Below are 144,179 nucleotides of genomic sequence, written 5' to 3'. Positions count from 1 at the left end.
TCAATTCTCTATTCAGGGGCTCCTTTAGCATGATATATCCTTTCAACAAAAATAAGTCACTTAATTCAAAAATTAGATTAAATTCATTCAAATTCAGTTCTATACGCTTCAACTCATTTGGCGTGCAAACCACCAGTTTCAGAAATAATTGGACATGCAGTTCACATTAACAGTTCTTGACTGAGTTCACAATTCAGCATAGTAGCTTATACCTCAGAATCCTTAAGTCCATTCAAACCAGCATTATGCAAACCAGTTCACTGTGCAGTTCAGAAAGAGTTCTTTCAGCACTTCAAACAGCATTTACACAGTCTCATGGACACTTAACTTGCAAATCCATCATAAGAATATAAGAAAACAATACTTGTTTGGTCCTGTTCAGTCAGTCCGTCACTAAGATCTGCTCTCCATTGTTGTTTGGACCATCAGTAGCTTTCTCTGTGAACATCCAGCAAACTAACAAAAAGGTCCATAAATCCCAAGGCAATCAATTAACTTTACATTCTACCTCACATTTTTTTTTGGAGATATGCAGGGATTAACTCCCCACATCTTTCCACTGCACAAGGCATTGTCCTGAACCTGTCATCTTCAAACTCTCTTCAGCCATGTGCTCCAGGACATCATGTGACTCGCACTCATCACAGTTACAATTGATACATATGCAAGCATTAGACACATATATATATATATATATATATATATATATATATATATATATATATATATATATATATATATATATCTATATATAAAACAATCACAGAATATAAAAAGCGGTCAGTATATTTTACTTATGTTAGGCATACCTTACCTTACATTTACATTTATTCATTTGGCAGAAGCTTTTATTCAAAACAACTTACAAAAGAGGAAAACAAAAGCAAATCATCTTAAGGAGACAGTGTACGAAAAGTGCCATACTACAAAGTTTCACTAGCATCAGAATAGTATTCAAAACAGATTAAAGTACAAGATTTTTTTTTTTTTTATTAGTGACTGGTAAAGTGTGTTTTAAGTCGTTTTTTGAAGACTTAAGAGAGTGAGTCAGCTTCACAGATGGAGTTGGGATGGACATTCCACCAACGTGGTATGATGAAACTGAAAGTCCAGGAAAGTTTTTTGGTACATCGTTGTGTTGGTCACGACAAGGCGATGTTCCTTAGCCTACCGCAGGCTTCTGGTGGGCATGTAGTTCTGCAGAAATTATTTTAGGTATGCTGGAGCAGACCAGGTCACTGTTTTGTATGCCAGCATCAATTTGAATTTTATAAGTGCATCAACCGGCAGCCAGTGGAGAGAGACAAAGACATTATTTAGCACAATTCAAAATAAGAGTTACACCAGTACCTGGCATGGAGAAAGCTGTAACAAATGCACTTCTAGTCTTCAAACACTAACTGTGGAAAAGTAGACTGTGGTGGTGGGGGCGTGGTTGAGCACCAGCTTGTGAAAGGAGAGTAAGATCAGGAGATGAGAACTGTAAGGATCGTGGGGATGTTCGCAGATGGTGTGCGGCATGCCGTGAATGTCAGCAGTTGAATCTGTCAGCCACACCAAGAGTGAATTTGTGCCCCTTTCATTGATCAAGGTCCTCTTCGACAGAATTGGTATGTACCAATGGTATTTGCTGTTTGGATCTTCAAACAGCAAAAGCAAAATTCAACAAGTTTTTGACCTGAGAGCAAAACTCCACACATTGGGGCAACTATCACAAGAGAATTTGCTACAGGGTCAAGAACGTCAGACCCGGCTATATAACAGGGGAGCTTGGCTACAGCAATTTACACAGGGAGATAAAGTCCTTATATTACTGCCCACATCAAGCTCTAAATTGTTTGCAAAGTGGCAGGGCCCTTTGAGGTCACATGGCAAGTCAGGGAAGTCGATTATGAGGTTAAACGCACAGATAGGGTGGAGCACGTCACCGCGATTCACCATGCTTTGGCGATAGTGGTACCAGAGAGGGAGGGTGAACTTAAAAATCGCAAGAGAGACAAGATACAGCACCATTGAGAAGAAATGTCTGGCCATCAAGTGGTTCATCCTCACCCTTCAGTACTACCTCCTGGGATGGGCTTTCACCCTCTATTCAGACCACGCCCAGTGGCTCCATCGTATGAAGGATACCAACGTGCAGATCACCAGTTGGTATCTGGCTCTTCAGCCTTTTAAAAAAATTTTTTTTAAAAAGGATGTAGAATTGCGTGTTTAAAACTACTTGGAACAACTTCACTTGCTAATGAGCTGTTAATTACAGGCGTATGCAAAGGTTTAGGCACCCCTGGCAATTTCCATGATTTTCATTTATAAATAATTGGGTGTTTGGATCAGCAATTTCATTTTGATCTATCAAATAACAGAAGGACACAGTAATATTTCGGTAGTGAAATGAGGTTTATTGGATGAACAGAAAATGTGCAATATGCATCAAAACTAAATAAGACAGGTGCATAAATTTGGGCACCCCAACAGAAATATTACATCAATATTTAGTTGAGCCTCCTTTAGCAGAAATAACAGCCTCTAGACGCTTACTATAGCCTGTAATGCGTGTCTGGATTCTGGATGAAGGTATTTTGGACCATTCCTCCTTGCGAAACATCTCCAGTTCAGTTAGGTTTGATGGTTGCGGAGCATGGACAGCCCGCTTCAAATCACCCCACAGATTTTCAATGATATTCAGGTCTGGGGAATGGGATGGCCATTCCAGAACATTGTACTTGTTCCTCTGCAGAAATGCCAGAGTAGATTTTGAGCAGTGTTTTGGGTCGTTGTCTTGAAATATCCAGCCCCAGCGTAACTTAAACTTTGTGACTGATTCCTCCACATTATTCTCAAGTATCTGCTGATACTGAGTGGAATCCATGCGACCCTCAACTTTAACAAGATTCCTATTACCGGCACTGGCCACACAGCCCCACAGCATGATGGAACCTCCACAAAATGTTACTGTGGATAGCAAGTGTTTGTCTTGGAACGCGGTGTTCTTTTGCTGCCATGCATAACGCCCCTTGTTATGACCAAATAACTCCATCTTTGTTTCATGAGTCCACAGCACCTACTTCCAAAATGAAGCTGGCTTGTCCAAATGTGCGTTAGCATACCTCAAGCGACTCTGTTTGTGGCGTGTGTGCAGAAAAGGCTTCTTCCGCATCACTCTCCCGTACAGCTTCTCCTTGTGCAAAGTGTGCTGAATTGTTGAACGATGCACAGTGACATCATCTGCAGCAAGATGATGTTGTAGGTCTTTGGTCAAAAACAGACCACCTCCATTCTCACCATCCTTCGCCTTTGCCTCTGATATTTTACTTGGCCTGCCACATCTGGCCTTAAAAAGAACTGTGCCTGTGGTCTTCCATTTCCACACTATGTTCCTCACAGTGGACACTGACAGCTTAAATCTCTGCGATAGCTTTTTGTAGCCATCCCCTAAACCATAATGTTGAACAATCTTTGTTTTCAGGTCATTTGAGGGTTGTTTTGAGGCCCCCCATGTTGCCACTCTTCAGAGGAGAGTGAAAGAGAACACCAACTTGCAATTGGCCACCTTAAATACCTTTTCTCATGATTGGATGCACCTGTCTATGAAGTTCAAGGCTTAATGAGCTCACCAAACCAATTGTGTGTTCCAATTAATCAGTGCTAGGTTATTACAGGTATTCAAATCAACAAAATGACAAGGGTGCCCAAATTTATGCGCCTGTCTAATTTCGTTTTGATGCATATTGCACATTTTCTGTTCATCCAATGAACCTCATTTCACTACCGAAATATTACTGTGTCCATCAGTTATTTGATAGATCAAAATGAAATTGCTGATCCAAACACCCAATTATTTATAAATGAAAATCATGGAAATTGTCAGGGATGCCTAAACTTTTGCATACGCCTGTATAGCTGTCACACTGAAACTTCTTTAAGAAGGCATGGAGAAAGAATATCCAGCTTGTAACTGGAACAGTTAATTTTGGAGACTACATCTGCTATCTGTTCTGATGTAACTGGTTGAAAGTGAGTCAGGGAGCTGGATGGGGAAGGTATTAGTGGTTGATCAAATTGTGAAGGTAAAAATCACACCTTTAATCTGCTCAATTTTGTGAGTAAAGAAGTGTAAAATTGTTTCACATTTCTCTTGGGTAGCATCCAGATTTTTTTTTAGTTGGTTCAAAACAGAATACATTTTTTTGAATAAAACATTTGTTCAATTTGCATTATCAGAGATTAATGTAGAGAAATATTTAGCATTCGCTTCCTTTACAGCTCTTTGATAGTTTGTTAAACACTCCTTTAAAATAGCATAAGAGACCTGAAGCTTGTCTCTTTTCCACTTGTGCTCAGCTTTTCTGCATTCTTGTCTGAGAGTGCGGGTGACATCATTTAGCCAAGGCTGTGAAACACCCTTATCTTTCCTTGGCTTGAGTGGAGCGACGTTATCAAGTGTAAAAGGTTTATTAAAAGTATCAACCAATAATTCAGTGTCAAGTTCAGCTAAGCCATCATCTGTTAAATGCATTAGATATAATTCTGAAAAAAAAGATTAGCAGTTGATGAGTGAATGTACAAGTAGATACAGACATAAACATTATTGAAGGTCAGAAATGCCAATATCTAAGACCTCTAAGTTGGACACAGAAAGACCATAAGATAACACCAGATCTAATGTATGACCCATATTGTGAGTAGGACCAAAATTGGTATTGGACAAAACATGTCATACAAAAAAAGACTCAGTAAGGGAGATACATTTATTTACCAGCAGTTTCGATGGACAGCATACGTGAATATTAAAATCCCCAAGAATCAGGAGTCTATCACTGCGTGACACCAGTCCAGAAAGAAAGTCTGAAAATTGTTGGATGAAGTCCTTATTAAGGTCTGTACAGAAGTGCACAGAAGGCAGGACCCAAGATGTAAATCTTTAACTACTGAACCTCAAAACTGGAATACATGCCATCGGCAGCATTCTCCATTTAAAAGAGTTTTTAAAAACAGTGGTAATGCCACCTCCTCATCCTGAAGTCTGTGGGGAATTTAAAAAGTCACAGCCTGGTGGTGTTAGATCCCCCAGGGCCATTTGTTCACCAGGATTCAGCCAAGTCTCAGTGATGAATAAAAATTGAAAAATGATAGTGATATAAAAAAGTAATTCAGAATAAAAGACTTGTTCGATATTGAACGTGCCTTAATGTGGGCCTCCTTAGTAGTGGTGAAATCTGCGTTTTGTGGTGAAATACAAACAGCGCAAACTTAAATCTTCATAGTTCTGAAAAGAGAAACTTCTACTGTGAAGATTGTAGCGAATCAGCTCTATATTCTTCCACCATTAGGTAGCGAATCAGCTCTATGAAATATTAATAATCAATCATAACTTGTTATAATCAGTTATGAATATTTGGATCAGTTAATCGGGTTAACTTGATGTAGCTACATTAACATTACAACCAAATACTCGGTTCATCCCGTGAACACTCAATTTTGGTTATTAATTAATTAATTAATAGAAATGTACATTTCGGGGCAAGGGAAATGTCTTTCTTACTAAGTATTAAGAGCAAGTAGTCAAAATCTATGATTAGTGACTTTAGATATGAGCTTGAGACACAGACAACTTTACATGTGACATGAACAAGACTTTATTAACTAGACTAAACATTTAAACTACTCTAACATACATATACATACATTCATACAGTTTACCAAGGGAAAGAGGGCTGAAGCAGAATACAGGAAGGCAAGAAGTTATAGCATTGTTTGAAGTTCAGCAGATCAACAGCCTGAGCAAACCATCATATTAGTTCTGACACGCCCTTTTTAGAAAGGGGTGAGGATACTTAATGTATCAAATAATGAGACTAAGTTTGATACTTGCATGTCCCATTTGAATTAAACTGTCCTGATGCAATTTGTTGAGGCTCCAGTTGATCTTTGATGATGTTGTCTTGATGAGAGAGAACCAGTGAGAGTCAGAGGATCTTGGTGAATGGAAAGACAAGGCCGTAGCCTGGCACACGCTTGGGAGTCCTTGGGGGCCTTCTAGTTCAGCATCATCTTCATTAGGACTTCTCCGGAAGGCCCAAGAGAGTAAGAGAGCACAAGGCTCAGAGACCCAGAAAGCAAGAGATAAGAGACAAGAGAGAGCTAAAAGATAAGAGCTAAGAGCATTTATAACCTTAGAAAACATGTCCCACCTCTCATTGGCTCGACCAATGAGAAGGGTTTGGGTTCCAGGTGGGAATTTGGTTTATTGCTCTTTGTTCTCACATTTCTCATTGCATGAGCAAGAAAGAAACTAGGAAATATACTTGTAATACTAATATGTTGTTGTTATCGACATATCATGTACACAGTCATTTCGATCTTCAAAATACCAAGTTATAGAGACCAAATATGCCACACATATGATTTCGGTTAACCATAGTATGCAAAGTCTGAAACATTAACCCATTAGTTTGCAAGAAAACATAGATCAAGCACATTTAAGGGAAAATGTGAGATGGCACATTAGATACATGTCAATATTTATCACATGGATATATAGAATATATATATAGGATTAACAGGGTTCATTTCTCTTTCTCAGTAAGAGAATGAAGTGAGGGTCAGCACTTCTCTGAACATTCCTTTGGAGGTCGTAAAATTCTCCTTCCATTGGGACAGGAGAATGATTCCTTTGTCAAGGCTCATTTGCATGTTTATGACAGTAAGAGATTTTGGGCTGAATGACTCAAAAGATAGTAAAGCATCGCGTAATATCATTCTACAGAGATCTTATATTCGAATTCAGCTCGGACAAATCGTAAGGTTTAATTTGATACCAAGAAAGGTATATTTGGTACCTTTAAAAGTGGGTTTAACATTCTTACACTCAGGCTATTAAATATAAAGCCTCTTATTAGATATAATGAGTTCTCCTACACTACTAAACAATTCTACTAATTTTGATCTACACCAAAATACATAGCACACAGGGATTACAACATATTTCATTAAAACTAAGCCCTTTTAGGCTTTATAAGAAAGACACACATTTTTACGCTCAAAAGTTTCCCCTTCCGGTCCACACGATAAGCATGTGGTGAGCATGCGGATGTCACATGCGGTTCTCTGTCAATGGTTCATTGTCTCTTTGTCAATACATTTATTGTGCTTGTGGAGACTAGTTGGCTTATTTCAGTAATTAGGGAGTTTCAACAGTAAGTTCTTGTTTGTTCGGAACCTGCCGAGTTAATGATTCCTTCATTGATTCCCCCAGTCGCTACAGTCCCCCTTTTCGCCAGGTGATGTCCCTGTTGGAGACACCATTGGGCGACAATAATCACAATGGCGGATGGCAGGTGAATCATGAGGGTTTTGTAGAAGGTGGTTGTTCCACGGTGGGTGATGTACCCAACATCAACCATGCCAGAGCAGTGGCGTGATTATTTACTTAATACATACACATATCACTGACCAACATGGGCCAGTTGCTTAAAAACCCCAACACGGCTGGGCGGCCCAGAGGTCAGAGGTTCGTGCCTCTGGGTGACTTACGTAAAATTCTGTTACCCGTTTGACTGTATCTCCATGCATGGCTAACAGGCGCGCACTAGCTCTGGTTTTAAAAAGGGGCCCCTACCTCCCACTGTGGCGTGCTTTAATTGTGCATCTTGAAAGTCAGCCACATTTTAGAGACCATACAATTTGTGTAAAGTTATGAGTGGGGAAATTACGCCTCCACTTAGAGACATCTTTAAATATAGGCAGTAAAACAGATTAACTCTGAAACCGTTGCAGTGCTGCTAAACTCAGTTGTTTTTAAAAGCATGGCTATCAGAGAGGGATAAAATTTGTTGGCTGCTGCACAACAGTTGGCATAAGACACAGCTGTGCACTTGGTCACCTCTCTACCTCCTGCACTTCATTAATCAAACAAACATTTCAAATGGTTTTTGCATGTCATTTTAAAGAGCAGGCAACATACAATAAACAAACAAATATTACAAAAGCTTAAATTATATCTTTGCACAGGCAGGTTTAAGGTGTGTACAGGGGCAGACTGGACGATTTATCGGTGTCCGCTGGGTAATTTGGGCCAGCCTGTTGCTGCGCAAGTACCAGCCCATGCAATGGGTGATATAGGAAGCTACCCTAGGCTCCAAATGCCCCCACGGATCCCATTACAAAGCAAATATTCAATAAACTCTGTAAGGTGGAGTCAATACATTAGCTTTTATTTTGAAATAATGTCATGACTTTTATTTTGCAATTACTTAAACATTTGAGAGCTATTTCTATGTGCGCACAGTGTTGCCAACTATTTTCAATGGAAAGTAGCTAAAGCCTTCTCGAAAAGTAGCTAAATGTCGCCAGATGACGTCATGCGTCATTAGCATATTCATGACGTCATCGCGTCGTATTTGCATTCTGCCTAATTTGTCGGTACTGTAGCCTACTTCAGTTTATAATAACGGTTATCTCCCCTAAACCGTGCTCATACTGTTTTTATATAAGTATATAGCCGAATGTCCAGTAAAACGGTTCTCAATTACATATTTTCTGTTAGACAACGGAACGGAACGGAACGTTACATGTTTATGAGTTTGAAGAAGGTTTATGGTTGTGTTTGGATAAGTAAAATGTATAGAGTCTGTAAATATACGATCTGAAGTCGGAGAGTTCACTAAACGGAGAGTGAACTAAAACTCTGATTAGTAGTGAATATAAGCGCATGCCAAGAAAAAACGGTCAAATTAAATGTTTTGAATTAAAACAAAGGAGAAGGCAGCTGCTATGTGATCACTGATAGGTTCCTGCTAACACAGCGTGCACATGCGCAGCTCATTCATGTCTATGTCCGCTGGCGTGCAGTCAACGGAATGTGCTGCTCCTCTCAGCCGCTCACTGAACAGAGCAGACGCAGCGGGGAAGTAAGACCTCACGCTTGCAGTATTGGCGATATTTGGAATTTGGAAAGTTGCTAAGGTTTGTCCAAAAAGTCGCTAGATTTGTCGCTAGTCGCTTTTTTGAAAAAATGTCGCTAAAGGGGTCTGAAAAGTCGCTAAAAATAGCGACAAAGTCGCTAAGTTGGCAACAATGTGTGCGCATGAACTCCATACCTTGTGTGTTTCACATACAAATCACAATAATGGTGACAACCAAAAACAACATATTAAGTATAAAGTGAGCTCTAAATAATCACAAAATTACAAATAACTGCAAGTTACAACAAATACAATAACAGCAGCAAAAATAAAATTGACAAAGAGTAAAACTATGAGCACTACATAGTCATTTTCATAATTTATTCATACCGCAAAGCACTAATGGGAGCTGAAGTGTGGCTTACTGAATAATGTACACACCTGATAAAAATAAAACTTTGTGGCTATTTGAGCGTTTCACTTTTTCTCAAGAATAATCTGGGGAAGGAATTAATATACTGCAGATATAAAGATGCAACAAACTCACATATATTGAAAATATGAGCAATTAATCTGCAGAATATCAGCAAAGATCTACACTTTAAGAGGTATTTTTATTTGTTGTACATATGTTTATATATGTACATATTCTGGCCAACTTTGCTTTCATTGATTTTATTTTATTTTTACATTTACACACTTATGTGGGTAGTTGACATGAAATTTTAAGCATTGACATTAGTGTCCTGCTGCGCAACACTTTCTTCATTTAACTAATTGAAACAACATTTTATGATCTTGTACAGCTATATGGACATTTATATAATTTTTATTATACTTGTTGTTTTCACAGCCTCATTTTATCATATAAGACAATAGTTTTTATGCACTTCTAGAAAAAAGAATAAGATCTTTAAAAACTTTTCACAGCACATAAAATTCACACTTTCCCTTGTACTTTCATTTAACCTACCATCTGAATGTTGGGGAAAACAAAGTTTTTGGACATGTTATTTGTCTGAGCTATAAAATGCTTATTTTTGTGGTTTCTCTAACAAATCCACTCATAACATTTACAGTGGTTTTATGTTTTAAAGTTATGACAATGTTTGCATGGGAGGGGCCTGTCATGACTAGCAGTCAATAGAATTGCCTTTTGTTTGACACAAAAATTTGAAATTGAGCTGGAAAATTAAATCAATGTGTGTTTTGGGCCAGAAAGTCCAGGGCCACATTTTAGTCCCAGTCCACCACTGGGTGTGCATTTACAAAAAATTAAACTGTTAGGACTTTAGGAACATATTACAAAAGCGCATCCAGTGCATGCTATGGAAGCTGCAGAGTGCCAATTAAAAAGAATGAAGAAATAAATTATCAATCTATTCATTTGAAAATAAAAATGGATAAATAAACCAATTTATAAATGGACAAATGTTTATTTAATTTACATAATTTTTTTTTATTATATTTAACAATTATATTGAGCATTAATTAATTGTGTATTTCATTTATGTTTAAAATGTGATTCAATGTAACAATAAAATAGCACATTAAAAATAACACAAGTAATATTTAAATACACCTTTTTAATTAAGTTTTATAAAAGCATTTGGCAATTTGGCAGTCGAGTTTAAAAATGCCATTGAACAGTTGACACGTGGGAGCAACCTATGAACTTTCAACTCAGTTTTAAGACATGCCCCCTCTCCCGCATGCCACTCGAAAGAGATGTAAGACGGTCTGTAAATGGACGTTTATTGATAGAGTTTTTCGTACTATATGAAGCCTGCACAAAAGAAATGGATGCGAGGCATATCTGAAGTTAATGTTCAATTGTCGGTGTTGCAGTTAATTTCAGTGATATCACATTTCACTTAAGACACTTTATGTCCACCTTTTTAACATTTAAGTTCATTTTCTATCAAGAGAAATGCCTCTTGCATGATTATGATCAGGAAAATGCGTACTAGCTGATACACAGAAGGCGAGTACTACTGTTGTGTTTTACTTGATGTCATGCATTTAATGGTGTGTTTGGACCCAGTACGTGTGCTAATAGGCCCTGTACTGGGGTAAGTGCTCCACAGGTGTCGATTACCCCAGTAACCTCCTGTGATGTATCTTCCATGGCATGGTCTCCCTTCGGTAGACCCGCGTCTCCCTTGGGCAGAGCCCTCTCTACCCCGGTCACTGTGTTTGTAGTCCTCCCCTTCAAAGGGCAGGACCTACCACCCTGAGGCCATGTGATGTATTTGCCACATGCCCCCCCTTCGGGGCAGAGTGTGGTCTCAATTGGGCCTTTTCCCCCTGAAAGAAAAGGAAAGGAAAAGAATGCCTTCCCCGGTGCATTTTATGAGCATTAAAAGGCCCCAGCCGAATCTAATACTCTGTGGAGAGAAAAGGGATGTGGGGAACTACACAACGTTTTTGGGGGCATCTGGGGAGTCTACGTGCAGTGCATATGTGCCTACGCTCACAGTAGCCTGATTGCACTTGCATCGGCAGTTCACGTATTGTGGCGTTTCATATAGGGACCCCTAGTGTCACAACATCGACACAACATCGAGTGAGTGACATAAGGGGAACATCTTGGTTACAGTCGTAACCTACGTTCCCTGATGGAGGGAACGAGACATTGTGTCCCTCTTGCTGAATGAACTCTACATTCCAGCTCCCTTTTATACCTGTATGTCCGGGGGAGTGGCATGCAAATTCCAATCGCCAATTCTCATTGGCCTTTTCTCAAAGATATGAGGCGTTTTGGGGCTCTCAAGAGTGACCCCTAGTGTCACTACATCGACACATCGTCTTGTTCCCTCCATCAGGGAACGGAGATTACAACAGTAACTGAGATGTTTTGCATCCAATGCATGTACTGTAACATGCCATAAACAAACAAATGCTGCAAATGCTGCTGTGTATTATATTCTGGCACATGCAAGGAAAAGGTGTTTGTCTATTGCATTTTAGACAAATCATGAATCTATAAAAAGCCTATTGCAAATGCATGTTGCATTCTGTGCATGCAACATGCTATAAATAAACAAATATTGCAAGGCTGGCTATCAGATGCATTAAAAATCTCGTTTTTCATAGAAAAACCATGGAGTGAAGAAACTAGAAGAGCACATTTCTGTCGAATGGTCAGCATTAGGGGAAAAAAATCCCTTTTGTGTTAACGGTAGTTAACAAAAAGCAGCCAATTGTGAAGCTGTCAGAACAGTCAGCTCAAAGCGATCTTTTCCATAGTGTTTCAAATCTCTGTAAACCCCCACCCCCTTTCCTGCGAGTCTGTTCTTCATTTGAGCTTCCTGATACAAATGAAAATGTGCAATGTCCAACACCAGTGTGGCATGACTCGGGAGCCTGAAGTCCCCAGTTGAGAAACAGCTCCGCTATGCAATGTAAAGTGCGCCCTACACTTCGGAGCATGTGGTTTTGGTTTCAGAATGTTTTATTGCTGAACAATGTTTCTGCCTTGGAGCACAGCAGCACGTATAAAGAGCATATTGTCCCTCCATGCCCACCCTCAGCACACACACAGTGTATGACATCAGTGCAACTCTGGCTGGCATATTTAGTTTTAATAGCAAGTTCTGTCATTGACCAATCACTGCATTTATATTTGCATTCTCTGGCTATCGGTCAACATGCTTATCTTCAGTGGCACGATTTTAATAGACATTATTCTGTCTGCGCTGGGTTGTGGCTGTAAAATCAAACCACAATGACCAGTCAGTGCTTAAACGATAGCCAAGATGTGAGATCAAAGGGGGACATTTCAGCATATGAAGCCAAGTGCTGTTAGCTGAAGCTCTTAAAGAACCCAGCTATCATATAAAACTGAAAGAAACAAGAAAACTAGGACTATTACACACATATTCGGTTAATGGAAATATAAAACCTCAGACAGCAATGATTCAACCTCCCTTGTTGTAAAAATGAAATGCAAACAGCTTGTGTAACGGGAAACATTTTTGCAATAACTGATATCATTGGATAAAACCCACCATAGTGTCTTGACACCATGGGCAGATATAATCACAACCACAATTTTGGCTGTCGATGAAATTGTGGATTTGTAATAAAAATATCATCATCAGGCAGTCTAACTACATTCATTTTTTATTTATTTTTAATAATAGATTTCTAATCTTTCACAGGAGGTGAAATGCAGCATGTTTGGTCAAATTGGCCATTTAAGATGTATCATGAATTAGCAGAACTCCCTACATTTGATTTGAAATAGATGAAACAGTACAGTCAGAGTTTCTAAAAAATAAAATAAAATATATATATATATATATATATATATATATATATATATATATATATATATATGTCATGCCGGAGCCTCCCCGGCCTGAGAGAATAAGGGAGGAATCTGACAGTGCGGAGGGCGGGGCCGGTTCATGATTTTACACACCCGGTCCCTTATCAGGCTAATTAAGCCTCTGAGAGGGATAAAGGCCGACTACGGATGGTGGTGTGATAGAGAGAGAGACCGTTAACGGGCAGCTGTCCGTCATGTGTGTGTTTGTGTCTTTTGTTTTTCATTAACATATTATTTATATTGTCTAGCCGGTTCTCGCCGCCTCTTACCATTGAACTCTCTTTACACTATGGTGTAATGGGTAGTTGTTAGGTATTTTTTGCTAGGGTCTTCTCAGTAGTTGTTGGGTGGTTGTTAAGGTGTTCTGGGGGGTTGCTAGGGTGTTCTGGGTTGCTATGGTGTTCTGGGTGGTTGTTGGGGGGTTGCTATGGTGTTCTGAGTGGTTGCTTGGGTGTTCTGGTAGTTGTTTTGTGGTGTGGTTGCTAGGGTGTTCTGAGTAGTTGTTAGGTGCTAGGGTGTTCTGAGTGGTTGCTAGGGTGTTTTGGGTAATTGTTGTGTGGTGCGTTTGCTAGGTTGTTCTGGGTAGTTTTTGAGTGGTGTGGTTGCTGAGGTTTTTGGGTAGTTGTTGGGTGGTTGCTATAGTGTTCTGGGTAGTTGTTGGGGATTGCTATGGTTTTCTGAGTGAATGCTGGAGTGTTCTGAGTGGTTGCTAGGGTGTTCTAGGTAGTTGTTAAGAGGTGTGGTTGCTTGGGCATTCTGGGTAATTGTTAGGTGGTTTATAGGGTGTAATGGTTTGTTGTTAGGTGTTTTTGCTAGGGTCTTCTGAGTAATTGTTGGTTGGTTGCTAAGGTGTTCTGAATGGTTGCTAGGATGTTTGGGGTAATTGTTGTGTGGTGTGGTTTCTAGGTTGTTCTGGGTAGTTGTTAGATGGTGTGGTTGCTGAGATGTTTTGGGTAGTTTGTGGGTGGTTGCTTTGGTGTTCGGGTTAGTTTTTGGGGTTTGCTATGGTGTTCTAAGTGGTTTCTAGGGTGTTTTGGGTTTTGTGTGGTTTCAAGGGTTTCTGTGTGGTTGCTAGGCTGTTCTGGGTAGTTGTTAGGTGCTAGGGTGTTCTGAGTGGTTGCCAGAGTGCTCTGGGTAGTTGTTGGTGGTTTTGAGGGTTCTCTGGGAGGTTGCTAGGGTGTTCTGTGTAGTTGTTAGGTGTTACAGTGTTCTAAGTGGTTGCTAGGGTGTTCTAGGTAGTTATTAGGTGCTAGGGCAGCGTATCTCAACGGGGGCGGTACCGCCCCCTAGGGGTCGTTTGGACAGTGTTAGGGGGCGGTGTGAACGAGGCAGCAGAGAGGGGGGCGCTCAGGCACAAATGGGGGCGTTACTCAGAGGTACTCAACAGGCGGCCTGCGCAAAAATCTTTTCAGCTCTTCTCCTTAGCCTGTGTCTTCGTCTTGCTCGGATTACTGCTGCCACTTCACCAGGAAGATATGCCAGGAGAGCCGCTTCCTAAGTTACACAATGCTTTTAAGAGGCGGAGAATTTTCAGCGCAAAATAGAGGCGCGCTTTCACCGGCTTTTTCTGTACATAACGTGGAATACATAATTAGGCGCATAATTAGGCGCAGTTTATGCTTCCCCTCCCATCTATTTATGTGACACTCCCACTTTCCCCTTGTCCAGCCCATGAATGCATATGCATGACACGAAAAGCGCATTTTGCCATTTTCAATTGCGACAGGCAATCTGCGCTTTCATCTCGGTGCGTCCCGTTCATACATACCTCGCCATGGTTTTATGCGCACTTTGCGAAACAAATACGCCTGAAGTGGGTGCAAAAGCGTTAGTACATCTGGCCCTGAGAATTTTAATTGTAATGTGATGATCGGGTGCGGATATCTAATCGGAGAAAATCATTGGTGATGGTGAGTTTGTTTTTAACTGATGATCTTGGGTGACGTTAGAGCTGATCCGCGCATCTCTACTCTGCAATGTGTAATTGGCCGATGGGAATAATAAAGTCATAATAATATAAATATTGATTTTATATTAGATGTCTTTTTGCAGTTAATCACCTAGTATATTAATAGTAACTTAAGTTCTCTCCCTCGTGTCCCGCAAAATCAGGTCTGCTGACCTGCAACAGAGCAATAGCCAGGTGGTCACCCTACGTTACTCACAGCTATTCATCACAACGTTTAAGCCTCTGACAACACATACAATGTTCATTTGAATGTAAAATAAAATTATGTCTGTGCAAATTCATGAATTCATATTTAAATGTTGCTAATAACCCACTCGGCTAGTTACCGGCAAATGATCTCCATAGCAACGCCTAAAAACAAATGCTGCAGCTGTCAGAGTGGTAGAAAGAATGTGTCCAATCAAAATGTACACAAGTTTCGTGGTTTTTAATGTGTCCAATCAAAATGCACACAAGCACAATTACATAGGCTAAAACAATTTTGATATCAAAACACATTTAAACATCATGGCGGAAAACAAGAAGAAGTGCAGACAGTATAGTGTTGAGTACATTAGGTATGGCTTTATTCCCTCACCAACGAACATCCAGCTCCCGATGTGCCTGCTTTGCCAGCAGGTTTTCTCTAACGAGGCAATGAAACCGTCCCGTCTAAAGGAGCACCTAACTAAAATTCACCCCGATAAGGCATCCAAGGATGCTGCGTATTTCCAGAACCTCAAGGAGCAACTTTCAAAACAGTCCATCTCCAAGATGTTCGCTAGGAAGTTAAACCAGACAGAGAGTGGGTTACTGGCCTCCTATAACATCTCTCTCTTGATAGCGAAGTCGGGGTTGCCATTTACAGTGGGGGAGAAGCTGAGGCCATCTCCACCATCATGGAGAGAGACCCATCGCCAGTGATGCAGGCCATCCCGCTCAGCAATGACAGTGTGGCTCGGAGAATAAAGGAGATGGCGCTGGATACAGAGCAGCAGTTGTGTGCCACACTGCGTGAAAATCCATTCAGTATCCAGCTGGATGAAACCACGACAATAGATAATAATGTTCTGCTGATGGCGTATGTGCGTTATATGTCTGAGAGAGATGTGGCCGAGGACGTTTTGTTTGCCAAATATCTCTTCACTGACACACGAGGGGAGACGTTCTTCAGGGCTCTGAGTGACTACCTGCTGGTGAACTCTATTCCGATCGCCAACATCCTCGCCTGTGCCACAGATGGAGCTCCCGCTATGGTTGGCAGGTACCGTGGCTTCGCAACTTTGTTAAAGGAGCGTGTGCCGCAGGTGTTAACAGTGCACTGCATGTTGCACCGTCACAATTTAGTGGCCAAAAATATAAGTCCTTCTCTCCACCAGTCTCTGAACATCGCTGTCAGGGCCATAAACAAAATTAAGGCCCATGCTCTGAATGACCGTATCTTCAGGCAGCTGTGCGAGGAGAACGATGAAGCGTTTCAGGGCTTGCTGCTCCACACCGAGGTACGCTGGCTATCCAAGGGCAACTGTCTGGCTAGGCTGTGTGAGTTGTTCACAAGTGTCCTGGAGTTTCTTGCCGGTGCCAACGCAGCTCTAAGGGACACGCTGTGGTCCTGTCGCGGTGACATCTTTTACCTGGCAGATTTCTTCGGGAAGATGAATGAAGTGTCACTCAAGCTCCAGGGAGATGCCGTGACACTGGTCCATTCAAAGGCCACCATCTGCAGTTTCCTCGCCAAGCTGGAGCTGTACAAACAAAATTTGAGCAGACGCCAATTTAATAATTTCCCTCAGCTGGCCAAGGTAGCCTATTATTATTAGTAGTAGTATTATTATTATTAGGTATATTTTAATTTACAAAGGCAGCCTAAAAATAATCTCAGTAACGTTAACTGCCTTTCTGTACTTACATTCAGGTGGTTGATGGGCTGACCGACAACCACCTGCTGCGTTACACCGATCACTTGAGAGCAGTGAAGGCGGACATGGAGATCCGTTTCAGGGACCTCGACCAATTAGATGTCCCTGAGTGGGTGATGGAGCCATTTCAAGTGGATGTGTCCAGGACTGAGGACGAAATTCAAGAAACTCTCATCGACCTCCAAAATGATGAGGAGGCCAAGTCAACCTTTCGGACCTGTGGCTGGCGTGTCATGTGGGCCACGCATGGTCAGCGTTTCCCTCTTTTGTGGAAGAGGATTCGTCTTCTGCTCCTTGCTTTTCCGACGTCATACCTTGTTGAGCAGGGGTTCAGTCAAGCTTTGCACATGCAGACGAAGTACCGCAGCCGTCTCAATTTGGTTACCTCAGGCGCACTCCGGCTCAAGCTGACATCATTGTGTCCTGATGTTAAAAAGTTGGCTGCCAGTCACCAAGCTCAGGGCTCACACTAATGACCGTAATTAATTAAAAAAAAGTGGCTGTTTTTGACGTCGGTTTTTCTTCGGTTCAGTTCAGGTGGCCGAGCTGTTGTCGTCTTTGTTCGTCATTTGAAATCAAATGACCGTTTGTAGGCTATTCAAATTTGAAGCCTAGTATATATTGCCTAATTGAGTGCGCGAACGACCGCTGCTTTTTCATTGGCCATTTAGGTTAGTTACGTTATTGTTCACGTGATTGGTTCATCTTAAAAAAAATTTGTGTGTGAGCCTGAATTTGTTTGAATTTCTAAATACATTTGCAATACCTTTCAAACAATCCATGTGTTTTTGCATTTTTTTCCAAACACAATATTACTCAACTTGAGACTTTTACATGTAGTTTAAATACAATAAGAAACTTCTGTTAAGAGGATCATGAAGAGGTCAGGGGGGCGTTTGTTCAAAAAAGGTTGAGAACCACTGTGCTAGGGTGTTCTAGGTAGTTGTTATCTGGGGGTACTACACTGTTACAGGAAGTCCCCCATCTACCCCAAATTTTAATTATTTTTGTTTCCCTCCCCCTGTCCCCTCCCAGATTCAGAAAGGTGGGGGATGACCTGCCGGCGGACAGGAAAGGGGGGAGGGTGTACGTTATGCCGGGGTTGCTATGGTTTTCTGAGTGGTTTCTATGGTGTTTTGGGTGTTGTGTGGTTTCAAGGGTTTCTGGGTGGTTGCTATGGTGTTCTGGGTAGTTGTTAGGTGCTAGGGTGTTCTGAGTGGTTGCTAGGGTGTTTTAGGTAATTGTTGAGTGGTGTGTTTGCTGGGGTTTTTGGGTAGTTGTTGGGTGGTTGCTATGGTGTTTTGAGTGGTTTCTAGGGAGTTCTGAGTGGTTGCTAGTGTCTTCTGGTAGTTGTTGTGTGGTTTGGTTGCTAGGGTGTTCTGGGTATTTGTTGTGTGGTGTGGTTGCTAGGGTTTTCTGGGTAGTTGTTGGGTGGTGTGGTAGCTGGGGAATGTGTTGGGTGGTTGCTGCATAGTTGTTAGGTGTTTGCTAGGGTGTTCTGGGAGGTTACTAGAGTGTTTTGGGTAGTTGTTTAGTGGTTGCTATGGTGTTCTATGTAGTTGTTTGGTGATTATTAGGGTATTCCAGGTGATTGCTTAGTTGTTCTGGGTAGTTGTTAGATGGATGCCACAAGGGTGTTTAAAGTGGTTGCTTAATCTCCAAGTCTATCATATTCAAGTCACTGGAAATGGTTCTGGTCCTTCAATAGCTGTGTTTCCACTATCGGGCCAAATGAGGGCAGGCTGGTGTGTGCCGGGGCCAGTTGTGTTCCCATTGTCATTTCATCGCAGCTCCTCTGGGCTTTCTTTGTGCCAACGGCCTAAGGCCTTTGGCCCAATGATTACCCATAAGCCAAAAAAGGCCAGCTGGGGATTGAGGTGGGGTCAATGTCAAAGGTAAAGTTTTGCCAAACTTGCCAGGATGTGTATCCAGTGCATAATGGTACAGGTTCAGGGAAAATAAGAAAACAGAATGATTTTGGTCTCACATCTCAAGGCCAAGGCTATTGTCCCCGGTTGAAAAAACAGTGGAAAAACGGCTGATGTAGTATGTCTATGGAACTTTTTTCTCTTGATTGATTGATTGTCCACCAGGCAAAAAGTACAACCCTAAATATGACTAATAGTGATCATGAGGCTTACCTTAGAACCTACTACTAAGTAAAATAATAAAAGATAAAATATATAAAAATTAGAAATTAGATTTTGAAAAAGTCTTATTGATGCTGGATTATTTATTATTATTGGAATTTCCATTGAGTTTCAGTGAGATCTTTTGTGTATTATTTAATCAGAGCATTCCCTTAGGTTGGCATCAGAACTCTCTGAGCAGAACGCTGAAGAGCTGCTTTCATTGCTTGCAGGTGATTCAGGATAAACTCCATTCACTGTTATTTACACAGCTGTGTATGCACATCTCGATCCAGGAAGACATGCTCTTAGTCCAAATCAAATTTCCCTGTCTTCCATCTATTCATCCTTCACTGGAACCCAGAATGGAGCAGCAGTGTTAAGCGTGGGTTGAGGAGTGATGATTCAACATCAACACTGATGTCCCAAAAAGGAGTTTCCTGGAGATGGATTGCGCTCAGTTCTGGGCTAAATTACACTAATTTTAAATTACTAATCACAGTGTTTGATGTGGACGTATGTTCATAATTATGAGTTCATCCTTGTGATTTGTCATGGCAGCATAAACACCTCTATGCTATCATACATTGCTCAGCAATTGCTTAGCATCAGACACATTCAACCAACAGCGAATGGAGACACTATTCAGGAAAGCTGCTTGAAAACTATATTTTTCAATTCCGTTTAGAGATGCAAGGGCTGCGGGAATTACACACTTTTAGTGATAAGTGGTGTTCCAATGACTAATTGGTATAAACTCAGATTCACAGCTAACGGTTTGTACACTCAAAAAATGTTTTTTGCTGATTGTTCAGTTTATGTAATTAAAAACTAATGCAGCACAATTCTAGAAGATTTTGTCACAATTTGATTTCATTGCATTCTATCCATTATATTGTGTAAAATGGATGTTTATATAATCAGTTTCAGTTAGGACTACATTAATAATTTTTGTGGTGTTAATGAAGCATTGATGAAGCTAGGCAGGGGATATCTATTTACCAGCATGCTTTGCATGGGACTCGATAGTGTGAGAACATTTTCAAATTAAGTGTTATTTTATGTGTTTTTGTGCAAGGTGAATATAAAGGGGGATACTTGATAGTGTTTAATGTTTTGTTATGTTGAGATTTAGAAGAGTTTCTGTTATGTTTGAGTTTTAGGGGTTACCATTATGGTGAAGAGAGGAGCTTAAGCTAACGAGATGTTGAACATGAAATTGATTGCTCTCTTCGTTGAGCAATTGCTGTGCTAACCATAGCATAGTTAAACGACACTCTCAAGTACAACCAGCATTTATGTATTTAGCGTGCTAACATTAACTAGTTAGTACTTACAGACATAAAAGTTTTATTGGAGTTACACTGACATGTCTAATTTTGTTAGGTTTACCCAATACAACTTTTCTTTCTACACAAAGCAAAGTGTTTGAGTTGAGATCACACAGTAATTTTAATTTAAGAAAACTAATTTCAAATGTATTTAGCATGCTGACACTCACTAGTTAGTACATACAGGTATAAAAGACATTTATTTGAGTTACATTGACATGTCTACTTTTGTTAGGTTTACCCAATTCAACTTTTCTTTCTACATAAAGCAAAGTGTTGAGATTATATAGTCATTTTAAGATTTTAACATTCACTAGTTAGAACATAAAGATATGAAAGAGATATATTTGCATTTTGACATGTCTAATTTAGCTGGGTTTACCCAGTTCAACCATTCTTTCTACACAAAGCAAAGTGTTTGTTTTGATATTAGATTGTAATTTTAAGGTAAGAAAACTAATTTCAAACACGTAGAACCACTGGTTAAATCAAGTTCAACCAAAAAGCTTTTTTTGTATGTGTGTCTACCTCTATTCAAGTCAAAATCAAGACTATTTTGTGATATATCAATCGAAAGCTCTAGTCTGTACTCACTCTCATACTGCTGTTCTTTCCAGATCTGTCAGACATCATGAGTTTGTGCCACATGGAAAACATGGAAATGCTCCTGCAAATGGAAAACTTGAATAAATTGAATAAAAGAAGCACCATTATACAGTATATCACAGATATCAATCCTTTCTCTAAAATATCAGTTAGCTATTGATAATCTATAATGCACAATATGCAGTTGCTGAGAAAGCAATACAATATATAAACCATAAACATGTGTCTGTTTTGGAACATATAAATGGAGAAGTATTATTGTTTTAAATTAAATGAAGCTCCAAATGATTCTCTTTGCATACGTTAAAACATTACCAAAAAAAATCTGAAAAAGCAGAACTGTATTAGATTAATAGGCCTAACACCACAATATCCAAATAGATTTATCATAAAGTTAATCATATTTTAGCAGAAATGTTTTATCAGTATGACAGATTCACATGCAGCAAAGAAAAGAAGAAAAAAACGCAATATATTGGGATTCTCTCTTTCAAAGTCTGTGTCTGTGCTCTCTTTCTATCAAAATGTAGCTGCAACTTTAATTTGAAATCTTAACACAAATTTCCATATCAGAGTTATTATGACTTAAGTGATCAGATCTCCAACTATTATTGTAAAATTATAGGACGTTTTTGTTTGTGTGTGTGTGTGTGTGTGTGTGTTAAAGTGTGTTACAATGTAGAGCAAAAAAACAACAACCCACAAATAACCCAGTTTATCTTGAATTATTCAACAACCAGCATATTTAATATACAAATATTACATTCTTATTTTGTTTAAGTCTGAACATTATTGTTTCATGTTGCTGTTTTTGCATTTGGAGCCCTTCCATTGTGAATTGTGATGCTTCGTCGCCCTCTTTTGGTTAGACACTGCATAATTCATACTCCCAAAATGAGGAAAATCGACTCATTAACTAAATTGTTTAGTTATATATACACATATCAATAAAGTATATTTTACTATTGTAAATGAACAGTTTCACCTACATGGATGCTGTTTATTTTTAAGATTTAGTATAGGCCTATAACCAATTTTATGGTGTGTCGTACTTTGCCCATTCTATCTTAAAACTAACTTTGACTACATTTTGAGAAGAAGAAACTACCAATACGCTTTTATTAATTTGTATCTCACTAAAACAAAGATTACGCCACACGTTTGACCTGCCAGATGAGAATCTTGTTGGCCAAACCTTTCTTAGCAGCAGCACTGATAATGTATGTGATGTTCTGAAAGATGTTAAAAACAGAGCGGAAAGTAGTCATAAGACCGCGAAATACTGCCGTTTCAGCCAAAAATATGATTGAGCTGCTAATTTAGCTGTTATGGACCCTTTTCCCCTACGACGCTAATGAACATGCAAATGAGCTCGGGGATCTAAGGTGGGGGCAGCAGAGCTCTGTTCATTAAGGCCTTAATTACTGTTTAAAAACTCGAACATAGAGTTATAAATGTACGTATTCCATAACGAGTCAGATAATGATTAGGGCTGTAAAATGTTCTCACAACAGTTCTATACTGAAGCTCTGGGTCTTTAGTATGCACAAAAATGACAAACTCCTTAACCTAGCAAACACACTATCTAATGCTACCTATGCTAAGCTATTAGTTAAATGCATGATCAAAAATTAAAACAGTATTCAGCATGTAGCCTACCGAAGGTATTCACATAAAACTTAAATATTAGGCCTACAGTAAATAATGTTGAAAAATGTTTTATTATTATTATTATTATTCAAGATTTTCACTATAGCACACTTACATTTCCAGCATTGACATATCCAACTTAAATTACCTTTAATTAGCCTCCTTTATTCACCTTTTTCCTACGTCCTGTGATGCTTAGCGAGAAATATGGACGTTACTACTTTTTGATGGAAGCGTTTATGAATTCTATTTATATTATCCAACATATCCACTTCTGCCATTACTTACATTGCTCTGTACATTATATACTGTTTTTTGTTCTTATATAACAGATTGTAATAGATTTGCACTACGTGTGTGTATGTGGGTATGTATGAAGGTGAGTGTATGTACGTATACATGTATGTATAATTATTTATTTTGTATTCTTTTTTGTTTTAATTACCTATGTCTTGCTGCTGTTTTTGGTATTGTTTGTATTGTTGTACACTGGAAGCTCCTGTCACCAAGACAAATTCCTTGTATGTGTAAGCATACTTGGCAATAAAGCTGATTCTGATTCTACTGTAATCGTTTTTTCAAGTTTTCCGATCAGAAGGTTATTTCCTTTTAAATCCACATAAAAGTTTAAACTTTTGTTAGGCGGGTGATTGACTGGTGAGAAGTACCACGTGGTCCTTTGCTGCTGTCCGGGAAGCATCAGGATGCCATTTTAAACCTCAAATGCAATGTGGTTTTTGACTACCTCTATGTGTTTTTTGTGATCCAATCGCAAAACATTTTGCACCCCGTTTACAACTATATTTAGTGCTGACCTTTGCGATCAGATCATCCGAAACATGTCTTATTACCAGCTGTAAACAGGGTCTAAAATGACTGCAGCCAGAGCTAGGGAATGCTGTTGAACAACGTCCGGCGGAAGTCCCACCCACATTCGTTTCCTCAGTAAGAACCCCAGGAAAAAGATGGATTCACCTTTTGTGCCAGAGAAACTAGCATGCAGCCATCTTAATAAAATTGTCTCGGAACTTCCAGTCTAGCGTTGTCTATGTAGGTATCTATGGTGTTGATGTCAAAGTATTGTGACCAGATTCCTGCTTCTGGAAAACGGGACAGCCACCTCCCAGCAAAAATGTAATTGATGTATCCTTACCTAGGTTCATATAAATGTGAAGTTGAGGGTGCATCTGCATCTGTAACTGTTGTAACCTTATACTTTTCATTGTCAGAAATATTTCTCTGTGTGTGCTTTGCTTTCAAGAGTATGATCTTAAATGCGGAGCAGTCCAGTCCAAAATTAAGACATCCGAAAAGCATTACATTCATGACAGTTACACTGAGTCTAGATTTATCCGGTGTCCATGCTGCGTTCATTTATGAGAACACACACTCACACACAGCTGCAGATGGCCCAGGCAGGCATGAAACAAACTCCACGACCTTGGCTAAGACTCCAAAGTTGATGGTCTTGCATTCCAGCTAACGAAAAACGTCTGTCCATCTCAATGATCCGATGAGTGACAATGATATTCACACAAGCCCACTCATTAAAGTGGTGGTTTTGGTAATCAAACTGAGAGCGGGGATTCTGGGGTAGCAGTGTTTGAGGCTGCTCTGAATGTCTTTCCTCTCTGGGATGTCTCTCAGTAGGGCCCTCTCAAGATTTTCTGTGTCCTCCAATGAGCGGCTCCAATTTTGGAGGTAATCCACTGTAACGAAGTTCAATGGAAAGGAGGCGTCGAGAACCAGCTTGACGACATAAATATTATTTTAATGATTAACTGAAACAAAAGACAAACACACACACACGACGGACATGTCCGTAAAGGATCTCTCTCTCCCGCACCATCCTCCGCAGTCTCCATTTCTCCCCATCTGCCAGCAGGTCATCCCCGTCTAACTGGATGAGGGAGGGGACAAGGGGAGAGAAACAGAAATTATCAAAATGAGGGGGTACTTCCTGTAACAGTGTAGTACCCCCCCAAAAAACACTGTAAAATTTAAAAGAGAGGGAAAAGGCCAACGCGGAGCGGCAGTGAGAGAGAGAGAGAGAGGAGAGAAAGATGGAAAAAAAACACTTACTCGCCAGTTCTCCGATACGCCGTAGCTTATTCCTCGGACACTCCTCCACCCTCTAATGGATGACAGCCACACCTCTCCTGGCAGATAGGAGGCAGTCCTCCAGCCCCTGGCGGACGGAATGCCCCGCCACGTTCTCTGGGAACAGAAGGGGTCTCCCCTGGCAGCGGTTCTCCCGCTCAGGTGGTCGCAGCGAGCCCTTCCCCACTCGGTGGTCTCAGACCCCGCCGCGTTTCAGCGGCTGGTAGGGTACTCCTCCACCCCTGCCAGCGGCCCTGACCGCTCCAGGCGGTCGGTTAGGAGCCGAAGCCACCGAGAGGGATAAAGGCCAACTGCGGAGGATGGTGCGGGAGAGAGAGATCGTTTACGGACATGTCCGTCGTGTGTGTGTGTTTGTCTTTTGTTTAAGTTAATCATTAAAATATTATTTATGTTGTCAAGCCGGTTCTCGCCTACTCCTTTCCATTTAACTGGGTTACACTGGTACCGAAACCCGGGAAGGAGGAGGGATAAGCCGTAGTAGACGCCTGGCAGTCCACTACCATCCACTGATAAGGGACCGGGTGTGTAGAATCACGACCCAGCACTGCACTCCGCCCTGCCACATCCACCTATGTTGAACAAAAGTTTCTGACTGAACAAAAGAAATCATCCACACACGTCACCAGCTTCAACCAACTGTTTTTTTTTTGTCATTTTTTATTTTATCCCCCTTTTCTCCCAATTTGGAATGCCCAATTCCCACTACTTAGTAGGTCTTTGTGGTGGCGCGTTTACTCACCTCAATACAGGTGGCGGAGGACAAGTTTCAGTTGCCTCTGCTTGTGAGACAGTCAATCTTCACATCTTATCATGTGGCTCGCTTTGCATGACACCACAGAGCCTCATGCTACTTACCACATGCCATTGAGAGCGAGAACCCCTAGTTGTGACCACAAGGAGGTTACCCCATTTGACTCTACCCTCCCAAGCAACCGGGCCAATTTGGTTGCTTAGGAGACCTGACTGGAGTCACTCAGCACGCCCTGGATTCAAACTCATGACTCCAGGGGTGGTAATCAGAGTCAATACTCGTTGAGCTGCCCAGGCCCCATCCAACAGTTTTTTTAATGTCAGAGGGTATGAATGATTCCCCCAGCCTGGCCAGAAAGACTTTTCTCAGGTCATGAATGCGCAAAGCTATGGCCGTGCACAACAGAATGATAAGCAAAAAGTCCTTCACTTGCATGCACCTTGTCAGATTCTGAACTTTGCTTCTCAAAAAAAAAAAATCGCTAACATTTGATGTGACACACTTTTAGCAGCATCAGCAAGCTTTTTAGTATGAACATGCTGTGCAATGTCGCTGCGGCCTCCATTGGTGATGGAAAAGCGAGCTCCACAAATCTCACACCTCGCTACTAGGCTCTGTCTGTGACTACTTTTTAGAAATGTAAACTCTTTTTGAAGATCCTCGTTAAATGTACATGCACGCTTCCTTAGCATTTTTCCAGCTGTAATTTCATCTGTGTGCTCTTTCAAACTGACTCTTCAATCAGTTCACTAACTGGACGTCTATTGGTAGGGGATTGTGATTGAATAGTTTAATCAAATCATGTACTTCAAATAACAGGGTGTGATTTTATTGGTTTTACAAGCCGTACGTATCCTTGGCTACCTTTGATTAGAATACTCACATGACTGAGAAAGACGAATATGTGATAAGAGAAGTTTTAGGAGAGGGGAAATACGGGACAAAACACACTAGACTCTAGAAAAGGTGCTTAAATACGGGACTGCCCTGGGAAAACTGGACATCTGGCCACTCTGTCAAAGTGTAATTAGCTACCAAAATGGATTTACAGGTTATAGAGTTGTCAAAAGCTATTTAAAGTGTTCAGGGAATGTCATAACAACTAAAAGCAGAGTGGGGAGATTTTAAAGCAAGAGTACTTCATTCATAAATACACAAGATCCTATCTCCATGCTGTGGACGTACTGATGTGCCTCTGTGCTCATGATACTCCAAGAGACAACACAAAATCATTAAAAACATCTCTGTATGACACCTCTGGCCATCTTTTCTTGTCATTCACTCATCTGTTATTGTTATGGTGAGTAGATTGTTTTGAGTGTTAAACCGGCTCCCACCCGTAATCCATTTTGATCAACTCTTCGCAGTAGCTTCAATAGAAATAGGAAGTTAGATGACAAAATTTGGAAGAGCAGAGTGCTGGAAAGGGGTGGGGCTGAATAAGGTGAATAGTACATAAAAATGTATGGTGCTTTATGGTCATTGTACCAATATCATGGCCAGGCCCGGACTGGCCATCGGGAGCACCGGGACAATTCCCGCTGGCCTGGCGACTAAGGTGGCCTGCTGCCAGCCAGCGTTTTTTTTTTATTTTTTTATTATTATTATTATATATTACTACCTTTACCAGTGATCATTTTTGAATTCGTCATTCAATGAAATTATTATTAATATTAATAACAATAAAAAAAATTAAATCATGAATCTGTTAGTCTTGACTGGCAAGGCTACGATTCGACTTTACGCCTCAGACAAACAGTTAAACAGTAAATGCGAGCAGCACCCGATGTTGGAGAGAAAACGGCCAGGTGGAGCAGAGAGGGAAAGGACAAAAAAAAAGAAAGCACTCCAAGAAGAAGCAGCAAAATGTTGCAAAATTACTGACCTGTTCAGGGCTTCAAGTGCAGGTCAGTTTCATCTGTAAATACTGTACTTTTTTCTTTGTTAACTTAGTATTGAACTGCTAGCAAATGTAAGCGGTAGCGCCCGTCTAACGTTACATTCGTGGAGAAATCAAAACAAATGAGTGCACACAGAAAACTCACAGAAGAAATGTACTGAGGTAAAAATTCTAATTGTTTTTTTTTTTATTTATAACATATGATTTAGTTTAACATAACACAACTAAGGGAGCTGTTTTGCTGAATATTATCACGTTTGAAAATGTTACATTGAATTTCATCCATCCATCCATCCATCTTCAACCGCTTATCCGAAGTCGGGTCGCGGGGGCAGCTGCTCCAGCAGGGGGCCCCAAACTTCCCTATCCCGAGCCACATTAACCAGCTCTGACTGGGGGACCCCGAGGCGTTCCCAGGCCAGTTTGGAGATGTAATCGTTCCCCGAGGCCTCCTCCCAGCTGGACGTGCCTGAAACACCTCCCTAGGGAGGCGGTCAGGGGGCATCCTTACCAGATGCCCAAACCACCTCAACTGACTCCTTTCGACGCAAAGGAGCAGCGGCTCTACTCCGAGCTCCTCACGGATGACTGAGCTCCTCAACCTATCTCTAAGGGAGAAGCCCGCCACCCTTCTGAGGAAGCCCATTTCGGCCGCTTGTACTCGCGACCTAGTTCTTTCGGTCATGACCCAGCCTTCATGACCATAGGTGAGGGTAGGAACAAAAATTGACCGTTAGATCGAGAGCTATGCCTTCCTGCTCAGCTCTCTTTTCGTGACAACGGTGCGATAGAGGGAGTGCAATACCGCCCCCCGCTGCCCCGATTCTCCGGCCAACCTCCCGCTCCATTGTCCCCTCACTCGTGAACAAGACCCCGAGGTACTTGAACTCCTTCACTTGGGGCAATACCTCCTTCCCTACCTGGAGTACGCACTCCATCGGTTTCCTGCTGAGAACCATGGCCTCAGATTTAGAGGTGCTAATCCTCATCCCAGCTGCTTCACACTCGACTGCCAACCGATCCAGTGAGAGCTGAAGGTCACGGACCGATGATGACATGAAGACAACATCATCTGCAAAAAGCAGCGATGAGATCCCCAGCCCACCGAACCGCACACCTTCCCCACCCGACTACGCCTCGATATCCTGTCCATGAATATCACAAACAGGATTGGTGACAAAGTGCAGCCTTGGCAGAGACCAACCCCACATGGAATGAACTCGACTTTGTGCCGAGGACCGGACACAGCTCTGCTTTGGACGTACAGGGATTGAATAAGCCCTAAGAAGGGACCCCCCCACCCCGTACTCCCGCAGCACCTCCCACAGTCTCTCCCGGGGGACCCGGTCATACGCCTTCTCCAGATCATTGAATTTATTGTTCAATATACAAGTAGCGTAGTTAATATTTATTATTAACCCTTTCCCCGCCAAACACGGAATTTTCCGTGTTTTATGAAAAAACGCTTCCCCGCAAACATTTTCCGGTTTCCGTGTTTTAGGTGTTATACGGTAAGAAAGATCCCTGCGCATGTTTTGAAAGAGTACGCAACTCTTTGATCAAAGAAACAGACTGCGATCATCTCAAACATGAAGAAGTGGAGTATGAGAAGCTCAAAATATCAGACATAAACATGCCTTTTTCTCAGCTTTTTGTCTGAAAAGTTGTTTTTTGACAAAACCTACCTCTGTTCAAGTCACAATAAAAAAAAGAACAAATGAAGATAAAATAAAATAAGATCTTTATTTTGATATATAGCATCTTCATATATTCATGGAAGAAAATATTCTGCGGGCCATTAAAGTTTAGTGAAAATCGTCAAAAACCCAGGCGGTGGCTGGCAACTTTTTTTTTAAAAACGCTGGCGGGGAAAGAGTTAAGTTACTTACATTTTAGACACAAACCATATTAACTGTTTTTGTTCTATTTCACCGACTAAAATAGTTCCAAAGGAAAGCTACAGCAGCGCGCTGTTTTGTTACTGAATGATTCAGCGTTTTGAACGAATCTTTTGTATGAATGACTCGCTAATTAAGATGGTCACTTGCCGGCACCTATTGGCGGTTTAATTGAATGTTTAAGTATTGCATTTTTTTTATATTCAAACATTATTTATTGCAGTTGTAATTGCAGTGCACATTTTTTAATTTGATGGGTAATAGCCCTATAGTGTCTTATTATTATTACTGAATTTATTGATCAAATGTAAGAATTTGACATGAAAGATGATGCATACAGGTAATACAAATTTCCTTTTTGTTTTTCATCAAATGAAGGTGGAGACAGCCAACCTAGCACTAGCTGTGGTGCAATGATCACACATCAGATTCAGCCAGGGAGTGAGATCACAGGTAGAAGCAAAATAATAAAAGAAAAAATTAACATATTGTATGAAATATAGTGTTGCTAAATGTTGGATATTTAAGTAGTTTTAAGATAAAAACAACAACATTTTGTCATAAATATAATACTTAGATTTTTACTCAAATAAATGTAGATTCTGGGCAAACAAATTACAATAAGGTGGTTGTTTTGCACCAAGGTGGAGAGTGGGACAGTTCTGTTTGTAACATGAGGCCAGAAGAAGTGACAGGTGGAGAAGAGACAGGTACAAGAAAAATACACACACTTTATAACTACATACATACATACATACATATATATATATATATATATATATATATATGGTAATGTTTTAGTTTAAATTTCCAATAACACTAGTACTCCTCTTTACTTAGTGTATGAGGCTGATGATCCTGGTGGAAGGGAGAGACAGAGCGATATTAGGTTAGATACAAGGTTGTCCGTGTTTCTAAATTTTATTTGGGTGCATAGGATGGCCTGGATGGGTGTAGGATTTCCTGGCCTGAAATTGTGTCCCAGTCCGGCCCTGATCATGGCCACAGACTTCGCTTTGCACTGTGACTTACAACACCCTTTAGCCGCGACTATATTCACGGCCTCGAGTGTCTTATTGCTTTTATAAAATAGTCACAACACAATAAAAATATTAAGGACACAAATGTTCATTAAAATGTCATATTTTGGAAGAAAAATCATTAAATGCCATCCTTCTGCCAGAAAATAAAGTCCCAGGCAGTAAACAGAACAAGGCAACAAGAATAAATGTCAGCTATGGGTGCTGCGGAGTGATACAAATACAAGTTCCTTGTATGAGCGGTGCTTTATCACGAATAAAGCATGGCTATTAACCAATCAGCATCCAGGACCGAAACTATCAGCTTTATACCAAAATTTATTCACAATCTTATACAAAATGCTAAAAAATTATGAGTATCACGAGTATAATAAATAATGATTTGTCTGATTACATATGATCTGTTTTCTACTGTAAATCATTATTATAAAACCACAATTAGAGATATCAAAAGAATTAGTAAACAGAACAACAGAGTAGTACTTATGTATTTACTGTACATTTAGTTCATACAAATGACATATCTTTGGCAATTCTGGACCTACATTATGACTAATCCAGTTAAGTAATGTAAGGTTATTTTGTTTGGCTGTAATTCTAACTTGCTTTAGCAGAGTGGTTTGTCATGTAAAAAAAATAAATAATAATAATTTTTATGTTTTCTTAAAACATAAATAATTTTGTCTTTCACTGTAATTTTAGAATCAGGTATTCACCTCACAACCATAACAGAAAAAAAACCCAGACTATTACATTTGAACAGTGTCATCTTTATTACTTATTATTTCATCTAAGAGTAATAGTGAACACAATAAATTACAACTGTCTTCATGCTCATCATCTATACATTACTGTTGACATGGAACCAGTACAAGGATCATTGTACCTTTCTCTTTTCAGCAGACCTGCAGGAAATAATGCAAGAAAGCAGCAAAATATAAAGTGCATGTCACAAGAGCTTTTCAGATCACTTTCTCGAACACGTAGCACACCATAATCCAAACTTAACAGGTTACCATACACCATACTATACATTTGTGTGGGACAACTGGTGAACAATGATTCGTACACATTTACAGTCTGATCACAAAGATCATATGCTTATGCTTTCAGAATGTCAGTGGTGAAACATGAAAATCTTGCCAGGTTGAATCTTACAGAGCCTGTCAAGAACATGTCTGTGTCATACGTATTACCCCAAAAATCAAGAGAGAAACGAAACTATTTTGCAAAAATAATTTTAAACCTGTTTTAGGACCATTAAGATTTTTTGGACTGTGACATTATTTTCATGGCAATTTCAGGCATATTTCATCCGGCACTTCCTATTACTGTAATACAAAAAAGTACATTATTTATGCAAACATTTATTGTGACTGGATATTTTCAGTACTGCATTATAAGATTTCACATTACAGTTAGAAAGTGGGGGGGGGTAACAATGCAGAACATAGGCTTAATTTACTTTATGCAGCATAATCTGCATAATGTATAAGCTCTTTTTATATAATCATGTCTAGGGGTGAAATATAAATCAGTCCCACTTCACATAAACACTGGTTTGCCTATGCATTTCATATTCACCATGTTAAATGAATGTGTCAATATGCACCATATTAATACTAAGCATATGATTAGTATTAATGTGGGACAGGTACGGAAAAACAATTAGAGGCACAATATTATTATCACTGATTACCTCAGGTCAAATGTCACTCAATAGAAAAAACTATATTAAACTTTGTGTTAAAAAAACAAAACAAAATGAAAAATCATTGAGAGACATTGCAACCATTTTTAAATTCTTGGTACATCTTCAAACCAATCCCTTCTTTTTTTAATGCTCCCTCAAATCAAGACTTTGGGAACACAGTGACAAAAACATAATTATTTATATAGTAACTCAGCTTGCAATGATTTACACTGAATTCCAATAGGTCAGTTCCCCAATCCGACTAAGAATCTGACCTCTACAAGCCAGTCCACTGGCAAAACGACTTTGTTGACCCAAACCTGTATGACTTTCTGCAATGTAAGATGCAATCAAACTAAATGGTGACTAAGACTAACGTCCTGCCTGACACCTCCTTTTGTGTTCCAAAGAAGAAAGTCCTATGGGTTTGGAACAACATGTGTGAGTAAAATGATAACAGAATGATCATATTTGGGTGAACTATCCCGTTATGTTTATTGTCCGGCACACTACCCATAATAATAACAAGACATTCGATACATCTCGCTTTTTGCATCATCCTGTGGCGTACTGCAAAACCTCAGTACGCCACAGGAGTCTGGGAATCTATACACTCTAACCACAATCTACAGGTCAAACACTTTACATGACCTCTTATACAAAGAATAAATAATTACACCTGTATTAAACAGACAAAAACTGTATTTTGCTTACAAAGACACAAAAGGAAACTCTCTTTAAAGTGGCACTGTACTCACAAAGGCAGGTCTCATATTTCAGAACAAAACATACTAATAGAAAAAAAACATCGCAGAACCCATGAAAGAAAACAAATGCAATGAGTAATGATATTTGGTATGTAACAAAGTATGGCTAAGTGTTGCATTATTTGCAGAAGTTGATATTAAAAATGCAGTGGTAGACATTAAGATCAATGGGCTCCATGCTGCTCATTGCATTGACAGTGTTGGTCAGACTCGATCTCTCTATCGACCCTGTTGAAGGTACTGTTGGGTGAACATATTTAGTTCACTGTCCAGCCAGCCAGCTTTATTCCTGTAGAAGAAACCCCACACATTATGAAATGTAATATGATGTTCAGGCCTATTACAAACAAAGGTAAATATCCTTTAACCACGTGCAACACCGCGTTCACATGTGTGGACATTGTATTTTGGCTTCACAATACGCAACGCATAATTTCATTTCATTTAAACCGACTGATCTCAGTTCAGGAGACGCTGTGCTGTCAGTAAAAGGTTAACCCTTCAATGCAAGGAGTCATGTGGCCAAAAAAAAATTAAAAATGGCACCGATCACAGTGGAGATTGTCTTTGGGAGAAACACCAACAAATCTACATCTGGTAAGAAACCTCATTAAGTTTTTACATTGAAACCTGTTTGAGTCTCTAGTTTCATCCAATGTGCCATTTTTTAAATTTGAGCGATTAATCGTGAAACGGCACGCTGTTAACACAATGAACACATACGTGGACTATAGGCTCATTTTAATTTAAAATATCCGATATTCACTGTCCATTATCACATTGAGTATCAATGGATACATCCAAACACTGGAAAATGTTGCCTTCAGAGGCTTTATGTGGCATTAGGATGAAAATAAAGTGCATTTCAAACTGTTCTGAGATCAATGCAGAAAGACAGCACACTGCAGGAAAAGTCATTCACTATATAGGGAGCATCCTATAGCTCTCTAAAAAATTAGGCTTCTGTGAGCTTTTTTCTATGTAAATCGCTGGAAGCTCCGCCTTTCAAATTCAACACCATCTCCGACGGCACTGGTTGGCTATTATGAATGAAACTATGCCGCATTTTTAAAAATAGACGTTGGAGATGGACTCGTTTTGTTTATAAGACTCTAATATACAGTGAGGAAAATAAGTATTTGAACACCCTGCTATTTTGCAAGTTCTCCCACTTAGAAATCATGGAGGGGTCTGAAATTGTCATCGTAGGTGCATGTCCACTGTGAGAGACATAATCTAAAAAAAAAAATCCAGAAATCACAATGTATGATTTTTTAACTATTTATTTGTATGATACAGCTGCAAATAAGTATTTGAACACCTGAGAAAATCAATGTTAATATTTGGTACAGTAGCCTTTGTTTGCAATTAAATGTTTCCTGTAGTTTTTCACCAGGTTTGCACACACTGCAGGAGGGATTTTGGCCCACTCCTCCACACAGATCTTCTCTAGATCAGTCAGGTTTCTGGGCTGTCGCTGAGAAACACGGAGTTTGAGCTCCCTCCAAAGATTCTCTATTGGGTTTAGGTCTGGAGACTGGCTAGGCCACGCCAGAACCTTGATATGCTTCTTACAGAGCCACTCCTTGGTTATCCTGGCTGTGTGCTTCGGGTCATTGTCATGTTGGAAGACCCAGCCTTGACCCATCTTCAATGCTCTAACTGAGGGAAGGAGGTTGTTCCCCAAAATCTCGCAATACATGGCCCCGGTCATCCTCTCCTTAATACAGTGCAGTCGCCCTGTCCCATGTGCAGAAAAACAACCCCAAAGCATGATGTTACCACCCCCATGCTTCACAGTAGGGATGGTGTTCTTGGGATGGTACTCATCATTCTTCTTCCTCCAAACACGGTTAGTGGAATTATGACCAAAGTTCTATTTTGGTCTCATCTGACCACATGACTTTCTCCCATGACTCCTCTGGATCATCCAAATGGTCACTGGCAAACTTAAGACGGGCCTTGACATGTGCTGGTTTAAGCAGGGGAACCTTCCGTGCCATGCATGATTTAAAACCATGACGTCTTAGTGTATTACCAACAGTAACCTTGGAAACGGTGGTCCCAGCTCTTTTCAGGTCATTGACCAGCTCCTCCCCTGTAGTTCTGGGCTGATTTCTCACCTTCCTTAGGATCATTGAGACCCCACGAGGTGAGATCTTGCATGGAGCCCCAGTCCGAGGGAGATTGACAGTCATGTTTAGCTTCTTCCATTTTCTAATGATTGCTCCAACAGTGGAACTTTTTTCACCAAGCTGCTTGGCAATTTCCCCATAGCCCTTTCCAGCCTTGTGGAGGTGTACAATTTTGTCTCTAGTGTCTTTGGACAGCTCTTTGGTCTTGGCCATGTTAGTAGTTGGATTCTTACTGATTGTATGGGGTGGACAGGTGTCTTTATGCAGCTAACGGCCTCAAACAGGTGCATCTAATTTAGGATAATAAATGGAGTGGAGGTGGACATTTTAAAGGCAGACTAACAGGTCTTTGAGGGTCAGAATTCTAGCTGATAGACAGGTGTTCAAATACTTATTTGCAGCTGTATCATACAAATAAATAGTTAAAAAATCATACATTGTGATTTCTGGATTTTTTTTTTTAGATTATGTCTCTCACAGTGGACATGCACCTACGATGACAATTTCAGACCCCTCCATGATTTCCAAGTGGGAGAACTTGCAAAATAGCAGGGTGTTCAAATACTTATTTTCCTCACTGTATAAGATCATATACAGTTTTACAACATGAATGCTGCTCAGATTGCAGAGTTTGTTGAAAAACGACGATGAAGGGTAATTCTTCCAGGCGAGATTGCATGTAAACAATGGAGAATATATCAATATTTCTCAGATTTATCAAGTTTATGGACAAAAAGTGCTACTGGATGTTTTTCACTGAACGCTTGTCATGGACAATAGACCCAAGTGTGGCGAACTGAATTCATTTGGCGATCGCGATTTCATAATAAAGGTATGAAGTCCCGTTTTGATATTGCATGTTTTCATTTGTGCTCCTGGCACAAATAAACAAATTGCTGTTTCTAGAGCATTGCTATCGTGAAACAGATCGGATATCAATGTTGAACCCTTAGACCTTTGAAAAGATGTATCATTGGTTAACATTAATTACATATATAGACGGTAAATTATATATTAAATATGAGCGGAGAGACGTCACTCCCGAGTGCGAACAAATGTGTTTTTAATGTGTTAAGAATTGTTTTTATGTTTCTTAGGGGCTACTAGTTACAAATCAAAAAGGGGAATGGAAAATGCACACAGTCACGCTCGGTCTCAGGAGGTTAAGATACTGCAATGTCGTTTACTTTATTTGTGGTCACACTGGTTTACTTTGTTTAGTTGCAGTTATCATAAGGTATTGATCGCAATACAATTTGAAATCAACTCTATAAATATAAACTTTATGAACAGACAATGGGTAATCCACAATTTTCAATCATGTGATTAAGGATGTCAGACTCTCACCTGAGCAGCTTGGCTTTACTCTGCAGGGAGTCCAACTGTTCAATCTTGCTGTTAAAGTCTTGAATCTCATCCTCAAGCTGCTGTCTGGTGATGTCCACCTGCTGACAGAGCTGAGCGAAGGTGCTGGCCAGCTCCCTGTTCAACACAAAGACAACTTTACAAGTTAGCAGGCTGCTGTGATAAGAGTTCACATCATCAATTTTTGAAAGATACGCAGACAGCTTGGACCTGCACCTTTGAGGTCTTAAAATGTCTTTTAATTTACATAATGCATAACAATGCTCATGCGTCATTTTGGGCTGAAAAATTCCTTTAATCCCATTTAGAGTTTGTTATTTCTCCACTAGAGGGAGTTAGTGAAGAGCTGCTCCAGGTAAATCTCTTTTTAAATGTTAGTGCTTATGTAATATCAGAGTGACATGACAACATTTCCATTGACATTAAGACCCTGACACTAGCTCTATCACACGACCTAACATCTCTGGTTTATATTGGACTGAGCAGCTTTTTTGTGTGATATTCACTAGCTGTATTTGTTTGTAGGCATTATTTTATTATACTTTTTCCTTATATTCCAGTTTTACTCGAATTATTGAAAACATCTATACATTTATACATCTCAACCCTACTATGACAGCACCAAACACAATATTTATATAATGCTATAAATTAATACATTGTATGAAGAAAATGTAAATGTTGCTTGCAGTGTAAAAAACACAACATTTTAGGATTTCTTTTCAGACACCAAACAGAGTAAATCCCATAAAAGTTCCTCAGCCAATGGGATTATTTTGGCAGGCAAGATTGACATGACGCAAACACTGCTATAATCTGGGTGAAGGTAGAATCAGACTTGTACTTACTGCTGCACCTGATGGCTACAATTGGATCCAGTGTAGCTGACGATAAGCTGCAGTTTCTCACTGGCGTAGTCCACAAACTGTCTTTTAAATGCTCGCTCTTTGGCCCTGGTGGTCCAGGTAAGTCTCTCATACACATACAGCAACCCATAGAGACCCACAGACAGGGCAATGAGCCTCCAGCCCACTGCCTTCCAGATCTGACACACATATAGAAAGATCATCACACATTTGATAGACAATTAATTCACAAATTATTATACATGATACCATTCTTAATGCGGGCATGGGTGGCTCAGTGGTAAAGACGCTGGCTGCCACCCCAGGAGTTAGCTAGTTTGAATCCCAGGGTGTGCTGGCTGGGTAACTCCAGCAGGTCTCTTGCGCAACCGGGTTTGCCCACGGGGAGGTTGTTATCTCAGTAAATAAAATTATCTCTGACAGTGCTTCCCTGTCAGTGATAAAATTATGGAGAAAGGAGCTTTCTATTTGATGTACCAAACAAGCCCAGGTGGGTCTTGTGATTGAAATCAAGTGTTTTTCAGCCTACGTAAGGCACATGGTGAGTTCAAAGCGGCACACAACACTGGCTTTGATGCTCTGACGCAAATCATGAACGCAGCTTCACAATTACTATAGGAAAGCAGATAGCTACAGTTTACTGGAGGATTGATATTGTGGAGGATTAAAGTTTTAGAGATTTAATGCTCATTACAATAAATATGTAACCTATGTAGGGACTAGTTCTTTCAATTAGTCCAACTTAGACTTTGAGAAAGTTTAATGTTACTTGAATTGCCGATATTTTTAGTGCATTTCCATGTTAAATTTTGGAAGGCTTTGTTTGAAAAATGTTAAAGCATTATATTGCTAAATAATCTTTTCTTAAAATGAAAATACGTATATAGTGTTACATTTCTGCACTTTCAAAATCTGCATTTAATCTCATAACTACTTTGTTTTTTTATTAATAGCAATTGAAAAAAACATTTCATGGACTGACAACACTAGTTAGAATCCATATTTGGAAACAAGCTCTCCCACATAATCAGACCCAGAGTACATATACTATGCACAAGAGGGCACTCAAAGCAAATTTTTTGGAGTGATGGAATAAGTTGCCCATTTGAACTATTTTTCATTATTAGGTTATTTATTTGATACAAGTAAATTTGATATATTTTTTTTAGATGTTTGTATTCATAGTTTTCAGTTATTCTGTTTGTGTTCAATAAAACACCTGAATGCTTGTTTGGAGAGGTTTTTGGACACTTGGAAGGCCAACCACATTCCAAATGCTGTAATTTTCATTTCCTTTGTAGGATCAACACATTTCTTCCAGGTACACTTGATGTGTGTGAACAACAGAAAAAAAAAAATTCTGACTTATCTTATTTGCATCATAATTTAAAACTAAAAATTCTACTTTTGATAACTACAATTTGGAGAGTTTTCGCAGCAGTGTCTACAACTGAAAATCTTTTTTTCCTCATACTTTAAAGGGTTTTCTATAAAATTAATCCATGTTTTGTGCATTTTGCTGGTTTGCTCTGCTTGTGCTCTCTTTCTGTCTGTGTGTGTGTGTGTGTGGGTGTTTGCGCTGTGTGTCTGTTTCAGGTGCAGCAGGTTTGCTAATTGTTTGCTCCACCTGTGCAATGGTGATTAGCTGTCCCTGATTGTGCTCTGGATAAAATCTCTACATAGACATTCAGATGGGAGCTGTAATGACTTCAAGCCGGTTGTGCTGCTCCCAACTCTCTTCCACCCGCCAGACCAGACTTTGTGTGTTTAGTGCATGTGTTGTTAAATGCATTCTTGTTCGGTTTGTGCAACACTTGAAACCACGATTAGTTTCTGTCTTTAAAGCAGGAAGGTGCTTTTTTCCCCATACATTTAGGTTACTTATTTATTTTAATTTCTAGATTATTTTGTTCATTATTTTGGGCCAGGGATCACTCTGAAGTCTCTTTCCTGCTGCTTTTTTTAATATTAGTTCTTTACAAAAAAAACAAACTTCGTTTCAGTTATACTCTGTTGTTCTCCTTCACCTGGTTGCATCCTAACACTTGGGGATGCAACAATACAATTAATTTATTTTCTGTTTGCCTTAAAAAGTCCATTCAGGAGGTAAGGGGTTAAGCAAAAAAATAAAGACACTGGCCGATATTACCCGTCAACCCGATTTCACTTTATATGTTAACACCTTTACTGCCGTTCTTTCCATCTTATCCAATGTGCTCAAGTAATGTGTGCATATCTGTTTACGTTTCGAAGTCAAAAGGGTAGAATAATCAGATGATTTCAAATCGCAGGCAAATGCATTTTTTTTGCATTGTAAGTTTTTTTTTAAGAAGCTGATTTTTGGTAGTTATCAGCCATTTGTTGTGCATGTAAACAAGGTCATTGTTGACTAGAAAAAAAAAATCATACAAATCTGGAACGACATGAGGGTGAGTAAATAAATAATGACAGATTTTTATCATTTCAGAGCAAACTAATTAAGCTTATCAAAATATCACAGGTACAGATTAATTCTGGTGTGTTAGATAAAGCTTTTGATGAATAGTTCTTACCACTCCTCCAACAACTATGATGCCCATCGATGTCCGGGAGGTGAGTGATGCCAGTCCAGTTACCATGGATACCATGAGCTCTTCCTGGGTCATGGATCCCTGAGGGAAGAGTCATACTGGTGCTGACCGGAGTGATGGCCATCGGCCTGGGAACCTGACACAACACAAACACTTAATTTACATCTTCATATAGTGCCAATCCTTTACAAAGACAGGATGTTTCAGACAGACAAATCTTAATCATATAATTATTACTGCAACAAAACTGCTCAAGAGATTCATCTATATCAGTGATCTCTTTAGCTCATGAATGTTGTCAAGAACATGTCCAGGTCATATTGGACATATTTCACCAAGCTTATTTTGGGAGTCGGGACCATTAAGAGTTTTAGAATTTTGTAATTTAGGTCACTACTTTCTTAAAATAAAGAGAAATGTCAAAATAATAGTAGAGAGCTTTTATTTCTTTCATTACATTCCCAGTGGGTCAGAAGTTTACATACTTAGTTAGTATTTGGCAGCATTGCCTTTAAAATGTTTAACGCGTTTCAAAAATCATGGAAAGCACAGGGCCCAGACGGTGTTTCCCTCACTTGTCTAAAATCCTGTTCAGACCAGCTGGCCCCCATCTTCACACAGATCTTCAACAGATCACTGGAGCAGTGTGAAGTTCCCAGCTGCTTCAAGATCAAAGGACTTAATGACTACAGACCCCATCGCTCTGACATCTGTGGTCATGAAGTCATTTGAGAGACTGGTGTTGAACAGTCATGAAGGACATTACTGGACACTTTATTGATCTCCTTCAATTTGCTTATAGAGCAAACCGGTTTATGGATGATGCAGTCAACATGGGATTGCATCATATCCTGCAACATCTGGACAGCAAGGGACATATGCAAGGTTCCTTTTTGTGGACTTCAGTTTGGCTTTCAACACAATCATCCCAGCTTTCCTATGGAATAAATTAATCCAGCTCTCTGTTCCCATGTCTATCTGCCAGTGGATCACCAGCTTTCTGACGGACAGGCAGCAGCTAGTGAGACTGGAGAAATTCACTTCCAGCACATGTACGATCAGCACTGGTGCCCCCCAATGATGTGTGCTCTCCCCACTACTCTTCTTCCTGTATACCAATGACTGCACCGCCAAGGACACCTCTGTCAAGCTCCTGAAGTTTGCAGATGACACTACCATCTTACAGGACCTGAAGTGGGAGACCCATATTGACTCCATTGTGAAAAAGGCCCAGCAGAGGTTGTTTTTTTCACCAGTTAAGGAAGTTCAACCTTCCACAGGCGCAGCTAATCCAGTTCTACACAGCAGTCATTGAGTCTGTCCTCAGCACTTCAATAACTGTATAGTTTGGTTCAGCTACGAAATCAGACATCAGAAGACTACAAAGGACAGTTTGGACAGCTGAGCAGATTATTGGTTGCCCCTTGCCCTCCCTTCAAGAACTGTACACTTCCAGAGTGAGGAAACGGGTTGGTAAAATCACTCTGGACCCCACTCACCCTGCCCACAACAGAGCACTGAGCACCAGAACAGTCAGGCACAAGAACAGTTTTTTATTCCCCTCAGGCTATCCATCTCATGAACAGTTAAAAATTATACTATAATTACGTGCAATACACAGCATAGTCAACTATATTATTTAACATATCCTACCTCTTCTGCATTACATTCAATTGCACTGTATATAACAGATTTGCATTTGTACAAACTATATATATATATATATATATATATATATATATATATATATATATATATATATATATATATATATATATATATATATATATATATATATATATATTTGTCTTATTGTGCATATTATTTCTATTAGCTTTTTATTTTTATTCTATATTTTTTGTATTATTTGTGCACTGGAAGCTTCTGTCACATACATTTAATTGTATGTGGAAGTATACTTGGCAATAAAGCTCATTTTGATTCTAATTCTGAAATGTTATGGGTAGCCTTACACAAGCTTCTCACAATAAGTTGCTGGAAATTTGGCCCATTCCTCCAGACAGAACTGGTGTAACAGAGTCAGGTTTGTAGGCCTCCTTGCTCACACACACTTTTTCAGTTCGGTCTACAAATCTTCTATCAGATTGAGGTCAGTGGCTTCTTCCAAGCTGAGCAGCCTTTCAGGTTATTTTGATATAGGTCTCGTTTTACTGTGTTTTACTGTGTCGTTTACTCGAGATACTTGTCTACTTGTTTTCTCCAAAAAAAGAAAATAAGTTTTAATGACTTCAACCTAAGTGTATGTAAACCTCTGACTTCAACTGTGTGTGTGTGTGTATATATATATATATATAATTTTCTTTTTTTTAACTGGACATACTTTGCATTAGGCTCAACTAACTAACAATGAACATAATTTTTTTATGCCATTTATTAACCCTCTGGGGTCGACGGGGTCGACGGACGCGTCGTCATTACAGCGGAAACAACATAAAATTCTCTGTCATTTTGGGGCATACAGATAAGTGTAAGACATCATTAGAGACTATAAAGGGTCTACTTTTATTTGTGTACACTCACAATAACAAAACCTTGTGCTTTTCTAAAATAAAGAAAATAAAAATGGTGAGCTGTAAGCAGTCTCTGTGTTCACGAGCATATATCTGAAACATGTCACAAAAATTAACTGAAACTACTTATCACACCGAATGCTTATCACACAAACATGAAACATATGTCTAAAGAAAGCTTAAACGGTAGTGTAGGTATAAAATTAAGTAAAGTCTTTATGTAAAGAAAATGTATAGTCAGATTACTTCTTTCAACTTAAAACTTGATTTTGATCATTAAGTCTCCTCAAATTCTTTCTCTTTCTGTCACATTCCTCATTGATAGGGCCAGGGGAGGGGTCTTTTGTCTCCTCGGGTGTGAATTACAATCCATATTCATTATAGTTCACGCCTCCTCGCATATGACCTAACACTAAAAGTGTCTTAAAGTTCAATTACTATATTGTTTTGTATGAATTAGTGATCAGGATGGTTTTCACATCGTTTTGTAGCAAAAACTCTAGGCTACAAGATCCAGTTTTTAAAAGTCTTGTGGACAAATGTTTAGTATGTGTTATATGGCCTTATTTCAATGACTTAAAAACTTTGTTTTTTTTTCAAAAACCATGCATAAATGTTATTTTCTCAAAAATACAAAACATGTTCACACATGTTGCTCACATATTATTGCAGCCCAGTTTGTGCTGAATACAGTGTTATCAGACTTTAGTCATTAATGTGTTTTTAAGCAACTGAAAAAGCACAAATGTCAAGGCATGTCAAATCACCCTCAGACCCCAGAGGGTTAATCTTAGTTAATGTTAATTTATAAAAATGTGATTGCTCATTGTTAGTTCACAATGCATTAACTAACTAACATATACTAATACATTTTTTAAATGTTACAAATACTATTAACTAAGATTAATAAGTGCTGAAAAGTATTGCTCATTGTTAGTTCATGTTAACCAATTTAGTTTACAAATACAAAATTATTGTAAATTGTTGCTAAAAACTCAAAGGCATCTTATATATTAGCCATAACTTCAGCATTTCAAAACATGTAACTTTCTTGTTAGGTGGTTAATTTTCCAAACTCAGCCAATATTTGATCATAAAACCAAAACTAAATCAAAATGAGATGCGTTACCTGGTCATTGTAGCCCATTAGAGCACGCCGTGTGTTCTTGGGGCCCAGAAAACGGTTGACCAGCATGGTCCAGCCCAGAGAGAAGTGGAAGCTGATGTCTTCCTGGAAATCACTGCACAGTTTGTCACAATTGAGGTCATAGCTGAGACTGAAGCACTGTCTGGGAACCATCTTATCCACCTGCTCTCGAACCCCGATTGGCAGAAGGGGCTTCAGACCCTCTGGAGTGAACAAGAGCATCTCATGAACATGCTGCTGTTCCTGCTGTATGACATCACACAGACTGAGAGATACTCACCTATCATCTCCATATGTGTGGTCTGCAGTGCAGCAGTGATCACACTGGAGCATCTCTCAGACATATTTCTGCCCAGACCATCCTCTATGTGTCTATGGAGCTCCTGCAATCAAACACACAAACAAAACATGACAAATGAATCTCCATGATAAAATTGTGTTGCAAAGTCAATGCAACACTATTTTCTTATATTGTTATGAGACAATATAAGGCAAAAAGTTGTTTAATGTATGTAAATGTACCCTATATAGGAATTTATAAATGTATAAATAATTTAAGTTTAACAAAAGTAAAGCGATTTGCATTTTTTGTCTGGCATCATTTCATTATTGGAGCTGAAGGTCACTAAAAAAAAAAAGAACACACAGTCAAGGGCACTTAAGTTAATACGAAAATTACCGGAGGACTGCTGCAGCATATTTATGCTAACCCCTAACCCTAACCATCTACAGTGGCAAGAAAATGTATGTGAACCCCTTGGTATTAACTGGTTTTCTGCATTAATTGGTCATAAAATGTGATCTCATCTTCATCAAAATCAAAGTATAGAAAAACAAAATGTGCTTAATCTAACAACAAACAAACCATTTTAATCTTTTGTGTTTTTATTGAACACATCTCAATAAACATTCACAGTGCTGTGGAAAAAGTAATTGAACCCTTGGATTTAATATCTGGACAATCCTTTGGCAGCAATACCCTCAACCAAGCGTTTCCCGGTAGCTGTGGTTTAGACCTGCACAACATTCAGAAGGAATTTTGGACCATTCTTCCTTACAGAACTGCTTCAGCTCAGTCATGTGAACGGCTCTCTTGAGGTCATTCCACAGCATCTCTATTGGGTTAAGGTCTGGCTCTGACTGGGCCACTCTAAAAGGGTGGATTTTCTTGTTTTATTTAAGCCATTCTGTAATGGATTTACGATTTTTGATGTTAAGTGTCATCTTCCTGCTGCATCACCCAATTTCTGTTGAGCTTCAGCTGGTGCACAGCCACCCTGACATTATCCTGTAGGATATCATGATAAACTCGATGATGGCAAGCAGCCCAGACAGCAAAACAGCTCAGAATCATGATGCTCCCTCCACTGTACTTCACCATTGATATGATGTTTTCATGTTTGTTTGTAGTTTTCTTTTTACGCCATACGTAGTGCTGTGTGTTCTTCCCAAACAATTCAACCTTAATTTCATCATTCCCCAAAACATTTTCCCAGTAGCGATGTGGAGAGTCAAGGTGATCTTTGGCAATTTTTTAGGTGCACAGCAATGTTTTTGTCAGAAAGCAGCGGCTTCCTTCATGTGTCCTGCCATGGACTCATGCCTGTTTAGTGTTTTCTGACTCATGAACAGAGATATTATCCAGTTCCAATGATTCCTTAAAGTCTTTAGCTGTCACTCTTGTGCAAACTCAAAATGTTTGAGTGTAAGTCAAAGTAGCTCTAACCCACACCTCCAATCTAGTTTCATTAATTGGATGGCAGGTTTGCAAACTCCTGACTCTAATTAGCTTTTGTTGATGCCATTATTCTAGGGATTCACAAGCATTTTCCAGCCTATAATGAGAACGTTTGAATGATCAAATATGTACAAATACAATAATGTGTGTGTTATTAGTCAAAACAGATCATGTTTGTTCATTATTGTAACTTAGATGAATATCAGACCAGATACAAAATATTAAAAAAGATTTAAGACAATTGTATACATAAATGAAGGTAATTCCAAAGGGTTCACATTAGGGATGCACTGATCCAATACCTGGATCGTTATCGGCTCCAATACTGAAGCTTTTAGATGGATCGGGTATTGGTCCGACGAGCCTGATCCGAATCCGATACTGTGTGTTAGTCATGTTTGTTACTGTCAAGCTCAAAAAATGGCATAAAAGAACCATAAAAACACCATTTAAGTAGTTCATCTGACTCGTGCATTTTATTCAAAAGTCACCTGAAGACGTGCGATAGCTCTGTGAATCACAAAAGGCGGTGTTTAATAAGCAAATATATCAAATGCACATGCAGCTGCGTTAGTGAATTGTGCTGCTCTTTTTACACCTATTTTTAGCCTTCACATGCTACTCATGAACAACATCTCCGATGTAGATGCTCAATTGTTTGGTTCAATTATAATATGCATTTAGAATGGCACTGGAGGTGCTTTTTTTTTTTTAAACTAAATTGAATAAAGTAGTGAATTGAACTACTGTGAACATGCCTACAAACAGACACACTTACAGGACTTCCTGGAGAGTTCAGAAAGTCAAAATAAAAGCGTGAGGGTTTAAAAGTTAAAGATGCACAATTGAGATATATTACAATATATTACTATTATAATGTATTATTATTATTATTTGTTTACAAATGATAATAATATTTAATTTGAATGGGTTCCAAAACAAATAACTGTGTGAATGAAAAGTGAGCTGATATAACTAAATTGAACAAAAAAAGTGATTTGAATCCATTATAGTCCAGATACAAGTTAAATTTAATTTTTTAAGAGCACACCCAATTAGTTCCACACAATAATGTAAAGATATTCTAAACTGATTATGCAAAACAACAACATTGTATCGGATTGGGATCAGTATCAGCCAAGATATCAGAATTTGATCGGAAGAGAAAAAGTGGTATCGGTGCATCCCTAGTTCACACAGTTTTTCTTCCCACTGTATCCATAAATACATATTGTTCTTTTCCTTCTGTTATTTATTTTCTTAAAAGGAACCAAAAACATTACAATTTACATGTTTTCTTTTAAAATGTACTGCACTGAATTTAACTACAAAAAAATCATGAGGTCATACTTAATTATTTGTATCCATTGACAGCCACATATAACTGAAAGTTAGTATCTGCCTATTAGCCGACGTCAAGAGCATGCTCACTTCTTATTAGATAAGATTAAATGCTGGTATTGGGAGGCTGGGTAATTTCCAGGCAGAGAGTTCAATATTAGCAGTCAACACCAAACATGAAATAAATGAGTGGACTTATAAAGAGGAGAGAACACTAACATTCTTGTACACTTTCAGCACCACTTGTGAAGGATGGAAGTCCAAGTGGAAGTCATCCACAAGCACGGCCAGTCTCCTGATCTCCTCTGCCATAGCATTAGAAACCTGCACATACACAAGAACAAGTTCAGTGGGGATCATGGGGATAGAGCGCACATCTTTTTCTCGCAATATTGCATGTAGATACTTGTACCAATATTTATTTTTATGTGAGCTTTAACATCATGTCCTACAGTTCAAAGAATGAAGACGCAGACTGTATAAATAAACTAATAAACAATAATATAGAATTATATAAAATATTCTAAAAATCTTACTGGCACCGTACTGGAAGCAGAGCAAATTGCACCAGAAAGATTTAAACTGTTTCTGCAGATAAACCCCAATATCGACAGACACGCTCGGCCTTTCAAGTGTTTGGAACAATTTCAATACTCTGCAGTAAGCAACCTTTACCTGTTTCTCCACCTCTTCTGTGATCTTCTTGATTTTGCTCTTACAGTCCAACGTGAGCAGATCCAGCTGTTTGTCTATAAACTCCAGCCTGTCCTCTCGCTCCTCCTTCACCTCTAAACAATGAATCCTAGAGAACAAACGCACATAAATCAAATCAGCCCTAACACTTAGATGTTCACTTTAGTCACACTTTGTTTGCCTGGATGTGCAGGTTAGAGTGATTATCCAACACAGGCATGTCAAAAAGTGTGTGTGTGTGTGTGTGTGTGTGTGTATGCATACTTAAATATACTCCGAGAAAAATATTATAAAAAAAGTTTACCATAGGGTTAGTATATAGTAGTTAAAATCAGCTTAATATATAAAGAAAAAAAAAAAAACAATAGACGTGTATGGGTATATCCCCATTTAAATAGCTAAGTAAATGCGAGTGGGTTTATAAAATATTAATAATTATCTAACAGTGTTTTGAAATCAAGGGCACAGTAAACAATGGCTTGACAGATTGTACAGTAATACAGTGGAAATGTCTTGCTATTTCAAAACATATTATTTTAAATAAACCATAAAAGAATGGTTGACCCACAAATTTGAATTCTGTCATCATTTACTTATCCTCGTGTCATTTAAAACACATATGACTTTTTTGTTACATGGAAAACAAAGAAAATGTTATGCCGAAGGTCTGAGCTGCACTTTTCTATATAATGAAAGTGAATGAAGGACGGGATGCTGAATGACAAAAAAGCACCATAAGAGGTCCACAGGACTCGTGCGCTTGATTTCTAGTCTTCTGAAATCATTTAATACCATTGTAAGAAAAACAGACCCAAATTGAAATAATTATTCTCCAAAACTCAGATGTAGCACAAATTTCATTCGCATACAATTCGAACATGGCACATCAAAACATGTTAGAAGATTTTCAGTGAATAACAACTGAAAATGTCTGTTCCCCACAGAAAGCTACTGAATCGATTCAGAAGACTTTGAATGTAGTGCATAACTCTTTACATTTTAGATATGTACTCATATAAAAAGAGCAGCCTGGACATTCTGCAAAACCTCTCCTGTTGTGTTGCATGGAAGAATGCAGTTTGGGTTTTAAATGACATAAGGGTGAGTAAATGATGATAATTTTCCTTTTATGTGAACTGTTCCTTAAAAGCTGAATGAGGTATGCTCAAAGAAGTTCAATTGCAGTATTTATATCACCTCCTCTAGCAGAGTCAGAAACCAAGCTAATTTCAAAGTGAGCAGTGGATCAGTGTTTAGTCTGCTGGTAATCCAGCTAAGAAAAGGAGGCGTGTTTGCGCTCACCTCTGCTCTTGAGCTGCAATATGCACAGAGTCCATTATCAGACGCAGAGTTTCAGAAATCTGCTTGGCTCTCATCGTGTGCTGCTCGAACTTTGTCTTCACCGCTGACTGGGAGATGCATTCCTGTAATCATCCGCATTTATGATAGTCAGACAAACACACTCACACACCTGTACCATTGAAATACTCAAACCCAACAGCACACTCACTTCAAAGCGTCTTTCAAAGTTCTGAAACTCAAACATTCTCGCTTGAAAACCTTCAGCCAAAGCACCACCTGAAAATCGAGAAAGGGATCGTATCATGAAAGTTTGATGTAATATGCAGACTCCAGTGTTCACAATGCAAAGCTCCCTGCCTAGTCAAACCAGTAAATTTATGACAAAATAATGCAATAATATCTTGTTCAGAAATCATCATGATATTGACAACTTCGACTAACATAATAAGTGGACTTATGTTAAAATAAAATAAAATAATAAAAGAAAAGAAAAAAAGAAAAGTGCACATGACCATGAGACAGAATATAAAGTGAATACCTGCTTCAGGCATGCCCTGGGCTTTTTGGACACGTGCTTGCAGAACTTCTTTAGCAGAGACGAAGAAGATCCGGTCACTGGCCTGAGCACGGTCTACCACCCGCAGCTCATCCACTAAAAAACTAGAGCAGCGATCCATGTGCTGCCGCCTCACCTGACAAACACACAACACACAATCTAAGATGTGCAAAAACCCAGAATAACTTGCTTAATGTGTTGCCAACCTAATTCCTCTGGTATAAATGGAAGTCTATGGGGCAAGGCATTCCCACTTTTTTGTTAAAGAGCTTCAGTAACATGCTAGTTAATGTGTCAAAAGTGTTAGCAAAGGTGTCTAAAACACCTTTTTAGAGGTGAATTGAATTCAATTCAATTTATCTGTACAGTGCTGCACAATGCATGTTGTTCCAAAGCAGTTCTAGGCAATTCTATGCATTACCGATGTAATTATCCTGAATTTCTTTCAGTATTAACAGGCTTTTTGTGGTATTCTTGCATGTATTATGCGAAAGTGGCTTTGCATGGTCATGACAGGAGTTGAAAGACTGGATATGACTTTGCACAGACAAGGTTAGCAAGTGATTTGATCACTTTAGTCCCATATAACAAGTACAATATTTAAATCTTGTGTCTATCCTTTTGAAGTAGTGTTCATTTGAAACCTCCACTTCAAGCACATTACTGTAAACATGGTTTTTCCTCTTTGCCAACTGAGTCAAATCTATTTTCTGTGGTAATTGATGACATTACACAGATGCTACCTACAGAGCTTAACTTGTATCGACCCCAGAATATTCCTTTAACCCTTGTGTTGTGTTCAACTTCACTGTCAAAAATGGCCGACCCACTAAGATTGTTAATAAATCTCTCATACTGCATATACATTATTATCCCAATATACTGCATTAGATCTTTTAGTCAACTTCTTATTTCAGCAATTATGACAAATACATTTTTTATTAATATAAGGATTCATTGAACTGAGCTTATACTGGGCTAGTGGGTGCACTCCCAACAGAAAAATATATATTATTATAATTATGTAATAAATTAATAAACACTTGCTTGATCTAAACAAAATGTGTGTCATTATAAAGCTCAGAATCTGGACTTTACAATGCATTTTGCGTATCCTACCAATTCTTTAAATATATATATATATATACACATACATACACACACACATCACAACAATTGTGTTCGGAGTTAGTAAAAAGATGAGATAGTTGTGTTGTATATCATTGGAGAGGTCTCAATTTGTAGAATGCAATGAGCAAATCTGTGTCCCTCAGAGGCCAAACTGCATTGAGTATTAGTGTATGAAATTCCCAATGACACATATAAATATAAAAAAACAGGACTGTCTTTGTCACGTTTTTTCCCCTTATTACTTCCTTAAAACATAAATATAACGCGTCACGGTTATTATATCCCAAGTGGCAGAACACATGTACTACTGTGCGGGTCTGTTTTGTTCTTAAATGCCCTACTGTTTTTTTTGCAACTACAATTGTATTACTATGCCATATCTCATAATAAAAACAACTGGTCCTGATATTTTTGTATTTTGTATTCCATTCCATTCATTTCCAATGGCCAGTCACTTTAGACCGGAATGGAACACCACAGGTGTAACAAAGTGAAATAAAACCAAAACAATTATATGAAAATGATCAACAATTATATGAAAATGATCTAAAAAAATTATCAGATGTGTTCAGATGCCTTGTGTAAACACAGTCATGGAAATTTAATCCAACTGTAAGAAATAAACTACGATTTTCAGAAAAAAAAAAAAAAATATCCGTCAGTTGACCGGAACACAATATAAGGGTTAAACTAATAAGCATCTGCTTTTAAAGTTGAACTTGCAAAAACATACTAATGGTGGTCTAATAGTTTAAACACAGATCAGGGTCATGTGTCACACAGGATGCATGTAGTTTGTTGCGTTAAGCGAGTCTGACCTCTTCCATGTACTCCGGCTCATTGGCCGAGGCGTCCCAGCGATTGTTCAGAATGAAGATATTGGGGCAGGAGAGGCGCTCGTTCACTTTGTGGAAGAATGATTTTTCCTTAAGGAGGGCAGAGGAGAGGTGGGGTGGAGAATCATAGTTCAGTCATGAGGTTACATAATGATGCTTGAGTAATATTTAGGGTTGCAGTGACAATTTTAACAAAAAATCAATCAAAACATTTGCCTCGAAAGCATTGATTATTTAAGAAATAATGTACAGTTTGTCTACATGTCCATTATTCTGTAATATTCCTATGTAAGTAATATATTCAAGAAATAAGAAACATGTGTCGAGTAAAAGTTAAAATAAAACTCACTGTTTGCATTAAAGTGGACTCCGAGTTGGCCACCAGCACAAAGACGTCAGCATCAAGGCAAAATTTGTCGATCCAGCTATCCAACTCTGTCGTTACATCGATGCCAGGGCTTAAAATTAAGATTTTATAGCATTTTAGATATAAACTCATATGATTTATGATGCTATCCAACCATCCGTTACATATCTCAAGTAATGCTCAAAGCATGCAGTATAAATATAAACAGCTCAAATAAAAATGTATATGTGCAAATAAACAAACACATTTTTTTTTTAATATGTAGAAGTGTGATTATTAAAAATATTTAAACAAAGATAGCAAAAGTGCTGGAAATGATGTTAAAGGACATCAATTATTCCTGACAGTGTGGTCAATATGGCTCAGGCCTCAGAACCAGACATGGTGGGAGTATATGTATGTGAGTGTGTGTGTGTGTGTGTGTGTGTACCTGTCCACAAGCACAAGGTCATCTCGCAACAATGCACACTTTGCTTTTGGCCACATGACACACACCAGACTGCCTGCGTCCAGATCCTCATCCTGATGTAAGGCATGAGCCAACTGATTTACCGTCTGCCGCACACACACACACACACAGCATTAATCTTTCTTATTGCAGCTTAGCAATTCTACTTCATTTAATCTATTATAATCATGTTACACAAACAAACACACAAACAATACACAATCTATCATCATCACTACGAGACAAATCTGAGATTAAAAGAGTCATATTTCATGAAAAAAATAAAAACAAATAATAATAATAATATATACTGTAGATATTCTTTTGAATTTGCTGATATGAATAGCCCATTGTGAATAGGTCCATGGGACTTATGGAAATTGAAAGTGCAGATTTATAATTTTTTTTTGTTTGTTTGTTTTGATATGTTTCTCACCCAGACCTATCATGTAGCTTCTGAAGACATGGATTAAACCACTGGAGTTTTATGGATTACTTTTATGATGCCTTTACATGCTTTTTGGACCTTCAAAGATTTGGTCCATTCACTAGCATTGTATGGACCTACAGAGCTGAGATATTCTTCTAAAAAAAAAAAAAACATCATTTGTGTTTAGCGGAAGAAAGAAAGTCATACACATCTGGGATGGCATGAGGGTGAGTAAATGATGGGTGAACTAACCTTTAATGTATAATGATTACCATTGTTTTCATGTTACTGGGTATGTGTGACTGGTCAACAAATTAATTACTGGAAGTGACATCATCTTCCTGTCAATATTTTTCCTCTACGTCATACAAGCCCATGCTTGTTCGAGTTCAGAATAAGAAAAAAAAACTCCACAGAAATAAAGCAAACAAAAGCCACTTTACTCGTTTGGCTTAGGAACCCAACAATAAGTATGGCTCATCATAAAACATCTGTGGATGCCGACATGTAAAACACACAATAGATAGTAAAGGATCCAAAACAATAAACCCAAGATGAGGTACAGGGAAACGGAAGACCTTTGGCTCACTCTTGGGATGGAGTGCATTTGTTAATGTCATTAGAGCGTGTACATGCAAGCAGGCAGGATGGAAATGGCCTCTTTCAGACAGAGAGAGAGAGACGCTGGGAAAAGCATCAAGAGCTGCTGTGTCCCACATCCCGAACCTATCAGCCAACTGCTCGGCTCACATTATCTGCGGGCTATATTTAGATGTTGACCAGTGTCTTGTGTGAATGCAAGTCATCGTAATGCAGTAAGGGCTAAAGAGAAATCCCAGATATCCAGAACATGACCACTGGGCATTTACACGATGCTTACCAACTATTCTATCGAATACAGAGAGACAACAGTGATAAAACGTTCAAAGAGAGTGATAAACAGGATTTATATCGGAGTACAACACTTGGGATGTTTGATTCATTTCTTCAAATCAGTTCTTTTGAATTGTTGGTTTAAATGAATTGTTTCAAAAACGTATAACTCAAAAATGTTCACAGAAGTCCCATATGAGACTTTTTTATTTCAGTAAAAATATATTAAATTAAATACTGCAGTTTATTATCATTTCATTAAACACAGTATGTGTGAATTAAATAGATCCAGACAAAGCAATCGGCATCACTGTTTATTAGGGATGCTCAGATCAGGATTTTTACAGCCGATACAATCTCCAATCATCTTCTCACGTGATTGGCTGTTACCGATCCCGATCATTTAAACTTTTATCAACATCTCTATCATAACTGGCTACATATAAGCTTTCTGCACATTGTCACTATTAATTGAATTTTCCTCTTCCAAGTAATAGCAAAAACTAGGCAAAGTGATAACAAAAAAAAGTGTTTAAAAAGACTTATTTAGTAAGCATTACTAAGGTATAAACTAAAGTGCATTCTCTATATTAAGACAGATTGCCAAACTGAAGACAAACTGATGATCCATAGGTGCAAATGAACTTAATGTGACATTTTTAGTTATTGATTCAATGTCATCATTTAATAAAATTATTCTTCTTCCTCATTTTATTTCTATTTTATTTTTGCATTCTATTTAATACATCAGATTATGGTAGGGCAAAGCGAGCGTTTCACGTGGATTGATTACATACAAAGTCAATGCAAAGATGCGAATAGACACGAAATGAAGCGAATGGCGAAACGCGAAATCGCTTCATTCGTGTATTCGTGTGAAATAATCTGCATGGCGCGTTGTCACAAAAGCCTATCAGCATTGAGATTGTCTGGATGTCACTGACGTACTGACATAGTAGCAGAAGAAATCAGGAAACATTTATGAAATAAATTGTTGTAGTGGTGTGTGGGCACCTGAAAATGTATGAAACAACGTCATACATGTTTCCTCGCTTGGAGGAAAGTGAGCGAGGAAGTTGGACTACCTGGTAAGTTCTGAAAATATACGCATGTACTTAATTCCAGCTATTGGTTGTACTTTACTATGAACCAGAGCCATATAGAGTCTATATGGCTCTGCTATGAACCAAGTCAAAGAAGCCCCTCCTCCTGTCCTTTTCCGGAAGAGAAGGGGGAATACTCACAGGTTCACGTTACTCACGCGAACGCAAGTTTAAACACACATTTAATCCAGCTGTCAAACTCGCGCGAGCAATGTGAGGCGGAAATTTTCTTTACGTTGTATGTGAACGCACCATTACAACACTGTACCCACACTCCGTGATGTCATGACATTGTTGCTGATGTATTAAAGGAGCCGCGTGTCTTTTGCGATACGAGCGATCGGTTAATGTGATCAGCCAAATTACCAATCACCGATCATGTCATAGGACGCGAATATCGTCCGATAACGATCGGTGGCCAATCGGAGCATCCCAACTGTTTATTATTGTAAAAATCTGTGAAAATTATTGAGATGTATATTCTTTTAGCTATATCGCCCATCCCCAGTGGGAGCATAAACAGTGAATCTTAGAAACAGATAAGGGTTAAGCAATGTTTAATCAACATTAGCTGGCTGCTGAAGATATGCTTTATCTACTGTTGTGCAAATGTATACTTCATAATACTTTTCTCTGTTTTTCACAAAATATAATATATATAGATGATCTATAAATGTCATGCTCCTTTCGTTAGCCTCAGCTACAAAAGTATAGAAGGCTTAAAACTTTTAAACCTTTGTCTTAGTCTTATCTTGTTCCGTCCCTCTTCTTTTCAGAAGGACTGGCAAGAACACTGACATTAAAAAAGCATGTGCATTCCCAGCATTCCTCCACAGCAGACAATGCCCTCTTGAAGGTATGGTGTAAATGTGCCATCAGCCCTGTAATATGTCACTGCAGAGGAAAGGGCACGAGACAAGTCTTGAATGGCAGAAACGTGCGACCTTGTGAAAGCTGGTAAGAAAGAGTCCCTGACTAATGTGGGTGTAATTATATAGCAGAGATCACTGTCAATCAAAAGATCCACAGACATTCATTTAGTGGATCTTAACAGCAACATAGCATTCATATAATTGCTTTCATCAAACATTGTTCTGTGCATTTGATTGCATTAGATGACAAAACAAAACATTCATAGATATTCATGTTAGAACAGTGACAATTTTGGTTTTAAATTATCATAAGTGGTCGATATTAGATATTTATGGCCTTACAGACTGTTTCTGTATATTCAAGATGAGCTAAATCTTTGCCATCTTCTAGTGCTATCCTTTAAGTGTGCAAATCTGAATGACTTGATGTGCGCAATAATGGAGCTGTGTCGTAATTTATAAAAAAAATAGCAATTTGAAGAAGAATTTTACATAACCTTTACTATGGTTACTTAAAATCATTTTTTTAGAGTAATAATATTTAGAATTTTTTTACATTTATCAGTTATCAGCCATTACATGAAAATAATTCCCTGCTTATCTATATAAGAATTTATATAAGGTTGGATACGGTCTTGACGAATATGTTCGCTGATGATGGGTTGTTTTTTTTGTCAACAATAACCAACATGACAAAAAAGACCTAACATGGTGATAATTAAATGTTTTTAATTAAATATAAATATGACCAGAAATATAATACTAAAGATCAAGCACAAACATAAAAAGAAACATCTAGGAGATACATCTAAAAAGCATTAATTCATCTAATCTAATAACGACGTACAGTGGCGTTTCTAGCTACAAGCAGCATTAGCGGCTGCTTAGGGTTTCTGAACAACCAGGGTTTAATTTATTGATTTTTTTTCCTGCAATTCATTAGTAGGCCTGGATGGGGGGATTTAGGTCTTTCAAGTAGGATTTAACTCAAACGCATCCTATGCATGTACGATTAATCATGCACAAGATAAACGTAATATTACAACTTACATGTGCACAGACAATGAAGCAAATGAACAGGTGAACTTGAACTAAGTTACGTACTTGTCAGAATGCAATAGCCTAAACTGGCTAAAACACAGAAAATTAATAACAGTCTCTAAAGCATAAAGAATTCAACAGTAACTTGAAAAATAGCTAATACGTCCTCCTGAATAGCTAATAGCTCCTGAATTAGTTAAAGTTTTTACAACAAGGGCAGTTGTATTTTGTTTTACTGTTTAGGCTGCCCAAAAAGTTTAACCCAAGTTAAAAAATGTAAAGAGAATGCTACCAAATACTAACAAACTGTTTGTAAACTTCTGACCCACTGGGACTGTGATGAAAGAAATAAAAGCTGGAATAAATCATTCTCTCTACTATTATTTTGACATTTCACATTCTTAAAATAAAGTAGTGATCCAAACTGACCTAAGACAGGAAATGTTTTCTACAATTAAATGTTTTTGGCTAAGGTGTATGTAAACTTTTGACTTCGACTTTACACACACGCACACACACACAGATGAGCCAAAACATAATGACCACCTGTCTAATATGCTGTTGGTCCTCCATGTTCCGTCAAAACTGCGCCAACCTGCCAAGGCATGGACTCCACAAGAACCCTGAAGATGTCCTGTTGTATCTGGCACCAAGACATTAGAAACAGATCCTTCAAGTCCTGCAAGTTGCGAGGTGGATCCATCGTGGATCAGACATGTTGGTACAGCACATCCCAAAGTTGCTCAATCAGATTGAGATCTGGGGAATTTAGAGGCCAAGGCGACACCTTGAACTCTTCATCATGTTCCTCATCATTCCCGAGCAATGTGTGCAGAGTGGCAGGGTGCATTATCCAAATGAAAGAGACCACTGCCATCAGGGAATACCATTGCCATGAAGTGGTGTACCTGGTCTGCAACGATGTTTAGGTAGGTGGCACGTGTCAAATGTATAACTACATGAATGGACAGACCTAGGGTTTCCCAGCAGAACATTGCCCAGAGCATCACACTCCATCCACCGGCTTTTTGTCTTCCCACAATGCATCTTGATGCCATCACTTGCCCAGGTAAACGGGGCACACGCACTAGGCCATCCATGTGATGTAAATTAAAATGGGACTCGTCGTACCAGGTGACCATCTTCCTCTGCTACAAGGACTAGTTACGACGTTCTCGTGCCCATTGTAAGTACTTTTGACAGCGTACAAGGGTTGTCATGGGCACTCTGAACCCATACGCAGCAGGGTGCGATGCACTGTGTGTTGTTACACATTCCTTCCGTAACCATCATTAAAGTTTTGTGAGACTTGTGCCACAGAAGACCTTCTCGTTCTGTTGGTTTGGAAAAGATGGGACAGCCTTAGTTGCCCTTGTGCATTGATGAGTCTTGGCTGCCCAACACCCTGTCGACAGTTTGTGATTTGTCCATCCTCGGACCACTGTCAGTATGTATTCACCACTGCTGAACAGGAGCACCCCACAAGCCTTACCGTTTCAGAGATGCTCTGACCTAGTCATCTGGCCATAATTTGGCCCTTGTCAAAGTCACTCAGGTCTTTACTCCTGCCCATTTCTCCTGCATTCTACACGTTGACTATGATAACTTACCATCTAATCTACCCAGACCTTGACATGTTGCCATGTTAGGAAATTATCAACGTTATTCAATTCACCTGTGAGTGGTCATACTGTTTTGGCTCATTAGTGTACACTTTATATTATAACCCTGTTGCAGACCTCTGTCTGTGAAACATGGGTGTTGTCATATCTTAAGACTCTGCATGAGTTTAAGCTTTCATCTGTCAACATTATATTTAATTAATTTAAACACACAGACACAATTCAGGTTGGCAATAGTTTCTTGTGATTTCTGAGGTCGTTAAGAACACAAATAATAAGGTATACAGGGTGACTTCCTCACATGTCACACTAAAGAGTTTTCAAAGCCTCATTAACACCTGCATTGAGCAAAGCTCATTCAGTGTTGCTATAAATATATGTGCTATGTTACGCAAGGGGGCATTTTCCAATCCCAATCCTGATCCAAGGACTGATCTGACTAAAAATTTCAGACACACCTAATGAGTCAAACCAGAGGGTGCTGGTGTCAAAATCACAGAGGAATAACTCTAGCTTTTTTCACACTGCACAAAAATGTATTCGTTTTTCCAGTCAGATCTGCAGACATCGTATGTTTGTTCAGACAGTGAGTCAACATCCAGTGCATCAACAATGGTTGCCATTGTAATGGCTTTAGTATCAGCACAACACCAAGAGAGTTTCTTCTAAAACAACTGACAATCATAAGACGGAATACCGTTGACTCATTCACTACATAGTTAATGTAACGTAGTTTGCTGTACAAGATTGAACAAAAACTTGAAATCAGATCTGACTGTTCTGATGTCTCTAAAAGATCAAATCTGAAAATCTGATTTCAAACCACATATGGACGTGGCTTGGATTCGCAAATTTTGGATTTCATGTGGTTTTTGCTGTTCAGACAACAAACAACTAAACTTATTTGAGGCACATGCCAACCGGCCCCCACCCCTAAAATGTTTTTTTACTGCCTGTATCACAAATAAGAAGATAGAGATATTTTACTTTAACACTCTTTCTTTCGTCTGATCCTTCGGTGAGCAGAAAAGCCTCGTTGCCATCGGTGCCTTCCACCCGCAGGAAGCAGTTAGTGGTGTGTCCGATTCCAGATGGCAGGACTTTGTCCCAGAGCATGGCATTAATGACGGAGCTCTTCCCATTACTGGTCCTGTAAATGCAGGAGGTACGACTGATTAATACTCTGAAAATGGCATAAACTCTGGGTCAATGCTGTGAGCTGCAATTTACACTGTACCTGCCAAAGAAGACCACCTTCATGTGTCTGCGGGACAGGACCTCCCCGATGCCTGCTACTTTGGACAGGTAACTCCGTACCTCCGCCACCTGCTCATCCGTAGTAACAGGATCCAGTTCTTCATTGCTGTAGGTTTCTATCACAGAAAATGTACTGCTTTAACTACACTTGATTTTACTAAAGCAACCTTTATGTAATGTCTATTTAATGATTTACTGCCACAATGTCATGTCTTTGAATTATCTTCATTTAAGGGCTTTTCCCAGCAAATATAAATATTAGGGCTGTCGATTTAACGCGTTAAAACAGTGTGATTAATTTTACAAAAAAGCAACGCGTTAAAAAAATGTAAGCAATTAATCGCACTGCCCCAGGACCATAATAAGGAAGATTCCTGAGAAATTCAATCTTGTAGTACCACCTGTTTACTCCAGAGGGCAGTAAGTGAAATTTCAGCTGTATGATCAACGTGCAGTTTATACAGTGAACAAAACAACACTTCAGTAGGCAGAACCATAGATATTATATAGAGACTAGATGCCCTATTGGCCTGCGCACTGAGAAATACGGCCGCCATCTTAAACCGGTCGTACTCCTAGTTTCGTTGCGCGGCAGCAGTTAAGATGCCAGAGCACTGTGGAGCATTTTCCTGTTCTAATCGGCGGACCATCGCAAATAGGGCCCGGGGGATTACTTTTCACATGTAAGTTTTAACATTACCGTACTATTGGTTGTATTTTGTGAATAGAATATTACCAGATTATTGAGGAGGAGCAAGGATCTTTGATATTACTGTACTGAAATCGTAGCCAGCTAACGTTAGCTAGGTGTGTGTGTGAGAGCGTGTGTGTGTGTGTGTGTGTGTGTGAGAGAGTGAGAGAGAGTGTGTGTGTGTGTGTGTGTGTGTGTGAGAGAGTGAGAGAGAGTGTGAGAGAGAGAGTGTGTGTGTGTGAGAGAGTGTGTGTGAGACAGTGTGTTCGTGCGCTTGTTTGTTTGTGAGAGTGTGTGTGTGTGTGTGTGTGAGTGAGAGAGAGAGTGTGTGTCACAAATCATTATAAATAGTTTCTTCAACTTATTAAAATATCTTACTTAACTGCAACTATCTGTTTCTGATTCTTTATCATATTTATAGTGTGTGATTTATAAAATACCTTATATCCTACATCACATATTTTGATTTTGGACATCTGGTCACTTTATATCTTATATCAGAATATTATATTACTGTTAAGCCTACTATGAATATTAAAATACGCTGAACCATGTGTCCTGTATCATAGCTACATGAATGACCTTTGCAGCAAAAAAACTCAGCGTGAAAATCAGTTCGGTATTCAGTAAGGTATGATTAATTAAATGCGCTGACAGTTCATTGCACCTGCCATACAGATTACACTGAGTGGAGCGGGTGACCGGTCTAAGATGGCGGCGCCGCGGCTCGTCCGCGCCAGTAGGCAGAAGCGGTCGATAGGGCGTCTATCTATATGATGTCTATGGGCAGAACAACACAAACATGCGTTACGTTATTGCGTTCAAAACACTTGGAGCGCAAATGCAAACTAAGGGATCTCAAGATGTGTTTAAAGACTGAGTATTAAACTATATTTAACTTGACACAGTGACCTAAACATTTTATGTTTTTGACGCAACACACCCGAGATGCCACACAAGCATGTTTGATGCAGGTGTAAATTGAAAGGTCCTTAAACAAGCCCTCATAATAAATCTCCAACTGATTGACAAATTCACTTGTGAAATGGATTGCTGTGAACTGTGTACCAATGATTGTCTTATGTTCAATAATATGATATATATATATATATATATATATATATATACATACATACATACATACATACATACACACACATACATACATATAGTTATCTATAAATATAAAAAAAATATATATTTATAGATAACTATGTTTAATTATATATTTATATAAATGTATGTATAATCATTATATATTGAATTATTGTTATACGAGGGGCTTTCTCAGCAAATATTTGCATATGCGATTAATCGCAATTAATTAATCGGGACACCATGTAATTAATTTGATTACAAATTTTCATCGATTGATAGCCCTAATAAATATATGTGTTTAATTCAATTAATATGTTTGGCATTTCATGTAATTAATTTGATTAACATGTTTAACCTACTGACAGCCCAAGCAAATATTTAGCAACATTTGAACTGGTAAGACCCTACTGCACAAAGAATGTACAAATAGAACCCAGATAAGCTTGAACCAATTAGCAAACTTCTGCTATTTTGACCTCCAATAAACTATAATACCAAAATCTTCCAAGGAAAAAGCTTGTTGGGCATATGAGCTATGTGTTATCTGAAGAAAACATGTGACATTCATAGAATAGTGCCTTATCTGCATGCAATGCTGACAAAGCAATGCTTTTCCCAAGTCTTCAGCTGTTAGGGTTATGTAACCGGTCTCTGCTACCTGCTGTGTGTGAGTCAAAATCAACCAGGTTTCCCTTATCAGCTAGACAGTGTGCTTTAAGATCTTGAGTCAAGGAGTAAAGGCAACGGTCAGTGAATGAATGGGAGTAGATACCTTCCAGAAAGGCTGAGCTCTCTTTGATGTACGCGCCCAGCTGTTCAAAGATGCCGTTGATCTTCTTCTTGGCAGTGACAAAGTGTTTAAGTGGAGAGGCATTCACCTCGGCCATGAGTCGCTTGTCCTTCTTACCGATCACACTAGTATTGGGTCGTGGGAAAACCAGAGACATTTCACTGAAAACACAGAGAGGTCGATTAGAGAAGGGCTCAACAATAAGGAAATAATATGTAAGAAAATAAATTGTGTATTACATTTTTCATTTACAACAAATAATTTATGATGTTTTTAATTTGCAATAATAGATGGATTTGAATGCTAAAATGTAACTGTGACAGCTATAAGTTCATAAACTCTTTTGCTGTAAATTGATGGCATAGAATGCAAAACATTACTGATTTGTTTATAATTTATCAGGTTTTTTTAAGCATGTTGCAACAGTAAGGTGTTGCTGGATGGTTGCTTAATGGCCCTAAAGAGCCCATCCCCAAGTCTCTATGATTTTCTGGTCTCTAGTAGTGGTTGACCAATACATATCGCAGAGGCTGATAAATCAGCCAATATTCAGAATTTTTTACGTTTTCCAATTTGTCTGTGTAACACAGTTAAAGGATGGGCAAGGAGGAGGCGAGAACCGGCTTGTCAACATAAATGATAATTGAATTAAACTCAAAACATCAATACACACACACACACACACACACACACACACGCGACGGACATAACCGCAATTCTCTCTCTCTCTCTCGAACCATCGTCACCGGCCGCCTTTATCCCTTGCATGCCTCATCAGGCCGATTGGGGACCGGGCGCGCGATATTACGACCCGGCCCCGCCCCCCTCCGCTCCACAGTCTGATTAGATTCTCAAGCCGTGACATGACAGAGAATAGCCTGCTTTCACGTGTAGGAGCCGTCAGAGACATAAATGCAGAGAGTAAATGCCTAATAACAGTTTGCATTGTTAGTGTCATCGAGTTACCACAATAACAGACTGGCGTACAACACAGTCTCATTTAAACAGTGCCACATACAAGAGTTGCGACAGACACGGATGATCTCATAACGTTTAAAGTTGGTCGGGTATTTCATTCTCTCTCTCTTCTAAGACTTCTCTTTTAAACAAATTTAATTTACAAACCTCACAAAACTTGCACTAATCCATTCTGTTCTTGTGAAGCGATCGTATATGTTCTTCGTAGGTGCGTTTTATAATAGCCTGGATCAAAAATGTGTCACTCTGACTCACGTGACAGTCCAAGCAGGCGCTCCAGGCTGAGTAAACTGGAAGCGGTCAGTAGATTGCTGCTCTCACTGGATCCGCACAAACGCGAGAGCAACTTCAAAGTAAAAGTGCTTTACATGCACTATCAGTAAATGTCATATTCACTTTGAACTGTATGTACGAGTTTGACTGTCTTTTGCACACATTCAAGGTTATTGGACTACTTTGTGCACTGTTGTTCTTTACTTATTCATAATGTATTACAATTTCTTCATGTGCAAACAATTACATAAAAATGGGACAACAACAGAAACCAGGAGAATTTGCTATCTATCAGCTAAAACACATCAAATCTAATTTAGTTTTATTTTTACAAAGTTAAAGATTTGTGTGAAAGTGTGAGTAAATATAAAGCTAAATAGAAGTAAAAAATACAGTATAAATGTAATTTACTATTATATAAAATTGTGTGATATTTTGGCATTATATTGGCCTATTGACCACCCTGCTCTCCAGATGTCGGCATTAGCAATTACAAAACCCATATCGGTCGACCTAATGTCTCTAGATATGGCTCGAGGCCTACATTTTTTAACTTGGGTCACACCTTTTAGGTAGCCTTCCACAAGCTTCTCACAATAAATTGCTGGAATTTTGGCCCAATGCTTGGGGTCATTGTCCATTTGGAAGACCCATTTGATGTCTTGAGATGTGGTTTCAATTAATCCACATAATTTTCCTTCCTCGTGATGCCATCAATTTTATGAAGTGCACCAGCCCCTCCTGCAGCAAAGCACCCCACAACATGATGCTGCCACCCCGATGCTTCACGTTTGGGATGGTGTTCTTCAGCTTGCAAGCCTCACCCTTTTTCCTCCAAACATAACGATGGTCATTATGGCCAAACAGTTTTGATCCAACAGGTCCCAGACATGCTCAATGGGACTGAGATCCAGGCTCTTCGCTGGCCATGGCAGAACACTGACATTCCTGTCTTGCAGAAAATCACGCACAGAACGATCAGTATAGCTGGTGGCATTGATATGCTGGAGGGTACTGTCAGGATGAGCCTGCAGGAAGGGTACCACATGAGGGAGGAGGATGTCTTCCCTGTAACGTACAGTATTGAGATTGCCAGCAATGACAACAAACTCAGTCTGATGATGCGGTGACACACGAAGCCAGGACATGACAGAAACTCCACCTCAAAATCGATCACGCTCCAGAGTACAGGCCTCGGTGTATTCCTTCGATGATAAACGTGAGTCTGACCATCACCTCTGGTGAGACAAAACCACGACTTGTCAGTGAAGAGCAATTTTTACCAGTCCTGTCTGGTCCAGCAAAGGTGGGTTTGTGCCCATAGACAACATTGTTGCCAGTGATGTCTGGTAAGGACCTGCCTTACAAAAGGCCTACAAGCCCTCAGTCCAGACTCTCTCAGCTTATTTTGGTCAGTCTGAGCACTGATGGAGGGATTGCACATTCCTGGTGTAACTTGGGCAGTTGTTTTTTCCTTCCTGTACCTTTGTGTGAATGTGTTGCTACATGTGGTCTACCACTGTGAGGACGATCAGCTGTTCTTCCTGTCTCCCTGTAGAGCTTTCTTAGGCATCTAACAGTATGGACATTGCAAATTACTGTCTCATCAGACCGCAGGACATGGTTCCAGTAATCCATGTCCTTGTCCCCAACTGTTTGCGGGCTTTCTTGTGCATCATCTTTAGAAGAGGCTTCCTTCTGGGACGATAGCCATGCAGACCAATTTGATGCAGTGTGCGGCGTATGGTCTGAGCATTGACAGGCTGACCCCCCACCCTTTCAACCTCTGCAGCAATGCTGGCAGCACTTATATGTCTATTTCCCAAAGACAACCTCTGGATATGACGCTGCGCACGTGCACTCAACTTCTTTGGTCGACCATGGCAAGGCCTGTTCTGAGTGGAACCTGTCCTGTTAAACCGTTGTATGGTCTTGGCCACCATGCTGCAGCTCAGTGTCAGGGTCTTGGCAATCTTCTTATAGCCTAGGCCATCTTTATGTAGAGCAACAATTCTTTTTTTCAGATCCTCAGAGAGTTCTTTGCCATGAGGTGCAATGTTGAACTTCCAGTAACCAGTATGAGGGAGTGTGAGAGAGATGACACCAAATTTAACACACCTGTGACCTTGTAACACTAACCAGTCACATGACACTGGGGAAGGAAAATGGCTTATTGGGCCAAATTTGGAAATTTTCACTTAGGGGTGTACTCACTCTTGTTGCCAGCGGTTTAGACATTAATGGCTGTGTGTGGAGTTATTTTGAGGGGACAGCAAATTTACACTGTTATACAAGCTGTACACTCACTACTTTACATTGTAGCAAAGTGTCATTTCTTCAGTGTTGTCACATGAAAAGATATAATGAAATATTTACAAAAATGTGAGGGGTGAACTGACTTTGAGATACTGAATATATATGTACACGCACACACGCACACGACCGAACGTTTGGAATAATGTACAGATTTTGCTATTAAAAAGAAAGAAATAGTTACTTTTATTCACCAAAGTGGCATTCAACTGATCACAATGAACAGCCGTGGCCAAAAGTATTGGCAGTGAAATACATTTTGTGTTTTGCAAAGTTTGCTGCTTCAGTAATTGTAGATTAATTATTCACATGTTTCTAGGGTATACTAGAAAACAATGTTAAGCGTTTAATATGTTTTAAAGGCTTTTATTGGCAAAAACACTCAATTTATGCAAAGAGCCAATATTTACAGTGTTGACTCTTGTCCTTCATAACCTCTACAATTTGCTTTGGCATGCTGGATATCAGCTTCTGGGTCAAATCCTGACTGATGGCGATCCATTCTTGACTTATTAGTGCTCGGATTTGATCACAATTTGTGGGCTTCTGTTTGTCTACTCACCTTTTGAGGATTGACCACAGATTCTTTATGGGATTAAGATCCGGGGAGTTGCCTGGTCACAGATCCAAAATTTCAATGTAATGATCTCCGAGCCACTTCATTATCACTCTTGCCTTGTGACATGGTTCTCCATCATGCTGGAAAATGTACAGATCATTACCAAATTGCTCCTGGATCGTTGGGAGAAGTTGCTCTTGCAGGACGTTTTGATACCATTCTTTATTCATGGCAGTGTTTTGGGGCAGAATTGTGAGAGCCCACTCCCTTGGATGAAAAGCAACCCCACACATGGATGGTCTCAGGATGCTTCATTGTTGGCACGACACAGGACTCATGGTAGCGTTCACCTTTTCTTTTCCGGACTATCGATTTTCCAGATGTCCCAAACAGTCGGAAGGGGGCTTCATCAAAGAAAATATCTTTGGACCAGTCTTCTGCTGTCCAATCCTTGTACTTCCTGCAGAATTTCAGTCTGTCCTTGATGTTTTTCTTGGAGAGAAGTGGCTTCTTTGCTGCCCTTCTTGACACCAGGCCATTGTCCAAAAGTTTTCGCCTCACTGTGCATGCAGATGCACTCACACCAACCTGCTGCCAATATTGAGCAAGCTCTGAACTGGTGCTGACACGATTCCATAGCTGACTCCTCAGGAGGAGATGGTCCTGGCACTTTCTTGACACTCTGGGACATCCTGAAGCCTTCTTCACTGCAGTTGAACCTCTCTCCTTGAAGTTCTTGATGAACCGGTTAATGGTTCTTTCAGGTGCAATATTCTTTGCAGCAATTTCCTTGCATGTGAGGCCATTTTGATGTAAAACGATGATGGCTGCACGTCTTGCTTTAGAGGTAACCATTGCTAACAAGAACACAATGACTGGAAGCACTTCTTCCCTCCTTTTATAGCAAACTGTCTGCTCTTATAATCCAATCAGAATGATTTCACCTGACTAGTACTCATTCACACTTTCCCAGATGCTGAGAAATCTGGGTTTTTGTGATAAAGTTCTAAAATATACAAGTTACATTTTTTGGGCTAATGAAGCTTTTTGCAATTATATAAAATGCATCTGTTCACTCTGCACGAGGCCTGCACCCCTGACTCTTCTCATTACTGTTGATAATTAAACTGGTGTTGAGCAGGTAGAATTCAATGAAGCTGTCAGCTGAGGACATGTGAGGTGTCTATTTCTCAAACTAGAGACTCTGATGTACTTATCGTCTTGTTTAGTTGTACATCTGGCCTTCCACATCTCTTTCGGTCCTTGTTAGAGCCAGTTGTCCTTTGTCTTGTAGTGTACACCTTTGTATGAAATCTTCAGTTTTTTAGCCATTTCAAGCATTGTATATCCTTCATTCCTCAAAACAACAATTGACTGATGAGTTTCTAGAGAAAGACGTTTCTCCTTTTGCCAATTTTGACCTAATATTGATCTCAAGACATGCCAGTCTTTTGCATACTGTGGCAAATCAAAAACAAACATAAAGACAATGTTAAGCTTCATTTAATGAACCAAATAGCTTTCAACTGTGTTTGATATACTGGCAAGTTATTTTCTAGTACCAAATTCGAATAAAAGAGAGATTGCTATGCATTGGTATTACAGAAACTTCTCTCGCTTGGTTTAAATCTTTTCTCTCTGGTGGCATTCAGTTCGTTAAATTGAAAAATATAATTCAGTGCTCTCAAGTCACTACTGGAGTTCCACAGGGATCAGTCTTTGGTGCTTTATTATTTATAATCTATCTCCTACCTCTCAGTTATATTTTGAGGAAATTTGGAATCCACTTTCACTGCTATGCTGATGACACCCAGCTCTATATGTCCACCAAGCCAAAATCTTCTCTTCCACCATTTTCCCTTCATAATAGTTTACTTGAAATACAATCATTGTTTTCATGTAATTTCCTCAAACTTAATAGTAATATAACTGAGGTATTTCTTGTAGGTACTAAGCATAATCTTGTCAATTAAAAAAGATTTGCTCTGACCATTGACAATTCTACTGTCCCTCCCTATTTCAAAGTTAAGAGTCTGGGTGTCATTCTGGATAGCACTCTTTCTATCAAAGCACATTTAAATAAAATTTCCCGGGCTGCTTCCACTTACGCACCATAAATCGTCTTCGTCGATCTCTTTCAACTCACAGCACTGTCACTCTTGTATATGCTCTGGATTATTGTATTTCTCTTCTGTTTGGTCTACTACAAAAACTTCAGTATAAATTACATCCGGTACAAAACTCAGCTGCAAACATTATTTCACAAACTTCAAACTCGGTCCATATAACTCCTATTCTTCAACAACTTCACTGGCTTCCTATTAAATTCCGTTTACAAGATTCTGTTGCTGACTATCAAGGCCCTTCATAGCCTAGCACCTTCCTATCTTTTAGATCTTCTTCATATATATTCTCCTACCCATACTCTTAGATCCTGCTCCTCTCTCTCTTGTGATACCTTCGGCTCATCTGACTTCTATGGGGTTCAGATCCTTTAGCACTGCTGCACCACGACTCTGGTACTCTTTACTGCCAGATATCCTTAATTGTGATTGTCTTTCCACTTTCAGGTCTCTTCTCAAAACACACCTTGGCTTACTACAAATAACCTTTTTTATGAATGTATTCATTTTATAATTATGCATATTTTTATTTGTGATTTTAGATTTGTATTTCTTACGTATGTAAAGTGCCCTTAAGAGTCTTGAAAGGTTCTTATAAATAAAATATATTATCAATCGGATTGAGATCTGGGGTATTTGTAGGCCAGGGCAACACCTTGGACTATTCATCATGTTCCTCAAACCATTCCCGAACAATGTGTGCAGAGTGGCAGGGCTGTTGAAAGAAGCCACTGCCATCAGGGAATATCACTGTTATGAAGGGGTGTACATGGTCTACAACAATCATTAGTTAGGTGGTACGTGTCAATGTAACCAGAACCTAAGGTTTCCCAGCAGAACATTGCCCAGAGCATCACGCTGCCTCCGCCGGCCTACATTCTTCCCATAGATTGAAATGCTCAAACCAGTCCAAATCACAGAGATCAAATTTTTCCCAATTATGAACGTTAATGTGAACATTAACTGAAGCTCTTGACTGGTGATTGACATGATTTTATGCACTGCAATGCCATAGGGTTGTCCCCCCCCAAAATATCATTAAAATATGTGTATTGTAAATAATATAATGATATATTCTTAATATAATTGTTTAAGAAATAAAATAATACAAATGCAAACGGGGCAACAACAAAAAAAACCTTGGTGTCCCCTTCAAAAATTGCTCTTGAGAATTGTTTATTGTCCCCCCCAACATTTTGATGAAATTTTCACCCCTGTGCACTGCTGCCACATGATTGGATGATTAGATAATTGCATGGATGATTGTTGGTGCCAGAAGGGCAGGTTTGAGTATTTCTGTAACTGATGATCTCCTGGGATTTTCACACACAACAGTCTCTAGAATTTACTCTGAATGGGGCCAAAAACAAACAAACAAAAAAACAACATCCAGTGAGCAGCAGTTCTGCGGATGGAAATGCCTTGTTGATGAGAGAGGTCAACAGAGAATGACCAGACTGGTTCAAACTGACAAAGTCAGTTACACAGATAACCACTCTGTACAATTGTGATGAGAAGAATATAATCTCAGAATGCTATTCTAAGATGCAGGTTGGCACTGTTTTGGTGGCACGAGGGGGACCTACACAATATTAATCAGGTGGTTTTTAATGTTTTGGCTGATCGGTGTATACACACTATCTTGCTTTGGAAGTGACTAATTTTAAGATTGTGGTTCTGTAAGTGAGACACTTAATTCAGTTGCTCTGACTGATTCACTGAGTTCATTCAGTTAAGTATTCATCAGACTGATTCAATACTGTTAACATGTAGGTTGATGAGTCATTTGGACTGATTCATTAAAAGAACCGGATCATAAGAGTCCTTTGTTCATGAACCGGACTGTGCTGTATGTTTGTTTTCAAGGGTAACCAAGTTACAAACACAATGCAACGGAAAGACGTGTTGTTTTACCATTGCTTCGTGGTATGCACACTTACAATTATTTCAAACTTCAAGCTCACAACTCGGGTAAAATATAATTTCTATTGCCATGGCACTGAAGATTCAGTAGCGACAGAGCACCACCCAGCACTGTTGTTGGGTTTTGCTGGATCAGTGTGTTAACCCTACTATTGTGCATTGGGGAAGTGTGAAAATGACAGTTATGTTTCCCAACAGACAACTTCACAATGTTTGAAGTGTTGGCATTTGTAGTGGAAGTGTGAACAACATTTAAGGACAACTTCTCTGTAATATGCTGTTGCAATCAGCTAAAACTGGCATCAAATATTAAAACAAAATAATTCAGCACAATAAGTCTCCCTGTTCTGATATATCTAATCACAAACTGAGGGATTGACTAGTCGTAAAATATGGGTGTTTTAACAGGTAAAACAAACCAACAAAACAAGACAGTGCTGCAAATAAACAGACAAAACAGAAAAGCTCTGAAACCTCTATCACAAACTCTGAGCTCTGGACTGAAAACAGCCTTCAGCTACTGTATGTTGTTGTTGTTTTCTAATTGCATTGCTCAGAGCTATTGTCTAAGCCCCAATTGTTGATGGAAAATGCTGTGTCGCCCAAAATAGGAGAGAATCAACAACACCCAATGCACAAGCTGTTCGATTGTGCTTAGTACAGTTTCCAGATGAATTTGCTTGACAGCCCATTTAGAAGAATTTTGTAGTTTAAATAAGCTGTATGCAATGCATTTTAAATGTATGAATTGAAAAATGGACCATTTGTCTCTTACTCTTTTGAGCATTAACGACATTCTTGTAGATTTCAGGTTACATCCACCTTTGGGGCCTGGTTAGCTTATGAGTGCAGACAGCTGGACTCTACTGACATTGCCTTTGTCCTCTTAGTGTGCATTGAAGGTGACTTCCCTGAGAACATGAATGTGCCATTTTGCACGTATTTGCCAACTGCCAGTCCAGACTCTTAAATATGACACCGCTCAGTTGTTCACATCTCTGGCATCAGCCGCGGTGAATGTTAATAGTGTACGGCTGAGGTCACATATTGGTAATAGATTAATGTCCACACCTCGCTTGATTTGAGAAAGTAATGTGCATCAAGAACTTTTTTGGTTTAAGAAGACATCTCGTAAGTCATTTTATTTGGTTTTAGTATTTGGTTTCATTTTCTCATTCCAGCAATATTGAACTGACCTGTTTAAGAGCAGCTGATTTTTAGTGCTGCATCAACTTTCTTGATCTCGGTGCATCCTCAAATAATATGCAAGCTAATCTGTAATTTGCTTAAATCAGTACATTTCAGAATCAGTGTGTGCATTTCGAGCATTTTAAATATTCTGAATTAGATTAATTGTTGATTAAGGTTAACTGTCTTACTTCCTGAATCCATGACTGTAGAGAAACTTGCTTTGTAATGCATCCATAAAGGCGCCAACTCACTGTCCTTACACTAAACAGTATTAAACACTGATTTGGAGTTCAAAAAACCTAATGGGAATAGTCTTGAATAGTGATCGATAAATAATAATCAGACAGCTAATTCATAGACTGATATTTGGCCATTCTGAGATTATCTTTACAGTAACTGTTAAATAATAAATGACATACAAAACATTGAGATATGAGATAATTTTATATTTTTCTTTCAAAAGCTGTTTGTACAGACTAATTAGTTTATGGTTTTAATGAATTGCAATAATATTAAAAGTCAATGTCAGTAAGAGCAGGTCATCATGTCAACTCATAGAAACAGAAATATGCCTGACATTTTATTAGTGTGTTAATCCATCATATGCCTGGAATCTGGACAGTGTTTATGCACAGGAGTGACTCAAGAATGCTATTCTGCTTGTCTAGATAAAAGCCAGAAAGGTTGTAAGATCTTTAGAAACTTCCCCTGCTGAATTTTTTTTTTTTGTTGTTGTTTATACTTTTTCTGAAGAAATATAAACAACCAATGACGAAAACTAAAATATGAAATGCCATGGATCAATATGTACAGAATAATCCATTATTATGTAAAAGGGGTCAAAATGACAATTTTCACCTATGATTTGAGCAAAACTACAGGTAAAAAAAATTACCTTTTAACACAGGTTGGTTTATTACTAAAATCAGTTCACTTCAGCACCCCTTCAAAAATATCAAGGTTACAGTTAGCACTTTTAGTATCACCAATGTCCTTTATCAGCACTGGAAACACTCCCATATACACACTCCCTTTAACATGATGCAAGCATTCTCACTGCTGCACAGTCATCCAACATTCACGCAATATCAATTTATAACATAATTTGGATATAAATTGATAGTAATGATAAGGTGATAGAGACCTGGTCACCTGAAGGCTGTCATAATGATTTGTAAACATACATTTTAGCAGGACAATATAGGGGAATTGGGTATACAATCAGAAGATAACGAATTACATGTGAAAGCAAACGCTTACCTTACAGTGTGTGTAACACTTTATAAAACAAAGAAGATTGTCAAATCACGTATCAGCTCCCCAGCATTTGCTCTTGCAGTGTCAGGTCGCCTACATTTCCCGCAGTAAACTCAAATGAAAGAGTCCTAATCTCATACACTCCATATAGGACACTTTAACAATAACAGAGTCACGACTTCCACGAGCTCACTGTTACTGACAGTGGCAGCAGCGCAGGACTCAGTTGCACTCCCCCACGAGACTGAAATTAACGCGGGCTAAACGAGTGTAACGCGGAAAATTTCTCGAAACATGCCTCTGTAGCACCGTCCGTGTCTTTAGCTCAGCTTTAACAGATTATTCAGACTGACTGATATGAGAGACACGGTTTAAATAGTGTGTTTCACGACATCAACGACCCTGGCAGCGGCTCGCGATTCTAATCCACTCCTCCACGTGACCGAGGGCCGTGATAACGTGACTGAATTTTACACTGTTTAAACAAGTCTGAATGCGTAAAATATTCCGAAACAAAAATAACAGTACTGTCAGTCTCAGCTTTAAAGGCACTGTAAGTGATTTTATCCGTTTTAAAAAACTTCACTTTCCTTCTAACACACACCCTTGCTCCAAAACCCCGCCCTCCATATATATGCTTCCCAACCTGATGTCAGCATACCCGAACGCGAATAATGATTGACAAGACATGAAAGGGCGGGGCGGGCCGCTCCCCCGACTGTCTTTTGTTATTCGCCTACAACCTTCAGCTGTCACACACAGACATTTGTGGTGTCTCAAGGTACATATTTCAGAAGGTGTGAGATGAGTGACATTTGATGCAAAGTATTTTAAAAAAATTGCGTACAGCCCCTTTCACTGAATAAGACAAGATGATTATAAAATAAAGTGTCACATACACACCACAAGAACAGATATACACACACAGCAGTATCATAAACACAATCAGACAATCTTAATAATTATGTTTTTTGTTTGTTTTGAGAGAGAGAGAGAGAGAGCGAACGAGCGAGAGAGAGAGTACAGCCCGATGGCAGGTGTATCAGTCTTTTTGCATATCATTCAGCAATGTCATAAACAGTACACTGACTAATATTCATAAAGAGTGCGGGGATATGGTGGACTTGCAAACCTGCCGTGTACAACAAAAGTTTTATATTTTAATCTGTTTAATATGTATAATAGTATATATTTACCAGAAAGGTTGCAACGACTAGATCTTATATTCCTCAAGCATGTTGATCCAGCGATGTGTTCTCAAAATTTTATAAAAATCTTCTTCTGGAAGAGCTTTCCCGATTAGTACTGTCCATGCACTTCAGACTGAACGAAAGCGAAAACCTTAGTAAGACAGAAAGTAAGACTGCGACTGATAATCGGACTGTTGAGCTAAACGAAGGCGTACAAGCAATGTTGCTAATTACTATGTACATAAAAAACTGATGATTTCGATATCAATGTGTTTTACACTTAAAATTTCACGCAAATTTAAGTTGTCTATTCAACAAATAATTCTTGATCTTACTACAGAACACAGCTGTTATGTGGGCGTCATTATGTTAGCCATTAGCTTATAACGTTAGCTCTGTATTACGTCATCAAAGTGCGACACCTTCTATGTGACGAAAAAAAAAAAGTTATGATCCAGTGGGCGCAGAAAATCGAATTCTGTAATTCTCCTTTAAGATGTATTCGGATCGTAAGACTTTTGTATTAAGATAATTTTGGTGCAATTCAAATGAGCACCTGTGACAGTGTTATTTGTAGTTGTAGAGATTAGCCACACATGTGTAGGCCTATTAGTAAATTTGAAGTCACAGAGAAATTTATTTTAAGAGTTGCAAGCTTGTCGATTTTTTTTTCTCTCCCACAAACACAACACAACAGTTACACCTTCTCAAATTTTCATTGCAGGTGCGCAAATCCTTTTCCACGTGACAATGCCACTTCATGCTACAATAATTTACACCCGAATGACACCGAATAGAATGTAAAACAGTGAAAATAAAAACAGGAAATGTACTTACACCCATACTTAAAGAAATATTCTGGGTTCAAAACAAGTTAAGATCAATCGACAGCATTTGTGGCATAATGTTGATTCAAACAGTCCCTTCTTTATTTTATTTGTCTTAAAAAAAATAACAAAATAAAAATATATATAGATATATAAGCAAACATCTGGGTTACTGTGCGGCACTTACAATGGAAGTGAATGGAGCCAATCTGTAAATGTTAAAATAGTATGACCACAAGACATAAACAATATGGATGTTAACATGATTTTAGTGTGATAAAAACACTTGCATTTCTCTGTGAAGTTTTATCCAGTGTTACAACTTTTTTCTTTTACAAATTTTAAAAGGAACAATATGTAGTATATTTACTGTACTAAAGCATAACATTATCATAATATGTTAGAGATTTAGGAAACATGCTAAATTGAAATACTGGCTTCTCCAAAAACAATGCTACAGCCAGTATATTTTATGTTGAAATGTCCGTTATGGGCCGGATTTCTGTTTGCGTTGTGGCCTGTGTGATTTCGCCAACTGCCCATATCCCAGTAGTATTTTGACACCTGGGTTGCCGGATTTGATACAAGTTAGTAGGCAAACACAATGTGCTGCAGCCATGGAAGCCAGAAATACATCTAGCTAGCATTGACAGAGTTATAAAAAAAATCCACAAGAAGGTTTATAATTTGCAAATAATAAAAACTTTGCAAAAGTTTACATTAGCTGATCAACTTACAGTGTAAGGCTTGTGGCTTGCCATTGTCAGTTTGTTAATTCCTGTTGCGTGTCCTCCACCTGGTAACCTGTGTGAGCTTTGAGTCTGGGGATCAGGGGGCGGAGGAGACAACTCTCTCTGCTGTATCCATTATAAACACTTGATGTCAATGTTACATATTGCTCCTTTAAATGTAAAATAAACTTATGAACATAAAAAGATTAAACAACTAAGTAAAAAACTGAAATGGAATAATGTGTCCCTGAACAAAAGGGGAGTCAAAATCAAAAGTAAGTATCTGGTGTGGCCACCAGCTGCATTAAGTACTGCAGTGCATCTCCTCCTCATGGACTGCACCAGATTTGCCTGTTCTTGCTGTGAGATGTTACCCCACTCTTCCACCAAGGCACTTGCAAGTTCCTAGACATTTCTGGGGGGATTGGCCCTAGCCCTCACCCTCCGACGTGCTCAATAGGATTGCGATCCGGGCTCTTTGCTGGCCATAGCAGAACACTGACATTCCGGTCTTGCAGGAAAATACGCACAGAACAAGCAGTATGGCTGGTGGCACTGTCATGCTGGAGGGTCATGTCAGGATGAGCCTGCAGGAAGGGTACCACATGAGGTCTTCCCTGTAATGCACAGCATTGTGATTGCCTGCAGTGACAGCAAGCTCAGTCCACATGATGTCTTCCCTGTAACGCACAGCGTTGTGATTGCCTGCAGTGACAGCAAGCTCAGTCCACATGATGTCTTCCCTGTAACGCACAGCGTTGTGATTGCCTGCAGTGACAGCAAGCTCAGTCCGCTGGTGCTGTGACACACCGCCCCAGATCATAATGGACCCTCCACCTCCAAATCGATCCTGCTCCACAGTAGAGTCCTTGGTGTAAATCTCATTCCTTCGACGCTAAAAACGAGTCCGACCATCACCCCTGATGAGACAAAACCACAACTCGTCAGTGAAGAGCACTTTTTGCCAGTCCTGTCTGGTCCAGCGAAAGTGGGTTTGTGCTCATAGGCGAAGTTGTTGCCGGTGATGTCTGTTAAGGACCTGCCTTATAACACGACAAGCCCTCAGTCCAGCCTCTCTCAGCCTATTGTGGACAGTCTGAGCCCTGATGGAAGGATTGTGTGTTCCTGGTGTAACTCGGGCAGTTGTTGTTGCCATCTTGTTTGTTGTGTTTTACTACTTAAAAAAAACTCTTTCTGAATCCAAAATACTTACTCACATTTGACTTCTCTCTGTATATATACTGTCTGCCCCCCCCAAAATAGTCGCTGTTTGGATTTACATAATGCTTATGAGGGGCCTGGGTACCTCAGCGAGTAAAGATGCTGATTACCACCCCTGGAGTCACGAGTTCGAATCCAGGGCATGCTGAGTGACTCAAGCCACGTCTCCTAAGCAACCAAATTGGCATGGTTTCTAGGGAGGGTTGTCACATGAGGTAACCTCTTCGTGGTCGCTATAATGTGTGGTTCTCGCTCTCGGTGGGGCACATGGTGAGTTGTGCGTGGATGCCACGGGAATAGCATGAAGCCTCCTCACGCGCTATGTCTCCACGGTAATGCGCTCAACAAGCCACGTAATAAGATGTGCAGACTGACTGTCTCAAACATGGAGGCAACTGAGATTCTTCCTCCGCCACCCAGATTGAGGCGAGTCACTACGCCACCAGGACAGTGCACTGGGAATTGGGTATTCCAAATTGGGGAGATAAATAAATAATGGTTATGATCTAGGGTTGCTTCAGTTGGTCAGGTCATTCAGGTTGTCAGCTGACTTCATTTTACTGTTCGTCAATACCACCTTTAGCTTTGATTACGGCACGTATTCATCACGGCAATGTTTCGACAAACTTATGCAATGTCACAACATTTATTTCTGTCCAGAGTTGCATTCATTTTTGGCCGAGATCTTGCATTGACTCAGGGAGAGTCGAACCACTCCGTAAAGTCTTCTCCAGCACATTCCAAATACATTCAATGGGGTTAAGGTCAGGACTCTGTGGTGGCCAATTCATGAAAATGATTCCTCGTGCTCCCTGAGCCACGCTTTCACAATTTGAGCCAGATAAATCTTGGCATTGTTGTCCTAGAATATTCCCGTGCCGTTAGGAAAGAAAAAATACATTGATGGGATAACCTGGAAATTCAGTACATTCAGGTTGTCAGCTGACTTAATTTGATTGCCGAATAATGTTGCTGAGCCTAGACCTGAACAATTGAGGCAACCCCAGATCATAACCATTGTTTAAATAAAAACTGCAACTTATATATATATATATATTCTGGCTAGGCAGTGAAACTTAATTAGTTTAATACTATGTTCTTATTACTGCCCTTAAACTAGAAAGTTGTTTTATGTTCAGATTAAAGATAAACTAAGCATTCCATATGAAATGAGAGGAAAATTCTGCCCAAAACATTGCAGTTGTATTTCTGATAAAATGACACAGATCTACTGTATCATTGTATTGTGTCATTTTGTGTCATATTGTCATAATGTGTGAAAATGGAGCATTCTGTATCTGTTACTTTACACAAAGTGAATATTATTTGTTAAGTAAATTTTATGCTACAGAATTGTTTGCAGAAAACAAATGCTTTCTGATTTGTTTTTATGGTCTATCCTCTTTTCGGTGTTTGTACTATATCTTCAATGCACACTCTCAAAATTCATACATTTTGCCTGTTCAGTTTATTTATATTAATAAATCAATTAAACTGGAAAGATGAAGATAAGCAAAAGAAAGCTGACTATAATAAAACTTAACCGGCTGCTAGTTATAAAACCACCAGAATTACATTTTGTGTCTCGATATCAGTGTGTGGCCAATAACAATTATGCATTTGAGCAATTTGTAATTTTTTCTCCTTTTTATTGTTTTTTCTTCCAAAATTCATGATAGCTGATTCATAAACAAGGCAAGAAAAATAAATCTCCAAACCTAACAAGCAGAATTAAGCTGTAAGGAAACAAATCATTAATCAGACTGTTTACAAACAGTAGCACCGAATGCTTGAGGGGCATCATTAATTAAAAAACAAAGCCATATGTTTGTGAATGTCAAAGCCAATGACAGAACAGATCTCCATTGGTGTGGTTATCGGTATGCATTACTGAAATGTAAATCTCCTCTATGGAATAATCCTTTCAAAACAAGACAATAAATTAAACAGAGTAAAAATGTCCTTGCATAGAAGTCACAAATTGCATAGTGATCTGTCAAAACTGCTTTCAATATTCATCGTTAATGTCTACATCAAGAATGCCCTTTTTGTAATAAAAATGTTAAAACGATATTTACACTGATGCATTCACAATTGTAAGGCACTGTTTCAACATGTTCAAGCACAAACTCCCATTGATTATCTTTTCTAGCCCATCTTGTGGAAAAGCAGATTCAAGTTTCCAATAGAAAGATCTTAACTCAAGGGTCCACAAATGAGACGACGATGTATCTAACCCCTTCTACAGTGGGCAGGCCCTCATGGTAGTGAGTGAGGCGTCCCGGGTGCATGAGTGCCCAGCCCTTCCTGGGAGCTTTAATGGAGCAATTGTACCTCAAGAACCGACAGCCACCACCCTGAACAGAGGAGTGAATGTAATAAATAGTAATAGTAATTTATCATTCAAATACTCTGTACTCTATCAAACTACTTAAAAATAGCAGACAAAAATATGAAGCATTTTACAACTTGTGTAGATGAACAGTGCAGCACAACCCCATAAAGTCTAAAGACCCGCCGGAAGGGGAGGGGGGCGCTATATTGCGAAAAAAGTTTACGCTTACAACGTTGAAGTATCCATATAAGTCAGGCATAAGAGGAATCATTTGAAAGCTTAGAATCTGAACTCTTTAGAGATTACCATAACTTCTGCATTTATGTTACTTAAAATAATAAAACAAGGCCTATATTTGCATTGAAAATCATGGGGTAGAAATATTTATATAAAAAGTCCTTCACATAACACCTAAATGTTTTTTTTTTTTGCTCTAATACCACAGTTTGAAATATTTTCAAAAGAATAACAAAATGAAATGTGATTTCTGTAAGTCATCAAATACAAATGTCTCCAATAACTGCTGCTATAAACTTCAAATAGGCAAACATTTTATATACTTGTCTGTGAGCTCACTTTGCTGAATAATCCAATATTATATCTTAGATGTCCAGAATAAAATATGCCACTTAGAAGGAAAAGCACGCGACAAAATTAATAATCCGAATTGTTTTTAATTTAATTTTTTTACATGTTTTGATAATAAAATGTTGTATTATGTATATATATATATATCAATCATCGCAAAGGGGATAATCTCAGCTTTCTAATGACTCATAGATTGAGCTTCTAGTCCACTCAGAGGCTAATATTATCAATTAATTAAGGGTGGAGCTTGAACTGAAAATTAGACTGAATGTCTATGGACGAGCACATCTGGAATAACTTGAGACTTTTCAAAGTGCGGTAGAGTAAACAGAACCTGAATTAGATGTTTACAAATTTAGAACAACATAATTTTTTTTTTTTTTTATCTGTTTATCATAAGATTATAAACACATACAATATTATTTATAAATGATTGGAAGTATTTGTATTATTTGGGGAGTTTGTCAAAAATGTGTGAATGGTGAGATTTTAAATTTGAGTGTGAAAAATTGCAGCCCAGAAATTAACCAGAGTTAAAGGTTAAGCGGACATTATGCACAGATTAATACACTGCTAAAATCATTTTCTCAACCAGTATTTTTCTATTGTTTTCCAGTAAAATATCTAAACATACTTAAAGGGATAGTTCACATTTCAGTTTAATGTTCTGAAAATGAAAGTTAAGATTTAAAGTAAAAAAGCAAAAGTGATTGCGTCACTTCCAAAAACATTTCGTCAAACAATGTCGTATGGATTACTTTTATGCTGCGTTTATGTGATTTTTGGAGCTTCACAGTTCTGGTCACCATTCACTTGCATTGTATGGACCTACAGAGCTGAAAAATTCTTCTGAAAATCTTTGTTTGTGTTCAGCAGCAGAAAGAAAGTCATACACATCTGGGATGGCATCAGGGTGAGTGAATGATGAGAAGATTTTCATTTTTGGGTGAACTATCCCTTTAAAGTTAAATTAATTAAGGAGCAGAAAATCATGATTGCAACAGGGAACATCCTTGGAATATCTGGACATTTTAGTATGTTTCCACTTCTCAAGCTTTCAGGGGAGTTGTGGGTCAAGACATGTTGCTGTATTATAGTGTGAACATGGGACTCACGTTTTCCAGCAATAGTTTGCATGTTTGTTGAGATAGACCAATATATAGGCCAGGCCAATTCATTGGCCGATGTTTGGCCATTACGCATCAATCGATAACCGTTTTCGTTTGGCAGATTAACAGAAGTGTTCATTTCCGTTGTATCAGTTCTAAAATATAACAATAGGTTTTTTAATGAATGGTCCAAATGTTTCTATTTTTATTTATTTTTTTAAGTTTATGCAAACGTAAGTAAATATTGCAATTTATGCTAATTTGATTAAATACTGCATAAAATAAATGTTTGTTTCACTTTAAAACTAATGTTTAAACACAGTAGTACTGTATGTATATACAGTTGAAGTCAGAAGTTTACATACACCTTAGCAAAATACATTTACACTCAGTTTTTCACAATTCCTGACAAGTAATCGTAGAAAAAATGTGTTAGGTCAGTTAGGATCACTACTTTATTTTAAGAATGTGAAATGTCAAAATAATGATTTATTTCAGCTTTTATTTATTTCATCACATTTCCAGTGGGTCAGAAGTTTACATCAAATTTGGTAGTATTGGTAGCATTCCCTTTAAATTTTTTTACTTGGGTCAAATGTTTTGTGTAGCCTTCTACAAGCTTCTCACAACAAGTTGCTTCAAATTTGAAGGTATGCTTGGGGTCATTGTCCATTTAGAAGACCCATTTGTGGCTAAGATTTAACTTCATGGTGTCTTGAGATATCTTCAACATATCCACATGTCTTCCTCATGATTCCATCTACTTTGTGAAGTGCACCTCTTGCAGCAAAGCACCCCCATAACATGATGCTGCCACCCCAGGCTTCACGGTTGGGATGGTGTTGGAGCAGTGGCTTCTTCCTTGCTGAACAGCCTTTCAGGTTATGTTGATATAGGACTCGTTTTACTGTGGATATAGATACTTGTCTACCTGGTCCTCCAGCATCTTCACAAGGTCCTTTACTGTTGTTCTGGGATTGATTTGCACTTTTCGCACCAAACTACGTTAATCTTTAGGAGACAGAATGCGTCTCCTTCCTGACCGGTATGATGGGTGTGTGGTCCCATGGTGTTTATACTTACGTACTATTGTTTGTACAGTTGAACGTGGTACCTTCAGGTGTTTGGAAATTGCTCCCAAGGATGAAACAGACTTGTGGAGGTCCACTATTGTTTTTCTAATGTATCGGCTGATTTCTTTTGATTTTCCCATGTCAAGAAAAGAGGCACTGAGTTTGAAGGTAGGCCTTAAAATACATCCAGAAGTACACCTCCAATTCAGTACACCTCCTTTCAGAAGCTAACTGGCTAAAAATTCATTTTTCAGGAATTTTCCAAGCTGCTTTAAGGCACAGTTAACTAAACTTCTAACCCACTGGAATTGTGATATAGTCAATTAAAAGTGCAGCAATCTGTCAGTAAACAGTTGTTGGAAAAATAGATTTCCTAAACGACTTGCCAAAACTATAGTTTGCTAATATTACATTTTTGATTGGTTAAAAAATGTGTTTTAATGACTTCAACCTAAGTGTATGTAAACTTATGACTTTAACTGTATGTATTTGTATGTATATCAGCCATCCTGCTCTCTAGATATAGGTATCAGCCAATGAAAAACCCATAACGGTCGACCAAGAGCATGTAAAATTAAATTTTGTCATGCAAGTTAAATTCTGTTCTGAAGTCTGTTATCGATTTACTAGTTTCTATGAGCCAGATCCTGGGTGCTATAAAAGGAATGTTCCAGGTCCAATACAAGTTAGGCTAAATCGACAGCATTTGTGTCATAATGCAGATTACAACAGAAAAATTATTTCAACTCATCCCTTGTTTATTTAAAAAATTAAGCTAAAATTACGGTTACAGTAAGGCACTTACAATGGAAGTGAATGGAGCCAGTCCATAACAATTAAAATATACAGCATTTCAAAAGAATAGCAACAAGATGCAAGCATAATATTAACATGATCTTAATGTGATAACATCAGGGATTTACCTGCGTTAAGGTGTTTACCAGATTCCAAGGTTTACCAGTGTTATTTCGTCATGACAACAAAGATATAATATTAAATATTGTATACATCTTCACACGGATATGTATAGTAATAGGTTTTTTCACACTAAAATCATGTGAACACATACTGCATATTACTTACGTCTTGTGGCTATAGAAGAAACAGTGAGTATTTAAATGTTTATGGATTGGCTTATTCACTTCCATTTTAACTGCCTCACCATAACCCAGATTTAGCTTGTTTCAAAATAAGTGAGGGACGAGTCGAAATAATTTTACATTATGAACCAAATGCTGTCAATTGAGCTTAGTTGTATTGAACCTAAAACATTTTTTAGGCCAATTGATTCTGCATAATAACAATGCTTTGCATTAAACTTAAAACAAATTTAAAAACAGAGTCATGTTTGAAGCCATTCTAAAATAGCCAATATATACACACACCTTTGATTGCACATCAGTTGAATTCCACTGTATAGAAATTCACCTACACATTAGATGTATCACATATTAACTATTAGCTAATAGCTAATTAACTATTTTAACTATTTTAAATATATTACCTTGCAGAATTTTTTTTATTGTAATCACTGCTGTTTCATATATATATATATATATATATATATATATATATATATATATATATATATACACATGTATATATATAAATCCTTATTGAGAGTGTTTTATAAGAGCATTAAGCCAGTCGAGGCTATGAGTTAAATTGATTTTGCCATGTAAAAATCCACTTCCTTTTGTGTCTAACAACAACCCAGTCAAGTGTTATATACATGTTTTTACTCACCTGATAGTCAGTCCCCACTTCATTGAGTGCTATATTGATAGTGAAAGTGGAGGCATCGTGATGAGGTCTTAATGAAGGCTGTTCATCAGGTTTATACCGGACTACAAACGCCAGATCAAACTGAGCCTGAAGGACACAAACACACAGACAGTTGCACTGATGTCAAGGACATTCTTGCGTAATGAGACAGCACTCCCCCAAAGTTGTTGGGGTTTTGTGCCATTATGCGAGAATGTCGCGTAATGAGTTGAAATTATCAAGATGCCGCCCTGGGTGGCTGCCCATGTCACCCATGCCTAAATCCACCACTGTATCTAACATTCCCACTGCCTTCATTATACTTTAATGGTGCGTTCACATACAATGCGAAGCGAGCGTTTCACACGGCGCGATTACATACAAGTCAATGCAAAGATGCGAATGGCGCTAATCCAACACGCAAAATCGCTTCATTCGCATATTGACGTAGTAGCCGAAGAAATCTGGAACAATTTATGAAAAATTGTTGTAGCGGCATGTGGGCACCCGGAATTGTATGACACAACATCATACATGTACAAAGACCGGATGAAAAAAGACATTGCTTGGAGGAAAGTGAGCGAGGAAGTTGGACAACCTGGTAAGTTCTGAAAATATGCGCGTATACTTGATTCCAGCTATTGATTGTACTTTACTATGAACCAAGTCGTAGAACCCCCTCCTCCTGTCCTTTTCCGGAAGAGAAGGGGAATACTCGTGGGTTCGCATTACTCACGCGAACGTGCGTTTAAACACACATTTATAATCCAGCGGACAAACTCGCGCGAGCAATGCAAGGCGAAAATTTTCTTTGCGTTGTATGTGAACCCGGGGGGGTTTTTCTGCAAAGCGACACTTTTTAAAGCTATGTTAATAGTGAAAAAAGATGTACCATATGACCAGACTTTCAAAGTCAAAAAACAAAGCAAGACTCACTCGTGTGTAGTACCCAGGATACATTGTCTCTGTGACAGGCGCTATATACTCCAACAGGAACTTTTGCCATTCTTTATCATAGTCCACCTGTTTCATGTGGATATCAATTGTGGGGACATTTTCATATCCACCCTGAATCCTATTATCCTAAACGCACAAAAAAAAGGTTCACTCAAAAGAAATACTAAAGACAGAAACATATCTTAAAACAGAGAAAAACAGTACATACCACATTATCACCTCCCGACCACTGGCCAAAATGTTCCATTTCTTCAACGAGATGATTGCATCCCAAGTGATTGAAAACGGGGAACCAGTACACGTCAGGGCACGGCTACATAGAGAGGTCAAAATAAACAAAGCTTCAAGTATCATGACTTTACAAGAGACATAAAATCATTAATGGTGTTCGCCAACACTATTGCTAATGCTCAGGGTTCCGCAAAATCCTACATTTAAGAATTGGCTCCTTTCCAGTTCATGCGTTAAATTTTAACTATGAACTACAAAACTAGCCACACCCCACAGGATGTTGAAGTGGAATTTTAATTGGAATGAAAGGAAGAAGAATTTACTGACTTTTAATTCAAAAGAAATTCAACACAGGTAATGGCATTCTTGCAAATTAAGTTTTCTTCCACCCCAATACATCAAATAAATGTTCATTTATTAAACCAAATAAAATGTATATAAATTAAATACAAATTCGGACCCACTTTAAATAAGGTGTCTTTATTTACTACAGTATGTACTTACGCATTTGACACAATGTACTTATTTTGTACACGCAGTATGTGTTTGCATGCATTTAATTACATCTATAGTGACACCGTTAACCTTAACTCCTAATCCTAAACCTAATCCAACCCTTCCCCCTACCCCTAAACATGGATGATGTAAAGAAGCCATTTGACCAAACAAAGACTACTGTCAGAGTCCCTGCTGCTGGTCTTAAAGAGACAGTACCATTTTACCACTAAGTAAATACTTGTAAACAGCACAAATTAGGCATGTAAACAACAAACATGAAACAATATAGTATATGTAATATATGGCAAGCAATTTCAATACACCATATTTATTGATGTAATACATGGACTACATTTAAAAATTTAAAATCTAAAATGACACCAAAATTATGAAAAAGTAATGATAAAATACAATTTGAAAATTTGATATATCTGTAATTTAACAAGTGTGAAGGTACCCTGTATAATGAATAACATCATTAGCTGAAACATAATTTAATTCATACTGAATGCAAGCAAATGGACATTATAACTGAACTATAACCAAATTAATTGAAATTAAATGCGGAATTGAACCATAATATCGTGATGTATTGTGATATATAGAATTGTGAAGTGTATCGCAATCACTGATCTATATATATAACTGGATAGCTCATGACGTCACAACAGTGAAGCTACTGCGCCGCCATCTTGGTATTCCCTAACATTCTGTACGCCTATGTGTCTCAATGGGAAATCGTCTGTTTTGGTGAGTAATTTGTACCCATCCAGTCACATTAAAACACATTTCTTATGTCTGCATACACTGTATCACAATGCAATCTTCCTAAATATGTAATTCATTATTTATTTTGACTTTAATTTCCCCCCCCTGCTTATTCTAAATGTGAGCGTGTTATGTTACTCTTTATTGCAGCAGCATTACGTTCAGCGGCGCACGTGCGCACGTGTTTCAATAGATACAAGTTTAAGAAACTGAGGTAAGATATCAGTAGACATTTTCAAACATTTTTTGCAGGCTTTAAAGTTTTTATTCTGAATACATAATTATGTTTTGTAGCTTTTGTTTACGTTGAACGTGCATTGTGGTTATTTTCTTAGGATAAATGAATATTAGCTATGCAGCTAACGTTAACTTAGTGAGTTATACTGTTATTCTTTGTGGTTATTTTCCTAAGTCAGCTTTTTTGGTCAAGTTGAATATCTAATTTCAGATCAACACCGGTTACATATGATAAATATAATGTGGGCTTTCATTAATTCTCTGTGTGATTTGTACTTTTTGCAGTGCAGGCCTGAATACGGTCCAGCTCACGGGCATCATTTATAAAGTGATCAATTGGAATAGACGAGGAGCAGGGCAGGACTGGTAATCTGGACTACCGGACATTTTTCCGGTGGACCGACAAACTTTGGGGCCGATCAGGGTGGACTGGCCATCGGGAGAACCGAGCGGGTCGCTGTGTCGGCCGCGATAATCTAAAACGAGCCGCCGCGTTAGCGAACACTACCCCCAACAACTTTTTGACAGTTATGTCAAATCCGGGCCGATTTCTCTTTCCAGTCCAGCCCTGAAAAGGTGCACATGGATATTGTTGAAGTTAAACAAGGTAAATTTGCCGTTTGGATTTCAATAAACATCCCACTGAATGCTAGATAAAACTGGAATTGGTTTGCAACAGGAGGAAAAGCTGTATGAGGAGTCAGCCTGGCTTCACTGAAGAGCTGTTTTAACAGAGTAAAAAATATTATACTGTCTGTTTTTATTTGCAATGAAGATACTTTTGCAACATGCAGTATAAGTCTCATAAAATTACTGTGTTTCAGATAGTTATAACATTTAATATTAATAGAAAAGTTGACCCAAATATGTAAATTCTGTCATCATACACTCAACCTCATGTCCTTCCAAATCCATGTGACTCTTTTGCAGAACCCCCAAAAATGCATTTTGTATTCCATATAATGAAAGTAAATGGTGAGCAAAATAGCTTGTTTTGGTCACCAACGGCTTTCATTATATGGACAAAATTTATTTTTTAAATGTCATCTTTTGTGTTCCACAGAAAAAGTCATACAGGTTTGGAAGGACATGAGGTTGAGTAAATAGCTGTGCGTAAGGTCTTAAGTTGGGGTATAAAGTTCAAGGCTTCGTAACTACTAGTTAGTTTGCAACTAAGTTGGTGCTTAATTTGGTTGCTCCACCTGTTGTTTAAGTCAATTTTTTTATGTACTTGGAAGCTTTTGTTATTGAACAAATAAATATGTATGATTTCCTTGAGTGTGCATATGTCAATAAACCTATTTCTGATTATGATTTAAAATATCAGGGGATTGTTGAAATAATTAAATGCTCACAAGCTGGTATGTACATGTTCCAGAAATGAATGCAAATGGATAATTCCATTAAGTAAAGGTAAATTAATGTGTGTGTGTGTGTGTGTGTATATATATATATATATATATATATATATACACACACACACTACTATATGAACTTGTGTGTGTATACTATTCTACATTTTTATATTTGGTTCTGGATTTATTCTAAGAGGTACTGTCTAGTTACAATATCAACACAAAGCTAGTCGTTTTTATTAACTTTAAAATTTGTTGATGTGCATGCACCCCCCCTAAATTAGTTCACATTTACTATATAATCTAGTCAAAAATGGTTAATAATGTTGTAAATTATGCAGTTGTATAATTTGTCAACATTATGAACAATGAGCATCAACAGATTTAAACTATGAAGGCAGAGAAACATTGCATCCTGTAACAATCTGCAGATGGATAACTTTGCTTTAAAAAGGGGTATTAATACACTTTAGTGTTGTATTTTTACTGTTGATTATTAAAGATTATGATCGTTATAGACACTCTACATGGGGATAACGACTAATGTGTGCTTAATATGTACATAGTCATAAATTACAACCTGTGGGCACTTTAGCCGCATCCTTAAGTGAGTGTTGTTTCGCGGTTAAACGCTGCACATGCCGCGATGCCCTCTGTCGGTAGGGAATAGTAAGATGGCCGCCAGAGCACTTCCGGTAGCTTCACCTACTGCTGGCAGTTTAGAATTCTATGAGCTATCCAGTTATATATATAGATCAGTGATCGCAATACATATTGTATTGTGAGGTGGCTGGCGATGCCCAGCCCTAGAGTTAACTACCTCCACTAAATATTGTGATATTTATTGTGGTAAAAGTTTTTTGTGGTGTTTGATATAACTTTATATTACAGATATTGTGAAATTATTAATTCATGTTCTATAATAGAGGTCGACCGATATATCGGTTTTGCCAATTAATCGTCACCGATAACCATTTCTGGAACTATCGTTTATCTGCAAAAATTCATACCGTTAATTTCCCCCCGTTGTGTCTGGTGCTGGAGCGGCTAGGAAGGGCGCGATGTCATTATACAGTATGAGAGCGGCTTCTAGAGGCTAAATAAAAACTATCACTGATGCCTCCTGGTGGTTGTTTCACTCTGAAGTGATCGTTGTCTTGATTTTAGGATAATAAAGAGCGTTTACCTCATGCTTTCATAGGATGAGAAACCCTAAGGCATATAAAAAGTGTACAATATAAAATACAGCATGTAAAATGCTGTGTACGTACTGTTCATTGTTTGTTGATGTTAATTTAGGCGAGTCCCTATGCCACCATGAGGACTAGAGGAAAATTGGACATGGGAGAAAAAGGGGAGAAAATCCAGAAAAAAAAGCTCCCAGTAAACAAAAACACAAATGACGAGGCAAACATGAATAACCAACTATAATGATTTAATGGTCCTTTTAAGCTATTCCTCCACTGACACGCATTATTACGTGTCGGCGTTGTGGGGCTCATGGACGCGCGCACAACATCACAACATCTGCTGAAAAAAAATCCCAAGGGAAACACTGAACTGCATAGCAACACACTTAAAAACACCTTAGCAACTGCATAGCAATGCCCTGACAGCCATCCACAACACCTTATCATTGTGCCGGCGAGTTTTACACAGAAAAGCACACTCACATTTTCTCTTTAGTCTTCTCTTTAAAAGGACAACCATCTTAAATGCAACCATACAAACATTAATCTTTAGAAAATGTTGCTATTATCATCTCAGTTTTGTCTCTTGGTTGAATACTCACTGTTTCTACAAGATGGTCTCTCAAAATCTTTGAATAATTCTCATGAATGTATCTCTCCTCCCAGTCCTGGTCCAGGGAATAGTTAAGTACAATAAGACAAACAAAGGGTAAATTAGCAGTAGAGCACAAAATAAAATATAGCCTGTCTATAGAATGTCTCGTCTTTCATATAATATTTGAAATCTTTGAAATGTGTCTCTGAAATAACTACTGTTTTCAATCTTACCACAGGGTTTTCAAAAATCTGCCAGAGATCGTTGTGCAAGTGGTTTGTTTGGTAGTTTTCTGTAGATAAAACTCGTCCGAATGTGTGCATATTTGTTACAAACATGAAGACTCCCTAGGAATGAATTAAAGAAGGAAATGTATATGTATAAGATATCAGCCAGCAAGCAACTTAACTTGAGCTATACATACACAACATTGGGTGATTCTGAAAGCAAAGTAAATGGTTGTTTGTGACATTTTGAAAGATGTTTTCACGTGCATCATCCACCTTTTAATTGTTGTTTAAGTCATGTTATTTTTTGGTTAATATGTATTAAAGTGTCTTTGACCTTGTTTCGGACGTTGGCGCAGAAGGCCATATCTGGATCAAGCGTTGCAGACTCAAACAGGTCAGGAGCTTTGAGGTCAGTCCTCAGTGCATCTGCTTTCACCAGGAATATGTGAGACACATACGGTACATTCCACAAACCCCTACAGAAGAACCAGAGAATTATCACATTTTCCATACACAGTGTGAAATATTTCAGCACGTTTCTTTTAACAACATGGTAGCTTGTTACTCTGCAACATACTTTCATTACACTTATGTTATATTGTTAGGGCACTATTTCACATATAATGTATAGTGGAAAGAAAACGTATGTGAACCCTTTAGAATAACCTGCATTTAAATTTGTCTAAAAATCTGGTTTGATCATCTATATTACAATAATGAATCAACACAATCTCTTTTAAGTAATAACACAGAAATTATTGTATTGTTCTTGTGCATACTGAATACATCATTCAAACATTCACAGTGTGGGTTGGAAAAAGATTGTGAATCCCTAGGCTAATGACATAAACAAAAGCTAATTAGAGTCAGGAGTTGGCATGTTACTGCTTCTTTGAGTTATAAAAATGGTAAATAAATGGTCTGCACTTATATAGCACCTTTTTAACCTTAACGGTATTCAAAGCGCTTTACACTGTGACTCATTCACCCATTCACACACACATTCATACACCAATGGTGGCAGAGCTGCCATGCAAGGTGCTAGCCTGCAAAAAATGCATTGCAAAAAAAGAGATCTCAGAAGACGTACAATGAAGTATTCTTGTTTTGCATTAAGATGGAAAGGATTACAAAATTATCTCAGAGAGCTTAGATATTCATCTGTCCAAAGTTAGACAAATTGTCTATAAATGGAGATGGAGTACTGTGGCTAATTTCCCTAAAAGTGGCCATGCAAGGCGCTAGCCTGCCATTGGGAGCAACTTGGGGTTCAGTGTCTTGCCCAAGGACACTCTGGCATGTGGAGTCGTGTGGGCCGGGAATCAAACCGCCAACCCTGCGATTGGCAGCCGACCCGCTCAGGTGGTAGAGCGGCTGCCAATCGCAGGGTTGGCGGTTCGATTCCCGGCCCACATGACTCCACATGCCAGAGTGTTGGAGTGGCCCAGTCAGAGCCCAGACATTAACCCAATAGAGATGCTGTGGAATAACCTCAAGAGGGCCGTTCACACCAGACATCCTAAGATTATGGCTGAGCTGAAGCAGTTCTGTAAGGAAGAATGGTCCAAAATTCCTTCTGAACACTGTGCAGGTCTAATTCGCAGCTAGCGGAAACACTTGGTTGAGGGCATTGCTGCCAAAAGAGGATCGACCAGTTTTTAAATCAAAATAAGTGTTGACTTACTTTTTCCACAGCACTTTGAAAGTTTAATTGAATGTGTTCAATAAATACATGAAAGATTATAATTGTTTGTGTGTTATTAGCTTAAGCACATTGTGTTTGTCTATACTTGTGATTTTGATGAAGATTAGATCATTTTTTATGAATTAATGCATAAAACCTGCTAATTCCAAAAAGTTGCATACTTTTTCTTGACACTACATACTGGACCCTCTAATAACAATAGCTCTATGGTTTCATGATAATGGTGAGGTTAGTTCAAATGAAATGAACTAAATATAATAACTTACACCCGATGTCCTTTAACTATGTCCACGTAATCTTCTGACCTGGCGTAGTACTCGTCTGCACTAAGTGCACCCCAGAAGTTTGTCCACAGTCGCCCTGGTTTGGTCATCATTGGGGCAATGAAAGGCCTGTGGGATTGATCAAATAGAATAATCACAGAGAATTGACCTATTGTTTTTTTCCTGGTGTAAAAGACCCTATGAAATCAAAATTCAACTTTGTACTAGTGTACTAAAAGTGTACTACTACAAGTTTTAGCAGATAAATGTATTTGAAATGGACAGTATATCTCTTCTGGTAAAACAGATAAAAGATATTGATGACATCATCCTGCACTCAGGGGCGTAAACTAATTTTCACCCAATAAAATGCCCTTTAGAATGAGAATGTCCCTCCCCCAATACCACTTGCACTGAAACATGTTAACCGAAAAATGTGCTTCATGTAGTAACATATAAATGAACCGGTTTAAGTCAAGTCAAAAATATGACTTACCATGTTTAAATCAACCTGACTACATTAGGTTACATCAACAAAACATTTCAAGGGGTCTTTAAGATACCTAAAAATGCTTCTCCTGTGATGTATCTTAAGGCCAGTGATTGTTATTTCATTAAAGGACAGAGGACATGAATTCAACACAGATAACCACTGTGACCCCTCATGTCCATACTAGATTTTAAGTCTTTCTTATTTACTTACTTATTGAGCTCAATTAGGATTTTAAGTGTGTCTTCATTCTTTAAAACCACATCCACATCAATGCTGAAGAAGTATTCACAGTCAATGTCATCTCGACACATATCGCTGAAACAAAAATAAAAAAACAAATATTACTGAAATATACAAATCTAATTGGAGTTCTCTGGAATTTTCCATTTTTTTTTTTTTACTGTATTCACAGGTTTCCATGGTGTTCAGATGTACTATATGAATACAAAAGTGTCTATACTGCAGATACATATGCACATTGCTCAGAATTTAATCTGTGTCTATATATACTGAGTTGTAGTATGTAAAGAGGACACTTACAAGCCTATATTACGTGAGGTCACTGCATCTACACCATCCTCTGGTCCAATCAGTTTAACAGCCTGGTACTCAGACGCATGAGACTCTAGAAATTTGCGAATTTGTTTATCGTGGTGTGACTCCTACAAAAGAAATTAAATGGGAAGCAATGTCCCACATTATATTTTGATGAATGTATATATATATGGGTATATTACAGACAATTTACATACTTTACATACTTTATTTTGAAGAGATCCAAAGACTTCAAAAAAATTTACATAAAATTTTGTCATATTCTGTGATGATTTACTCCAAACCCAAAAGATTTTCTTAATTCCGTGGAACACGACATGATAGGTTTTGAAAAATATTCACACTGCTCTCTTCCAAACAATGAAAGTGGATGGTGACCAGAGACTGTCAAGCTTTAATAATAAAAACACAAACATAAAATAGTCCATATGATCTCATGCACTATATTCCAAGTCTTCTGAAGCCAATAGCTTTGTGTGAGGAAAAAAATTAAATTTAAGCTGGCTCACAGAAAATATTTCCTCGGAAATCTTTCTAATGCTTCAAAGAGCATACAAAGGAAGAAAGTCATATGGGTTTCCAAAGACATGATGGTGAGTAATTTACGACAGAATTTTCATTTTTGTGAAAACTATCCCTTTCAAAACATTGCCATTATCCGGGTTGGGAAGGTTACTTTTAGTATTCCTCTACAGTTTAAAGAATGCATGCTGTAAAATGTAATTTGTAACAAATCACTCAAGGTCAGTAATCTAAATACTTTGTTTGGATTACTTCTTCGGCACTGGCAGATTTTTAAAATTGTTTTGATTATAAACAACTACATAAAGTATGAAAATGCACTTATTTTAAATATAAGTTTTCTGGGGAAAAAAAGCCTAAATATCTGATGTAGTTTTGCTACTCAAGTAAATCTGTCTTGTTTTAAGGATTTTTACATCTGCAGTACATCATTTGCCCATATATCAAAGGTCTTACTAGAGAAAAAAATAATGCTCTAATGTGAATTTTCTTCATAGAGTTCATTATAAAATATAAAAATGCATGTAAAGACAGGAACATTTTTTTTTTTGCTAAGCTGAAGAAACACCATGTAGCTCCTCTATTAGGCTCCCAAGGGAAAGTTCCTCAATTATGACATATCTACCTTTTCACTCATAACAATGTGAATTCACTCATATGTGGGGGGGTGAGTTGGCCAGACCGGTGGCACCCTGACCTGAATCGGGTGGCAGAGGAGTGTGACGAGGGGGTGGCCGAGATAAGGCACGTTCAGCGCTGAATCAGCTGATCAGCGGGAGAGCAAGATAAAGGGGAGCCGGAGGTGCCAGTTCGAGAGAGAGAGAGAGAGAAAGATGCACGGGGCAGCGTTGCATGTGTATCAGTGTTTGTTTATGTTTGTTTAATGTGGACTTTCTTATTAAATTTTATGTTTTATGTTCAGCCAGTTCCTGCCTCCACCTTGCCCATCATTTATCTATTACAGTGGTGCCGAATCCCAGAAGGGAGGAGGGATGCGCTGTCGCAGAGTCCTGGCCGCTGCCATCCGCCAGGGGAGCATGGGAAAAGTGGGGGTCGCTACCGGGTGACAATGCGTCTGGGAGCCAGCAAGCAAGTTCTCTCTCTCTCCTCTCTCACTGTTTGTCTCTGCTCGCCCTTTCCCACAGGTTCACAGGAGGCGGGATGGACCACTGTCTGACAGAACAGACAGAAGGGCAGCGTCTCCCCTCCAGAGATGGTGCCCCATCTTGAATCGGGCGGGGAGGAATCTGACAAGGAGGAGGGCTTGGCCGGGCCATGAGGCTGCACGGCCGGCCCTGACTCAGCTAATCAGCCGGAGAGCGAGATAAAGGGGAGCCGAAGATGCCAGTTAGAGAGAGAGAGAGATGCACACAGCCACCCTACAGGTGTGTTTGTCTTATGTTTTATGTTCTATGTTGTTTTAAGTTTATTTACACCATTAAATTTTATGTTGACTGTTCAGCTGATTCCTGCCTCCACTTGCCCATCCTTATACTGTTAAACTAACATTAAAATCCATTAAATTCTTTGTTTGATAAAACTTCTATGTTAGCTTCTTTTTGCAGACATGGTGCATGGTCCACTCTGTTAGTGTCCACCCTGTTAAGTCAGTCAACTGAGTGGACAGTTAGAGTCTACATAGTAACAGTGACAGTAATATATCTTTTAAAGTTGAAGAATTAATTAATCTGACATTACTAGCGAAAAGTTTAGCAAATTCATTAAACCTGCAATCTGTGAGCAAAATGACAGTAATGAATGTTATGGTATTTAAAAAATGATACTAAATTACAAATACTAAAATAAAAATGATCTTTTTGAGGACCTGTGTCCTCAATACAAATAATATAAACAAACTGATCTGGTTTACTTTGATTTCATCTAGTGGTCGACCAATATGGGTTTTTTAATGGCCGATGCCAATATCAAGAGGGCAGGGTGGCCTATAGGGCCATACATTGCCGATATATCACACAATTTAATATAGTAAATACTCAATTTCACACAAAACTAAAAAAATAATACTGTATTTTAAATGGTAGATAGCAGTTTCTTCATCTTTCTGATTAGTGATCAATTGTGGTAATTTATTTGTGCATGAAGAAATTGTTAATATATTAGGAAGAAGGAAATAACAGTACACACTGTAGTCCAGCAAACATGAATGGGATGTCCACATTAGCAATCGCATTTACTCAAACAAATATAGAATCAAACCAATTGTAAATACAGTGCATAGTGAATAAGACATTTACTTATAGCACACGTGAAACACTTTTACATTGTGCTGCATCTGAAAATGTAGGCAGGTGATTTGACACATTACCGCCTAATCAGTTAATGGCTGAACTGACATTGGTTTTGAATGAATGGAACTAGCGGATCCAGTATAAGCCTCAATCTCCTGACAATTTAAACAGCCTGTAACACCTGCTTGGATTGCCACAGAGTGAACATCATTAAATCTGTTTAAATGCGATATCTGCATATTTACAAATGGTATATAATACAAATTGTATTGATATTAGCCTTTTATCAATAGAAAAGTTACAGGGAACTGTTGAGGAGAGACTGTTAGAATATGTGCTTCAGAGGAAGATTTATGAGCGCTGGATGCTGGATCTGCTGAAGGTGTGTGAGGTTGGTTAATTAAATCTGTTTAATCAAGATATGTGCATATTTGCAGACCGTATATGATATTATTTTTATTGAGATTGTCCTTTTTATCATTAGATGAGACAGTTAGAAGTTACAGGGAACTGTTGAGGAGAGAGGGAGAATGAAACAGGCGAGCACTTTAACATTATGAGCTAAAACGCATCTGCCATTTGGTCGCTCTGATATGCAGGCCGTTTAAATGAGACTGTGTTGCACACCGGACTATTTCTGTAGTAACATGATAATAATTACTTACATTTATAGCACTTTGCTAGGCACTCAAAGCACTTTACATAGCATAGGGATGATGATGCAACAGCAGCCATATTGCGCCAGAACACCCATCACACACCAGCTATTGGTGGGGAGGAGAGTGATGTAGCCAATTCAGGGGTGGGAGATTAATACAAGGCCATGATAGATAGGGGCCAATGGGGGGGAATTTGGCCAGAACACCAGGGTTACACCCCCTACTCTTTATGACCACAGAGAGTCAGGACCTCAGTTTAACATCAAATCCAAAGGACAGTGCCTTTTTACAGTATAGTGTCTCCATCCCTATACTGGGGCATTAGAACCCACACAGACCCTAGGGTGAGCACCCCCTGCTGGCCTCCCTAATACCACTTCCAGCAGCAATCTTGATTTTCCCCAGGAGGTCTCCCATCCAGGTACTGGCCAGGCTCAACCCTGCTTAGCTTTAGTGGGCAACCAGGCAAGAGCTGCAGGGTGATATGGCTGCCAATGATGGCACATAACAACAAAACAAACCGTGACTGGTCGTTTACATGTCTCAGACACTTCACCTGCTAGCAGGTGATTTTTGGCATAATAATTAAATAAAAAAAAGTCAGAATATCAACTGAATTATGGGCCCAGGCGATATATCGATCGACCACTACTTTCCTGTGCCTTTTGCTGAATAACAATGAATGACCCAGCTTATAAAAAAAAATAATTATGGCCCACTTTATTGAACAGAACCTGACCTGTTTTCTGATTTCGCCATTGTTGTTTAGGAAAAACAAAAAAACAGTAGCAGAGATGATGGTATAGCTGTAGTTTCTCTCCAAAGTTTGGTGCATACAGTTGTCGATGGCGCTTCGGAAAACTTCTTACCAGCTGATCTAGGCGAATTTGTGCACACATTCCTTTAAGTGTTATTAAAGAGAATGTTAGAGAATGAGAATTTATAAAAAATAATGCAACAATTATAAAATATTACAATTTTATAAGGAAAAATTAGGTTGTTTTGCACAGCAACCACTACGAATGTACTCGTTGTAAAATATAGTAATTACAGTATGTACATATACAGGAAATACCAAATCCCATGGTTAAAAACAGCAGTAAGCATTCTATATTTGGTGAAAATGAGAGATTGTTACATGTGGTGACATCAATCCAGTCTGATCTGTATTCGTATGTATGACTTGTTTGTCCCTGACTACTTAAGATATTAAATATTGAATCAATTCAGAAAATAACGCACACCAAGTACTTTGCACCAACCAAATCAAGAACTTTTATAGCCACAAAACGCATTAACTAAATGACCTTTTAGCCCTAGCCAACATTATCGCAACACAACGTGGATTTTAGTTTAATGGTTTGTTACCCATTCATGCCATTAAAACTGCTATGGTTACTTTCTTCTGTAAAAACCAAAGCAAAAATGATCAAATATAATCTTGTTTTGCATTGGCTTTAAAATATTTGCAGTATAAGAAGCGGATGTTTATTGACTGATATGTAATACAGCTAAAATAAGTTCCAAAGCATCACTTTATATGTGGATATCTAATACAGTGCTCAAAAGCATACATATGTGCAGATATACATACGCAGAGATGATTTACACTTAATATAAACAGTTAATATCATGTATGGATCACAGGTGCAGCATGTTTTAAGAGGATAATTGAAACATCTACATAGAAGAGGTATAAATCTGTAACATAACATCTTACCTGGTTATAGATAAATAATCTGAGACGGTTTTTAGGGTATTTGAGATTGAATAAGCGCTCAAAGAACACAGTGACAAACGGAGTGGGCTGCTGGATGAAGACCCCGATGACCACTACAGGATATTCACTCTCCTGCAAACAAACAGCAAGTCTAAATAAACACTCTGCAATTTCTAACTGAGAAAATTCAATCATCTAATGCTTAAATGAATTTAAATATATATGCTTTACTGTTGCAGTAACTATGACTGTGTCTGAGATTACGAAGCTAAAGTCATTTAAGGATTAGAATAAAAGCAATAAACACAACAATATCTTTCTTAAATGTCTCCAGGGTTCGCTACTGAAAATTGCTCACCTGGAGTCCAGAAAGCAGTCGCAAGTCCTTATTACAAATTGTGCATCCCGTCTCAAATGTCCACAGGTTTGGGATGTAGTTCCCCAGGTAGTTTATCTGAAGCTGAAAGACACAGCATGTAATAAAATGATGAAATCTTGATTTTGCTTATTCGTTACAGTTATTTGAATCATGATGGTAAATCGCGTTACTTTGGTGGGTCCGTTGCCGTGGATTACAACAGGAAGTGTGTCAAAAAGTACATTTCTGGCTCGCACACGTTTATCTTCAAACTTCAGCACAACCTCATCTGTTCATAAAAATAAACAAAGATGAATAATATGATCTTTCTGTAGCCACACAATTGTTAGTATAATTCAATTATAAAAATAAAAAAAATTCAATTGTAGAGCTCTCGAATCTGAATTTTTACTAGTAAAATTTCAATTATAGAGCTCTGTAAAAATGCAATTATGACGAGTAATGCTGAAAACATTAAAAGATAATTTGGTCATTCATAATAGCGTCACATGCGGCTCGTGGTGCGCTTATGATGATTCGCTGCTTCCTGGAGTGTTCCGTCAAAATAAAAGCCAAACTTATGAAATTATGACTGAAAATTGATTTCTGTTTATAACACGGGTCTCTGGAATACTCGATTCTGATTGGTCAATGTGGTCATAGTGACCACTTGGACATTGGTCATAGTGGTTTGATATTAAATATAATATATATTATATATTGAATAATAACTACACATCTGGGGATCAAGACATATCAGTTAATAAAATAACTTCAACTTAAATCAGTGTTTTTAATGTCTATTTCTTTATTTATTTGGCATACAGTCTTGTAATAAGCTGTATAATTAGCATTCAGCTGTTCAGCGACTTCTCACAATATAAAATAAAACATTTGTGAAAATCGAGAATTTATGTCCATTTATTTATTTATTTATGTAATAAGCAGGATAATGTACAGTCAGATTATTATTATTAATAATAATAACAATAATACTATTTTACAAATTACAACTATATTTAAATGAACCGAGTAATGTGATATTCTACTACAACTAAAGTGAACACAAAAGATATCCACTTAAGATCCAGGTCCACATACAACATGGGACGTGGCGATAGTAGAGTAGTTAACAACAATGGTTTTCTTAATGGTCAACATATTTGTATGCAATTCTTCTGTCTACTGTCTTGTGGCAGGGTGGAGGGCGGGGCCGGGTCATGATTCTATACACAAGGCCGACTGCGGAGGATGGAAAGGAGGAGGAGAGAATGAGCTTGACGACATAAATAATATTTTAATGATTAACTTAAACAAAAGACAAACACACACATGACGGACATGTCCGTAAACTATCTCTCTCTCCCGCACCATCCTCCGCAGTCGGCCTTTATCCCTCTCGGAGGCTTGATTAGCCTGATAAGGTACCGGGTGTGTAGAATCACGACCCAGCGCCGCCCTCTGCCCTGCCACATGTCTATTTTATACTTAAACGTGCAGTTATAGAAAAAGTGGTTTCAGTGCATCCCTAATAATAACATTCAGAATTTGTTCAATTATTCCAAACAAAGTCTAAAAAAAAAGTAATTATGTTCGGCTTTGTTTTTCGGCCCAGTGTGTCCGAAATTTTCATTATCGGTTTCGGTCAAGTTTTTTTTCTTTTCGGTGCATCACTAATCTAATGTGCCTAAATCCCCATCAACACCGACAGTGGCATATCAACACCATGCCATTAATTTTCAATGAGAGCATTCAGAGTGAGTTTGATTCATATATTGACATGACATTCATTGTGATTAATGATATGATGCTTTAAGCACTGCTGCAGATTATATAAAATGCTCTCCCTTGGAGATTGTTCATTTTTAGAGGCAAGAGAACTGATTTCTGGTCAAATTAGAATTAAATCTTAGTTTAATCTGCAGTATCGTCTGTCATCAGCATTTCAAAAGCTGCTATGGCCAGTTGTGCAGTCCAACAATCATGTTAGAGTGGCCTCAGCAGTAGAAACCCCCACTAGTGACACAGATCACAAAGTCTAGTGGCACCAAACATCAATGCCGCCGCCGGTGTGAACATATCTGCCTTACTCTACCGGGTCTTTTTTAACCCAAACGGAACAGTCATTCGAAATTCTCACAAAATGATTAACAAAGTAATTAGGGTCAATTTTGGTTTCATACTGACTTTAAAGGTCTAGTTAAACGGCTTAAAACATCCACTGGTCTGAGAAAATGTTTTCTTAAGACACGATTTCCTCCACAAATGTTTAGATGTATCTCTCTTGGTTACGTGTAATGATACCTCTGATCTACAAGAACAGAACTTTAACTTCAAACAGTGAACTTTTCAGATGATGAGGATCTGGAAATGAATTATCCTTGATTTAACATGAAAGAGGGCTTTATAACATTAAAACACACACTTTTTTGTGCATCTTTTTAAGTTTGAAATAGACATTTTTCAAACCGAATCCTACAATCAAGTGTTTTGAAAATAATGTTTATATACAAAAAAATCTTAATGGTCCTAAATGTAGACTTCATATTCTGTGTAAAAATATAATTTCATATTATAATTTTTATTTCATATTTTGTTAAATAAAAATAATTTGGTAAAAAATAGTTGGTAACTACATTGCCATGACAACGCAATGCCGGTAAAAGCAGGCCTTGCATGGCAGCTCTGCCATCATTTGTGTATGAGTTTGAGTGTGTGTGTGTGTGTGTGTGTGTGTGTGTGTGTGTGTGTGTGTGTGTGTGTGTGTGTGTGCGTGTATTTATCACTTTGTGGGTACCAAATGTCCCCATAAGGATAGTAAAACCCAAAATTATTGACCTTGTGGCGACATTTTGTCGGTCCCCATGAGGAAAACAGCTTATAAATCATACTAAATTATGTTTTTTGAAAATGTAAAAATGCAGAAAGTTTTCTGTGAGGGTTAGGTTTAGGGGTAGGGTTAGGTTTAGGGGATAGAATATAAAGTTTGTACAGTATAAAAACCATTATGTCTATGGAAAGTTCCCATAAAACATGGAAACACAACACGCGCGTGTGTGTGTGTGTGTGTGTGTGTGTGTGTGTGTGTGTGTGTGTGTGTGTGTGTGTGTTTGTGTGTGTGTGTGTGTGAAAATGGGACATAGTGTAAAGCGCTTTGGTAACTGCTAAGGTTAAAAAAGCCGCTATATAAGTGCAGATCATTTACCATATGCCACCAATGCTATCGATTGAGCTTAACTTGTATTGAACCTGGAATATTCTTTTGATTTACTCTAAAGTGTTCGTAGGGTAGCAACAAACATTTTGTCTTAGAGATAATCTATTTCTATCTGCCCATGGAAGACTTTTGAGAAAATAACACTCAAAAGTGTCTGTAGTTTATAGGAACAATTAAACTCTTGTATAATTTTAGGTGACCAATCTTACAAATGACAACATAACTACACATTTAATGTGCATTAATGGCCCTTTCCCAGACAGAATGTTCCGTGTTTTCTTTTAACCAAACTATAGCTACAGTGTTGTAAACCTGGACTGTAACTCCCTGCGGGATGTGTACGTGTGCGCAGGCACATCTTACAGTTAGCTCCAGAAGTGTCATTACAGGCAACTGGGAAACTCACTCTCCACCCACAGTCTGGCTGTGAGTCAAAACTACAGCTGCTTGCCGAGCAGAAAACAGCTTTTAACCCAAAGAGGATCTCATATGAAACCAATCAGCATTTTGAGACCTTCAGCTGAGTATTTAGTAATTCCTTATTAAACAGACAGGTTACAAAAAAGCAAATTTCCCAGCAGGTATCAGGGCAAGAACTGCACTGACGCTGCAGTTTGGAAGCCATCAAACAGAAAGTTTTCCTAAGAGAGCTGATGCTTGTAGAATTTGGCCTATTTAAAGGAGCCATTCTCCAATTAAACCGTACAAAACCTTCTGTAAGTGCACCACATGATCCACTTACCAAAAGCTCCATGAAGATTCTGGAACAATCTGCACTTGTTGTCCAGAGTTATATTTATAGATTTCTAAAGAGGAAATGACAGGGAAGAAAATGTCAAAATACAGCGTAAACACATTTAATATGTGCAATTTTCTGAAAACTGTGAACTTCTGAAAGCATGGCAAAATGTCATAGAACAGATCTATAAACTTTTATGAAACGGCATTATATGTATTGGAAAAAAACTCTGCGCAAACACTCACTCTTTTCTCTGGGGTGATATATATCTTGGTGTAAAACAGTTGGTCACTGTCACTGTCCTTTCCTGACCAGTCAGAAAGCATTTCTTTAAGGTTGGGTGCATAGCCAATGAAACCTAGAAATAAAACAGCCAATGTTACAATTAAATCAGCCTACAGGACTTGGATGGGAACATGCAATTGTTACCACAAGGATATAATTCTATTTGATCTAAAAATCTCATTCTCATTGATGTAATGCCAAATGATTTGTAAGTATACATCATGATAGTATTTGTTGAATTTATTTGACTTTGTGCTGATTTTGTGATTGTGTCCAGAGAGGATGATTTGTATTACCATATTGCAGAAATGAGACAGTTGTTGCATTAAAACAATGAAAATATTCGAGGCAAGCGTACTTAATTGTCAAGAAAATAATGTTGCAGTCGTAATCTTTTGATTTGACATTTATGTGAAATATAACCCAGACATTGATTGGTGAGATTCACCCATACATAATGATGTGTCCCATAAACATTTCAATTTTGAACTCAAAACCACACAGGATGTTTGTGTAAGAACAGGCACTAGCAGAACTAGCAGTATAGCTAAAACTCAATAATACCAGAACAGAGACAAATACATGCCTCCTGCTCCAAGAAATCTCTTCCCTTCCCTGACGTGCGGATGTTTGTCTTCCAGGTGACGGTCTGGCCAGATCAGGGTCTCTGCAGAGAACACAACTTTGTGTTTGACCTGCTGAAACTTCTTCAGCAGCTCTTTTGGACCAGAAGAAAAGATCACGTCATAGCTGTGGAAAGACCAAGTCAATGATCAAGACTCCTACCGATTCAAGGAATGTTCCATTTACAGATATAAAGGAGGAGATAACTACCAATCCACAAATAGAATGACTTTGTTCTCCTCCTGAATCTCCTCCAGAGCAGACTTCAGCAAGCGTACTTTCTGTCCTCCTCCTGGAGGTGACATATAATCTCCACCCTGCCATGTTTCTCCCTTCCCGAGAACCTAAAAACAGCAAAAGAATGTGAGGCATCAGTTTGTAGATTATAGACATTTAACAGTGTAATAGAGTGAATCTCACAAAAACTGTTAAGAAATACCTTGATTGTATCTTATTTAACCCCAAAATTTAAAGAAAAAAACAAGAATTTTCACTTTACATAAAGAAAATGAAGCCATTTTCACCATTTAGGTTCAATAAGAATTGTCAGTCACCTAATGTAAGCTAAAAAAATAAATATATTATTTAAATTACAGAATGCAGAATTTGAGGAATAATGTGCTTAAACAATGTCACAATGCTAAAAAAAAATAATAATGGTCCTAATATATGTGCATGTATATACAGTATATATATTTCCATGATCAAGTTGTTCAACCAAATATGTAAATGATTAAGTATGCCCTATATATATATATATATAAATAATTTTTATTCTAAAGTACTCTAAAGTGCTTATAGGGCATACTTAATCAAAAAACGTCTGGCTACAGATATATAAATAAGTGAATGGTGGCCAGAACTTTGAAACTTAAAAAAATAAATAAAGGCAGCATTAAAGTAATCCACACAACTCCAGTTGTTAAATCCGTGTCTTGTGATGCATCGATATAAGTGAGGGTGAGAAACAGATCAATAATTTAGTATTTTTTACTATAAAGTTTCCTCGCTGCCCAGTAGGTGGCAATATGCACAAAGAATGCAAATTGCCAAAAACAAAAGAAGAAGAATATGAAAGCGGAGATTTATAGTAAAAAAGGACTTAAATATTACCCACACATTTCATATCGATTCAGAGGATATAGATTAAACCATGGCATCATATGGTATGGATTACTTTTATGCTGTCTTTATTTACTTTTCGGACCTTCAAAGTTCTTGTCACCATTCACTTGCATTGTATGGACCTAAAGAGCTGAGATATTCTTCTAATCTTTGTTTGTGTTCAGCAGAAGAAAGGAAATCATACACAATGATGAGTGTTTTTGTTGGTGGGTGAACTATCCCTTTAACATTCTCCTCTATTAACACCCTCAATAAAAATATTTTTAAAATAGGAAGATGTTGAGAAAGTGTTGGACCTTGATGGTGTAATTGAAGTGTTGTACAGATCTCAAGAAACGCCTGAAGCCATCAGTCTCATGTGTGGCTACAGTCAGCACTAGAAGGTCTCCTGAGAGAGAGAAAAACTCAAGTCAGTGTAAAAGTATTTGCAGCCAACATCTCCACAGCTCGATTCCTCTGCCTACGTGCAGGAAGAACACTGTCTAATGGGTATCCCACGTCCCTTTTCTTCTCCATCACACGGGAATTCCGTGCACAGCTGGAATATTAAAATGCTCCAAAACAGCATGAAAGCTAATTTTGCAAATGTTAAATGTCTTTTTAAGGGGGGTTCTATAAAATTATATTTACATCAGACTTGTCTTGTTATGCAATCTAAACGCATTCCTCCTGGTCACATTTAGCGAGAAAACTCAAGTATGTAAAAAAAAATATTTTTGTTGTACGGTATAATGACGCCTTTTCGCTGCTTAACAGTAAAAGCAAGACCTTGATTAAAAATGTTGCAGTGTGTTTTAGTAGTTATTCCTCATTATAAACTCTGCACTGAATTTAAGCGGATCTGTAATGATGTCTACATGAACGGTACAGTCACCGGCATGTCCGGCTAACTTTACCGAATGCATATGTGATTTGTGTAACGAAGCATTTACATTATTCATTGTAAAACAGCAATAGTGTGTTACAATATCACGTACAGAAGTGGTTATCTAAGATAATAATAAGTTGAAATCACTGGCTTACCCTCGGGTATCGGTCCCGGTTTATAACAGTTAATATGGGATAATAATGTAAACAAACACAAAAGAAAAATCAGAGTTGGTCGTCTCATACTTGGATCCGTTAATCTTCAGCACTCTGCAATAATGGCGACTGGTGAAATAGGGTCTTTCCTCGAGAGAAAGTTAGTTGTAATTTACTGTACAAACATAGCCAGCCCACTTCTGCCTTTCTCCACCCCTCGAATTCAGCCCATAAGATCCCTGTCACATATGATGGGTACATTACTACCTTTGATGAAAAACTATTGAGAATAATAATTAAAATGCTGGCAAAAAGATGTCATGTGCACCATCATCACCACCGCCAACATCAACAATTAACATGCAATATTTATTGCAATATAATCAAGTACTTTCTCAAGGAGTTTAAAAGCAGTGTTTCATATCCAAGTATAGTATAGAATATAAGGAATATATATAGGATTATTCAAGTTTCAATACAAGTTAAGCTCAATCAACAGTATTTGTGACATAATGTTTGTTACCACACAATTATTTTTGACCTGTCCCACCTTAAATACAATAAAAAAAAAAATGCATGTAAACATGAGTTTAATGTGATAAAATTGCTTCCTAACATTTTCTGTGTAAAGTTACATTCAATTTTAAAATGTTGTTGCCATGATGTGACATTGTATACCCTCAAACATCTGTAATAATACTACTAATAATAATAATGATGATTAAGCAACTTTAGAGATCAGCTTTACAGTTTTAACAGAAGAATTAATGTCACTGTTTTCCTGAAACAAGCTTCACAGTTTGCCTTTAAACCTTCCAGAATGTCCCCATTCACTGCCATAAGAGCCTCTATTTAACCTCTTTCTTTTATACAGAAAAGAACAGATGCATCTTAATGTTTTGTGGCAATCAACAGTATGCCACAAATGCTGTCAGTTGAGCTTAAAGGTATAGTTGACCAAAAAAGAAAATTCTCATCATTTATTCACCCTCACACCATCCCATCTGTGTATGCTGAACACAAAGATTTTTAGAAGAATATTTTAGCTCTGCAGGTCCATACAGTGCAATTGTGGTAGCATAAAAATAATCCATAAAACTCCATTGAATTATTACATCTTCTAAAGCTATATGATTATTGTGGATGAGAAACAGATCAATATTTAAGTCATAATTTTAGGCTAAATTTCAAATATATATATAAATTACATTGTTAAGCAACTCCAAAGAAGACTGTTTAAAATAAAAATGTGTCCTATCGTTCATATAAGGTTTGTATTACGAAGAAGTTAGAATTCTTAAAAAATAAGGATAATCAGAAATAGTAAACCAACAAACAAACAAACAAAAGCAAAACAACAAAAAATTACTATTTGCACATACTAGCAAAACAACTATAAAATTCATAATAATTAAGAGTCCTATCTAACAGGTTTTCAAAAAGTCAATTATTAAAATAATAGTCGTATAGAAACTTTTTTAGCAGCATCATTCAACCGTGACAAGACAAGCACTTCCCACCAACACTGTCGTAAAACCGTTTAGAGGGCGCAAGTCATTTAGTCTAATGTGCTGATCCAGGATCTGTGTTTCTTTCCGCTATTGCCTTTCAATGATGAAAGACAGCCAGTTAATAACTGTTTGTGGAACAGCGATATGAAGCGCTCGTAGAGTGTCGTGTCTAGAAGAGAACCGTCGGGCTGGAGAAACTCTTGCGAGAGTCCCATTCGACATTCCTACACGGTGTTTAACGCTTTTATTTTGGAGTCCAACATAGACTCTAAACCTACCTCTTTCTCAAAATCTAACCCCCAAAATAACTCAAGCCCTAATACTAACCCTAACCATAACTTTAATAACAGCAAACTCTGACTCTCGCGAGACAATCCCACCAATACGTTTCCCTTCTAGACACGACCCTACGATAGGTCTCCTTCCGGTGTTTTTTACGGCAGCTTGGTTTATTTCCACAAACAGCAGAGATGTCAGCTCGTTGAGAGGTTGATAAGTACACACTGAAAATAAAATAAGATAAATAAACACAGGCAAAACGAACTCCAGCACGCAAACATGAATAAGCGACGCAGATGCAGCTCCGACGTGACTAAGTAAATCTTGACAAGTCAGCGCGAGCTGGGTGAGCAGAAATGTGTTGACTAGTCAGCTGACTAGCATGATAACGCTGCAAATATAGCACGCAGATAAATAACACACAAACTCACTATATAATAGATTGGATGTAGATGTTTTTTTGGATTTCATTGTTGGACTTATTTTAACGGGTAATCAACAAATTCAAGAGACTGAAGACCAAACACTTCAAATAATATATTTGCTGCTTGTGTCAAAAAATACTCAAACATTATTCCACTGTTAACAACCTGTCGCTCTTGTGTTTGTAGTTTTTCAAGTTTAGCTTGATGAGCTAATACTACTATGCCTGTCTCAGCTGTTAGCCACTCCCAGCTTTACTGATGACACTTATAGTGATCACACAACACTGAGGACTACAGAAGCAGTTCATGTGCAGTCCATCAAAGGACATCTTGAGCAGAAGACAGAATATGTGGCTTCAGCAGAGATTAAAGGGCTTTCCTGGAATACTTTCCAGCAGCTGGGCCCGCCGTGTTTTGGTTGGACTACTTCTCTTCCTCATTTTCTACTGGTATTCGAGCTCAGATGGGCTCCTGAAGTTTCTAAGCATTTCCAGGGATTCTGGCGGTGCAGCTGGTGTGTGTTTGCAGACTGATATTAACAGGTGGTTGTCTCTGGTTGACAGAGGGGAGGGAGTAGTTTCTACCACACAGACAAAACAATCAATACCGTTTGTGGTCGGTAATGGACATTTTCTGGTTGACATGGACTCTAATAAAATCTGGGTATCTTCATCTTCACAGCCTGGATCTGCACCGCTTCACCAAACAGACTATTCCCCTATAGCGCAGTTGCAGATTCCAGGAGCGTCGTTGGAGGCGCGGGCTATGATGCTGTGGTACAGAAAAGGCTCGGTGCTGTCATCCCGCTGTGTCCTGACAGGTAATTTTCAGTCACCTCAAGATTGTATCATTGTACGAGAGGAATTCATCGCTCTCCGCAGTCAACCCAATGTCTATCTTCAGAGGATTCACATTTCAAACCCTACAGATGGAGTCGTTTCAGTTGACTTGTCTATAGAGACTCCTTTAGAGTTTAGGAGTACCATGGAGAGGATGGAAGACAAAGAATTTATGCTCTCCTCAGGTAAGGTGCTCACGGAGAAGAAGGACATTGTGTTTGTGGTGGTGGCCACTAAGAAACTAAGCGCCAAGATTCAGGTTCCTGCCAAGTCGGACTACTCTGAAAATGTGGTGAGTGTGATTTACACATCAGAGCCTACTGAAGGAGCGAAACTGGACGAGACCCTCGGCAAGCTTAGAGATGGAGTCAAGCGGGAGATGGTGGAGGTCCTCCGAGCAAATGTGGAGGAGTTAGTGCAAGAGCACCAGCAAGCATGGTTGGATCTCTTCATATCTGGTAAGTTAATTGAGCTAACTCTGACATGATTATTAATATCACTTGATTCTTGTTGATCCATTGGACTAAGTGGAAATTCAAGTTCTCCCTAAGCAGGGAGAGTAACCAGATTGGATGCAAGTCAATATAAATTAATGTAGCTTTATGAAACCTGGATTATTTTAATCTTAAAGCAATATTCAGGGTTAAATACTGAAATGTCACAGATGTTGTTTACTACAGACATTGACAATATACAATTTTCACTCTCTTTCAAAAAGAAAAGCCAACACTTAAACATTAAGCTAGACGTATTAGCATGAGACTGGTTTGATAGAATTGTTTACCAACCTTATCTGTGCAAAGATATATCCATTTCAACTCCGGAATATCAGCAAGCAAACTCCACCCAAAGGAATAACATCAGCAACACATAACCAGAAGTTCCTCCGCCACAAAAAGTTGATTTAGACAACCTAAATTATTGTCCCTCCTTTTCTTTTCAAAATTAAATAATAAAATCAGGGTTACAGGGTCAACTATGAAAGTGAATGGGGTCAATCTTTAAATGTTAAATCACTCATTACAAGATGTAAAGAATATGCTTGTTAACATGATTTTAGTGTTTATAATATCACTTACCTTTTCTGTGTACAGTTATATCCCATTTTACAACTTGTATATATGAAGTATGCCATAATGAAGTAACTCTTAAAAGACCTTAAACGATGATTTAAACAACTTTACAGCTCAAATAATACATAAGTGTTAACACAAGAATTAATGTAAGTGTATTTATAAAAGTACAAGCTAAACATTTCTGTATTTAAACCCTCCAAAAATTGTCCCCATCCACTTCTGCCTCACTGGAACAGAAGTGAAAGAAATGAAAGTAAATTTTTGTGGTAATCAACATTATGCGAAAGACAAATGCTGTCGATAGATCTTAACTTTTTTTTTTTTTTTGCTGTCTCTAGATGGCTACTAGATGGATATTTTTCACTTCAACCTCCAGAAAATTGAGTAATCGAGTACTCTTTCTGCACCAGCTAGTCATCTATTAAAAACACTAATCAAATATCGTAAATTGATTTCTTAGACCAGTTTTCTTAAGAATTATGTTCATAAAAAAATGCTGTGAGTTAAGCCATTAACTGATAAGGCTGCAAGTAAGTTGCCTATGTTTTCAGATGCAGTCAACAACCAACAACCTAGCTGTCACAAAATTGTCTGTGTTATATCTAATAAAACAGTTTTATCGTAATAAACTCCACACTTAGTTGATTCCAACTAAGTTTATTTAGTGTAAAACATATTGAAGATTAACGGACTGCCTTTATGCACTGCTATGGTAACTTTTAGGCTCCCATTGATAGAAGGGCTGTTTCTGCACATTTGAAAGCAAAGCCTAGTGTAGCATTAGCAATATTTTTTATATTTTGATTGATTCTATTGATATTCAGTTCTTATTGTAGTCATTCAAACCAACAGACGAGGGTTTGCTTTTAGGATGTAGAGAAACTGCCAAGCGGTACGAAATACTCGGAAGCTTGTCAGACCAGTTTGTGCGTTACAGCACTGAACATCTCTGAATTTGTTTGTTGAAATGATACAGTTGTGATAGCCTTTATGTAGACTCAGAGTTTATATATGTGCATTACCCTAATGCCAGCAGTATTGGTTTCTATGTGTCTAAGCTCCTGATGAGAGCAAATATTATTTTTTTCTTTCTTTCTTTCTTTCTTTCTTTCTTTCTTTCTTGAAGAACATTATTAAATAAATATTTCATAGTCTTTGTATGCTTTTTGCCTTACAGGTGTGGAGATAAGAAAGATTACAGATGCCCATACTCCATCCAGTCGCACAGTCAACAACACCCTTTACTACATTCTCTCCACCTCCACAGCACCCCTGTTAGATCAAAGTCTGACTGCAGAGGAGCATGAACGGCTGGAGTCTAGCCTGAATTATGCCGACCACTGTTTCAGCGGCCATGCCACCATGCACGCTGAGAATCTGTGGCCAGAGCGGCTGACCAACGTAGCTCAGATCCTGCAGCTCGTCAACCTCTGGAACTTGACATTCCAGAAAAGGGGCTGCAAGGTTCTTGTGTCGGCAGGTGCTCATGGTATGATGCAAGGTATGGCCCTTAGTTTTGGCGGTCTGCAGTTCACTGAAAACCACCTTCAGTTCCAGGCTGACCCGGATGTTCTTCACAACAGTTACTCTTTGAGGGGCATTCATTACAATAAAGACCTCATTAACTTGGCCGTATTGCAGGATGTTGAAGGCAAACCCTTCCTGCATGTGTCTGTCAAACCTCAGGAGAAACCGGTGAAGCTGTATGCCTGTGAAGCCGGCTGCATGAATGAGCCCGTGGAGCTGACCTCAGAGCTGCGAGGTCACACGTTTCCAGTGATGGTGACCCAGCCCATCACTCCCCTACTGTACATCTCCACTGATCTTACTCACCTCCAGGACCTGAGGCACACCATTCATGTCAAGGCCATCTTGGCTCACGAAGACCACATGGCCAAACAGTATCCAGGGCTGCCCTTTCTCTTTTGGTTCAGTGTGGCATCCCTCATCACGCTCTTCCACCTCTTCCTCTTCAAACTCATCTACAATGAGTACTGCGGGCCTGGAGCCAAGTCGCTCTTCAGGAGCAAGGTATAGACGGCCACATGAAGACGAGCCATTTTTGTTGGGTGGTAACTGTGGTGTGTGTGAATCTGCTCTCTCTTTTTCCTCTCACTCTAATTTCGTGTTTCTCTCAAATTCTGCCTTGCAAGATATTTTTACTTCTGGAAACTGAGTGGTGATAATTGGTTTGGGTAACCCATCAAACTTTCTATCTGCTGTAATTGGAGGGTCGGGCATGCTAGAAATAGTTGTTTAAAGTCCTCTGCGATCTTCAGTTTGGGTGTTCTCGGCAATGAACAATAAACTGAAAGCACCAGTGCTTTAAAGACGCTATTCAGTGATGTTTGGTTTTTCCTCATTCATTTTGACACGATTTTGATACAGTTGAAACCGATTTGTGTCATAGAAAATCTAGATATTTATTTATTTATTTTTATATACGAAATGCTATTCCGCTTTGCAGAATAACCATTTGCTAATTAAGTTTGATGGACAGTTGTCTGAATGTAATTTATCTCATGACTTTCCCCATGTTTTATATGTAGAATTTTTGCAGTTAAAACAAAATCTGTTTAGTGTATTTAATTTAGTTTTTATGGTATAGCGGGTTAGGATTTGAATTTTACTTGGGCAGAAATTTCACTGGTGCCTTCAAGTCTTTCTTCTTCCAAGTTGGTTCGAGGGGGTTTTTGTTTTTTGTTAAATCTGCTTTCTGCAAAGTCTTTGTTGTTCACATTCTGCTTCTTATTAAAAGGGGTCTCACATGTCATCTTGATGTACATTTCAAACTTTAAATATCTTGTTGGTATAGCAAATTTTTCCAGGAAGACAATGCTAATTGCCTGATGAGCATTTTTTGGTGAAATATCTGATGGAAGTTATGTAAGTAGACTGAGAAAGTAAAGTTGGAGTCACTCGAAAGAGTCAAGAACATGCCCAGGTCACTAGTTTTGCATTCCTTTGCAATAGTTTTATGTTCTCTCGCAATACTTTTATCCATTCCTTAGGAAAATTAACCATGGTATTTTGTAGTAAAACTATAGAAACTATCAAATTAACCATGTTTTTTTTTTTACTATAGTAACTGTAGTTTTACTGTGGTATTTGTTGTAAATCCTTTACCACAAAATATGCCGATACTGATTTTATATTTTATTTTATGTTTTACTACTGAAACGATATTTTAACCATGATATTCATTGTAAACCATAATAATTATACAGAAAAAAAGAAAACCATGGCAATAAAAATCATAATGTTTCTTCCAAAAAAAAAAGTATGATTTTTAAAACCATGTTTTCCACATTCTGCATGCCCTTATGAAAAATGGACCATGGTTTCACTGTAGTAAAACTGGTAATATACTATAACATTTTTGTGGCAAGGACCATGTTTAAACAATGGTACATGTACTTCAAATTAACCATGGAGATACTGGTAAAACTGACTGTTTTTGGCAGATTGATTCAGATTTTTATTACCATAGTTTTGGTTTTTCTGTATTACTACAATTTTAACACGAATACCGTGGTTAAAATATGGTTACACTACAGTATGATTTTACTACAAATATTATAGTTACTGTAGTAAAACCATAGTAACCACAAAATTAACCATGATTACTACAGTTATGTATACTACAATATAACTATTGTAAAACCATGATTCATTTATTGCGAGGGAACTCAAAATAATTTTGAAGGAATGATAAATGTTTTGCGAGTGAATGTAAAACTATTTCAGAAAATAAATTCCCTCCCATTCCTCTAATGGGTTCCATTTTTTATTTTTTTTATTGTAAAACATAAAAAAATACTGTATGAATCTCATTAGAATCTAATACAAATAATTGAGAATGATGGAAATTACCAAGACACTCAAAAGAAAAACGTTGTTGCTAATGGTCTTTAAAGGCATCATTTTCTTTTTGATTATAATAATAATAATATAAATATAAAGTTATAATAATTGTATATAATTTTTTTCTTTATTATTTTAGGGTGAATCGTGACCTGGACGTGTTCATGATATTCACCCATCTGTGTGACTGATCTAAAATCTATTGAATATCGAGTAAACACGACAGCAGTATATTTTACAAGGCACTACTGGAATATAACTAAACACGTGACCATTCTAAATGTCTGAGCCCTAAAATACCATTTCACATAGTCTGATGTGTAGTTCACACATTTCATATGCACTGATATCACACATGCTGATGTGCTCTGTTATATGCCTGCCTTTAAAGAATGAGGGGTCTAATTCAAACCATGTCAACAATTATGAAAACCTACAAGTGACACAAGCTAAAATTTGCAAATAAAAGAAAATGGATTAAGGATTTGCATTGTGTGCCATGTGGGTCTAAAATGTTTTTCATGTTGGAGTCCATACATAATATTTTATGCATTGTTGCATTTGTTCTAATTCTGTTGTGTTTTATATTGCCTTAGTTTGATTAAATTAAATAAACAAATCAAGAGTTAGACATGCCTTCTTCATTTTGAAAATTAATTAATGGCTTTGGATTAATCATGTTTTTTTAATCTGGGGCCATATACAGTACTGTGCAAAAGTTTCATAGTGAGGATGTCTTCATAAAATAATAGTTGACCTCCATCAGATACAGTACTAAATGCAGACAAGGAAACAATTTCAAAATGTATAAAATATGAGTGCCAAATACCATGAAATATTTAAGTTAAGACTTTGCACAACACAGCACCCGATTCAGTTTATTTTGAAGAAACATCAAAAGTGTTTTCCACCTTGAATCTGCATATTTAATCTTTCAACTTTAATATTTTTACAGGATGAGGCCGCTGCATGAAGCCTAATCCAGTGTGTGGAGATTCATTAAATATGGCTCTATTTCTGGATGTCCTCTCAGGATTGATTTTAATTGGGTTGCTGGGGAAATAGTAATTTGTGTGTAATTCTGTATGTTTTCCATTTTGCTGTATGTATTTAATTAATTAATTAATTAATTATGACTTGCTTTTTTTTCTCGCTAAAATACATATAGGCGCTTAGCCCCTGTGCAGTTACCAATTTATTTTTACGTTTTAAAATATTGATAAATTATCAATCATGAAGGATCTAAACCAGCCTTATTCTTAGTTTATAAACAGTGATTTACTGAATGTCAGTGCAACTACTAAGGAAAAATTCCCTGTGCAGTTCATATTCTAAACATTTTTAAACATGTCTGTTAAGTTTAGATTTGAAGTTTAAAAATTATTGGTACTATAGTACAATAGTACTATATACTGAATGTGCATTGCAATATATATTGTTTGCAATGTATGATGAGACTGTAATGCCTTTCAGCATCTCTGATTTAATCCATCCCGTAAACTTTTACTGTGAATAGACAACCTATAATCACATGGGATATGGAGTCTTGTAAAGACAGCATTCCCTTTTGTTTTAAATATGGCATTACTGCAACTGTGATTATACACTTTGGTTTACGTTTTGACAATGTGAGTTACAACTAGCCAATGATTTAGTTAGTTTGATTAACAACACTAAAGGATGTTGTCAGGATCGAAGCTTATTAAGCAGACACCCACACCTGTGTTTCTCACCCACACCTATCATATCACTTCTGAAGACATGGACATTGAGTCGTGTGGGTTGCTGTTATGCTGCCTTTTTGTGCTTTTTGGACCTTCAAAGTTCTGGCCACCATTCACTTGCGTTTTATGGAACTACAGAGCTGAGATATTCTTCTAAAATCTTCTTTTGTGTTCAGCAGAATAAAGGTACACATCTGGGAGGGTATGAGAGTAAATAATGTGAGAATTTCATTTTTTTTGGGTGAACTATTGCTTTAACTGCACAGAGATTGCCATCCCAAATTAAGAATTCTATCGATGCTCAATAGGGTTGCCGGATACTGAATCAAACATTGCTGTGAGTAATGCATCTATCCGTACAGTTTATAAAGATGCAGAGAGCAGAAAACACAAGGCAGACTTCGACTAACTTCTCTTGAAACAGTCGAGCAAGCAGTTTGTCAAAATGAGTCGGTCACTTCAGCGCAATAATGTTTGCACTTTCTTATATATATTTTTGCATACAATGTATATCTTTTATTTAACACTGGAGAACTTCTCGGTAGATATGAATAGTATGTTTTTTTTTTCCAATAAAATATAGTCTTTAAAATCGGTTTTTGTGATCTAAATAGTAGTTATTTGTAGGCCTTAACCTAAAGGTCTACTTGGTTCAGAAGTTTTTTATTTTTTATTTAATTTTCTTATTAAAATGTAACTACATATAAATAAACAATATGTGATTATGTGAGAGTAAGGGTTGTTGGAAAGCAGAAAAATGTAAAATGGTGACAATGCTTAATTTATCCCCATAATTTGTTTATCTGATGTCAATTTGCATATGTAACTTGTCTGTAGGCTACAGTTTGTTTAGACTTCCATTTGTTTAATGCTGGATAATACATGTTATAGAATGTCACTTCATGTCCCTTGGATATAATTATTTTCTTGATGTAGATCTACTTGAAATTGAATTTAGTTTTGACATTAATTTGAAGTTTCTCGCATATCACGTTTCCTCCATTCAGCCCTGGTGGTCAGTCATTTGTAAAACTGTTTGTTCTTAAAAAAAAAAGAACAGGCAAATATTGAATGTGGTATGGCAGAGAAATTAGACATGTTATATGAGGAAATAATGTTATTTTACTTTTTCCTAACTTCTCTTGGATGCTCCGCACTTCCGCGTAGTTGTTATAAGCCAGACTAACGCTACAGGTGATTCTGGAGGAAAATGTGGTTGTTATAACAACTGCAGGTGGCTTGAAAATGAATGTTGCAATGATAAGACCCCCCCCCCCTTATAATTTTTTTACAAATTATTTGTTTGATTTTCTCCCCAATACATTATAAAGTCCTCATGGTGGTATAGTGACTTGCCTCAAGCCAGATGTCGGAAGATGACACCACCAAGAGCGAGGAGGTGACCCCATGTGAATCTACCCTCCTTAGCAATCGGGCAAATTTGGTTGCTTAGGAGACCTGGCTAGAGTCACTCAGCATGCCCTGGATTCGAACTCAGGACTCCAGGGGAGGTAGTCAGCAACAATAATCACTGAGCTACCCATGCCCCCCACTTGCCTATTTTTTTTGTAACACTAACAGGTAATTACAAATACTGTCCATCATTTTGCAGCTAACAAAGATGAAAAACATTTAAGCTCCACTTTTTATTTCTTTTCTTTTTTTAATCATCTTTACGAGGTTCGTATATCTCTTGTTGCGCTGTGAGTATGTGGCAGCGTTTTCTCAGCATACACAGCCTTTAGTGAGAAAGGGACTTACATTAAGTAAAGACTTTTCCGCCATTTTTGACTGCTGTTAGTGATATTTCACTTCTTGATAATGGAAATAAGCTACGAACAGGAAGTCTGTAGCATCCATATTGAAAGAACGTTCTAAGCATAATGGATAATTTCGCTTAATTTTGCCTGTGAAAATCGTGGATATTACCAGACTTTCTTACATTTTCTTCATACCAACATTTTGGATGTTTTCTTCCTTGCAATATGTCCCTACCAACTTTCAAACCAACCGACGCCATTGCTTCGAGAGGCAAACGCTGTCCATGTGAGAGCTGAACTGTGACCATTTCGCTCGTCATTGTAATTTAATTATAGCTTGGAGCGTAATGTTGTTTCAGTGTTTGGTTCATGATTAAAGATTTACTGAAAATATAACAAAGAATGTTTAAAGAATCAAGACATTAGCCTAGAGAAGTTTTATCATCTTGAAATTAATGAGCTGAAGCCACTGACTGCACCACACATACTGTAATTTACACACCACCCCGTGGACAGCAGTGGAAGAGCAAGCTCTTTCTGTTTCTGTGCTTCCATGAGATTAAGCGATTTTCAAATGATATGTTGAAAAATGACGTTTACTCGCCATCAATTGTGAATCAAGCATTGGCCCTGTCGGTAATCCATCCCTGACTGTGGTTTAAACCCGCACGCCAGTTTGAAAGTGTTCAATAGCCTAAATAAATAGGGCATACCATTCGCTTGTAGCAAGATGCATTCTCATTGTTTCTAAGACAAAGAGCCTACAGTTTGTTTCTCTCGCTTAAAATAGCGAACATTAAAAACTGCGTCGTTTTAAATAATATTATGTCTTCTAGATTAATGATAAACAGGCTATGACCAAATTAATTTTAAGTTTGAAAAACAAGGCTATACATTTTTTTTTTTAATGTTGGCTAATGCAATTTAGATAGTTGATCATATTTTTTTTATATAACATTATTATACATAAAAAAGCTATTACAGGCCTGTTATGCAATGCTTAGTTAAAAAACAAAATTAGCTCGTGTTTTCAAACAGTCAGAAATGGCATTAAAGGGTAACTAAACTCTAAACCAACTTTTTTGGAGTCAGACACTGAGCAGGTGTTTAGTTACCCTTTAAAACTTGTAAACACGAGCTAATTTTGTTTTTTTTACTAAGCATTGTTAAATTTAACTTAATTTATTTTAAATAATATATGAGGGGAAAAGTAATTAGCAGCATTCTACTAATGACTTTTCCCCCTCATTTATTATTTAAAATAAATTATTAAGGTAATTATGTACTATTTTAAGCTTCATTCATTCATAAACAATTGTTTATATTTATCTATTATTCAAGTAATTATATTTGTTTAAATAATAATATTCAAGATATTGAATATCAAAAAGGCACGTATAGATTTTAAACATGTTGTTTAAGTGAATAGCGATTAATATAGGCTACCTTATGCATAGAGAATGAGAAAAGTGCAGACGAAATTAGCCTACTAAGAAGAAGGAACTATGTATATATATAAAAAAGATATGATTATGATCATAACGAGAACTGACACTGTGCGCATATTTAATCAAATAAAATAAAAATAATCTCTATCTGTGGCAACGTTTATTTCAGTTTTACCCTAAGTGATTTTAAAACTACGTCACTGACTGCATCAAACTGCTCGTCAAAGAGCAGAGACACACAAGATTATTCGCACCTAAAGAAGACAGTCACATACTGTGTTATATCCTTTGATTTGGATATATATATATATATAAAAAAAAAAGTTCCAGTCGTTGAAAATACAAGGATAATCCCATGTCATCACTGGAGTACATGAAAAAGGATTGTTTTGCGTCTGGAACCTTGTCATCGGCCTCTCTGAAAGGCACTTTAACTAAAATTAACAGCCGGAGACACAAAGCTCGAAAGAAGATTTCACCCAAAAAGAAAGAGGAACCAGAAGCAGAATGTGAGCTTTGCAGGTAACTGTTTTTCTTAAGCATAATTATAAAGAAGAAGAAGAAGAAAAAAAATAATTTTATATATATATATATATATTTGTTGTAATGTTAAAACCTACATTAATGTTCATTTTGTTAAGTGTTTATAAAGGACTTCATTAATGACTAGTAAGTCATTTGAAAATGCATTACAAATCATTAATATGCAGTTTTTACAACATAAATAAAAATGGGCAATACTTGCAAAATAGTGAGCATTTTATCTTGCACGTTATAAATGCTCTATAAAATGCCCTTATTCGTGACGCATGTCACAATGCAGAAAAAAAGGACAATAATAATAATACAAATAAAATAAATCTGAAATTCTGATTAAAAAGAGGGATTCTGTCATTTTGCTACTGTTCGCTATGTACACTCACCTAAAGGATTATTAGGAACACCATACTAATACTGTGTTTGACCCCCTTTCGCCTTCAGAACTGCCTTAATTCTACGTGGCTGAAAGCATTCTTTAGAAATGTTGGCCCATATTGATAGGATAGCATCTTGCAGTTGATGGAGATTTGTGGGATGCACATCCAGGGCACGAAGCTCCCGTTCCACCACATCCCAAAGATGCTCTATTGGGTTGAGATCTGGTGACTGTGGGGGCCATTTTAGTACAGTGAACTCATTGTCATGTTCAAGAAACCAATTTGAAATGATTCGAGCTTTGTGACATGGTGCATTATCCTGCTGGAAGTAGCCATCAGAGGATGGGTACATGGTGGCCATAAAGGGATGGACATGGTCAGAAACAATGCTCAGGTAGGCCGTGGCATTTAAACGATGCCCAATTGGCACTAAGGGGCCTAAAGTGTGCCAAGAAAACATCCCCCACACCATTACACCACCACCACCAGCCTGCACAGTGGTAACAAGGCATGATGGATCCATGTTCTCATTCTGTTTACGCCAAATTCTGACTCTACCATCTGAATGTCTCAACAGAAATCGAGACTCATCAGACCAGGCAACATTTTTCCAGTCTTCAACTGTCCAATTTTGGTGAGCTCTTGCAAATTGTAGCCTCTTTTTCCTATTTGTAGTGGAGATGAGTGGTACCCGGTGGGGTCTTCTGCTGTTGTAGCCCATCCGCCTCAAGGTTGTGGGTGTTGTGGCTTCACAAATGCTTTGCTGCATACCTCGGTTGTAACGAGTGGTTATTTCAGGCAAAGTTGCTCTTCTATCAGCTTGAATCGGTCGGCCCATTCTCCTCTGACCTCTAGCATCAACAAGGCATTTTTGCCCACAGGACTGCCGCATACTGGATGTTTTTCACTTTTCACAGCATTCTTTGTAAACACTAGAAATGGTTGTGCGTGAAAATCCCAGTAACTGAGCAGATTGTGAAATACTAAGACTGGCACCAACAACCATGCCACGCTCAAAATTGCTTAAATCACCTTTCTTTCCCATTCTGACATTCAGTTTGGAGTTCAGGAGATTGTCTTGACCAGGACCACACCCCTAAATGCACTGAAGCAACTGCCATGTGATTGGTTGATTAGATAATTGCATTAATGAGAAATTGAACAGGTGTTCCTAATAATCCTTTAGGTGAGTGTATTTACATTACTGTAATGTCTTGAACCACTTGTGATGTCAGTTACATAAACTCCTCTGTGAAAACCCTTTCCATGTCTTCATGCTCATTCACAGCATATATACATTTTCAGCCTGATGTCCATTAAACCATACTGAACTTAATGCACAGGTTTAAGATGTTGAAAACTCTTGAACAAATGCTTTATATGTCTCCACTTTACATTAAGCTAAATTTTATATGTTTCTAATTTTTAATACATGTTATTAGGCATTTAGATCATGTGAGGTCAAATGGATCAATATTTAGCAGGTATTGGATGAAAGTCTCTTTTATGCAGGTTGTTACAACAGCATATCAATGATTTATTTTGCAATTATAAACAAATTACAAGTAATGAATAAACTACTTTATAAACCCTTAGCAATAGGGAACATTAAAGTAAAGTGTTACCATTCTAATTAGTCCTTTAGCTGCATGACTGGCAGGGGCGTAGATTGTTCTATAGGCAAGCATCTATGCCTTGAATTTCAAGCATGCAACCATTGGCAAACAGTGCAGTTCGATGAAACGAGGCATGACATGCGCTCTCTTGGGCAAGTTAAAGACCAATCGTGCTGCTGCGTTCTGGATGAGTTGCAGAGGTTTGATTGTGCGTGCAGGAAGTCCTGCCAGAAGAGAATTATAATAGTCCAGTCCAGATATAACAAGAGCACAAGGAGTTTTGTAGCTTGCTCAAATATCTTGCTTGCAAATCTGCATGATCATGCTTTTCTTGCAATGTAGTCTGTGAAATGTATCTGATCGTCAAACATAACCCTGAGATTTTTGGCTATCCTGGTTGGTGTGATTGTTGATGAGTCTAGTTGAAAGGTAAAGTTATGATGAACTGCTGTGCTAGCTGGTAAAACCAGAAGATTGGTCTTTGCTGGGTTGAGTTGGAGGTGGTCTTCTTTCATCCAACACAAAATATTCGCCAGGCAAGCTGAGATCCGAGAAGCTACCATACGATTGCCAGGCTGGAGTGAAAGGTAAAGTTGTGTGTCATCGGCATAGCAATGATAGGAAAAGCCATGTGCCTTAAATGGAGAAGAGGAGGGACCCAAGCACTGAACCCTGAGGTAACCCTATGCCCAGTTGGTGATACTTGGAGAATCCTTTTAACTCACATTAATGATTTGTATGAAGAACATGAAATGTACTGTATTATCCATATGGCTTTATTTATTTTTTTATTTATTTATTAGTTTATTTGTCAGGGACCATGCACAGTTCAAGCCCTGTGCTAATTTACATCTGTTAGCTATACGGCTAATTTACATCTGTGGTCCCTGGGCAAGGAAAAATAAAAAGACAACATAAACACACAGTACTTACATAAAAACCAGAATACAAATATACAATATATAAAAAAAGTCAATGATCACATATCTGATTCGTCTTCAGCCAAGTCTTTACGGACATTTTAAAACTGCTAAGGCTTGCACAATCTCTAATATAATGTGGGATTAAGTTCCACTTTTCAACCACTGCAAATGAAAAAGCTGATTGTCCAAATGTAGTTTTCCTAAATTGAGTGTAACAGTCACCTCTCACAGAAGCCCTGGTGACCCTTACATTATCTCTGCAAAATGACACACATTGCTTGAGTGGGGGTGGTGCAAGATCATGTATCAATTTATACATCAGGCACATGTCAGCAAAGCTTAAAAAACTGTCAAAGGTTAATAAGTTGTATTTTTTTATAATGATACAATGGTGGGAGTTTCTCGTTTTTTTATCCAACACTTTCACCGCTTGTTTGTAAAGGGTACATAAGGGTTGTATCGTAATCCCACCAATATTAAATATTTTAATATTTCCAAGACTGGGTACTTAGACCACACTTAAAATTAGTGAATGTCATTGCAGATAACAAAATATCAAACAAAGTGGTGTCTGCAAACTATTGACTATTTTTTCTTAAGAACCAACGTCAATTTTCTTCCCCTTTTTGCAATGGCTTTTTTTAAGCAACGGTGGATTTTTAAGCTGATGTATGAAGCCAGGTCCTCTCAAGTTCACACATGTGTCCTAACAAGCAACCACAGTTCAGCACATTAACTAATAACATGTTTCACTAACTTTGACTAGCAGAAAGCATCACACTCCCTCCACCAGCTTATTGTCTTCCCACAGTGTATCTTGGTGCCATCACTTCCCCAAGTAAATGGCGCACACGTACATGGCCGTCCACGTGATGTAAAAGAAAACGGGACTCAAAGGACTAAACAACCTTCTTCCACTGCTCCAAGGTCCAGTTCCGATGACCATGTGCCCATTTTAGGCACTTTCGACAATCGATAGGGGTCATCATTGGCACTCTGACCAATCTGTGTCTATGCAGCCCCATTCGCAGCAGGGTGCAATGCACTGTGTGTTGTGACACGTTCCTCCCGTAGCCATCATTAACATTTTCTGTGACTTGTGCCACAGTAGTCCTTCTGTTGGTTCAGACCAGATGGGATAGCCTTCATTTCCCTCATGCACTGATGAGCCTTGGGCGCCCAACACCCTGTCACTGGATTGTGGTTTGTCCCTCCTCGGACCACTGTCTGTAGAAACTCACCACTGCTGACCGGAGGCACCCCACAAGCCTTGCCCTTTCAGAGATGCTCTGACCCAGTCATCTGGCCATAACAATCTGGCCCTTGTCAAAGTCGCTCAGGTCTTTACCCCTGCCCATTTCTCCTGCAATCAACACATTGACAATAAAAACTGACATCAAATTTACCCAAACCGTGACATGTGGCCTTGTTTGGAGATGATCAACATTATTCGCTTTACCTGTAAGTGGTTGTAACGGAATTTAGTAAACAACCACCTAGCAACCACCAAGAATACCCTATCATCATTGCAGCTGGTTTATCATCTAAGCACCACTCAAAAAAAGAATAAAAAACATCTAGTTAGTCATAAAATGCAAGTTCAGTCATTATAGTTCCCAAATACTTTTTTAGGGCCTCTGTATGACTTTTGTTTATCCTCTTTTACAGGCTCTCCTTAATCAGTTGTGGCAGTCGCAGTCTTACAGTTCGCAGAATTCTGATCGCTTGCATAATCTCATTCCTGGCTCTGCTCTGTGCTGTGACCATGGAGTTCAACTCCTCTCTGGATCAATGGCAAGCCACTGAAGCCTCACTTAAAGAACTGACCTCCTGCAGAACAAACGCCACACTCACAATCATTACGGAACTCCAAACTTTAAGAAACCTCAGTTCACCAAGAGAGAATACAGTCCATAATAGCAACCAAGGGCATTTCCTGAGTTCCTGGTCCACCATAATGCTTACAGTTAACCATTGTTGTACTAGTACTGATATGGACAGCTTGGGTCAGCCATGTGGTGCTGATTTAGCCGAGTTCTGTGAGTATCTTCAGTCTGATCTTTCACACTTTCTCAATATTACATGGAGAGATTACCTCATGGATACCAATGGTAGCATGGCTTTTACTCTTGCAATTGAGCAGATATTAAACACCTGGGGAGTTAAAGACATAGACATTGGCCTTCTTAAAGGTAACCCAGATTGGACAGATGTCCTTGCTCTGAAACTGCTAGTGACAGTCCAGGAACTGAACCATCAGATTATAGCAGGTGAAAAAGATGATATCCAGGATGAAATATGTCATGCAACAACACTCGTGTCTGTCTTCAAAGGCATGTCTGAAAATCTTAACCACTGCTGGAAGGAAAACATTGACATCGAGCTAAACTTGACCAATACGAAAGATTTTCTCCATTCTGGTGCCTCAACTTTAACTTTAGCCTTGGAGAACACACTGAGATGCTTTCATGCCAGGGCTGGATGGGCTCTTAAACTGAAATCCAGAGACATCTCCTCCAACATCAGTCTGAAGATCTGCCTGCTCGCCATCGCCTGCCTTATTTACCCCATAGTGCTGCTCTCTTTCAAGCAAATGACGGAGTGGATCCAGGACTATGCTCAGAGCCTCAGGGAGAAGACAGAAGATCTGAAGAGAGAGAGGCGTCTCGCAGAGGATCTCCTTCATCAGATGTTGCCCAAGTCTGTGACCAAGCAGCTACGCCAAAACAAGCATGTAGAGGCTGAGAGTTATGAGAAGGTATGAGGTTCATAAGACTCACATAAGCATTTGCCAGGTTTACATTTGCGATCCTTTGAATCAGAACCCACAACCTTGCTGTTATCAGTGCTCTACTGGTCGAACAACACCAGATTTAAAGAACAACATGCACACAAGATTTAAAGATAGAATTTGGCCAATCATTTGTCATCATTTACCAGTGTTGTAGTCAAGAACAGCTCATCCAAGTCCAGTCTGAGACCAGAGTAGGTTGAGTTTGAGTCAAGACCGAAACCAGAGGAGAGTCGAGTTTAGTCAAGGCTGAGTGGGCTGAGTCCGAGTCAAGACCGAGACCAGTAAAAGCTGACTCTAAGACAAGAGTTTTTTATGAATGTATTAAATGTATAGATTAAAGGACTATTGACACTAGGCGCATATATCAAATAACCTTAATTTATTATTTGCTTAACCTTATGTTGGTTAAACAATATTACCAGTTGAGAAAAAATGCAATTAATGACATGTCCTACGTTAAGTGACAAAATGGTATTACAATTACGAAATGTCAGTGAAAAACTCAAATTAAAGGTTTAAAGACCCTATGTTGCTTAGTGTGGCAATACAAACTACCAGCTGCTGTATAATATTATATATATATATATATATATATATATATATATATATATATATATATATATATATATATATATATATAAGTCAAGTAAACATTTCTGCTTTACGAAATACAGTATTAATGTACCATAACTAAAATAGGCCTAAAAACCAAACAATAATGTGTAAAAATATTCACACAGAAAGTGAATATAAACCTTACATTCAATTTGTAAAAAATTTGCTCAATCGCACTACTATATTTCATTCACTGTAAGTCAAGTAAGCATTTCTTACTTTTACTTTTTTTTTCTCCAGAAATTATTACATTCTGATGACATTGAGAGAAATATTAAAAAATAGTCTACAATACAGTATGTGTTCTAAAACACTAGCAAAACGTTGCACATCCTTGGCTGTTCAGTCCAAGGATGTGCAACGAACCCATATACGTCTCCGAGATGTCTGTTTTGGATCTTTTCATCTGGAAAGCATCTAACATCTGCTAAACATCTTGAAAAGATCAGATTTTCAATCTTTCTAAATCATAGACATTTTTGAAACATTTGCTGAATGTCTTATTGACATCCGAGACATACTTATTGAGATATGTCTCATAGCAAACATAGACATAGACGTCTTCCAAAAATAGACATCTTCCAGATGTAAACACACACAGCAAATATACGCCTGGGTGTTGTACATGTGCTGTCAGGAAAAAGACTATAACACAGGTGTCTCGAGACAGTTGATGTTCTTTTTAACTTGACAAAAATGGTGGTGCACAAAAAAATACAGTGATACGCGATGCAAGGGTCAAAGGCATCTGTTTAGCATTTTCACAGAGAAAAACAACTGAAAAACAGCATGGATGGATGCAACAAAGTTTTTGGTGTGAACAGCCCCTTATTAACAAGACACAGCACCAATGGAAGTTTCTCAAAGTTACCTCTCAAAAAAGAAGTCTTTTATTGACTGCAGATAAATATCCACTTTATCCAACGATTGGTTTGTTTTCTGTTTTCTAGAGTATCCCGATGCTGTTTTAATGAATGAGAAACTGCTGCAAATTATTCAGTGAGATAGCAGTCTGAACTAAACAGACTGAATAGCCAATCGATTCAAACCGTTTTGCTGTTTGTCCAATTCGCTTAAAATAATTATCTATTTATTTGTGAACTTGAACTGAAATTCGGGACAAACATCAAGATCTCTGATTTTGTCAATCCAAAATATTTGTCAGCTAAATCGAAGCTTTCAGTGTATATTTTCTGAAAATGGACTTACAGAGTCAAATTGCTCACGAGTCCATGACAAGACCAAGAGCATGAAAATATGGTTATTGGACTTGGACTAGAGACCAAGTCCAGTCTCGAATACTACAACACTGTCATTTACTCTCTCTAATGTCAACCCAAATGTATGACTTTCTTTTTTTACGAGGAACACAAAAGGATATGCTCACTTACTTTCTGCTCCAAAAAATACATTTTTAATAAGTAACCAAGTAGTCAAAGTTTCGACCCACACGGGAGTCTTTTTAAAAATAATACTTCAAGCTTTGCAATGTCTATTTCAATAGAGCATCCTATAGTTCACACAAGTGCTCGCAAATTGCTGTTATAGCTCCACGCAATCTGACGTTTTAGGGTGAGTGCATAGACAATACATCAGAAATAGTATTAACTATATTAATACAAACGGACAAACTTTTTGCACAAATACATAGACCTATCAACCAAATCTAAAACATGTTCCACCGGCCAGGGCTGGATTGGTAATCTGGCATACCTGGCATTTTCCCGGTGGGCCGACGCACTTTGTGGCGGATCAGGGGTGGAATGGCCAAAGGGAGGACCGAGTGGGCTGGTGGGTCAGCCGCGAAACAGGCCGAATGGGCCACGATAAGCTAAAATAAGCCACCGCGCTATGCAGAACGGACCACAAAATGGCACCACTATATGCAGAAAAGGACAGCGAACAAACCCCCCCGCTCAACTTTTGGACCAGTTGCTATGTAAAATCCCATGCCGATTTCTCTTCTCAGTCCAGCCCTGAGCTGTTCTGAGAATCACTCAAATCACTGGGTACTTCTCAATCAGCTCCCTATATTGTGAATAAGTAGGCCTATATCATGAACACAAATTTGGGCACTTGTAATGGTGCTGATCCACAGAACATTGGGACACTTATGACTCAATCACTTGCGACACGATAACAAGCTCACGGGACGCCTCACATACATATAATCTCTAATGTCAAATCTAATCCTTTATTGCGTGGTGGATAATAGGTGAAACCACCTAAAAAATTTACATTTGACCAAAAAAAAACTAAAAAATCTGAAAGGGTTAAAGAGAAAATAAGGTTTTGACATCAATTATTAACACTTGTACTCGTCTTCTAGCACAACTTGAGAGACTTCAGAAGACATGATGATGTTTGTGGCAAGGGAACTTAGTGAGTGCTGCAAATTTGCAACTCGTTATTTTAACATGCAAATGAGCATTTGATTAGCTGCAAACCTTTTCCAGAGCTGATTAGAGCTCCCTGCACGAGGTGGGGCATTCAAGCGAAATGTTGTTACACTTCAACAGAACCACCAGCGATATTAACAACAGTAAACACAGCATGTCTGCACACAAACAAGAGAACAGAACTTAGACAACATGTCTGAAGAGTTTGTAGTCGAAAATAGATGCATTTCTATAATTTCTCCCTTTGTGTTAAGAAAATGAAAGAAAGTCATATGGGGTTATAACAACACAATGGCTGAATTTGTATTTTTTGGTGAACTAATCCTTTGAGCTTGTGATGCTTTTGGGAAACGCCTCCCAGGTCTGTAAAGCTACATTAATGTTGCTTTTTCATTTCTGTAGCTTTACAGCCCCTGGTCATGGTGTCCTTTCATCGTAAGGCAAAGAACAGCTTGAACATACTTCAAAACATCTCTTTTATATTCCTATAAATAATTTTAGAGTCATTTGTTTTTGGAATGACATGAGGGTGAATAAATGATAACAGATTTTGTTAAATGTTTGGGTAAACTATTCCTTTAAAGGACAAATACATCATTATTCTATTTCTGTTTATAGATTCCTATTGACCTAAACCGCAGACATCTTTTATTCGTTTAACAACTTTTATTACATTACTCAGTTTAATTTGATTTACATTTTCTAGGAAATTGAAATGTGTAAATCTTACAAATAGGCAAATTTTTCCTTTAACAAATCAAAATCTAATCTTAAAAAGACAAGCGTATTCATTAGGGACACTGGCAAGATGGCAGTGTCAGTAAAGCGCACATGCTCCCATTCTGTTTGTTCTTTTTGTTGTAGTAATTGCTGTAATTATGGTATTCCATATTCATCAGGAGATAAAACAGCTCATGAGGGAGTGGACTAAACGACACATGTCTGTAAGAGCAATTTGTGCACCTGACTGTTTTAAAAACACCTGTTTTTAGAAACATCTACATAATCTTTAGTATATTGCTTTTGTTTTGGGAGTTTTTAAAACCCCATTATGCATTCACATATTGTCCTTAACTTATTGTTTCTAAGGACTGTGTGTTATTTTATGTTGTAGACATTCAGGTACTTTGATTATTGATTCTATGAAACCACTAATACTCACATTATGTTCCAGGTGACTATCTTCTTCTCTGACATTGTGGGTTTCACTGTTATATCAGCCTCCTGCACTCCTCTACAAGTTGTTGAGATGTTAAATAACCTATACATGTGCTTTGACACACGCATTGACTCCTATGACGTCTACAAGGTATACAAATAATATGTCTGATTTGCAAGTCGTGCCTAGAGTTGAGCGAATCTCACAAACTTGTCAAGCATATGTCTAGGTCATATTTTGCTCCAAAATTAATATATACAAAAATATATGTATACACTGGTGGCCAGAAGTTTGGAATAATGTACAGATGTTGCTCTTATGGAAAGAAATTCAACTTTTATTCACCAAAGTGGCATTCAACTGATCACAAAGTATAGTCAGGACATTAATAATGTGAAAAATTACTATTACAATTTGAAGAAAAAAAATTAAGAACATCTAAAATTACTTCAAATAGTTTGCATCAAAACATCCTCCATGTGTAGCAATGACAGCTTTGCAGTTCCTTGACCTTCTAGCTGTCTGTTTGTCTAAGTGGCATTTCACCTCACACTTCCTGTAGCACTTGCCATAGATGTGTCTGTCTTGTCGGGCACTTCTCACGCACCTTACAGTCTAGCTGATCCCTCAGAAGCTCAATGGGGTTAAGATCCATAACACTCTTTTCCAATGATCTGTTGTCCAATGTCTGTGTTTCTTTGCCCACTCGAACCTTTCCTTTTTGATTTTCTGTTTCAAAAGTGGCTTTTTCTTTGCAATTCTTCCCATAATTCCTGCACCCCTGCGTCTTCTCTTTACTGTTGTACATGAAACTGGTGTTGAGCGGGTAGAATTCAATGAAGCTGTCAGCTGAGGACATGTGAGGCATCTATTTCTCAAACTAGAGACTCTGATGTACTTATCCTCTTGTTTAGTTGTACATCTGGCCTTCCACATCTCTTTCTGTCCTTGTTAGAGCCAGTTGTCCTTTGCCTTGTAGTGTACACCTCTGTATGAAATCTTCAGTTTTTTGGCAATTTCAAGCATTGTATATCCTTCATTCCTCAAAGCAATGATTGACTGATGAGTTTCTAGAGAAAGCTGTTTAATTTTGCCATTTTTGGCAAACTCAAAAACAAACTCAAAGAAAATGTTAAGCTTCATTTAACGAACCAAATATCTTTCAACTGTGTTTGATATACTGGCAAGTGATTTTCTAGTTCCAAATGATCAATTTAGCAAGATTACTCAAGGATAAGGTGTTGCAGAGATGGCTGCAGGAAATGGGGCCTGTCTAGATTTGATCAAAATGACTTTTTTCATCAGTAATGTCCTGACTATACTTTGTGTTCAGTTGAATGCCGCTTTGGTGAATTAAACTACCAATGTCCTTCCAAAACAGTAGAATCTGTACATTATTCCAAACTTTTGGCCGCCAGTGTGTATATATATATATATAAACTAGATTAGATTTTTAGGACTATTATGATTTATAATAAATGTTTTTATTATTATTAAACTATTTTCTTGACAATATCAACAATATTTCATGGTGAATTCTCATGAAAAAATCTAATTCTATTTACTGTAATAAACAAATAATATATATTATTTACATTAAAATATACATTATGGCAGTAATGTATATGTGTTTACTGTAATACAATAAAAATAGGAACCAATGCAATTAAATAAAAATGCATTATTACATTGCTTAATAGTCCTAATAATGGTGGTTTTCTTTATTCAAAATATAATTGGTTCTCTGTGAGATTCACCCAGTTATAGTATATTGTAATTAGAATATACTTAAACAAAAGAGAAGAAAACATGAAGTTAAAATAAAAAATAATTTACCCAGAAGTAGCTTGGTTCTTACCAGTGTTATCAGTCAGCTTACCATGTTATATTCTGTAGAAAACAACCATAGCAAAATGACATGTAGGGTAAATATGGGCAAAGAGTGACATTTTTTTGACATTTTACTTTTCCTGATCCTGATTTGAAAAATTAAGAAAAACAAAATATTGGAAAGAAGAACCTTCGCAGACCCGCTTTTGTCCAAATCTCAGATTTTTCAGCCGATACTGGTAAAGTGGGACACTTGTATTGTCAAAGTGTGAGACCCCCAAACAAAAAAGACAGGGGCCTGTACTTTAATATTGTTTATTGTGAGCATTTATTTAGTTTGAAACATAGGCTTACTTTACGATTGAAATATCCACTTGTTTAATCAACTTAAAATAACATATTCAAGCTGTTCATTTTTTAAAAAGAAATATCCATTAATATTAACCATTTGTGTTTTTGTGTAACCATTGGTTTTGCATAATTATCAAGTGTTTTTTTAAATATAACTGTAAAACGTTTTGTAAATACAGAACGTTTTTATTTCTGAAAAAGATACACAATGCAGTATTTGAATACAGTAGAATTTTGCTTGCAACAGTGTATAGAATCCAAAATTAATATAAAACATTCTGTATACACGTCCTCAACACAAAGGTGCAGGTGTTCAACTAATATAAATAATAAAAAAAAGGGAAAAATAGGTTACATTCATTTGTATTTTATATTCATTCTATATAAAGACTGTATTTGATCAAGAGAACCATTTGAAATAATACATTTTCCTTTCATTGCATGTAAATACACTACATTATGAACTCAACTCCACTCCACTTCCATTTGATCATTATTGTTGTTATGTTAGTCAAAGGAATATTCCATGTTCAATACAAGTTAAGCTGAATTGACAGTATTTCTAGCATAATGTTGATTACCACAAAAATTATTTTGACTTATCCCTCCTTTTCTACAGTGAAGGTTACAGTGAACCACTTACAATGGAAGTGAATGGGGCCAATGATTGGAGAGTTTAAAGGCAGAAATGTGAAGCTTATAGTTTTATAAAAGCACTTATATTAGTTCTTCTGTTAAAACTGGTGTATTATTTTAACTGTAAAGTTGTTTAACATTTTTAAAATTTACTACATTTTTATAGTCGGTTTAGGGTTTGTTGACATTACATCGTCATGGCAACAATGTAGTAAAATGGATAAAACTTTACACATAAATGGTTAGTAAGTGATTATATCTCACTATAATCATGTTTGTTTTTTAAACATATTGTTTATGTCTTGTGTCTATACTTTTGAAATAGTGAGTATTTTAACATTTACAGATTGGCCCCCATTCACTTCCATTATAAGTGCCTCACTGTAACCCAGATTTATTAATTTTTTTAAAGAAAAGGAAGGGCAAGTCAAAATGTATTTTAGTAGTAATCAACATTATGTCACAAATGCTGTCGATTGAGCTCAATTCCTTTTGAATCCAGAATATTCCTTTAATAATTAACTTATACCTCCTCTTTAAATGAACTGATATATAATATAAGTATCAACCTGTCCCACGTTTTCCAATATGGCTCTGGTAAAAACTGAACAAAAAAAACAGAAAACTGATTCTATAGAAAATATCTACAAATTGTATGGAATGACTTACTACCTTTTCTGATGCACTTTCATATAATAAATCATTATATGTAACATTTACAAAATTAACTTTTACTTTATATAACCTTTTTTTCCCCCCTGTGGTTGTGAAATGAGCTCGGCCATGCATTCCGATGTAACACCGTGAACTTAAAAACTTACAAAATGTATTTGTTTACTTCCCAAAGATTAGTACAGTAATTATAGTAACAATACGTATTAGTAATGGATATAATGGGGATCAAGCTTAACTGTCCCACTTTACCCATATTGACCCTATATTTAGTTTTCGGGACATACATTTGTTCTACACTGTGTAAAATACTGTTATAAAAAGGTTAGCTGTAAATGTTGTCAAGTATAAAGCTGTATTCTTCATGATGATGTTATATGAAGAACTCTGCAGTTAGATTTCATTTGATTCAGTGTTTTAACTGTTCATATGAATCATAAGTGATCTGAGCATCTGTGTCTTAATAACACAGGTGGAGACTATAGGAGACGCGTACATGGTTGTCAGTGGACTGCCAGAAAGGAACGGTGATAAACATGCAGATGAGATTGCGAAAATGTCTCTAGATCTGGTGGCTGCTGTCAGACAAGTTCCAATACCACACATGCCTGCTAAACGGCTGCAACTGCGAGCCGGCATACACACAGGTGTGTGTTATTTGTGTCTGTGTCATTATATAAAAAGTACCACATTCAGAAAAAATATTTAGGATATTTTTATATTTAATCTGAATGTTGTTTTCTTCTGAAAATGTTATCTATGTTAATATATATTAAATATGTTACTAAATAACAACAGCAGTAAATTAAAAAAGATACCATAGAGTAACTTACGAAAACATGTGATTTGTTATAAATACAGAGTACATTCGGCTTTAACTTACAGTATAGTCATTGAGAAAGCTAATTGATCCTGTTTACTTTCTTAATGAACTTGAGCCTGATCTCATGAAAATAACGTGACTGGTGACATTTTTGCTAAATTACATTACATGGTTCATTACAAGCGAGTTATATGTTTTCTCAAACAGATGAGGTACTCTGCACTACACTACAATCTCCCTACACTAAACCTTAAACCTAAATGTAACGATAGAAGAAGAAGAACACTTTATTGTGGTCACACATTATACACACAGTTTTTTGCATATATACAGTGAAATTTATTAGTTTTCACATATCCCAGCTAAGCTGGGGTCAGAGTGCAGGGTCAGCCATGATATGGCGCCCCTGGAGCAGATAGGGTTAAGGGCCTTGCTCAAGGGCCCAACAGTGGCATCTTGGTGGTGCTGGGGCTTGAATCCCCGTCCTTCTGGTCAGTAATCCTGAGCCTCAAGCACTGAGCCACCACTGCCCTGTGTCATAACAAGCAAAAAAAGCAATTGTGATGTGTCTATAACACGTTTGGCTAATGTGTCGTCTCACATGCTCTTAAAGGGACAGTTCTCCCAAAAATAAAAATTATTTATCATTTACTCAACCTCATGCCAGATGTGTTTGACTCTCTTTATTGTGCCGAACACAATGATTTTTAGAAAAGTATTCAAGTCCATACAATACAAGTGAATGGTACCAAAACTTTGAATCCCCAAAAGCACATAAAGGTAGCATAAAAGTAATCCATAAGACTCTGTGCATAAGTTCTGTGGTTGAATCCATGTCTCCTGAAGTGATATGATAGGTGTAGCTGAGAAACAGATCAATATTTAAGTTCTTTTTTACTATCAATCTCTCCTTTCACTTTCACGCTCACATTCATCTTTTTAATGGCGATTCAAATTCTTCGTACATATCGCCACCTACTGGGCAGGTGCAACGCTCTATCAATTGAGCTACCGCACAATTTGATCACACTCGAACAAGCTTGTAAATGTAGTTGGTTATGTAATACAACCAGTAAAATGAATCACCTTGTAAGTTATGCTCTGTAGTAAAAGTTTTTTGATGCCATAAGATGGCATTGTATTAGGAACAGGGCGAAAATTGTGTTTATGACTGATAATGCACCGTTTTACTTGTGATTTATGTGAAAGCGAATAAAAATCATTAGTGTTGTTCAATTCACCAAGAAACCGTTGCAATACGTAAAACGAACCACGCGAAAATTATTTTGCAAAAATATAGGTATAGTAACGGGATTCAAAGAGAGCAGGTTGTAAATTGTTCTGGTCTTATTGTGTATGGTTTATCAATACTTGTTTGTCTTTGTAATCGTTCATTAAAATGTAACAACTTGCTCTAAAACACTTTACTTTTTATCTGACGTCACCTATGCGTGACCGTTTGTTATTGTTAACCAATTGCAAAATAGATGTTATTTTTTGCACATCAATAAATATAACAAAAACCTTAGCATATATCAATAGCAAAATGTTTTGTATTTGAGTATTTATTTGCTTTAGTATGAATGTTTCATTTATAGTCATTTTTATAGTAATTGTCCCACATATGTTTGCTTTTAAGGCCCTTGTGTTGCTGGAATTGTTGGTTATAAGATGCCGCGCTACTGTCTGTTTGGAGACACAGTCAACACGGCCTCCCGAATGGAATCTACTAGCCTACGTATGTTTGTCTATTTGGTTTAGATGTGCAGTGTTTTTATATTTCAATGTCTGTTTTTATCTGTCCTGCACTGGTTGTCCTGGCTGTAGATGTCATGAATATTTTCACTTACTACATCACCATAGAGACCTCAAAAGACCTTGACAACATCATACTACAAATGTTATCAACTGAGCTCATCAAAGCCTTGATTTGTGTTTTGGCAAACCTGCAGAGTCTTTAATCTCGGGAATATCTTGTGACAGTTTCAGCTCTATTCCAATAGGACACTACATAGGATACGGTCAGGACTCTGCCATAGAAAGTGGTTGCCCAACTCATAAGTGGCTGAAATAAAACACGTGAATCTTAATGGTTATCCACATGCACCACAAATAGTGCTCCTCATGTGATGCACATGAGAGACACATTTAAAGTTGATTCCAATAGAGTTTGACATTAGCAAAGCATTTTTTATGCTTTGCACAATAGAGACACAAATCTGTCTGCTGGCCTTTATATATAACTTACTGAATCAAACTAAATTTGACCCCAGTGTCCACAGAACATCTGTCTGTATTAACATATTGTCATATATCCAAGTCTTATTAATTCATAAACATATGTAAATTTTATGTACACATTTCCAATTCCACTATTTGTCTGTGACATATAGTGTAAAGAACATGTTCAAACATGAAGCAGAGATCTTTTTTTTTACTTATATAATCTAATATATGCATCCATCAATATGATATGCAGGAATTCATAGATATATATGTCATATATTGTATGTCATAAATTAACACTATTTTGAAATGTTGCATGTAAGTATGTGACATATTTTTTATATCAGTAAAACCCATACCTACATCAAAATATATACAGTATTACTGTATTTTGCAAAATACACATGTTTACATGTATTGCCATATATCAGATACCATATATATTTTCACCCAACAAGGGAACATTACATTTTCTCCATCTGTTCTTCTAGCACAAAAGATTCATGCAAGCTCTGCTACATACCTGGCACTTATGAAGGACAATGCGTATGAGCTACAGTTACGGGGCGAGATTGAAGTGAAGGTGAGCATTCGTTTTGTAAAATGATAGACCTCAAGATGAATGGTTGTAATGAAATGTTGAAATCTACATATACCTGATGGATTATCTGATGTACTTTAGACCATCACTTTGATTTGACATTACTCAGTGGCGTGCACTGACCTCAGCAGACACAGGGGCGAATTGTTTCATTACTGGAAAAAATATCAAGTATTCTTAAAGGGGTAGTTCACCCAAAAATAAACACTCTGTCATCATTTACTCACCCTCATGCCATCCCAGATGTGTATGACTTTCTTTCTTCTGCAGGACACAAACAAAGACTTTTAGTAGAATATTTCAGATCTGTAGGTCCATACAATGCAAATTAATGGTGACCAGATCTTTGAAGCTCCAATAATTTCATAAAGGCCACATAAAAGTAATCCAAACAACTCCAGTGGTTAAATCCATGTCCTCAGAAGTGGTAAAACCTATTACATGGGTGATAAACAGATCAATATTTAAATCCATATTTACTGTAAATTGCCAATTTCACTTTTACTTCCACATTGTGAAAATGGAGATTCTGCCTAATTTAATACTTCAGTGATTTACAAGAAAATCTCATATTGACACATTATTAATATTATTATGAGATAATGAAGAGATTTTAATTTAATTTATTTTATTTTTTATAAATTGTATTAAATGTATTTAATATTAAATTTCCTGCCTTGTTCTGGGCTCGAGCCCATGCTGCCCCCTTCTTAGCACGCTAATGACTCCAAATAGTTTATTCAGATCAGAGGGTTTAAAACACTGTGTTTATGACGTGATGTTACAAAGTAAAACACTCCAAAAGCACCCGTCTGATGCATACGTACATACACATGTCCTTAGATTGAGTCTAGCTCGGACAAATTGACGGATTCAGATGCAAAATGGATTGCTGTAGGCCAATGGTAGACTTATGTTCAATGATATGGAAATAAACAATATATTGCCTTCTAAAGCCACTATTTGTGTTGATTAGTTAATGCTTTACTCATCTGCCACAGTGGTGTAATGTATTTTAATGATAATATATATATATACTGTATATTATATGTATAATTATTTAAACAAAATTGCAAAAATATAATTATAATATATTTAATTAATTTGAGCAAATATTGATGTATACAATTAATTGTGATTCATTTTAATTAATCAGCATATCATGCAATTAATTTGATAAAAAATGTATCTATTAAAAGCCTTGCTTATTGACCTTTATTCACAAAACTATTAACTCTTTGCCTGGTGCAATTAATGTTGCTCTAACACCACCCACGAAATGCAAGCAGTAAACTAAATATTCTTTTGAAAAGAGATGTGTAAACTTGTGAACTTCTATTTGTGGGTTCATATGGGATTGGAACAATATCAGGGTGAGTACATGGATGACAGAGTTTTTCTGATTGGCGAAACTATAACTTTAAGGGCTGTGTTTGATGTGGTTCTCAGGGGAAAGGAAAAATGAACACATATTGGTTGATCGGTCACAAAAACTACAGTGTTCAGAATGACAGTTTGGTGTGCCACTGGAACCCAAATATTGCAAGGAAGAAAAAGGCGCAAGCAGGGAGCAATCTGTCCATGGGGAATGTAAGTGTTCTTTTTTATACAATATATATAAAGTACAAACATTAAATGTTCCCATCATATGTTTACTACCCAAAATACATTATTGTATATAGTGTAAGAAAATATCACTGTTAAAACGATAGTCAGATAGACAGAATTTTTGGGGTGAACTATCCCTTGAAGCTTAGAATAAATTAATACAGCTTATTACACAGCTCCCTGGAATACGCGATTCTGAACGGTGAATGGCACCATCTAGCTGTCTGATTGAGACATAGCAGACTGGTCATCTTTGCGTCATCTTTCCTACTTCTCAGATCACTTTGTGATCTCTACAATTAAGCTAACAAAAAAACGTCTACTCAAATCAATGTTTCATTTCCATTTATTTATTTATTTGGCAAGTAGTCTTGTATATAAAGAGCACCCGGTTGGTCATTATTTACAAAATAAACAACAACAGAACTCTGATGCTAACCGGGGTGCAAATCAGCTGTTCAGCGATTTCTTTGTTCCCACATAATTACATAATTTCAATGCAAATCAGTATTTTATGTCCATTTATTTACTTATTTGGTATATAGCCGTGTACTAAGCAGGTTCCTGTAAAGTCAACCGGTTGTTATTGCAGAATAAACCCCTTCAGTGCGATACAAGACTTTACTTTTCCTGATCATCCTGTCAGGTTTGCTTTGCGATAACAACTGACAATACATTATCCCTTACGTATTTTCCAAATGTGCCACATTCAGTCCAGCATTACTGTACAGAGCACAGGTGACAGTATCACACCCGTCTCCCAGCCTGAGGTCCTGCCCAAACTGAAGGGGTCAGAGGTCAGCCTGTGTGTTTCTGCACAGGTGGAGAACCACGCAGGTAGCTTTGGGACGCTGGGCTCCATGGTGGGGGCGCTGCAAGGAGAGCAGGAGACTGAAGACAGGCCCTCAGACCAAGACAACGATAAAAGCTATCTGATTCCTGGTGCAGTGTCACACAGCTGAACTTCATTGTCCTGATGATCAAAACACAATGTACAGTACATTTTCTGTGGGATTATATAAGGTGAATGGATTTTTAGCTGGCGTTTTTATCCAAAGTGACAATAATAAATGAGAATAATTCAAGCAGATACAATTACCATATTCAGTTCAACTTATCAGAGTAATACAGCACTAGAGTTGAAGTTTGTTTATTATTATTGCTTTATTGCAAGTGTGTAAAGGATGGTGGTTAGTTAGTAATTTGCCACTGATAGAGGTGTGTTTTCTTCAGCCATGTTTTGAAGGTTACTGCTGTATTCACAAGACACAAAGAGACACAGTGAGTTAATTAGAATGTAAGTCTATGGGGTAGGTGTTCAGTAGGGTTTAAAAGCACTTGCATGAATTATTTTTGGGGTGGGAATTTCATGACACTAGTCTCATGTTAACACATACACTTTAAACACTTCCAATAGTCTTGAACTTTAAAAGTGTGTACAGTGATACTATTATTAGGCTCTATTTACTTCATTGTAACTGCATTTTTTGCTTTCTGTAAAATACTATGGGGTGAAATGCAGTTTCTTTGGTAATGGACTTTGAGCCACAAATGTTACCAATAGAGCTTAACATGTATTGGGCCCGGAATATTACTTTAACCACTTTTTAATCTTATCAAATTTGTAAATGGAGAGTAAGTCATTTACTCTCAAAGAAATGCTGCTTATTACTAGCCATCAATTGTTTTAAAAGTAGTATCAACTCTATCAGCTATCTGTTTTTGCTCCAGTAGGTTATTATACTACTTAAGAAAAGAAGAGGACTTAGTAACCAAGCATGTTTAGAGATTCCTGTGGGTCAGTCCAATGTGCAAATGTTTTTTTATTTCTTAGTAACCCTGATGGCTTTCTGTTATTGTTTCCTTCGCAGTTTTTGTAACTTTTCTTAGTCAAATTGAATGGAAAAAAAAGAAAATGTTCTATATGAATTCTGTGTAGTTTCCTTGAAAACACATTTTTAAAAATACATTTTAGTTCTGGAATGTTTAAGTAGACAGATTTCTTTGGTAGCAAATGTAAGTATTCATTTTATTAAACAGGTGCATTGACAGTGCTCCTTTAGAAAATGTTCTGTGCCTAGTTGTGTGTTAGGGAGATCCAGAGAAATAAGTCTGTAAAAACGGCTGCTAACTATCCATTATTATGCTTATGACTAGTAAAAGGCCCATATACTGTATCAGCTAGGCTGATAATTCAACAGATTTTGTGACATAATAACACAGGAAATCGGTGCGATAGTTCAAAAATGTTTTTCCACCAATAAAAAATAAAAAATTACATTAATAAACAATGTCCCAGAAATCGCAGTGTGACTGATTTTGCATTGATTTGATCTCTGGCTAGGGAGACACTACATAGAAGTGAAATAACACTTTTGGTTTAAAAACATAAATTATGCACTGAAAAAAAATGACTAGTAAGATTTACTTAATTTACAAATTACAAAATAAATTGTAATGGCATAAAATGATAACAAACGAAATTTCACGGACCACATCTCAAAGACCTCAAGATCGATAGATTTACACTCTACAATATCAGGAAGATAAGACCCTTCCTATCTGAACATGCCACACAACTGTTCGGTCAGTTGTTCAGTCACTTGTCATAACTAGACTGGACTATTGTAATGCTCATTGCAGGCCTTCCTGCATGTGCAATTAGACCTCTGCAAATGATCCAGAATGAAGCAGCACATCTGGCCTTTAATGAACCAAAGAGAGCACATGTTACACCACTCTTTGTCTCTCTCCACTGGCTGCCGGTTGATGCACGTATTAAATTCAAGGCTCTGATGCTGGCATACAGAACAGTAACTGGGTCTGCTCCAACATACATAAAATAATTTCTTCAGAGCTACACATCCACTAGATGCCTGCGGTAGGCTAAGGAACTTCGCCTTGTTGTACCAACACAAAAATGCACCAAAACACTTTCTCAGACTTTCAGCTTCATCATACCACATTGGTGGAATGACCTTCCCAACTCCATCCGTGAAGCTGACTCACTCTCTGTCTTCATAAAACTACTTATAACGCATCTTTTTCAAGAGCACTTAACTGTTCACTAAAATAAATAAATAAATAAATAGCTCTTGTATATGTTTTGAATACTATTATGATGCTAGAGAAACTTTGTAATATGGCACTTTTGTACCACTGTCTCCTTAAGATGATCCGCTTATGTTTTCCTCTTTTGTAAGTCGCTTTGGATAAAAGCCAAATGAATAAATGTAAATGAAATAAAGTTAATTAACTACACAACATTAAATTAATCAAATTGAGTGTTAACTAAAACATTTAAGTTAAAACAGTAACTTTTAGTAACAAATCTGATGTAGTAAAATTTAAATGAATATTTAACTACAACATCTACATTTTGAACTTGCCTTATAAGCACATGAATAATCATGTACCATAAAACACTGTATGAAAGCCTTCCACAGGGAAGCTTAATGCATGTTACAGTATGTGGTATATTAGACATCATGTGGTATAAACAAATAGAACAATAGAGTCAAAATACAGAGCTGTGCATTCAGACCACAACAATTGGTGCGCAAAACATGATGATTGTAACAATCATTTGAAAAAAAAAAATCATGAACAGCTAATTTTTTGAGTAGAATATGAACATCAAACTACACAAAACAAAAGTTACCAAATGTAACAACAAAGTCAACAATAAATACAGTGTAAATAAACTTGCAAACAGTGAAACCATGCAAGCTCCTTAATTATTCAAGCCCCGAAGGTAGGAACATCAGCTTCGAAAAATAAAGTAATATTTACTTACGTATTTTATGTTAGTGAAATTTACTCAAATTAGCAAATAAAGTTGTCTACTTTATATTATGACGACAACACACACTCATAAATAATATTTTCTTATAAGCTAGAACAATGAGTGTTTCATGTTTTAATTGAGTATAAATGTAGAATTTACTTTATATTTTTAAGTTCACGCTTACACTAACTTATTCAGTATAGAAAGTACTTAATATTTTCTGCTATATTTACTTCAACGCAAAATCATTTTTTTTAAGTGTGGTTATGCTTGGGTTCATGGTTTGGTTTTAGGGTTAAAAGTATGTTAATGTAATTATAACTCAAATGTTCCCAAAAATCGGACGTGTTGTGCACATCACATCAAGTCTTACCAGTTTGCACAATTTGATAGCAGAGATTGATTTAAGCAGACAAAACATTCAACCTCTTATCGCCAATTTTCCATGAGGTCTGTATCCAACGATATCCATACTTGGTTGGCCAGTTAAAAGAAGTGGTATTTCTCAAATCTAACGATAGCCTTGTCAACATAATAAATATTTTAATAAACAACGTAATATACACTTAATAAATATTATAATAATAAACTATCTTTTTTGACCACATTTTAGTAAATTTTCAGTCAAATTGACATAAAAAAGTGCATTTAATTTCAGTAATTTTTGGTATGTCTAATTTACCATTGTTAAATTGCTTATAATTTACTTATAATTAGTTTATCATCAGCGTTAAATTGGCCATTGGCCACCCTCCACTGTAGATATGGGTACTGAATATATCAGCTATTAAAAATAACTTGCATATATAATTCAGCCAATGGCAGACAGCTTTTTATGCCAATTAAAGCCTCAATATATCAGTTTTATAGGGATTGCACCTGGAATGTAAGTGAAATTAAAGGAGAAATGAAGCACCCAAACACTGTATGTGTAATTTCACCTTATTTTCTTGCAGTATCTTATGCCAGCACATCCTCAGCCAGACCCTCTAAGAATACTGAGCAAATCATCTCAATTAGCACAAGTGGCAGATAATGAGAGAGAAATCTAGCGAAAATTATGCATGATTAGGGACAGAGAAGCTCATATATAGAGGCTTTAAAATGACAAAGGCCTGCACCCAGAGCCATAGTGTTCCAGTTAAATGAAGGTTGGGGGTAATTACTTTGGCTGAGGCACAAGCCACTCGGGGTATAATAAAACACACACACACACACATTAAGCTTTATTTGGACTTTCAGTGCCAAACCAGTAGGGTAGTGGTTTAACCCTTGTGCGACCTTTGGGACATTTTTGTCTTTGTCATTTTTGTTAATGCCAATGGCATAACTTTTGCCAAAGGTGTGTATTTTGGGGGGAATTTTGATATTTCAACCTCAGTTCCTATAATACATCTATAATACACTGAGTATACAAAATAGTTAAGCTCAAGACCATAAGGACAAAAATTACCCCATTGAAACCCATTAAAACAGCAATATTTGATCCCAGTGCCATTAAAGCATAAAATCATGAATTCTATGATATTATGCCTTCATTCCAGAGCCCTGGCTTCAAAATTTTTTTTTTTTTATATATTCCACCAGATAGCACCATTTTTCTCATGTTTAGCCTATGGAGCAAATACATGTGTAAAGGGATTCAATGGAAAGGAGGAGGCGAGAAGTTGTGCAGTCTCCTCAAGGGACTGATTAAGACACAGTACATCCTGGGTGAAAGGGAGTGTTGATGGCTTGAGCGGGTCCTGATGCTGCGATACCGCGGCCTAAAAGTTGTACGTACTGCATGATATTTCTAGTGACAAACTTTCAAAGTCACTTAAGACTGTCCCAGTAATCACTAGTGGTCTCAAAGACAAGATTTTGTAAATCTAACAACACACTGACATTCTTCATTCAAGTCCAAATATCAAGATCTCCAAACATAAGATGTCCTAACAATTCAATGTTCTCAAAAACAGGTCTAAGCCACACTCAACATGACATACTGTACACAGAAAACCTAACCTAACTAATAACACAATTCCTAAAACTTCAGGTAAATTTAGTGTAAGTAACCCATAAAATTATTGGTATTTTTATTAGGGTAAAGATTTAAATTCCGTGCATCGCCATGGCCACTTGCAATCCCCATAGTTGTATGTGATCTCCTCTCCCGGACAGATGTTTCTTATTGCAAATAAACATAAATGAGGCTTTTCATCCACATGGATCATCTTAATTTTGCTGTTGGGGTTTATTTATATGGTCATTATTTACAAGTCTCGCAAGGGAACCGTCATCTCGGGTTCCATCAACACTGAACATAAAACAGTACATTTTAGGAGTATATTTCAAATCAGATATCAGAGGACCATTTATTATTGACATGATAATGGTCATTAATACAAGTTAATGGTCATTGCCAGTCTTTGAGGATCTATCAATGACATTTCCCACTGCCTCTTTTTAAACAAGGACTGTATTTACACACAGTCTAATGTACAAATATCAAATACTTGGACATACCAAAGGAGATTTCCATTGTAACAGAATTCGAACATGAAGACTTTGAGGGGATCATGATATATTCTTTGCCTTCGCACACATTCTTCTTTGCTTATGAGTTCACCTGTGTATTCCAACAGGAAGACCCTTTATCAAACTCAACTGAACACACCTCTCCCTAATCAATATAGAACAATAATGTAAATATATTATATTCCTGAGCACATTTTATTAACCAAATCCATCTGAACCCAAACTGAAGTGTTAACTCACCTTTAAAGTCATTGATGAATCTGTCCTCAAGGCCATCCTTGTCTTTATTCTTTAAAGTAAACTGTATAGACTCCTCCTGTGGTTTTAGGATTTCTCTTTTGCCATTTCATTTCTGCCATTATTTACTGTGGCTCTGATCTACCAGAAAAGAACACACTCTTCAAAATAATGACTAGTACATGTCATTTTATATGAAATAATATTCAATAGGTTTGTTTACTGTATAAGCATAAAATACCTGCAGTTTCATTGGAATAGACACTATTTTATTACATATTCATCTCTATTCACTAATAACAGTAACATCACAATAGACAGAGCGTAATAATGTAATAATAATGGTACTCTAGATGCTCCAGGAACGTCGGGCCTCACCCCAGAGAAATCTCAAGTCACACGAGCCCCAGCAGCCTCCACAACTCATGCTAGCTGCTTTCTGACAGTTCAAAGAGCTCAGTTTAAATTACATGTTAAGCACAAACATCAAAAATTGCCCACAAGCTCTTATAAAATGAATAAACTGTGTATAGTATAATTTACCTCTGACTAACAGCAGGTTTGGCCATCCTCACAGATGTCTTCTCTTAATGATGAGCTTATCTCCCGGGCCAAACCGAATCGCTGAAGATATTTAGTTCAGATTTTTATCTTATGGAAAGAAATTGGTACTTTTATTCACCAAAGTGGCATT

At 37.8% G+C, this 144,179-nt stretch overlaps 4 protein-coding genes and 1 long non-coding RNA gene across 6 annotated transcripts in view; 2 read left to right on the top strand and 3 right to left on the bottom strand.

The window, feature by feature from the left end:
* Nucleotides 1–15,712: 15,712 nt before the first annotated feature.
* Nucleotides 15,713–17,576, top strand: LOC127621197 (zinc finger BED domain-containing protein 5-like). Its single transcript, XM_052094705.1, has 3 exons — nucleotides 15,713–16,032; nucleotides 16,137–16,986; nucleotides 17,100–17,576. Exons 1-3 carry the CDS (start codon nucleotides 15,713–15,715, stop codon nucleotides 17,574–17,576), a joined length of 1,647 nt encoding a protein of 548 aa, XP_051950665.1.
* Nucleotides 17,577–31,293: 13,717 nt separating this feature from the next.
* On the bottom strand, nucleotides 31,294–72,999 carry LOC127621352 (mitofusin-2-like). Its single transcript, XM_052094914.1, is given in 19 exon segments — nucleotides 31,294–33,278; nucleotides 36,472–36,606; nucleotides 37,338–37,534; nucleotides 39,908–40,016; nucleotides 40,018–40,061; nucleotides 43,586–43,806; nucleotides 43,884–43,986; nucleotides 46,902–47,006; nucleotides 47,358–47,484; nucleotides 48,678–48,799; nucleotides 48,886–48,953; nucleotides 49,216–49,369; nucleotides 51,183–51,290; nucleotides 51,550–51,658; nucleotides 51,998–52,122; nucleotides 58,944–59,106; nucleotides 59,194–59,329; nucleotides 61,775–61,953; nucleotides 72,413–72,999. Coding segments are annotated over 18 exon segments (2,271 nt in total). The 5' UTR covers nucleotides 61,950–61,953; nucleotides 72,413–72,999; the 3' UTR covers nucleotides 31,294–33,208.
* A 4,960-nt stretch (nucleotides 73,000–77,959) lies between these two features.
* On the bottom strand, nucleotides 77,960–105,012 carry LOC127621354 (procollagen-lysine,2-oxoglutarate 5-dioxygenase 1-like). Its single transcript, XM_052094916.1, has 19 exons — nucleotides 104,846–105,012; nucleotides 104,119–104,210; nucleotides 102,908–103,041; nucleotides 102,660–102,823; nucleotides 102,034–102,146; nucleotides 101,792–101,855; nucleotides 98,024–98,121; nucleotides 97,833–97,934; nucleotides 97,475–97,606; nucleotides 92,310–92,431; nucleotides 91,980–92,084; nucleotides 91,280–91,405; nucleotides 89,643–89,784; nucleotides 89,312–89,425; nucleotides 89,086–89,151; nucleotides 84,413–84,517; nucleotides 84,184–84,330; nucleotides 83,230–83,355; nucleotides 77,960–78,735 (listed from the first exon to the last, which is right to left on the bottom strand). Exons 1-19 carry the CDS (start codon nucleotides 104,931–104,933, stop codon nucleotides 78,580–78,582), a joined length of 2,196 nt encoding a protein of 731 aa, XP_051950876.1. The 5' UTR covers nucleotides 104,934–105,012; the 3' UTR covers nucleotides 77,960–78,579.
* A 1,805-nt stretch (nucleotides 105,013–106,817) lies between these two features.
* Nucleotides 106,818–115,433, top strand: LOC127621356 (uncharacterized protein KIAA2013 homolog). Its single transcript, XM_052094918.1, has 4 exons — nucleotides 106,818–106,981; nucleotides 107,247–108,357; nucleotides 110,153–111,006; nucleotides 113,795–115,433. Exons 2-4 carry the CDS (start codon nucleotides 107,367–107,369, stop codon nucleotides 113,810–113,812), a joined length of 1,863 nt encoding a protein of 620 aa, XP_051950878.1. The 5' UTR covers nucleotides 106,818–106,981; nucleotides 107,247–107,366; the 3' UTR covers nucleotides 113,813–115,433.
* Nucleotides 115,434–137,303: 21,870 nt separating this feature from the next.
* LOC127621360 (uncharacterized) overlaps nucleotides 137,304–144,179 on the bottom strand; it is a 9,917-nt gene continuing 3,041 nt past the window's right edge. The window contains exons 2-3 of one of the 2 annotated variants that reach the window (XR_007967847.1): nucleotides 143,489–143,626; nucleotides 137,304–137,914 (exon numbers count right to left, since the gene is read on the bottom strand). This is a non-coding gene — a long non-coding RNA (uncharacterized LOC127621360). Of the gene's footprint in view, nucleotides 137,915–143,143; nucleotides 143,394–143,488; nucleotides 143,627–144,179 lie in introns of those variants that run through there. The other variant, XR_007967846.1, reaches the window with a different exon arrangement.

The sequence above is a fragment of the Xyrauchen texanus genome, chromosome 27, assembly GCF_025860055.1.
Source record: "Xyrauchen texanus isolate HMW12.3.18 chromosome 27, RBS_HiC_50CHRs, whole genome shotgun sequence".
Lineage (NCBI taxonomy): Eukaryota > Metazoa > Chordata > Actinopteri > Cypriniformes > Catostomidae > Xyrauchen > Xyrauchen texanus.
The sequence above is the reverse complement of the archived record's forward strand: the minus strand, read 5'-3'. Positions and strand labels throughout refer to the sequence as shown.

Bases quoted from the DNA above. Each gene is read 5' to 3' on its own strand.
- LOC127621354 (XM_052094916.1), bottom strand. From the start codon at position 104,933: ATGAGACGACCAACTCTGATTTTTCTTTTGTGTTTGTTTACATTATTA. The intron at 98,122-101,791 runs GTAAGTGGATCA...TTTTATGAACAG, and splicing joins GAATCTTCATGGAGCTTTTG to ATGAGGTTGTGCTGAAGTTT. The intron at 97,935-98,023 runs GTAACGCGATTT...TGTGTCTTTCAG, and splicing joins ACGGCAACGGACCCACCAAA to CTTCAGATAAACTACCTGGG.
- LOC127621197 (XM_052094705.1), top strand. From the start codon at position 15,713: ATGGCGGAAAACAAGAAGAAGTGCAGACAGTATAGTGTTGAGTACATT. The intron at 16,033-16,136 runs GTCGGGGTTGCC...CAGCAATGACAG, and splicing joins ATCTCTCTCTTGATAGCGAA to TGTGGCTCGGAGAATAAAGG. The intron at 16,987-17,099 runs GTAGCCTATTAT...ACTTACATTCAG, and splicing joins ATTTCCCTCAGCTGGCCAAG to GTGGTTGATGGGCTGACCGA.
- LOC127621356 (XM_052094918.1), top strand. From the start codon at position 107,367: ATGTGCAGTCCATCAAAGGACATCTTGAGCAGAAGACAGAATATGTGG. The intron at 108,358-110,152 runs GTAAGTTAATTG...TTTGCCTTACAG, and splicing joins GTTGGATCTCTTCATATCTG to GTGTGGAGATAAGAAAGATT.